This window comes from Littorina saxatilis, linkage group LG9, assembly GCF_037325665.1.
Source record: "Littorina saxatilis isolate snail1 linkage group LG9, US_GU_Lsax_2.0, whole genome shotgun sequence".
Classification (NCBI taxonomy): Eukaryota; Metazoa; Mollusca; class Gastropoda; order Littorinimorpha; family Littorinidae; genus Littorina; species Littorina saxatilis.
In genome coordinates this window covers 13433142-13577320 of record NC_090253.1, presented here as the reverse complement: position 1 = coordinate 13577320, position 144179 = coordinate 13433142, and the positions used below count along the sequence as shown (strand labels likewise).

General features: G+C 43.0%; 5 protein-coding genes across 6 annotated transcripts in view; all 5 read right to left on the bottom strand.

The window, feature by feature from the left end:
• Positions 1-46088: 46088 nt before the first annotated feature.
• Positions 46089-49152, bottom strand: LOC138975327 (uncharacterized). Its single transcript, XM_070347982.1, has 3 exons — positions 48878-49152; positions 48341-48468; positions 46089-47962 (listed from the first exon to the last, which is right to left on the bottom strand). The coding sequence occupies exons 1-3, from the start codon at positions 49072-49074 to the stop codon at positions 47766-47768; spliced, it is 522 nt and encodes a 173-aa protein (XP_070204083.1). The 5' UTR covers positions 49075-49152; the 3' UTR covers positions 46089-47765.
• Positions 49153-52593: 3441 nt separating this feature from the next.
• LOC138975326 (uncharacterized) lies at positions 52594-61174 on the bottom strand. The gene is made up of 4 exons (XM_070347981.1): positions 61017-61174; positions 55830-55976; positions 53095-53259; positions 52594-52736 (listed from the first exon to the last, which is right to left on the bottom strand). The coding sequence occupies exons 1-4, from the start codon at positions 61069-61071 to the stop codon at positions 52609-52611; spliced, it is 495 nt and encodes a 164-aa protein (XP_070204082.1). The 5' UTR covers positions 61072-61174; the 3' UTR covers positions 52594-52608.
• Positions 61175-81614: 20440 nt separating this feature from the next.
• On the bottom strand, positions 81615-128185 carry LOC138975334 (uncharacterized). Of its 2 annotated transcripts, none has more exons than XM_070347993.1 (16): positions 128107-128185; positions 108066-108342; positions 106112-106281; positions 104948-105053; positions 104255-104355; positions 102454-102615; positions 101144-101237; positions 99197-99260; positions 98661-98791; positions 98019-98197; positions 96361-96510; positions 92872-92929; positions 89738-89952; positions 89174-89264; positions 83394-83511; positions 81615-82057 (listed from the first exon to the last, which is right to left on the bottom strand). In XM_070347993.1, exons 2-16 carry the CDS (start codon positions 108262-108264, stop codon positions 81862-81864), a joined length of 2034 nt encoding a protein of 677 aa, XP_070204094.1. In that variant the 5' UTR covers positions 108265-108342; positions 128107-128185; the 3' UTR covers positions 81615-81861. The 2 variants fall into 2 exon arrangements, with proteins under 2 accessions (XP_070204094.1, XP_070204095.1); XM_070347994.1 differs by lacking the exon at positions 128107-128185 and adding an exon at positions 127555-127872.
• LOC138975325 (uncharacterized) lies at positions 116122-121953 on the bottom strand. The gene is made up of 4 exons (XM_070347980.1): positions 120505-121953; positions 117905-118672; positions 117288-117368; positions 116122-117131 (listed from the first exon to the last, which is right to left on the bottom strand). The coding sequence occupies exons 1-4, from the start codon at positions 121274-121276 to the stop codon at positions 116287-116289; spliced, it is 2466 nt and encodes an 821-aa protein (XP_070204081.1). The 5' UTR covers positions 121277-121953; the 3' UTR covers positions 116122-116286.
• A 4160-nt stretch (positions 128186-132345) lies between the features above and the next one.
• The window catches only part of LOC138975324 (organic cation transporter protein-like), a 25754-nt gene continuing 13920 nt past the window's right edge, over positions 132346-144179 (bottom strand). The window contains exons 6-11 of the mRNA XM_070347979.1: positions 141543-141770; positions 140024-140158; positions 139062-139150; positions 138513-138633; positions 138016-138088; positions 132346-136647 (exon numbers count right to left, since the gene is read on the bottom strand). Coding sequence (XP_070204080.1) covers positions 136402-136647; positions 138016-138088; positions 138513-138633; positions 139062-139150; positions 140024-140158; positions 141543-141770 — 892 coding nt within the window. The 3' untranslated portion in view covers positions 132346-136401. The remainder of the gene's footprint in view (positions 136648-138015; positions 138089-138512; positions 138634-139061; positions 139151-140023; positions 140159-141542; positions 141771-144179) is intronic.

Genomic DNA, 144179 nt, shown 5'->3' with positions numbered 1-144179 from the left:
GTAGTACCAAAACAGAACAGCTTCTCAACCCATTGCACTATCGAGGATTCAGGCTGTTGCTGGCTCGTTATTTGTTTGGTTGCTGGGTCATTATCGAAAAATAACTAGCTCTACAAGTTTACAGAGGTAAAGAAGCAGAGGGGGGAATAAACAACTCTCCTGTGTTCACTTTCAAGTGAATAACTATCGTTCTGATATCATTTTAAAGTGAAGCTAAAGAAACCTGGTATCGGCACTGCTGTGCATCTCCTATGATCTCAATGGTATCAAGGCACGGGTCATAGCCCTTTGCCGCGACAAGGTTTGCTGATACCGGCACTTGTCTTGTCTAGACAGTGACGTCATTCATAGATGACGCCAATCATAAATGACGTTTGTCAAGGGAACTTATGCTTTCAAGTGTTGCTGCTTCCAGTGACAGGAAGGTATAGAGATTGATCATTGTATACAATCAATTTATCATTGTATACACAAATTACACAAACGTCATCTTGTGAGGGACCAAAAAATATTGAAACTCTCGGATGATTTTTTTGTGTGGTATCAACCTCGACCTACGGTCTCGGTTGATACCACAAAAAAATCATCCTCGAGTTTCAATATTTTTCGGTCCCTCACTCGATGACGTTGTGTAATCTCTATATGTCAAATGTTTGGTTCGTTCTTCTGAACGTTAACATATTTTCCAGTCTTCTTCTGCCTAGCAGCACGTAGGCACATTCCAGTGTAACAGTTCTTTCGCTGAGTGAAGGGGTGCATCCCCCCAAAACACATCGTTAATCACAAAAGTATTCATCTGCCAAACAGACACAAACTTGTCATCGGCAGCCACTCTTCTAAAATGGCACAGGGACTGTTAGGAACCGCTCCTCATCATAATTACCCCTTGGAAAATCATCACTAATTGCCCTAATGGCTGTGCCGCGGCAGCTACAGACAGATGTATCTAATTATCATGCCTAATTGCCTAATTGCTTTCATCAAGGACAATCCAGAGCTTTTTTTAAGTCAACTTCAATGTCAAGAGATTTCTGGTGAGGGCATATGTATTTATGAGGAAGCGCGACAATAATATATACCAGGACAAAAAACTGTCATTAGGTAATCGGAGAAGGGAAAAGAGGAAGACAATTATGATTCTTGTGGCTGTCTAATATGTGGCTGCATGCATCGTTGCCTAAACGATTGATAGCCCGATAAGCGAACGGTTTGTCTTCGTAAATGTCAGTTTGGTAAGAGAAAACATTACTCCACACAAAGATATAAAATAAAGTAAATATACTTCGTGTATTAATTAATGAACACAAATATCTCTGGTAATAATGATCAATTAAAAAGCGTTCATTAGACGCACTAGAAGGTTTTAACATAATTAGACAAACAACGAACCCCTCTCCCTCTGTCTGTCTGTCTGTCTGTCTGTCTGTCTGTCTGTCTGTCTGTCTATCTGTCTGTCTGTCTGTCTCCCTCTCTCTCTCGCCTCTCTCTATTTCTGTACCCTTGTCTCCAAGTGTGTTTTCCTTGCTCTGATTAATCTAATTATCTTTTGCGCACGCTTTTTGTAAGTTTTTTATTTTTTTATTTAATTTTATGTGTGTGGAACTGATTGACTGTTTTTGCATACAGTCTGCCATTAGCTAACTTATGTCTAATTGTAACTTTGTTTTGAAGACACCACCATAAACCGTAGGCTTGTTGTTGTTTCATATTTATAAATGTATATACATTTCATGAATCTGTAAACTGAAATGAAGCATTGTTTAAACAAAATAAGACAAACAAACGACCCACAACCATTTCCAATGCAACACACACAAACAACTCATTAGTTTTAAATACAACAACAACAAAATGTACCCAAACGATAATTTATTTAATCAGAAACACATTATAACAGAACAGTCACGCCGCAACAACCTACACCTGTTCACCATTGTCAGATGGATAGCAAGTGTCGCCCTCCAAAATGGCGGCCGGAAGACACCGCCAGGGGTCACCGGTGTCTCTCTGCCAATCAAACAGCTCCGTCTTCAGTTGCTGCAGGATAGTTGCGTAGCTCGGTTCATGGGCCACGTTCGTTGTTTCTTGTGGGTCCTGAAATTAGGTCAAGTCAAGTCAAGTCAATATTTATTTCAAAAATAACCTAGGGTTACATGAATAAAATAAATAAAAATTGTAATAAACACGACAAAAAAGATATATGTAATAATGACACACAACACTTCTAATTAACCGAAAATAAATCAAGCTTAATTCATAACAAAATAATTGTAATCATACATTTTTTTATTTTTTTTTACAGGAAAGTATATGTTTCTGTGTTTGTTTTTGTTTTAATAAGAAAAAAAAACCGTGATCAAATAATCAGAACTCTTTCAAAATACTCTTAATAAAATATATTAAATGCAATAACTTTCGTTTCTTTGTTAATTCAAATAAATGTTTTAATTTGACTGCATTTGAATTTCTACGAAAATACAATGGTAACAACCTTTTCCTCACATTTTCAAAACAATGACACTGAAATATATAATGAAATTCATCTCCGAGTTCTCCAGACTGGCATTTAACACATATTCTTTCGTCATGTGGTATATTTAACATTCGGCCTTTCTGTTTTGGCAATTTATGATTTAATGTTCTAAAGCGTAAAAAAGAGAGTGCTAGGTTATTGGGTAAAATGTTCAAATAATTTTCAAATATAAATGTATCTTTAAACAATCTATAATTCATCAAACAGGTTTGTTTTTCATTTAATTCTGAAAACCACGATTGTATATATTGATCTTTTAGGCATTGCAACGTTTTCAATTTAAACCATTTTTCGGAACATCGTAAATTAAACTGGTCATGCCAAAAACCACTAAGACCAGGAGCATTTAAAGTTGTTTCAACATGTTTTAAATAGGGTGCTTCATATATGTTATTTACATAGAGGCGATGCAGAAAACGGTACAATACATTTGAAAACTTATTACTATTATTACAATCCACCAATTTAAACCAAAAACTAAATATTCTATTTTTTACGAGGAATGAAGCTATTTGGTATGCAGCGACAGAGAGGAACAGAGAGAGAGAGAGAGAGAGAGAGAGAGAGAGAGAGAGAGAGAGAGAGAGAGGGAGAGAGAGAGGGGGGAGAGAGAGAGGGGGGAGAGAGAGAGGGGGGAGAGGGACAGAGAGGAACAGAGAGAGAGAGGGACAGAGAGGGAGACAAAGAGAGAGGGAGACAAAGAGAGAGAGAGAGAGGGGGGGGGAGAGAGAGAGAGGGGGGGAGAGAGAGAGGGGGGAGAGGGACAGAGAGGGACAGAGAGAGAGAGAGAGACAGAGAGGGAGACAAAGAGAGAGGGAGACAAAGAGAGAGAGAGAGAGAGGGGGGGAGAGAGAGAGAGGGGGGGGGAGAGAGAGAGGGGGGAGAGGGACAGAGAGGGACAGAGAGAGAGAGAGACAGAGAGGGAGACAAAGAGAGAGGGAGACAAAGAGAGAGAGAGAGAGGGGGGGAGAGAGAGAGAGGGGGGAGAGAGAGAGGGGGGAGAGGGACAGAGAGGGACAGAGAGAGAGAGAGACAGAGAGGGAGACAAAGAGAGAGGGAGACAAAGAGAGAGAGAGAGAGGGGGGAGAGAGAGAGAGAGGGGGGGAGAGAGAGAGGGGGGGAGAGGGACAGAGAGGGACAGAGAGAGAGAGACAGAGAGGGAGACAAAGAGAGAGGGAGACAAAGAGAGAGAGAGAGAGGGGGGGGAGAGAGAGAGAGAGAGGGGGGAGAGAGAGAGGGGGGAGAGGGACAGAGAGGGACAGAGAGAGAGAGAGACAGAGAGGGAGACAAAGAGAGAGGGAGACAAAGAGAGAGAGAGAGAGGGGGGGAGAGAGAGAGAGGGGGAGAGAGAGAGAGGGGAGAGAGGGACAGAGAGAGAGACAAAGAGAAACAGGGACAGGAAGAGACAGGCAGGCAGACGGTTAGACAGGCAGGCAGGCAACTTGGCAGGCAGACGGTTAGACAGGCAGGCAGGCAACTAGGCAGGCAGACGGTTAGACAGGCAGGCAGGCAACTAGGCAGGCAGACGGTTAGACAGGCAGGCAGGCAACTAGGCAGGCAGACGGTTAGACAGGCAGGCAGGCAACTAGGCAGGCAGACGGTTAGACAGGCAGGCAGGCAACTAGGCAGGCAGACGGTTAGACAGGCAGGCAGGCAACTAGGCAGGCAGACGGTTAGACAGGCAGGCAGGCAACTAGGCAGGCAGACGGTTAGACAGGCAGGCAGGCAACTAGGCAGGCAGACGGTTAGACAGGCAGGCAGGCAACTAGGCAGGCAGACGGTTAGACAGGCAGGCAGGCAACTAGGCAGGCAGACGGTTAGACAGGCAGGCAGGCAACTAGGCAGGCAGACGGTTAGACAGGCAGGCAGGCAACTAGGCAGGCAGACGGTTAGACAGGCAGGCAGGCAACTAGGCAGGCAGACGGTTAGACAGGCAGGCAGGCAACTAGGCAGGCAGACGGTTAGACAGGCAGGCAGGCAACTAGGCAGGCAGACGGTTAGACAGGCAGGCAGGCAACTAGGCAGGCAGACGGTTAGACAGGCAGGCAGGCAACTAGGCAGGCAGACGGTTAGACAGGCAGGCAGGCAACTAGGCAGGCAGACGGTTAGACAGGCAGGCAGGCATCTAGGCAGGCAGACGGTTAGACAGGCAGGCAGACAACTAGGCAGGCAGACGGTTAGACAGGCAGGCAGGCAACTAGGCAGGCAGACGGTTAGACAGGCAGGCAGGCAACTAGGCAGGCAGACGGTTAGACAGGCAGGCAGGCAACTAGGCAGGCAGACGGTTAGACAGGCAGGCAGGCAACTAGACAGGCAGACGGTTAGACAGACAGGCAGGCAACTAGGCAGGCAGACGGTTAGACAGGCAGGCAGGCAACTAGGCAGGCAGACGGTTAGACAGGCAGGCAGGCAACTAGGCAGGCAGACGGTTAGACAAGCAGACAGATTAATAGACAGATATTTCGAATGAAATTTGAAATGTATAGTCACGTGTGGGTTAAAGAAAATGTCAAGTATGAAAATTGTAACTGTTTATGTCGAAGTTAATTTCTCCACCTCCCTCCTTCTCTCTTCCTCTCCCTCCCTCTCTCTCTCTCTCTTTTTTTCTCTCTCTCTCTTTCTCTCTCTCTCTCTCTCTCTTTTTCTTTCTCTCGCTCTCTCTTGCTTTCTCTCTCTCCCCTCCCTCCCCCCCTCCCTCTCTCTCTCTCTCTCTCTCTCTCTCTCTCTCTCTCTCTCTCTCTCTCTCTCTTTCTTTGTTGTCCTTTCCGTCCCAGCTTGTCTGCGTTTTATTTAAAAGTTTTCCAATAGCGTGTAAGAATTATGATGTGCAGCTAATAAGAGAGTATCAGACACCATGCTCACAATAAAATTATTGTCAGATCGAACAGCTCAAACTGGTTCCTGTAGTAATACTGTTCGAGGGATTTGAACCATCTGGTTCACGGGAGAGGCCCCCCCCCCCCCCCCCCGCTCATACGTGTGCTGTTGAGGATGGCTTGGAAGGTGGGTGCCAGATACAGGTCCGTGGCCAGACCGTACGGGGCCCGGTGCTTGAAGGTTGTGGATGAAGCGGTACTGCGGGGTTCGAATCACTCTCATGGGATAGATAGTACATGGTGAGGAGGGTTGCGGTGAGGGTCGTGAAAAGCCATGTAGAGGAAGAGGAATGGGACGCAAAACCAGCAGAAGATAGAACCAAACTAAAATAACAGTTTAAAAAAAAGTTTTAAAAGAGATAAACGAGAAAAAGAAAGAATAGGCGAGAATAAATACATTTGTCATCATTTTCACGAGTTTTCATTCACAAACACCTGGGAAATAAATCTCATGTTCCCCATGCAATAAATCGAGGTGGTGAATGGGTTTGAGCTTTCAGGTAAAACGTGGATTGTCAAAGTAAAAGCCAATCAGGCTGATTGTTTGATGTGTGGAACCATCGCGGCTTTGGATTTGTGTTTCCGAGGATTGTAAGCATTCACTCTCAAAGACCCAATCAATGTTGATAATTACCGCGGCGACTCATGGTCAATTTGCAACTTATCTCTGTAATCGCAAAATCCACAACGAAAAGTCATAAACACTTAAAAAGAAAAGAAATATGCTCAACACTAGGGAGATTTAAAAGACAGCACGTTTCGTTTTGCAGCTCGTTTCGTTTACTGAACTCACACGTATGATCGCAGCTCTGTACATTTTCAGACTGGAAGAAAAGCGTCAACAAGCTACGTTTGACATCACATACAAGGTTGACGTGTTATCTCGAGCTACCGTGACGATGCTTTGTGGCCCGAATTAGGTTCTAAAACTTCGTCTCCCTGTGGGTTATTGTGCATTTTGTTGCACAACCAAAATGATGACAAAAACGATGTTTGGTGGCTTGTCGTCAGACCAGCATTTTGTTGTTGGTCCTCGGGGAGCATATCGCCTTTTTCTCCTAGTTATCGACCGCAGCCTTCGGCCTTGGTCGATAAAGATGAAACAAAAGACGATTATGGTCCCCTTGGACCAACAAAAAAGCTGGTCTGTCAACAAGCCACCAAACATCTTATAACATTGCGGAAGGAAAACTGCTAGAAGTAGAAAGAGGAAGACAAACAAGAGGCGAAGCCTTCAAGGCTCACGTAAGAAATCGACAAACAGTAACTCAAACTCAATCTTTCCGTCACACACACACACACACACACACACACACACACACACACACACACACACACACACACACACACACACAGTAAGCATAGGTGACACTGTGCAAGAAAGCGAGACACTAGATCTAGATCTGTCTATGTGCATGTAGCCTACTTACAGGGACACGACTGCCAACTAGTCTCGGCCCGCTCAAAATAACAATGACCGAGGCTTTCAGTAATTCCTTCGCGTGACGTCTAACCCTCTTACGTCATAATGTGACGTCTTCAAATGACGAAATGTTAAAGTTTCTACCACAGACATACACACGCACACACGCACACACACACACGCACAGACAGACAAAGTTACGATCGCAGAGGCTACACTTACGTGAGCCAAAAACTAAATATGGGAAATGACATTTGTCAACAAATATAACAGTGAACAGATAAACGACAAACCAAACACACCCCACCAATGAGTGTTCCTTTACAAAAATGAATGTTGATTTTTCAAAAACTTGATTTTTCAAAAACTCACCTGGAATCGTTAACCTGCAAAAACTGTGTCATCTTTTCCTTCATGAAGGTGATTGTTTCGGCCGACCTGCTGCAGGTTGTACACGTCATCAGACGCGTCGAACTCAAACGTGTACACGTCATCGGGCTTCACATGCTTTTTACCGATGATTCCTGCAGCGAGATAGGCGGATACAGATAAAGGCAGGAAAATATAAACACAAACATCGCCAAATTGAGTCAGGCATACAGCCTTATATTACTGACGAAGGCTCATCGACATAGATGCACACATTATTATTATTATTATAAACTAGCGGAAAAAAGTTAGGGACGGGCCACTGATTTCCCCGCTGACTTTCATTTGTTTAAAACACCCTGTTCTTTCGTCAGCAAAATCAAATGGCTGTCGCATGCTACACACCAATGGGTAGGTTATGCTGTGTTAGCAGGAAAACTGCACGGGACTCCCGGGCGCAGAGCTGCAGCACGTGACTAAAATAGCAAAATCGCCAAAAAGTAGGCTGTTGTTTGGCGTGCGCACGGGTAGAATAAGGCAGGTAACATGGCAAAATTGTTGTGCACATGCAAGGACAATCCTTCGAGTGTGAATTGTGATCACGAACTCGGCTTTATAAGCCGCCGATTTTCTGCGAGCTGCCATCTCCTCACCATGCCTGCCAGACGGAAGCTGACAACATTCAACCGAGGAAGAGCAATTAATTGCCTGGCTCCACGACGGCGTATCCAAGTGCGAAGTGGCCAGGCAACTTGGGGTATCGCATTCAGTCATTGTAAGGCTGAATCAACGGTTCCAGACGACAAACAATGTCGAGGAGAGGCCCAGGTCGGGTCGCCCCAAAAAGACTACTCCTAGGGAAGATCGTTTCATCCAACGGCAGGCGCTGCAGCACCGGGCCACCACCTGCAAGGTCATCAGAGGGCAGTTACGGGAGGCCACTAACATCAACGTTAGTGAGAGGACCATCGGCAACCGCCTGCATGACGCCCGGCTGCGGAGTCGTCGTCCTGCTGTGCGTCCCCTGCTGACACAGGCTCATCGCCGGGCTCGTCTGGCCTGGAGTCGCCGCCACTTGAGATGGACGCGCCGGGGCTGGGCTCAGGTCCTATTCAGTGACGAGTCCAGGTTCAACCTGTACCATTCTGACGGCCGGCGCAAGGTCTGGAGGCGTGAGGGCGAGCGTTATGAAGACGACACAGTGCATGAGAGGGTGGCCTTCGGCGGGGGCTCTGTCATGGTTTGGGGGGGCTTCAGCCTTCATCAACGCACCCCCCTGTACCAAGTGGTCGGGAATCTCACTGGTCAACGGTACAGGGACGAAATTCTCGCCCCTATTGTCTTGCCGACCCTGCAGCAGATTGGCCCAAACGCCGTGTTTCAGGATGACAATGCTACTCCTCACAGGGCCAGGCTTGTCAACGACTACATCCAGCAAACCGGGGTCGTCAGGATGGATTTCCCTGCCTGTTCGCCAGACATGAACCCCATAGAGCATGTATGGGACGAACTGGACAGGCAGGTGAGGGCCAACCACCAGCCTCCCAGAAACCTGCAGCAGCTGCTGCAGATGCTCTAACAGGAGTGGCAGGCCATTCCACAGGCCTTTTTCACGAAGCTTATGAACTCTATGCGGTCAAGGTGTGGTGAACTTGAGCGCAAACGTGGCGGACACACCCATTATTGACCTCATGAAAGACTTGTTATGTTTATTTGTGACCCCTCTGCTGTTTGTGGACATGAATAACCGATTCGGCTCGATGAAATAAACCCAAATTTTGCAGTTGCGTTGCACATTGACTGAAGTAAACGTGATCCAAATTTCCGTACGATATGTTCATTCGTTCTTTTGCTGTGATTGCGTGTGTGAACCGTCCTTAACTTTTTTCCGCTAGTATATGAAGTCTTATATCGCGCGCGTATCTCCAGACTCGGACTCAAGGCGCAGGGATCTATTTATGCCGTGTGAGATGGAATTTTTTACACAATACATCACGCATTCACATCGACCAGCAGATTGCAGCCATTTCGGCGCATATCCTACTTTTCACGGCCTTAACAAAACATACGCAACCAGACAGACGGACTATGGTTAATGTCAAACACACACACACACACACACACACACACACACACACACACACACACACACACACACACACACACACACACACACACACACACACACACACACACACACAAAGGATGTCGGAGACAGTGATGATGTCACACAACAAGATGTGTCAGATGAAGGAAAATTAACCAGTTATGGTCTCGTGAAATAAGCATTTGCTTGAGTTCGTGTCCTAGCTGCATTTTTGTCAATTGTTTCATGCCATGCTTTTTTTTTTTTTAATAAAATAGTGTTTAAACCAAGGAGAACCAGTGGACCTTTTTAACGATGAAAACAGTAGGGAAGAGGTTCGAGCAGCTATAAACTATCTCAAAGTTGGAAAAAGTGCTGGCCCGGACATGATTCCGAGTGAAATGCTTAAAAATGCGAATGAAGTGGTGCTGGTTTATTTGGTACAGTTATTTAATACATTGTTTGATTCTGAAATCTTCCCTACCGAGTGGTCAAAATCTATTATTGTACCAACCCATAAGGAGGTCGACGTGAACTAACCAGATGATTACAGTGGGGTGTCCTTAAAACATGTTCTCAACAAAGTTTATACTCACATCCCAAACAAACGTCTCACACATTGGGCAGAAAACAAAAATAAAATTATTGAGGAGCAAGCTGGTTTCCGAGCGGGTTACAGTACAGTTGATCATATTTCTACGTTGTATGCTATATAGTCCACAAGCACTTGGTTCGAAACATAAAGCTGTACGTAGCCTTCGTAGATTTTTAAAAAGCTTTAGACTCCGTGACTAGAAATGAATTATGGATTGTCTGTTCTGAGGAAAAATGACATAAATAGAAAAATGAATAAGGCTTTGCAGGGTGTGTATAAGGCAGTACAGGCATGCGTGCGTGAGAAATGTGCATAATTATTCAGCTTATTATGGCTGCCAACAAGGAGCCAAACAAGGGTACCAACTGAGCCCCTTCGTGTTTTCCATTTTTATAAATGAATTATAGTTGTTGAATTGTCCAAACAAGGGAGACACGGTGTACAGCTGGTCCTCTGCGCCATTGATATCTCTTTACTGCTTTTTTTCGGATGATGTTGTGTTTTTGTCAAACACAATGACAGGCCTGCAGAACCAGTTGATACGTCTTAAAGAAGAAGCGAACCGGCTGTCGCTCACTGTGAATTTGGAAACAAAACTAATATTAAGGTTTTTCGTAAAGAAGGGGATTTATCTGCAAATGAAAAATGATGTTATGCGAAAGAAGAACTCAAAGTAAGAAATTCATATATGTATTTTTGAATGATGTTTACGACAAAATTGAGCTTAAGTAGTGTATTAAATGATTTGAGCAGATCAAGCCAATCCAAACATTGGCACAGTCTGAGGCAGGTAGAAAGAATTGGACAACAAAGGTGAAGAAAATAGTGGTTGAGAATGAATTTGGTTTTGTCTGGTTAAACCAAGGAGTCATAATATAGAGGCATTTTTTTGAGACAATTCAAGGACAGGCTTATTTGTTGTTATAAACAGAATTGGTATTCTGAAATAGAAGAAAATGTGAAGTATAAGTGGTTTGTTTTATTCCTTCAAATGTGCATTTCAGGCAGAGAAATATGTGTGCATTACGGATAAATGTAGAAAGGATAATTTGGCAAGATTCAGATTGAGGACATGTGGTTTAAATAGCAATAAGCAATGGTTTGTAATTGATGAACAAGTACAAAAATGTACGTCTATTGTGTACAGAAGAACCAGAAGATGAAGTCCACTTCCTATTCAAGAATGATGTGCGAATTTGAGACAAAAGTTTGCAATTTTAGAATGCGTGTTCTTTCAGCCCGACTTGAATACTGTGTTTCGCCTACTCGCATCGAGAGATTCAAGGGTAATACGATAACTGTCATGTTTTATTGCACCCCCGGTATAGGGGTGTGTATAGGATTCGGTCGATGTGTTTGTGTGTTTGTGTGTTTGTGTTCGCATATAGATCTCAAGAATGAACGGACCGATCGTCACCAAACTTGGTGAACAGGTTCTATACATTCCTGAGACGGTCCTTACAAAAATTGGGACCAGTCAAACACACGGTTAGGGAGTTATTGGTGGATTAAAATTATACAAGGACTTATAGAGGTACATATTCATGGTCAAAGGGAAATAACCATTCTCACTGCCACCAACTGAGAAGGTTATTTCCCTTTGACGGGGGTGTTTTTCCTACCTCGGAGGAATTTCTTGTTGCCTTAGCTTTGGATATTAGGAAGACAAATTGGAAGAAAGGGAATGTACATTGTATAGTATGAATTAAGGAGCAGATGGCAGGTCCGTTTCCATTTCACTTTAATGTTTTTAAGCTTGAATTTTGAGTTGATGCTTGTAGACTTTTCTTTACAAGTTTCAATTGCATTGTTGTATGATCATTATGCAGAGAGGAAGAATCTGTGTGTGAGTACGAGTGCGTGCGCGCTTTGATGCGTGTGCGTTTAAATGTGTGTTTGTGTGAGAGGAAGAAGAAGAGAAAGTATATATATATATATGTGTGTGTGTGTGTGTGTGTGTGTGTGTGTGTGTGTGTGTGTATGTGTTTGCAGGTGTGGCTGTGTTTATCTCTTTAGTAAATATTACCCCCGTTGTCTGAAGGGCTTTTTTAACTGATGACACTAAACCATCAAATTGTGAAAAAAGCGTATCTCTCTGATTCTCTGAATCCGTCTGCGCATGTGTGTGTGTGTGTGTGTTTGTGTGTGTGTGTGTGTGTGTGTGTGTGTGTGTGTGTGTGTGTGTGTGTGTGTGCTTTATACATGCGTTTGAGCGTGCATGTATGTGCATTTCGATAGACAAAAACAAAGAGATAGAAAAATTCCATTCATACTGTTACAATCGTAACAAAACCAATATTAGACACACACCGTTTTGAACCTTTGCTTTATTTCCCCCAGTTTTGCCCTCATCGACTTTTGGGCTAGAACAAGATGTCCATCTTTGTATTACGTTAGCTGACGTTTTATTTCAGCCTCCAGAGACAAAGCTGACGTCACGTAACATGGCCAGTTGTTACACGATTCAGCTGCGTTCAATTGCAAAACATTACAAATTACAAAACAGAACAAAATAGTCACGGAACGAACGAGACGAAAACAGTCGGTGGCATCGCATCACAATTTGAAAATAAAACTTTTATTTAATGATATTACATGTTGATTTGTTGGTACCCCACTTTCAAGTTACAATCAAGGTTGATAAGAAATTGACAGTGCCCTTTTCCAAGCTGTTTCTCCGCTCTCGTTCAGTACAGAATTAGCTGTGGCGGTAATACTTTTTAGTAAAATGAAAACGAATGTTTTTGCATGCAAGCATGAACATGGCGAAATACGTTCAACCGATATTTAATTGTCCAATTATTTCTTGCGTTGTAGTTCACTCACCATTACCAACTCATGGCCATTTTTGCCTTTCAAGCTTTGTGAAATGTGTTTGATTGTCACGCTCAAATACACCCCCTCCCCCCCCCCCCCAACCAATTGTACTCAAACAGTAACAAATGTTACATCAAATAAAGAGCCAACAGCTAGTCCATTACTTTCGAGAGCAGAAACACAGCAAGGAAAATCATAAGGACACAAGCCAATACAGCCAGCTAAACAAGGCTGGTCAGGGATGTTCCCACAATGCAGACTTCAAAAAGTACGGCGAGGCAGGCACACATCCCGACACGAGAGCTATAGAGTGTCCCCTAGGGACAGGAGGTAGGGAGGGTGCCGACCTTGCAGGCAGCGGACTCGTCCCCGGTAAGAGCGGTGCACTGGGCAGTGGCCGAGCCCGTGGTGCAGATTGTCCTCACACAGGGCAGCACCTTGGTGGTCAGCAGCGTGGCGAAGTCCGGCACTGACGTCACCAGGGGGTCCTCTATAAGGCAGACGCCTGAAAGACAAAGCCCGGATGAAAAACAGTCAAACAAGTCTAGTCAAGCCACATCAAGACAAGGCGAGTCAAATTACATGATTTGATTTGATTGTTGTTGCTTTTTGGGTCCAGCGGACCATATAGGCCAAATCAGGACCCCATCAAATTACATCAAGACAAGTCAAGTCAAATCACTTAAAGTTCAATGAGGTCAAATTAAACTAGTTAAGTGAGGTCTCAAAAAGTCACATCAAGTCAAGCCAAGTCATTTCAAGTTCAACGAGGTCAAATGAAACTAGTTAAGCCAGGTCTCATCAAGTCACATCAAGTCAAGTCAATTCAAACCAAAGAAAATATGGTCAGGTTAAATTAAACCAGTTAAGTCAAGTTACATTAAGTTAACTCAAGCCAAGTCACATCAAGTCAAGTCAAGTCCAATCAAATCGAGTCAAGACAATTCAAATCGAAGTCGGGTCAAATCAAACCAGTAAAGTCCAGTCAAGGCACATCAAGTCAAGTCAGGTCCAATCAAATCGAGTCAAGGCAATTCAAATCGAAGTCGGGTCAAATCAAACCAGTAAAGTCCAGTCAAGGCACATCAAGTCAAGTCAGGTCCAATCAAATCGAGTCAAGGCAATTCAAATCGAAGTCGGGTCAAATCAAACCAGTAAAGTCCAGTCAAGCTTCGTCCAGTCAAGTCCAGACAAGTCCAGTAAACAATGAAATGTAAACATTGCGGGATCCTCAACCAGGCAAATACCTAAAGGACAAAGTCCACATCAAGGAACAGTCAAAACAACACCATTCTTCGTGTGAGGTTTGTTTCGTGCTCGACGCTCATCTTCGTCCGGTCGCACTTATCTCCAGAAAAAAAGCGTCTTACGACACCAGAACTCTTACAGTAATGTCACCCTCTGTGGACTCAACAGGGCTGGATCTGGATCGGGGGGAGGGGGAGGGGGGGGGGTTCCTGGATTCCGAAGGCAACCCCTCTCTCCCCCCTCTTACCCGGCGAATGTACCTTTTTTTCTCAAGCAGAGATAAAAAAAAATATTCTTTTTAAATGGTAAATTTCATCAGCAACGGGGGGGGGGGGGGGGGGGGGAGGGGGGAGGGGTGGAGACCTAGAGGCCACTACCCCCCCCCCTCCCCCATCCCCCGGGCAAGCCAGCCCCTGCCTTCCTGCTTCATCTTGGAAGCCTCTCTTTCTCGTAAAAAACCTAATGCACTTAAATTTAAAAAGTTGTTTGCTGCTAAGAAAAAGAAATTGCTAAAGAATATTTTGGACTTTATTAATAGAATTTGTAACAGTTTTTCATTAAAAAAAATCATTTACTATAGTAGCATATATCATGATTGTATTGATTGTATTTATTGTTCAAAATGCCCCCATGGGTTATGGACTAATAAAACTTGAACTTGAACTCGTAAACAAGGCCAGGTCCAGTCATGCTGAAAACAATACGCTCCAAGCAGAAGCCACGTACCGAAGCTGTCGAGGTAACGACCGCACACGTCTCCCACGAGGTTGAGCTCGGCGTCACTACACTCTCCCTCCACGATGCCTTGGATGGCTCCGCACTGCGAGGCGTAGGTTCCCCTGAAACACATCCACATCCAAGGCTAGGTCAGTTCTGTTCTGTTCAATTCAGTTCAGTTACGGTGCACGATGCACTATACAAAATCCACATCCACGGCCGTTTAGTTCAGTTATGTTCAGTTCAGTTCAGTTACGGCGCAAGATGCTGAAACAACGTCCACATCAACCAGGGCCGGACTAGGTAAGCACTAGGGGGGGGGGGGGGGGTTACAGATGGGGGTCCAGGGGGCGAAGCCCCTTGGTGGGGGCCCAGGGGGCAAAGCCCCCTTGGTGGGGGTTGCAAGGCCTTGAAGCTGAACGTTTTTACATTTAGTCAAGTTGTGACTAAATGTTTTAACATAGAGGGGGGAATCGAGACGAGGGTCGTGGTGTATGTTTGTGTGTGTGTGTGTGTGTGTGTGTGTGTGTGTGTGTGTGTGTGTGTGCGTGTGTGTGTAGAGCGATTCAGAGTAAACTACTGGACTGATCTGTATGACATTTTTCATGAGAGTTCCTGGGTATGATATCCCCAGACCTTGTTTTTATTTTTTCGATAAATGTCTTTGATGACGTCATATCCGGCATTTTGTAAAAGTTGAGGCGGCACTGTCACCCCCTCATTTTTCAATCAAATTGATTGAAATTTTGGCAAAGCAATCTTCGACAAAGGCCGGACTTTGGTATTGCATTTTAGCTTGGAGGCTTAAAAATTAATTAATGACTTTGGTCATTAAAAATCTGAAAATTGTAATTACAATTATTTTTTTATAAAACGATCCAAAATTACGTTTATCGTATTCTTCATCATTTTCTGATTCCAAAAACATATAATTATGTTATATAATCGGATTAAAAACAAGCTCTGAAAATTACATATATAAAAATTATGATTAAAATTAAATTTCCGAAATCGATTTAAAAACAATTTCATCTTATTCCTTGTCCGTTCCTGATTCAAAAAACATATAGATATGATATGTTTGGATTAAAAACACGTTCAGAGAGTTAAAAAGAATAGAGATATAGAAAAGCGGGCTATCCTTCTCAGCGCAACCGCAACCGCGCTTTTCTGGATTGTTAATTTCACTGCCTTTGCCACGAGCGGTGGACAGACGATGCTACGAGCACTCTACGGTCTTGCAGAAAAAATGCAATGCGTTCAGTTTCATTCTGTGAGTTCGACTGAGCTTGACTAAATGTTGTATTTTCGCCTTACGCGACTTGTTTGTTGTATAGGCAATGACGCATAGGCAACGGAATGCAATGCAAGGAATGTTCCCTTTTTCATGATTGTTTTTTGGAGGGGGATTTCATGATGATCCAGATGCAACCCCCCCTCCCTCCCTCCCTCCCCCACAAAAAAAGCGTTTGGGAGGTACATGCTTAAGCCAGGGGGGGGGGGGGGGGTTGCGCAACCCCTGTACCGTTCAGTTCAGTTCAGTTACGATGCACTGAAACACATCCCCACCCACGGCCCACGGTTACTTCGGTTTTGTTTAGCTAATAAACACATTCCAGAAATAACTCTGTCGGGGTTGTTTGGGTTGTAAAAGAGTGAATACCCTTGCTTTAAAAGGGACAAACATTGGAGGTGTCAATCTGAAACACGCGGAAAGGAGCATGTTATCGACATCCCAGGTTAGGTCGGTTCAGTTGAGTTGAGGTTTCGCTGAAAAACATCTACATCCAAGGTTAGTTCAATTCAGTTCAGTTCAGTTCAGTTACAGTGACAGTTAACGATGTACTGACAAACATGGACATCCAAGGTTAGTTCAATTCAGTTCAGTTCAGTTCAGTTACAGTAACAGTTAATGATGTACTGACAAACATGGACATCCACGCTTAGCCCTGTCCAGTTAAGTTTGCCCTGAAAACATGGATACCCAGGGTGTGTTCAGTTTAGTTTAGATCATTTACTGTCTACAATCCACCGCGGTAGGGGCGAGGTACTCCATGAAGTAGCCCAGGTACGAGAGATAATTGGCTCCCACGGCCTCGGCGAACCATGTTGTTGTACAAATAATATATTATTATAGCACTAACATCTGGTCGGCAGATGGGGCGAGGTGCTTCATGAAGAACTCAGGTTCGTGATATCTAAAGCGCTTTCTTCTGCTTGGCAGATGGGGCGAGGTGCTTCATGAAGAACTCAGGTTCGTGATATCTAAAGCGCTTTCTTCTGCTCGGCAGATAGGGCGAGGTGCTTTATGAAGAAATCAGGTTCGTGATATCTAAAGCGCTTTCTTCTGCTCGGCAGATAGGGCGAGGTGGTTCGTGATATCTAAAGCACTTACTTCTGGTCGGCGGTGGGGGCGAGGTACGTCATGAAGTAGCCCAGATTGGTGGTGTTGCTGGCTCCCACAAGCTCGTCCGCCACGTTGTCGCAGTCGCCGCAGAAGGCAGGGGTGCCTGAGTAGTCGCCGGCCACGCTGTCGACGTAGGCACCTCCGTACGTTCCGTTGTAACCCACCTCCAGGTTGGCGCAGGACGCCACGGTGGCGACGTTGTAGCTGTCGGAGTTCACGCTGCTGGTCACGTTGGCAGCTCCGCTGGTCTGGAGACAAACAACACGCATATACGGTAATACATTCGATAACGACCCCTGCTTATAAAGACCCTCCTGTTTTCCGTATGATATTCTTGTCACGAGTGCATCTCACATTGTTACTGATCTCTGCTGGCTACGTTAGCAGCTCCAGTGGTCTGGGGACAAACAACACACATTTACAGGAAAACCTCCCATGATGACCTCTCACATTTCCAACCGATATTCTTGGCACGGGTGCATTTCACACAGTTACTGACCTCTGAATGGCGACACCTCTCGTTTCCGACCAACTCAAAAATATAATAAATATATTTATCCAAACTTTGTCCAGGAAGCAATCAGGATGTTGATTGTTCGGGTGTGTCCAAGTGGAACCACTCTTTTGTGCAAGAGACTGGGCACATCCGGAAAGAAAGTATGGTCGATGGCAGCATTCAACCGGTGTGTTGTGTTCAATCTGGATTGTTTGAAGCAGTGTGTGACCATCTGACCAACATAGACTAAAATCCAACATCCACCATAGACCAACATAGACTAAAAATCCAACATCCATCATAGACCAACATAGACTAAAATCCAACATCCATCAATTCATAGACCAACATAGACCCCACACACGGACACGACACTCACCACTGTGGTACCCGAGGAATCCACGATGAACGTGGTGGCAGGCAGCAGAAGTTTGACCTCAACCTCCTTCACGAACACGCGCAGGTTGGCAGCCACGCCACTTCCTGCACAACCAAAACCTTGCCTTATAGAAACTGGCTGAATAACTGGCTGGATGAATGGATGGATGGATGGATTAATGGGTTGATGGATGGATGAAAGCACACACACACACACACACACTCACACACACTCAAACACACACACACAAACACACACGCACTCGCACACACACACAAACACACACACACACACACACTCACACACACACACTCACACACACACACACACACACACACACACACACTCACACACACACACACACACTGACACACACACACACACACACACACACTCACACACACACACACACTCACACACACACACACACACATGCACACACTCACACACACACACACACACACACACTCACACACACACACACTCACACACACACACACACACTCACACACACACACTCACACACACACACACACTCACACACACACACACACACTCACACACACACACACACACACACACACACACACGGACCATTGTTATAACAGCACACAAGAAAATAAAACACAAAGCGAAAAGTGCTCAAACGACTCACCTCTGGTCTCGGGGTGAGCGAGGATGTCGCCAATGAGACACGGAGGGGGGGAGGTCAAGAAGAAATTTCGGACCAGCCGGACAGAGCAGGGCAGGTTAGCGGCCACTGTCTGGGCAGCCGCCTGAGTGTCGAACAGGCCGAAGTGGGGGTCAGCCAGTGCGGTGCAAGTACCTGAAACCCGGGACAGCTGCAGTGCATGACAGGACAGGTAAGATAAGATAAGATCAGATCAGATCTCATCTCATCTCATCTCATCTCATCTGAAGTCCGAAGCGTATATCTCAGCTAGCGCTGTGCAAGCACCTGACGGTAGACCGTTTGAATGAGATATAAGGTCAGATCAGTTAAGATAAGGTATCCTGCAAAACTGGATAAAGACAAAGCATCGAGTGACCAGTTTCATAGTGCTTGCTTAATGTCTCGACATGGATGCAATATTCACAGACATTATAGTAAGGATGCAACCTAGGAGTCATTTTGTTCGCGGTGGTGGTGGGTGGATTCTTAATGTGGGTTTTTGCTCGTGTATGCAACTGGAAAAAGAGAAACGGAGACTACAACCCACAGGAAGACCCCATCAACAAACTAGACCGGAGAAGCCAAACCACCATTTTCCGTCTAAGGACAGGGCACTGTGGACTGAAGAAACACCTCAAGAGACTGGGCCTTGCGGATGAAGCACACTGTGAATGTGGCTCGGAAGAGCAAACTCCGGAGCACATTCTCCAGAACTGCCCCCATCTAGAGACAATACGCCAGACGTTCTGGTAAGAAGAGACCAGTGTTGGAGCCAAACTCTGGGGTCCTGCCGACGAACTGCGCAAGACTGCGGACTTCCTGGCAGCCACTGGTCTGAGGATTTAGCACGGCCATCAACATCGAACGCAGAAGAAGAAGAAGAAGAAGCTCGTGTAGGCATTATTTGTCTTAAAGCTGCCGTCAAGTGACAAGTCCACGTTCGAAGATTTAAACATATGTGACCCTCCACCACGAAATGAGTCGCATGTCACCTCGCGCGGTTCTGCGCTAGGCTTGATATAAGTCCGGGGAGTGCATGGTAACAGTGTGTGGGTCACCTTAGTCACAGGCTTATAACTCAAACAGTTTTCGCTCTTTTCTAAAACGGTTTTCACCACTGAATAGAGCATAAAAATCTCGTTATGAAAATGTAAAAATATGAAAATCATGCAAAGGTGACATGCGACTCATTCCGTGGTGGAGGGTCACATATTTGCTTGATAAAAAAAAAAAGGGGAGAAAAGGTTGTTTCTCTTTTTTTTAACTTTTTTTTCTTGGGGGTAGTGGGTTGGGGTTTGGGGGTGGCGGTCATACAGGCAGTCACATTCCGTCTACGTGTGTGAAAGACTCACATCTGGTGGTGGACGGGTTGCAGGAGACACGTCCGTTTCCCGAGAAGCCCGAGCTGCACTGACAGGTGTCGGAGGCCGCGTCACACACCGCGTTCTGGACGCAGGGCAGGATGCCGCCATTGCAGAACGTCTGGCCTGTCAGGGCGAGCAGAGACAATGTGTCACAACAATGTGTCACAACAATGTGTCACAACAATTGGTTGAAACAAGAGTTTCCTTGAACGCAGTCATGGCACAAAATCAGCGTTTAGAAAAAAGAAAAAAAAAGTTAAAAATGCTTTTCAACACGTTTTTAAATTAGAACATCCGGCGTACCAAAACATGAGAAAGAATAAATATGAGCACATTTGAAGCACACGGAGAGCAAGCAAGCAAACAAACAAAAACAACAAAGACAACACACACACAAAAACCAACAACAAAACCCACCATCATCATCATGACGAAAAGACGGAGGGACGGCAGCATTAATCAGTTTTATCATCATTATCATTTTCTTTATAATCATTGTCGTCAACATCATCATAACATTATTGTCATCATCAAATCGACACCTAATGATCATTTGGTATACTATTTCAGTTAAAGCTAAGTGTCTGATAAAACTAAAAACATAGTATTTTCCCCCAAAAAAATGTCTGGTATTGTAATTGGAAAGCGCTTTGAGCTGTTGTCAGGACTTGCGCTATGGAAAAGTGATTTAATAATAATACTATGAAACAAAATGGCAGAGATTAGAAAAGTTTCAAATTTTTGCCTTAAATTTCGACTTTCGCAAACGCACGGGATCTTATCAGCTGAAACTATTTGTAGGAAGATTATAACTGATGAAGGGGGTTTTGGTCCAGTCACGACTAAATAGTTTTAAAAAACCAAGTGTATGAGTACATAGTTTATCCTACATACGTGAGAGAGACAATAATCGTGAGATAATAATCGTTCAAACCACACGTGTGTATATCATGTAAATGAGGTCATGTCAAGCAAGTCTGGCAGGGACCTGTTTTTTCACTGCTTATGATGCCAAAGTCACCGAGACAAACGTCATCAGGGGCGGATTAGGGGGGTGGTTACAGGGGTTCCGGAACCCCCCCCCCCCCTCGGCTGTTTAAAAAAAAAATTAATTTAAAAAAAGTTTGTGAATGTTGTTGTTGTTTCTGTCTGTAAAGCCGGGGGAAGTGTTATTTGTTTAATCAGTAGCATTTTTGTACAGTTTTAACTGCCACTCCTATGCGACATGTCTTTCTTCTAACCATACTATATGATGTCGGGAGCAGATATCATGGAAGATAAATTGCCATTATTTAATACTAACTTTAAAAGAAATAATGAGTGGCTGCTGACACCAGTTGATCATGTTTAAAATCACGGATAAGCCACAATATGTTTATAAGATAGCTAAAATTCTTCAGCTTCAGGCGGGCTTTGCCCCCCAGACCCCCGAACGGGACGTTGCCACGGTACCCCACCTCTACCGACCCCTAGACCCCAGGTTGTAACACCCCCCCTCCCCCCCTCGGGCTTATCTGCTCCGCCCCTGGTCATTATAGAAACAAAAATTGCTCTCGCTAATTACCCTCGATGAATTTTTAGAACTAACACGTCACGCCACACTTTTAGAGTGACGTTTCTTTGCTTTGACGTAATAGATTGCACGATGCTTTGGAAGAGATCGAGGTTCCAAAACAAGCGTCTTCATTTTAGCTGCCTTGACTGCGGGACATTTTCAGTAAAATACACGTAAGTACAGTATGTAGGATAAACAGAATACTACATGGCTTGCTGTGTCGTACCAGATTTACACTTGTTGCTTTTTCAAATAGTGAACAGCTCGCTTTCGCTCGCAGTTCAATATTTAAAAATAAAACTCGTGTAAATCTGGTACGACACAGCAAGCCATGTAGTATTCTCAATATGAGCCTGTGCCAAAACGTGCTTGCCAAAATGGGACATTTGGGGTTGAAAACCAAACTGGAAATAATACTGTCTTATCTTTATACACTAATTGACTTTGTATAGTGTAACTATTTCCATAAACCAAAAAGATAACTTGGGCTTTACTTTTTGCGAAAAAACAAAAAAACGCATCAACATAGCTGTGTGTCAACTATAACGCGAGACACAGCATTTTCATAAGTATCTTTATAAGTTCTTAACTGATTTGCTTCAAATTTACTCAGCAAGTAAGATTTACATCCCAAAAGAGATTCATTGAGGAACTTCTAAAATGGACCTTGTATTTTGAAAAATAAGACGCCCATCACTGTGTCCTGAGTTACAGTTGACACACTCCAGTCACAAGAAATCCTGTAAAAAAATTAAAAACAGAGAAGATGTTTCAAAGACTAGAATATTTTATTAAAACCATCATTTGCAACTCAAACAAACCTCAAAATCACATGAAAAAGAAAGCAAAGTAGAAAAACTAGTCCCTGCTGTGTCAACTGTAACGGGGTCAAGGAAGACATGAAAATGGCACTGTGTCTCATGTTACGGTTGACACACAAAGTCAGGAACAGACACTGTATGATAGCAGATAACAACAATACGTCTTCTTCTTCTTCTTTTCGATCGCCGATCACACTTGGAGTCCAGATCTTGAGATATAATTAGTGGTCCTCTGCAGCGCAGCCACTGGCCCGTACAGCTTGTTGTGCAGGGACTCCGGCAATGGCCAGATTTCCTCTCTCAGCACCTGGTGGTTCCTACAGTCTCGTAGGATGTGGGCCGTGTCCTGCTCTGCTTCTCCACAAGAACACATGGGGGAGGGCACAACATGCAGCTTCCCGTGGAGATGCTGGTTAAGTCTGTTGTGTCCCGTTCTCAGGCGGAAGATGACCACCTGCTGTGGTCTGGATAGCAGGTGGTAGCTGTCCTGTGGCTGGGGCGTCCTGTGCAGAGACTTAATGATGGTCTTCATCTCTGTCAGGCTCACAGGGTTGTTCTCTTGCTCATCTTCTGCACCCAGCTTTGCCATCCTGTCCGCCTCTTCATTTCCTTGTACACCACAGTGGGAGGGGATCCATTGCAGTACTGTCCTCAGGCTCTTGATGTTGTGTAGAGCGTGTTCCAGCTGAGGCAGTTTGCTACTGGTCATTGCTTGTAGTACTGACAGAGCGTCAGTCAGGAAGACCACCTGGTTGTCATGGTTGACTCTGTCGTTGATGGTGTTTGCAGCATGGATCAGTGCTTGTACCTCAGCTCTGTAGTTTGTACAGTGGAGGCCTGTTGGTATAGCCTCTGCTTGCCTCTCTCCACTGGGGTACTGGACATACACCCCCGCTCCTCCATTTTTGACGGCCTCTGTGGCTGACCCATCAGTATACACCCGTATCCATGCTTCTTGGGGATACCTTTCTTCAAGCATGGCAAGAGTCAGGGCTTTTTTCGTCGCATTGCTCTGCTCGTCCTTTGTTGTGAGGTAGGGGACACTGGTCTGTATGTCCAGGTTTCCTTGTCTGTCTTCCCAGGGTGGGGCGTCAAGGGAGAAAGATGGTGGCTCCACTAGCTCTGGCATCTCTGTCTGATGTTTCTTTTGCAAAGCCCTTGCCTCCAGAGCGAAGCTTGATCTTTTCAGCCTGCCTAAGGACATCTTCTTGAGTCTGTCACTCATTGGATGGTCATGAGTGCACTGGTACTTGGTGGCTTGTACCATTGTTTTGCAGTCTCGCCTTTTGCTCAGTGGAGGAATGCCAGTCACCTGTTCCATCTTCTGTATGGGTGTTGATTTCATTGCGCCCGTGATGATTCTCAGCGCTTGGTTCTGTACTTTGTCTAGGGCCTGCTGGTGTGTCTTGGCTGCTGTTGCCCAAGAGCTTGATCCGTACTCGAGGTGCGGTCGTACAGTCCCCTGGTAGACTGTTTTCAGGATCTTCTCGTTTGCACCCCAGTGTGATCCTGCCAGCTTCCGCATGATGTTTAGTTTTCTCCTGGCCTTTCCCTCTGCATTCATGATGTGTTGTTTCCAGGTCATGCGCTTGTCATAGGTGACCCCCAGGTATGTTTGCTGGTCTTCAAATTTCAGGGGTGTGTCCCCCAAGGTCAGTTTGCCAGGTGTCGCTTTGGCAGAGAGTGTGAAGAGAGTGGCAGTGGTCTTCTCCCTGTTGATGGTCACACACCAGTCTTCCGCCCACGCTGCAACCTTTTCTAGGGCAAGTTGCATCCTGTAGGTTGCTGTGGTTGCATACTCTTCCGAGCACCAGAGAACAAGGTCATCAGCATACAGTGCCACTTGGACTCCTTTGGGCAACTCTGGTACCAGGTCGTTAATGAAGAGTATGAATAGCGTGGGGGAGAGTACTCCTCCCTGTGGAACTCCTTGGCGTAGTAGCACCTTTCGGCCACAGTGACCGTCCACCAGCACTCTGGCCTTTCGGTTGTGCAGGTACGACTTGGTCCACTGGTACATGTTGCCTTTGACGCCGGAACGTAGGAGCTTCACAAGGAGTCCATCTTTCCAGACCTTGTCGAAGGCCTTCTGCAGGTCAATGAAGGTGGCCAGGGTGACTTTCTGGGCCTGGTAGGCATCCTCTATGACCTGGCTAAGGTGTGTTGTCTGGTCCTCCGTACTTCTGTGCTGTCGGAAGCCGGCTTGTTCTGGGACGATGATGCTTTCCGATTCCAGGTACAGCTGCAGGCGCTGGTTGACAATGCGCTCCATGGTTTTGCATACGCAGCTTGTCAGGCTGATGGGTCGGTAGCTCAGGGTTTTGGTCTTGTTTTTCCCTTTCTTTAAAACTGGGATCATCCTGGCTTCCTTCCAGCACTGAGGTACCTGTCCCTGTCTCCAGCTGTGGTTGAAGATGCCCAGTAGTTTCTGGAGGGCCGAGTTGCCTATGTGTTGCAACATCTCATTCGTAATGTTGTCTGGACCTGGAGACTTCTTCTTTTTGAGCTTCTTGATGGCATTCTTCAGCTCGGCCATGGTGATGTCTTGTTGCATGGCATCCTGTACGTTTCTTTCTGTTCTTTCTCTAATTTCTGTTCTGACTTCCTTTTGTAGAGGCAGGGGTATGGTGGTGTCGCTTTCTCCCCGATATGCTTGGGCGAAAGCATTGGCAGCGGCTTTTCCAGTGAGTGTTCTTCCTTCCTCCTCCAGGGTGATCTTCTGTCCCTTGTTGCCCTCTTCATTCAGTGCTCTTGTAAGTTTCCAGAGCTTTGTTGTGTCTTTTTCCATATTCAGCCCTGCCGTCTTTTCTCTCCAGCCTCTTCTCTTGCACTCTAGCTTTGTCTTCAGATGTTTTGCTTTGCTTTCTTGGAGTTTGATGTTGTTCTCCTGGCTAGGGTTCGTCTCTGCCTCTTCTCTCATTCTTGTGAGTGCATCGTGCGTCTTCTGCAGCTCATCGGACCAGTATGGGATGTAGTCCTTCCTCACTCCACGTGGGATGCTGTCCTTGGCTGCCTGGATTATGCTAGCATTGAACTCCTTTATCACGTTGTTGATGTTTCTCCCCTCTGTTTCTATGGCTCTAGTCAGCTCATTTGTTCGTATGTTGAACAGTCCCCACTTTGCCTTTTTGTAGTTCCATCTCGGGTGTTGTGGATGCTCAGATGCTGAGTCTCTACTGATGGTAAGGAGAACTGGGCGATGGTCGCTTCCACCCAGCTGTTCATCCACTTTTCTTGAGATGGTTTTGTGGATGTCATCCGTGCACAATGCCAGGTCTGGTGTTGTTGTTGAGTGCCAGCGGCGCGAGTAGAAGGTAGACGGATCTGTGGGGTCGTTGACAAGGATCAGGTGGTTGTCGTCCTGCCAAGATTCAATGTCTTCTCCTCGCCTGTCTAGTGTTTTATATCCCCAACTCTGGGACTGGCTGTTAAAGTCTCCAGCGATGAGGAAGCCGCTGTCAGGGACCTGGATTGTGTCAAGCGACAGCATCTTGTCGTTGGGGCAGTAGTAGTTGACGATGTTCATCTTGCTGTCATTGGTCGTTATCTTGACTTCTATGTACTCTGCTTCTTCCATGTATCCGTGTTGGTTTCACTGGCATTTATGTTGTTCCTGACCAGAGTCATCACTCCTCCTTTCTTCCTCCCTTGTCTGTCACTCCTGAACACCTGGTACCCTCGGATCTTAAAGGGCTTCCCTTCTTGCAGGTGTGTTTCCTGAATGCAGCAGATGTTGATGCTGTTTTCATAGAGGAAGTGCTCTAATTCTTCCTTCTTATTGGATACCCCCTCTGCATTCCAATGCATGATGTTAATAGTGGGGTTGTCCTTGGCTCTGCTGTTTTTCCGGCCAGTCGCTTTCCTTTCTCGTCCCCTGGCTCCACAAGACGAGATGAAGGGACCTCCAGTAGCTGAGGGTGGACTCCTTTGAGGCGCGGAGCCCGGCGCTGCACCTGCCTGGTGGATCCTCACAGGGCGAGCACCATTACTGTCAATTCTGTCTCCAAGTGTCATAATGGCAGTTGATGCGTAGTGTTGTGGTTTGTTGGAGTGCGCCGTGCGGCCCAACACATACGTCTTCAGCACTCGAGGTTTCTGTCAGGGTTACCTCACCCTTAGCTCATGGCCCAAGGACCTGCCCTGTGAGCACAAGGTTGGTCCATATTAGTCTGGCCTCTACCTTTCGACCTGTCCAGCTTGGGAAGCCCTTCCAGGAGTTTACACTCCCGCTGGCATAGCTCTTAGGGTCACCGAGACACGCAAACCACCACACCACGTTAAGGAATGGACCATGTGGTGGACAACAATACAGTGGTCGCCGCTTAATAAAACCACTTCTGGACCGACGAAAAATGGCTTTAATAAGCGGCGGATTTATTAACCGGCGGTCCAGGAATACGTCATTTTCGAAAGAAAAAAAAATCTCTTTTGTTTACGTCACTCAGTCACTTTCTTTCGTCATTTACACTTGTTTGAATCTAAACAAAACTTCACGAAGGATGTTGAACTTTTGTTTTAATTATGTACATGTACGTGTACTTTGATCACTTCGGTACATCAATAATTTCACTGTCACCGTCACGAACCATTACTCGTCAGAGAAGAACGATTTTATGAGTGTTTGTTTGTTGGTCGTCTTCCACATCAGAACAAGATAATGTGAGTTTTAGTCACAAACTACGTGATTTCTCTGAGAAAACTGGCTTTAATAAGCGGCGGGTTGGTTTTATTAACCGGCTTTTTCTAATACATAAGATATAGTGATAAATCCGGACCGTCTGAAATCGGCTTTTATAAGCGGCTGGCTCTATTAACCGCGGTTTTATTAAGCGGCGTCCACTGTAGTGCAAACATATGCAACTAATACTAAAATGCTACATAAAGAGTTGGTTTGAATACCTTTTATGAAAAAAATACTCACACAGCAAACGATATCTACGTGTCAACTGTAACGCGAGATACAACATTTTCATAAATATCTTTATAAGTTCTTTACCGATTTGCTTCAAATTTTCTGTGCAAGTTAGATTTACACACCAACAGAGATAAAATATGGTATCTCTGATGTAGACATTGCATTTAGAAAAATATGACTCAAGTCACTGTGTCCTGCGTTAACTTTTTTTATTTTCTTTCTTTATTTGGTGTTTAACGTCGTTTTCACCCATTCAAGGTTATATCGCGACGGGGAAAGGGGGGATAGGGGAAAGGGGGAAGATAATAACAATAACAATAACAGCACTTTATTGTCCATTAAAATATTACATAAAAATGGAAATTTTTCTTCGGCACACCCTGCCTGCCTGTAAACGATTATAACAACAATTGTATAGGACGACACACATAAAACATAAAACATAGGTTCACAATCACAAGCACACATATTTCTAATAACACTAACCTAAAGTGCTGTCCTTGTCATCTTAAAATTTAGTAATTTTACAAATAATATCTAATTAGGCAAAAAAAAAAACGTCTTTAAGACTATCACAATCAAATCAAATATAATATTGCACTATGTAAATTTACCCTCTCATATCACAGGAGTTGGGTATCACAGCAGAGTAATCACATTACAAATATTTCACACACACCTTCACACATTGTTTGTGTTTGTGATGGGATAGAGCCACTTGTTAATTGTTTCTTGTTCACAAAAGCACTAATCAAAAAATTGCTCCAGGGGCTTGCAACGTAGTACAATATATGACCTTACTGGGAGAATGCAAGTTTTCAGTACAAAGGACTTAACAATTCTTATATACTGCTTGACTAAAATCTTTGCAAACATTGACTATATTCTATACAAGAAACACTTAACAGGGGTAAAAGGAGAAACAGAATCTGTTAGTCGCCTCTTACGACATGCTGGGTATCATCGGGTAAATTCTTTCTTGTTCCAACCAATATGGGACTCCCCCTAACCCGCGGGGGGCTTTTGCGTTAACCGATCACCGGGAATGTTGTAAGGAAAGAAAATACAAACAAGATTTACCAAGGACTAGAAATTTGTTTCAAAACCATCATTTGCAACTCAAACAAACCTTAAAATCAAAAGAAAAAGAAATCAAAGTAGAAAAACTAGTCCATGATGTGTCAACTGTAACGGGGTCAAGGAAGACATGAAAATGGCACTGTGTCTCATGTTCCGGTTGACACACAAAGTCAGGAACACACACTGTAATGTGACAAGAGAATAAGAAATGCCAAAATGCCAGGTGTTACATGCAGGAAGTGCAAAATAAGGATAAGATGTCTTCAAATGTACAAATTCATTGGAAAATGGATGGCAAGAATCTCAAAAACACAACAGAAAACTAACCAAAACATTCCCAAATAGTGGTATATTTACACCATCAGCTTATACAGAAAGTTCCTGCAGTTAATGTTCGTGAACATTACATTCCAGTCTGAACGAGTCAAAAGTCATTAAACAAACAATTTTGCACTCAAAACTGGTTAAATAAAAATGAAAAATTAAAATGCAAGTTCATGGAGAAAACAAGGTAAAATTACAAACGCCCAAGGGAAATGTCAATCTCATGAATATCCTCCACATCCACACATTAAGTGTCACTTGCACTCTCAAATAGTCATGCACATAATCAAAGAAACACATGGCACACTAGCACCCTACAAAGGTAAATACAAGACTTGATCAATCACAAATTGGTAATCAGAGATTTAAAAAAAAAATGTGCACCTCTACCAATAAATACACACAAGCATTCATAGTACCACAATGTACAAGACTAGAGAAAATCACAGATCAGCTTTCACACATAGCTTTAGCTGCCAATGCCTACATGTAAAATAATATGATAATGATAACTGCAAAGTTCGTAAAATTGGCTTTCCCCATCAAATAAATTAATCTACTCGGGCTATGCATGATCAGCAAACTTGCCAGACTGTCACTGTCAGAAGGGAGTCAGACCAAACCAGATGCAGACCTGTTTACACTAAACCCGAGGCAAGAGTACTTTCCCAAAACGTTGAGTGTATTTTTCAAAAAGTTGGTGTACTTTGCAAGCAAAGCCATACGCGTGGGTGCAAACGTGTTTGTGTAAGAATAGCATGTCTTCTGTTCCTCTCCAAAGTTCGTTCATGGCAGACATCGTAGCGTTCAGGGTCCAGCTTTAGCCGTTGTCTGTACTCTTTGGATCGCTCGTTGTTCTGCTTCCGGACTCGTTCAGCCTGGGGTGACAATCTGACTTGCAGTCGCAGACCTTACAATCACGAAAAAGAAATGAGGCTCAAGTACAAGACAGAAAAATATTTGCCCACAGCACATCTAGAATTTAATGACATGTTCAAGTGCAGTTTCTACAGCACTGACCCCTGTCTCTTCTACCTCTCCCAGATAAATGTAACATTTCACTTTTAAGAGCAACAATACCACTTCTAACATCAGTCCTAAGAACTAAGACTGTACTGGATTTCCTACAAAGAGATGTGTCTAAGTTGACACAATCACCATAAATTAATATGCTTTCATCTGCAGAGTCATTTATTTACAAGGCTGGTAATTGAGGTAACTAAAAAAACAAGTAACAAAGGACATAAAACAATACTGTGTCCTTCCCAAGAAAAGTTACGGTCGACATGCATTCCTCGTAAATCAAAGCTACAAACATTAAAAAATAAACCACAACCCTAAACTCTCAATTCCAAAAGTTAAAAGTAAAACGCAGACCTTAAATAGAAAAGAAAGGCATACGTATGTAAATGCATAGCTGTCCAAAAATACTTTGTGTCATTCGTAACCGAGACACAGTGAGAGTTACATGTCTTGCGTTACGATTGACGCAAGAAGATCCCCGAGTGGCCTTCTCGAAAAATATTTCACAACCAAACCAAGAACAAGTCGCTTAAGGCGAAAATACAACATTTAGTCAAGTAGCTGTCGAACTCACAGAATGAAACTGAACGCAATGCAATTTTTCAGCAAGACCGTATACTCGTAGCATCGTCAGTCCACCGCTCATGACAAAGGCAGGGAAATTGACAAGAAGAGCGGGGTAGTAGTTGCGCTAAGAAGGATAGCACGCTTTTCTGTACCACTCTTCGTTTGAACTTTCTGAGCGTGTTTTTAATCCAAACATATCATATCTATATGTTTTTGGAATCAGGAACCGACAAGGAATAAGATGAAAGTGTTTTTAAATTGATTTCGACAATTTAATTTTGATTATAATTTTTATATTTTTAATTTTCAGAGCTTGTTTTTAATCTAAATATAACATATTTATATGTTTTGAGAATCAGAAAATGATGAACAATAAGATGAACGTAAATTTGGATCGTTTTATAAAAAAAAATGTTGTTTTTACAATTTTCAGATTTTTAATGACCAAAGTCATTAATTAATTTTTAAGCCACCAAGCTGAAATGCAATACCGAAGTCCGGCCTTCGTCGAAGATTGCTTGGCCAAAATTTCAATCAATTTGATTGAAAAATGAGGGTGTGACAGTGCCGCCTCAACTTTTACAAAAATCCGGATATGACGTCATCAAAGGTATTTATCGAAAAAAAGAAAAAAACATTCGGGGATATCATTCCCAGGAACTTTCATGTAACATTTCATAAAGATCGGTCCAGTAGTTTGGTTCGAATCGCGCTACACGCACGCACACACACACGCACGCACGCACACACTCACACACACACATACACCACGACCCTCGTTTCGATTCCCCCTCTATGTTAAAACATTTAGTCAAAACTTGACTAAATGTAAAAACAAGTCCGAAAACTCATACATTACTTGCTAATCCAAGCGGAACCATTGTTTGCTGTTGCTATTGCTAGCCGTGAAAATGTTCAGTCGATCGTAACAAAGACATCACAGAATATGGATCGATCGTAACGAAGACCCAAACTGTCCCTGTGTCTTAATTCAACAAAAAAACAACCAGCGTGCTTCAACGAACTTTTTCAGTCCAGACAAATGCTTAAAATATGAAAGGAAGAATCACCCAGAACATATTCTTTGCTACTAGCTATAACACAGCGAAAAACTTGAAGAATTTTGAGTCGATCGTAACTTTATGTCGATCGTAACGCTCATCAAACAGGAGACATGAAACGAAAACTTACCTTCCCTGCGAAAGTCGGCCATCCGTGTAGCAAAATGGAGTCCAACTGCGTGCGTGTAACGTTTTTGCTATTTATAACAGCAGCCCCGATACTTCCGCGGTCATTTAAAATAAGTTATTGAATATTGAGCGATCGTAACAAAAAGACATGAAAATTGCATTCAACCTAAAAACTTCTCAAAACTACTTAAAATACTTTTATTTTAAATCAATTGTTTGCAAATCAAATAAAACTTTTTATTTACTGCTGCTTACAACTTTCGGTTGCGATAATGACGTTCGTAGATTCGAAAATCGAGGGACGTATCGTGAGTTCGCTGGAGACACAGGGAGTTACGATCGCTATGCACGTTTTTGACGTCAAATATTTTGCCAATAAACATCTTTTTTTTCGTAGACATCATCTTTTCGTGGTAATTTAGGGTACATTTATCAATATTATGGGCACTGTTTCTAACTTGCCGACGGAGATTTCTGGACCGCGGACGAACAAAACACCATGTACGGAATGTCCCACTTTTAAGTCGCCGGATTTGCTCGCTTCGGCTAACATTTTTATTTTTTTCATGTAGGTGTAATGCATGCAAGCTTCTGAAACTGTCTTTGCTATGTCTTTAACATACATGCTTTCAAACTGTTCAGTGCTTTTTGCGATTGAAAGTGCGGTTGATGAACAGTAATGCATGAACATGTCGGCTCTTTCGGCAGACCACGTTTTGGCACAGGCTCATATATATATAACATGTTATCGAGAAAGTGCTAATCAGGCAAGGGCGGATCTGGGGGGGGGGGGTTACACGGGTTACGTAACCCCCCCCCCCACCCCCCAAAAAAAGAGGTAATTTATTGGCTCAGGATGCACCAGATAGCTCTATTTTGCTTCTTTGCATAACAAAATTTCCGGGGGGGGGGCATGCCCCCGGACCCCCCTAGAGGCTTAGGCGCCTTCGGCGCCGTCAACTTGTATCTTCGCAGTCATTTTGTAACCCCCCCTCCAAAGTAAATTGATCCGCCCTTGTCAGGCCACGATCTAACTTACCTTGTCAAGGAAATGTGGACGGCGACAAAACTGAACTAAAATAATATCATCAATCAAAAGTAACAACTTGAACGCGGCACACAAAACTGTATTTATCACATGCATATTTTTTTTAAATTGTTGAGTGCTGTTGTTGAAAAGCACTATCTACAGAAGAAAAAAAATGAAAAACGACTGCACGAAAGAATACAAAGCTTTTTATTTGAAAAAGACAGAAAGAAAAAGAAACAGAAAAGTGAGAATATAGGAAAGAAAGAACAAGTCGCGTAAGGCGAAATTACTACATTTAGTCAAGCTGTGGAACTCACAGAATGACACTGAACGTAGTCCGCCGCTAGTGAAAGTGACGAGCCTGTTTGGCGCTGTACACATAGCGGTTGCGCTGTGCTTCATAGCACGCTTTACTGTACCTCTCTTCGTTTTAACTTTCTGAGCGTGTTTTTTTTATCCAAACATATCATATCTATATGTTTTTGGAATCAGGAACCGACAAGGAATAAGATGAAATAGTTTTTAAAACGATTTCGGAAATTTAATTTTAATCATAATTTTTATATTTTTAATTTTCAGAGCTTGTTTTTAATCCAAATATAACATATTTATATGTTTTTGGAATCAGAAAATGATGAAGAATAAGATGAACGTAAATTTGGATCGTTTTATAAAAAAAAATTTTTTTTTACAATTCTCTGATTTTTAATGACCAAAGTCATTAATTAATTTTTAAGCCACCAAACTGAAATGCAATACCGAAGTCTGACCTTTGTCGAAGAGTGCTTGGCAAAAATTTCAATCAATTTGATTGAAAAATGAGGGTGTGACAGTGCCGCCTCAACTTTTACAAAAAGCCGGATATGACGTCATCAAAGACATTTATCGAAAAAAAAGAAAAATACGTCCGGGGATGTCATACCCAGACTCCACACACGGCTGATTCCTTGACGAGGTGTGGGAGCTTGAGTACTTCTATGACCCCGAGAGCTATGCCAGCGGGAGTGTCAAAACTTCTGGTAGCGTCTCGCATGCTGGACAGGTTAACGGAGAGAGGTCAGACTAATATCAGCAAACTCTCCTCGAGTCATAAGGGGCATGAGAAGGATACTCATGTAAATAAAACCATGGGCAGACCTGACTCATCAGCCATGGCAGGCAACCGGTCTAGGAGAGGGACACTCTGAATTCAAACCATGGGCAGACCGGACTCATCAGCCATGGCAGGCAACCAGTCTAGGAGAAGGACACTCCGAATTCAAACCAACCCCCAACGAAGTCGGAGCGATGCTGACTGTGTTTCCGGACACAGTGTGGGAACCTAAACTAAGTTCTTGGGAGACGAGCTCGCACGCCACCACTATGGATTTTAGCCTCAGATTCAGACAGATATTTCGATATGGTGTCGTTCCCGTGGACCTTTGCCAGGCGGGAACGGTGCCGGACCCTCAGCCTCAAGGGGGTCCACCTCAGCGACTGGCGGCTCTGTTGACTCGGGAACCAGGGGAAGACAGAGTAGAGCGACTGGTCGAACTCAACATCCAGCGACAGCCATCAGGGTTGTGCAGTGGAATGCAGAAGGCGTCCAGAGAAAGAAACCAGAGCTACAGGCTTTTCTGAGAGACAACAACATCGATATTATCTGCATCCAGGAGACCCACCTGAAAGAAGACCGCAGATTCTTCGTCAGAGGTTATGACACCTTCCGACGGGACCGGCCAACCGGACACAAGGGTGGAGTCCTCACCCTAGTCCGACACAACATCCCGGCAGCTATGACGGCACAGACGGCAGACGGCGACCTTGAGTACATCACCATCAAGACCTTCCTGCAGGGAGAAGAACTCTCCATCACCAACGTCTATAGCCCACCTACCACCAAGCTGGACCTCCACACCATCCAGCTCCCAAACGAGAAACATCTCATCGTTGGCGACTTCAACGGCCACTCCCCAGCATGGGGCTACGACAGTACTGACGCAAGAGGAGAAGACATACAGGACTGGATGACCGACAACCAGCTCATCCTTATCAACCAGCCAGATGACAAGCCATCCTACTACTCCAGAGCTTGGAAGAAAAGCTCAACCCCTGACCTTGCCATAGCCACAGAAGAGGTAGAAAAAAGGACCACCAGAACTGTCAACGACCAACTGGGAGGAAGTGACCACTTACCCATCACCCTCTCCATTGCTGACATGCAGACCATCCTGGAGTACCACAGAAAGAAAGCCAGCTGGAACTTCAAGAAAGCCAAATGGACCAAGTACCAGCTCCACGCAGAAAGCCTTCGCAACACCACCTTCACGGAGGACATCAACCACAACGTAAAAGAGCTGACACAGACCATCCTAGCGGCTGCCAGGAAGTCCATCCCCCGTGGCTTCAGGAAGGACTACAAACCTTACTGGAGTCAAAGGCTGGCCTGCCTGCACCAGCGACTTTCAGAAGCCAGAGAAAGCATGGAGCAGTCCCCATCCGCTGAAACAACGACCATGCACAACCAACTGAAGGAGGATTTCAACAAGACCAAGACACAAGAACTGCAACAAAGCTGGCAGGAAATCACCTCCACCATTGGCCTCGATTCAGACACAGGGAAACTCTGGCGTCTCACCAAAATTCTAAACGAAGACAGCATGGCCACGCGGGGACCTACAGTACTAGAAGACAGCGGAACCTTCCACACTGGAAAAAGAGCAGCAAATCTCCTTGCCGACGTCTTTGAGACCGAGAGCACCATCAAAGTCCCACCCCAAAGAAAGAAGGAAGTTGCAGAACAACTTGAAACCAGACTCCGACAGCAGAGAAACGCAGCCCCACCAATGACCTCAGATCTTACCATGGCAGAGCTCGTCGATGCGATCAAAAGACTCAAGTGCAAGAAAGCGCCCGGAAAGGATGGAGTCTGCAACGAGATGATCAAGCACCTCGGGCCTGCTGCCAGAACTAAGCTCCTTGAGCTCTTGAACCAGTCGTGGAGATCCGGCGTCTTCCCCTCAGCATGGAAAGAGGCCATCATCATACCCATCCTGAAGAAGGACAAGAACCGCAAGCAAAAGACAAGCTACAGACCAATCAGTCTACTCAGCTGCCTCGGCAAGACCCTCGAGCGCATGATCAACAAGAGGCTGATGTGGCACCTGGAAACCAACAACCTGATCACCAATGAACAGTCTGCCTTCAGGAAGAACAGGAGTACTGAAGACCAGCTGATCTACCTCACCCAATCAATAGAGAATGCCTTCCAGGAAAAGAAGAAAGTCATTGCTACCTTCATTGACCTCTCCAAGGCCTTCGACAAGGTGTGGAAGGAAGGCCTCCTCCTGAAGCTATTGACGGCAGGAATCGCTGGACGAATGTTCAACTGGATCAAGAGCTTCCTGTGCCACAGAACCGCGAGAGTCAACCTGAGCTACGCTGTGAAGATCAGGGAAGGAGTCCCCCAGGGAGGAGTAATATCCCCCACCCTCTTCGTCGTCTTCATCAACGACATCACCAACAGCCTGTCCAGACACATCTCCAAAGCCCTACACGCCGATGACCTTGCAATGTGGAGCGCTGCCGAGTCCACCGCAACCGCCAAAGTCCGGATGCAGGAGGCCCTCAACATCACCTCTAAGTGGGCGACAGACTGGTGTGTCACCGTGAACAGCCTCAAGACCGTAACCACCTGCTTCTCCCTCTCCAATTCCAAAGAGACCCTCCAACTGACCATCAACAACCAGGCAATACCACAGGAAGACACCCCTACCTACCTAGGTATCAAGCTAGACAAGAAGCTCACCTGGAACCCACACATCAAAGAGGCGGAGAAGAGGGCTACTCAATGTTTTTCAGATTCATTTGGAAAAAAAGATTTTCAAACACAAAAGCCTATGAAAAGGTAAAACGAAAAGTTATGTGCCAGGAAACAAGTAAAGGGGGCCTAAATATGATTGACTTGGGTGACTTTCAAAAATCCTTTGTACTTGGATGGTTTTCGAAATTACTGCAACCAAACGAAGAAGCTTGGAAAAGTATTCCACTCAGTATGTTCTCCAAACTCGGAAAAAATCTATGCTGCTTTCAAGCAAACGTCAAACCAGCCTTATTTAAAGGGTTGGGGTTGATTACAAACAAGTTCTGGAAAAGCGTTTTAGAATGTTGGCTTGACAACCATGAAAAGATATTACCATGCGTGAAAAAAATGACCCAGCTGGAGAATTTATGCCTATGGAATAACTCTCTAATTGCTTATCGTGGCAAGACAATGTTTCTACGTGATTGGGTTACATCTGATATATGCTATGTGAAGGATTTATACGAGAATAATATGTTTTTACCATATCACAGGATTTGTGAAAGAGTTGGGCATAAACCAACAAGACTATTTGAATATGGGGCAATTCGCACAGCAATAGCATCCCTTTTTTTGAAGATGAATGATAATGGAATACAAGCTATGAAGGTAATGGATTATCAAAAAATAAGTACATTTAAACCCAGGCAGTTTCGTAAATTAATGGTAGACGCTTATCAAACTGAGACTATTGCAGTCAGTTTCTGGAAAAGAAAGATGGGAATTGAAATAAACAAGGACATTTGGCAGATAGCAAGCAACGCATCAAAAGAACTTAAGATTGAGACTGCTACACTGGAAAATAACTCATAACATTTATCCAACGAACATTATATTGTATAAAATGGGCATTGCTGAGAGTATTAGTTGTACACATTGTACAGAAGAGACAGATTATATCGAACATTTCTTTTATTATTGTATAAAAATAAGCAAAGTGTGGAATCTTGTTGAAGAAGCCTTCTTCACCGCTTGTTCAAAAAAATTCATGTTGATGTGCGGGATGCCCTATTTGGCCTAGTTAAAAGGAATTCTATTTCATCCGCTGAAGCAAACTATGTCAATTTGCTGATCTTGATTGCAAAAATGTGCATAGGTATTTATAGATACGGTACCCCTTTAGAGATCGGATGTATTTTTGAAAAAGAGTTAAGTTTAAGAAAAATAATTGACTTGTGACTCGCATATATGTTGCTATCTGTGAAATTGAAATAAAGAAACGTTAGGTAACAAAAGGAGAAATGATGACGGAAGAAAATATAGGACAAAATGTATAAAAATAAAAAAAATAGGTGGAGAGAGAGAAGATAGAACGAGAGGAGACAGTGAGAGAGAGAGAAAGAGAGAGAGAAAGAGAGAGAGAGAGAGAGAGAGAGAGAGAGAGAGAGAGATTGGCAGACTATGGGAGAGAGGGGGAGAGAGAGACCGACAGAGTATGGGGGAGAGGAGAGAGAGAGAGAGAGAGAGAGAGAGAGAGAGAGAGAGAGAGACGAAGCAAAAAAGAAGAACAAAGAAGAAGACAGAAAATTCCGAAGAACAAAATTCAGAAAAAACAGACAAGTCGAAGAGAAAGAAAGTGGATGCAGAGAAAGACAGACTAGGGAGTGAGTGAGAGTGAGAGAGAGAGAGAGAGAGAGAGAGAGAGAGAGAGAGAGAGTGAGAGAGAGAGAGAGAGATGTTGTGTGGACAAGTGTGAGAAAGAGAGAGAGAGAGAGAGAGAGAGAGAGAGAGGAGAGAGAGAGAGAGAGAGGGTAAATGTAAATTAAAAAAAATTAAAAACAATTGTCCATGATCTGTTTACTGTCCATTGAGTGTGAAGCTGAGAGAAAGAGTGAGACTGAAGGAAAACAATAATAACTTAATAAGAATTAAAATGATTATAAAAAAATAACAAAAAAACTTCCGATATAAAAAAATTTTTTTAAAAAACCGCACGCACATGTGTGATTAACAATGTCTGATCTCCTAAAAAAAAAAGAAGAGAAAAGAAAAAAAAAAGAAAAAAAAGAAGCTCACCTGGAACCTACACATCAAAGAGGCGGAGAAGAGGGCTACGAGAAGACTCTCCATCATGAAGAAACTGGCTGGCACAAAGTGGGGAGCCAGCAGCAACATCCTCAGACAGGTGTATACGGGACACGTCCGTCCTGTGATGGAGTATGGAGCTGCAGCCTGGGCCACAGCTGCGAAGAGCAACACCAGCCGGCTCAACAAAGTGCAGAACGCAAGCATGCGCATCATCACAGGGGGACTGAAAACTACGCCCATACACGCCCTTGAAGCCACCACCAGACTCCCTTCCCTGGACCACCGACGAGAAGAGAAGGTCATCGTGCAGTACGAGAAGCTGCAACGACTCCCCTCTCACCCAGCACACCAGCACACCCAACAGATGACGAAGAACAGGCTGAAAAGAAGCAGTTTCAACCATCTGGCCAAGCAGCTAGAGAGAACCCAAACCAGCTTCCTACCACGCGCCCCTGAAGAACAAGAGCCCCTCCAAGACGCTGAAGAGTGGAACAGCCAGCTCAGCAAGGTGCTCTTTGTTACTGACATACCAGGAGTGACCAGCAAGAGAGAGCAGCAGGACGCAGTCCTCAAGAACCTCACGCTGGAGATGATGCACCAGGACTACAACGCCTCAGTATGGACTCACATCTACACTGACGGGTCCTCAGATGGTGCCATCAAAAACGGAGGAAGCGGGATCCTGGTACGCTACCCAGACGGACACACCCTTTCAAGATCCCTGCCTGCCGGAGAGCTGTCATCCAACTACCGGGCAGAACTCACCGCTCTCAGAGAAGCAGTTAGCCTGGTCAGCGAACACCCACCCTCTCACGCCGTCTTCCTGACCGACTGCAGATCCGCCGTCCAAAGCCTGCAGTCGCCCAATTAAGAGCAGCTGGAACGAGACACCCAGCGTCTTCTTTGTACTCTCTCCCAGAGCACAAACGTCGCTGTCCAGTGGATCCCTGCTCACTGTGGCCTCTCAGGGAACGAGGAAGCGGACAGACTGGCCAAGACTGGCAGCCATCTGGAGCAGACAAGACCAACAGTCTCTTACAGTGAAGCCAAAACCCTGGTGAAAAGACACTACCAAACCACCTGGAATGCCCAACACAGCCTGCCATCTGATGATCAGATGCCCAACTTACAGCGCCATCAGCAGACCATCCTCTTCCGCCTACGGACTGGACACTGTCGACTGCGTGCCCACATGCACCGCCTTGGTCTGTCGCACACACCGAACTGCCCGTGCGAAACAGGCCCACAGACCCCGGAGCACATCCTGCAGACCTGCCCGCTCCACCAGGAAGCCAGAACAGATCACTGGCCACAAGGTGCCACACTGCAGGAGCAACTCTGGGGCACCAAAGACTCCCTGATCCTGACCACTAGCTTTATTCAAGCTACAAAACTTGAAGTCTGACCTGAGGCCAAAAATCCTGGAACGCCGAAGAAGAAGAAGAAACATTCCCAGGAACTCTCATGTCAAATTTCATACAGATCGGTCCAGTAGTTTAGTCTGAATCGCTCTACACACACACACACGCACACACAGACAGACAGACAGACACACACACACACACTCACACACACACATACACAACGACCCTCGTCTCGATTCCCCCTCTATGTTAAAACATTTAGTCGAAACTTGACTAAATGTAACAAGTCGCGTAAGGCGAAATTACTACATTTAGTCAAGCTGTGGAACTCACAGAATGAAAATGAACGTAGTCCGCCGCTAGTGCAAAAGGCAGTGAAAGTGACGAGCCTGTTTGGTGCGGTAGCGGTTGCGCTGTTCTTCAGAGCACGCTTTTCTGTGCCTATCTTCGTTTTAACTTTCTGAGCGTGTTTTTAATCCAAACATATCATATCTATATGTTTTTGGAATCAGGAACCAACAAGGAATAAGATGAAATTGTTTTTAAATCGATTTCGGAAATTCAATTTTGATCATAATTTTTATATTTTTAATTTTCAGAGCTTGTTTTTAATCCAAATATAACATATGTATATGTTTTGGGAATCAGAAAATGACGAAGAATAAGATGAAATTGTTTTTGGATCGTTTAATAAAAAAATAATTTTAATTACAAGTTTCCGATTTTTAATCAATCAATCAATCAATGAGGCTTATATCGCGCATATTCCGTGGGTACAGTTCTAGGCGCTCTGCAGTGATGCCGTGTGAGATGAAATTTTATACGGCCAGTAGATTGCAGCCATTTCGGCGCATATTTACCTTTCGCGGCCTATTATTCCAAGTCACACGGGTATAGGTAGACAATTATTAACTGTGCCTAAGCAATTTTGCCAGGAAAGACCCTTTTGTCAATCGTGGGATCTTTAACGTGCACACCCAATGTAGTGTACACGGGGGGAAGGTTCGGACACCGAAGAGAGTCTGCACACAAAGTTGACTCTGAAATAAATTTCCGCCGAACCTGGGATCGAACTCACGCTGACAGCGGCCAACTGAATACAAATCCAGCGCGCTACCAACTGAGCTATATCCCCGCCCAATGACCAAACTCACTCATTAGTTTTTAAGCCACCAAGCTGAAATGCAATACCAAATCCCGGCCTTTGTCGAAGATTGCTTTGCCAAAATTTCAATCAATTAAATTGAAAAATGACGGTGTGACAGTGCCGCCTCAACTTTTACAAAAAGCCGGATATGACGTCATCAAAGGTATTTATCGAAAAAAAGAAAAAAAAATGTCCGGGGATATCATACCCAGGAACTTTCATGTCAAATTTCATAAAGATCGGCCCAGTAGTTTAGTCTTAATCGCTCTACACACACACACACACAGACACACACACACACATACACCACGACCCTCGTCTCGATTCCCCTCTCTATGTTAAAACATTTAGTCAAAACTTGACTAAATGTAAAAATGAAGAAAACGGAAAGAAAGAAAGAAAATAGAAAGAGAGAAGGGAAGCAGGAAGAAAAAAATCCGACAACTCACCGAAAACTTGGGGCAGCTGAAGTGCCAGGAAGGAGAAGATAACTGGTGTGAGCAGCATGATGAATGGTGACTAGAGTGGTCGGACTTGTAGTGCAGACTTCGGCAGTTGTCGACCCTTTTATACAAAATGGCCGGTCAACGGCCTTCGCCGCACGGGGTAGGTGCCATTAAAATCGTAAATCTGTGAAGAGTTTAATCGCCCGCAGAGAGGTAAGTCCGTGCGCGAGGGGTCAATTTCCTGGACATTGCAGCGTGGTGGTCATTTAATAGCGACAGCTGCAGGCGATAACCGCTCCACCCACGTACGTCAAGTTGATCGTACAGTGCCGGACCGCCCTAACCCCTCCCCCCTTTAGAGTGGTATTCAAGAAGAAAAAGAATTTGAGGTGGTTTCAGATTCTGAAGCCGTTTTAGCTACTACGCTTTAACTTCCGATTTTAACTGGCATTCACGAGTCCCCCTCCGAACGCTGGTACTAATATAGGTCTATGCTGTTACTGAGCTAACAAGGTTGTCTATTTATAAACCACGGGGTTTCCCTCACTTCCTGTTCAGTGCGCACGTGCAGTAGATGTTCTCCTTTCTTCGTAACATTTTACATGTAATCTTGAACTGTAGCATGTTAAATTCATAGCTCAGAATCCAGTGACATTCTTTACTTATTTTTGATACAAATCCATGTAAGCAAGCCAAAGAACATTTGTCGTGAAATTAATTAACGGATTGAGCTCCAAACGTTAAGCATAATTAATTAATTTTAATTGGTTGTTCAATCGACGAAAATGCACCGAAAATGGCGTACGTTGTCAAGGTTTTCAAGGTTTTATTTCGGCTTTAGGCCCATAGGGCATTTAAGCAAACATGCAACCATGGGACATCATTTACACGAAAGAGTTGTCTCCCTTGTCTTCTTCCATTTAACGCCCAGGGTCAACGTTCTGACTATTAGTGGCGCTTTGGAGGGTTGCGGAAGAAAATAAAATTTGCAGGGAGAGGGGGTGGGGGGGGGGGGGGGGGGGGCAGGACCACACAGCATTTTCAAGTCTCGGGCTAGGCCAAGTCGGCGGCCGGAGCGGTTGCCTGCCGGTGCTGCCCTAGCCTTCATCGACCCTGCTTGCTGGTGGCCTAGGGCAGGGTACAGGGTTTTGTTTACAGGTGCTTGTCCGCTCGGCATACGGATAATTCCTTCTTTGACCCATGCCAGTAAACGAAATGCATTCGGAGTTCATTCCGTAACTTCAAAGGGATCTAAAATGACTTGATATGATTACAAGTGCAGGTTCTACAAATTTGGAGACTTAAATGCCTCTGAATTATGAGCTATGAATTTAACACGCTAAAGTTCAAGCCGATTACCTTGAACTTTTTCATTTCTCGAATTGATTAATGCTGCCGTCCCTCCTTCTTTTCGTCATGATCATGATGGTGTTTGTTTTTTTGTTTTTTGTTTTGTCTTTTTTGTTGTTGCTTGTTAGCTTGCTTGCTCTCCGTGTGCGTCAAATGTGCTCATATTTATTCTTTCTCATTTTTTTGTACGCCTGTTGTTCTAATTTAGAAATATTTAAAGATTATTCCCGACGAGAGGCTTGCCCTTCCTTCCACAAAAGCGCCAGTCGACGCTGTCTTTACACAATAGCCTGGGCCTTGGAATCGATGCAATTCTATTCTGTCTTGTTGTCTTTATTTTAGATTATTCTTTTCATTTAATTCTTCCTTTTTTTCTTTTTTTCTTCTTTTTGAATTGCTTGCTAATCTTGATCGATTTTCTTTTCAGGAAATTTCACAGTGTCACGATCGGGTGACAGAGACCAAGAAAGTGTCACTCAGTGGAGTGCCTGTTCTTGGTCGATTATGATAGAAAGCGCCTGTACGTGATATTGGGCTACAGCAGAGTTTGCTGACAGTGCTCAATCAGCACGGATGTTTTGTAGCGCACGAGTTTCACAGTGGAGGTTTCTGCTATCATAGGGCTGACGGTTTTTCGCTGACAGCGCGCACGGGATTTTCAGGGATTGAGTTTCTCGTGTCTTTTTTCTGCTTGGGAGGCAGAATTGTGTATAGCTGGACTGGTTTGGTGACAAGGTCAGTCACGTGTATTTGGCTAGGTGGTCTGTCAGAGACTCGAGGACGACACACTTGACACCCAGCGGCAGAAGGGGAAGGATCTAATACACAGTTTCTAGAGTATGATGGTTTTTCACCGAGTATTATATTCGGCACTCTAGGGGAACTTCCACAAGTTATTCCTTTTCTCTGCCACGTATTTTGCTGAGGACAAGTCGTCAACTTTCCTTCGTCGGCGATGGCTTTCGCATAAGGATTCGACAAGGGGTTCTGGACGTTTTTGGTCACTGTTGACGAACAGAGGCTGTTCCAGGGAGGAGGCGGACTTTGCTTCCTTGAGAGAGTACTACAATCATAGGCTTTTGAGGTAATAAATCATTATTAAACGCTGTTGTTGAGTCTGTGTTTGTGGAATAATTTACTCTCTGTTGTTCTTTCCAGGTTAGCGCATAATTTACTCTCTGTGACGCTAAAATATTAATCTGTATATGGTTTTTGCAGATAGGGAGAGAAGGACGAAAAGTGACTGTTTTGTTGTTGTAAAAAGTCCGTTTTGTGCAGGCCCACGTGCTCGATGAGATATTTAAAGATGACATGTTTTAAGGTGGTGGGTGAGGGGTAGCTGACATGTTTAGTGCACCGATGCTTTCTGTTGCAGCCTTCGTTTCGTTACCTTTTCCTGTACCTGCTGCACGGCTGCCTTTGGCGGGACATTGCTAGCTGCAGACGTTGGAGCTGGGACCTGAGGAAGCTACGCTAACCGGCTAACCAGCAGACCGGCTAACCAGCGAACCGGCTAACCAGCAGACCGGCTAACCAGCGAACCGGCTAACCTGCATACCGGCTAACCAGCATACCGGCTAACCAGCATACAGAAAGAAAGCTAAGTGCACCATGTCTTACGCACCCCGTTGACCACCGTTGTCTTTTCGTATCTGTGATTTCATTGGAGTAGTGACAACGTGGGGTGGTGACACCTGCATGGACTAGAGCTTTTGAACAGAACATTCTCATTTTGACTGTATTTACACGGGTTCAGCGTGTTACGTTAATTTTCTATATACCACTGGCATTTTGTCAGTGACCACGGGTTTTTTACGTGTTGAGAACGTAAAAGGAACATATTTTGAGTGAAGGCTCGAGGGAGGTGGTGAGTTTATACATAAACAGGCGTCTGAAACTTATACTTTTGTTGACTCTATTTAATTGTATGACTGCGAGAGTGGATCGTGGTGTGGTTAGTTAATTAGTAGTAATTAACCGGTTCATAATCACCTTAAGTGATATATTGAAACGTGACACACAGAGATTATTTTATTTTAGTGGGGTGGGTGATTGGTAAGAAGAGACGCTTATGAATGTTTTACGAAATAGAAGGACTTTCAACGAGCAGTATATAGATAGAAGCTAGCATTCCACAGTTCGAGAAACAACAAGACTTAAATAATTCGCGTAAATCCATGTTAACCTCTTTCCAGAAGTATATTGCGACTTTGCTCATGCATAGACCCCCCCCCCCCCCCCCCCTCCACCTTCTATGTTCTTCGTTGCCTTGCAAGGGAAAAATACAGTGAGTCATAGTATTATTCAATAGAATGTTGCTGTAACAGTGCCCCCGTCCCGACCCCTCCCCCCCCCCCCCTGTCTCAAGCCCAGCCCACACTCTCCCCCTCTCCCTCCCCCCTACCAACCACATCCCGCATCCTATGCAGCCAGATGTTGTAAAAGCGTTAATCTCTTTAATACTGACAACTTAAGAACATTTTCAACGCTGATTGGTGCCTGCTGTTTTATGGGGAGTTGTTCTGTTACCGTGAATGTGCGGTTGCGTCAGGAGGGGAAGATTGTGTGTGTGTGTGTGTGTTTGTGTGTGTGTGCGTGTGTGTGGGTGTGTGTGTGTGTGTGGGGGGGGGTGTGGTTGTTTGTGTATGTGTGTGTGTATGTGTGCACGGGTGTTTAGTAGGGTTTGTGTGTGTCCGTATGTGTGAAAATGGGTGTGTGCGTGCGTTTGTGTGTGAGTTTGTGTGTGTGTGTGTGTGTGTGTGTGTGTGTGTGTGTGTGTGTTTATGAGAGAAAGAGAGAGCGAGAGAGAGAGAGAGAGATAGATATTCGGCCTAGGTTTTGTTCTCAGTATATATTTTCAAACACCAGTTGGAAACACTGTGTGTATGTATGTTTGTGTGTGTGTGTGTGTGTGTATGTTTGTTTGTGTGTGTGTGTATGTGGGTGTTTGTGTGGTGTGTGTATGTAAGTGTACTGTACATATATATATTATGTGTGTGTGTGTGTGTGTGTGTGCGTGCGCGCGCGCGCGTGTGTGTGTGTTTGAGTGTGTGTGTGTGTGTGTCTGAGTGTATGTATGTGTGATGCGTATTTGTTTGTGTGTGCTTGGGCGCGCGCGTTTTTGTTTGTTTTTGTGCGTGCGTGTTTTTTTCTGGGGGGGGGGGGGGGAGGGTGGGCAATCGATTTGTATTCAGTATATTTGTGCATAATCCGGTTTGAAACTGTGCGTGTGTGAGAGTGTGTGTGTGTGTGTGTGTGTGTGTCTGCATGTCCATCTGTTTGTGTGTCTTGACAATCTCAAGTCACATCGCAATCCAAGAAGAGACTTCACACACACACACACACACCACCACCCTCAATACCGCCAGACCACCCACACGATCATAACAACAGCAACAACAACAGCAACAACAACAACACACTATTTCAACCTTTGCTGAAGTTTATTCCCACACGTTGAAAGGGAAGGGGGCATGACATGATAGCATTTCAAACTCTCTGTTTCGCTCAGATGAATATGCCTCGTGTCTTGTTCCCTTTATAGTAAAACACCGCGAGTTGGCCCGAGCGAGAGCATGTGGCCAGGCATGCTTAGGCCAAAAAAAAAAATAGGTCTGTTTACGGTAACCCGACCGACCCTAGTTTTTTCGCGCGACCCTAGACTTTTTTTTGGCATTTGGGGAAAAAAAAAAAAAAAAAAAAAAAAATCTTGTTTTTTTGGCAAAATAACGTAAAAATATGGTTTTTTGGAGAAAAAAAAAATTAAAAAAATCCCGACCTACCGACCCTATTTTTTTGGCCTATGTTACCGTAAACAGACCTATTTTTTTTTTTTGCCTTAGCACAGCAACAACACTGCAAGTCATTATGTCAGGAACACAAACACAAACTAACAAGGAAACGTAAAATCACAATTAAGACACTAAAACAAATAAGTGGAGTAGAACTCGGTGGCATCGCATCACAATTAAACAAATCCCACGACATTTTTTTTTACTTGCAAATAAACAGTTTGGTTGCGTGCAGAATAAGAAGAACATGTAGCATTTTCCGGATGTTTTCTCTCTCTTTCCCTTTTTCCCATTCTCTGGATCCTTTCTTTTCGAGTGTCGTTTCTTTTTTCCATGTCTCAAACCTTATCCTCGTTTCATTTATCTTGCGTTCTTATTCTGCACGCAACTCTTTTTTTCTCTCGAATTAACCCACGTATTGAAAAGGGAGGTAATTGGTCAAGCTCTCTACAGCCACGAGTCAAGATCGGTTGATATGGCTCACGTATGTGTGCGGGTGTAATTATAAGCTCTGTCCGTCCGTTGGTGTGTCTGTCTGTCTGTCTGTGCCTGTGCCTGTGTGTGCGCGGTGTTAGTTGTGAGATCGCTTTTTTAAAGTTGAAGCCCTTGGTTGATTCTTGGCAGTTTTATGCCCTTACAACAACAACTGAGTTATACATAACATAATGCAATATATAACTCAGTGCTTATAGCACTATGTTGTTTTTAACTCAATGTTTTCAGCAGTATGCTCTTTTGAACTCAATGTTGATATAACAACGCTCTTTTATAGCACTATGCTGGGTTTATTTTTAACTCGTTGTTTATAGCACGATGATGTATAAAATTATAATTCTTTCCTGAACGCAACGAGCGCTTCTAACCGATTTTGCTGACATTCTCCTGGCGGAGAAACTCTCAGTATTGACAAAGAAATGCAATTTGAATTTCCTGTGTGACCACTGTACCGTGCAGAGAGCTTGACCATAACCTCTCTATTCAAAAACAATCAAGCAACCACAACAAATTGAAACAAATCAAAACGATAACATTGATTTTTTGTTTAAAGGTAAGATTTCCATTGTCGCAAACAAAACCGCCCTAAGAATCTGTAACTGGTTCCGTCACTTCTTTGCAAAATGTCTCATCAGCCGGTCGGAACCAAGCACTGGATAGACTGGTTCATAGAAATCTCAAGCAAACCTCAATTTCAGCCAATGCGACCTAGCGCTTGGTCCCGTTTTCACCCAAATGAGCCCTTTCTCGTGAACGCCAGCCCCTGGTAACCAATCACAGATAGTTAGGAAGGCTTAGAAGTGGCCTGGGTTTTACTACGGATTACATTGAGCGGCTGCCGGCGAGGGCGGTGCGCAGCCAGAGCTAGAGGCCAGCGCAGCGATGTTACTGCACGCTGTGGCGGTGTTTCCACCGCAGACATTATTGATGCACATTCGGAACTTCTCCAGGACTTGGTCGTAAGTGGAGATGGCGGCCGCAGTGCCTTGGGTGGATTTTTGCACGCATATTCCTGAAGAGAAACAAGTCGCAAGAAACGAAATTACTACATTTAGTCAAAGTGTCGAACTCACAGAATCACAACTTGAGTGAACGAAATACTACTAGTATAATAGACTTCTGACAGAATCAAATTAAAATGCACACTGCTGTTTTTCCACGGAAACATTATAGCTTTATCCACCTATATAGCTATGTTTCTGGAATCAGGAAATGTTAAAGAGTAAGAAACAATCATGTGCTGATCATTTACTAAAATTCTCTCTCTCTCTCTCTCTCTCTCTCTCTCTCTCTCTCTCTCTCTCTCTCTCTCTCTCTCTCTCTCTCTTCACTTTCTTGAAGCACCTCCCCCTCACCCCTCACCCACCACCATCATTTAAGAGATACTCACCAAAGTTCTGAATATAAGGTTCGCAGACAGCAGCGGCGTTGTTCCGTTTGACATCACCGGCAGCGCCAGAGCCACATACGAACCTGACGGTATTTCGAATCATTCCGCAAACTGTTGCATGGGGACCCCTGGAAATGTGAACATGGGTCATTTTCATTTTCATAACTGTATTGTCCCATCGCTGGAAAATTCGGGTCGCTTCAACCCATTGAAAAGCTAGCAGCAACAGAGTCGCGCTACCCAGGTGTGTGTGTGTTAAGTTCTGATCAGCCACTTGCACCTATGGGAAAATGACTGAGGTCTCTTACGTGGCACTGTGGTTACACATCAAGTTGACCCGTGTCCGTCCCGGCCCGGATTCGAACCGACGACCCTAGGATCACAAGTCCAGAGCTCTACCAACTGAGCTACCCGGGTATCAAGGTTATTCTCCACCACACCACAATAAACACCGTATCACTGATAAATATATACACACACAAAAAAGGATTTTTTTTCTCATATATACAGTATATAAAATAAAATAAAGACACCTACTTTTGAAAGTTGGTCTCAGTAATGAACTGCATAAAGTAAGACAGTTGGCTCGCTGATGTCGACCCGACATTTTCCATGGTACCGTCGCAGTTGCCACACAAGCCGGGGTCACTGTTGCTGATAGGTCCAGGTAGATCCACCGCTGCGCCTCCGTAAGTGCTGTTTAAGGACACCATCAGGTTGTTGCAGCCAGCCATTGTCCCTGTGTTAAACCCGCCGGCATTGGATGCGGTAACTGCCGCGCCAGTCCCTGATACCTGGGGACCGAACAGCCACATTCATTACATTTGGGAAGGTCGTACAGTCACACCTGTCAATAAAGACCACCCCAAGAGGTCGATCAAAAGTGGTCGCAATAGAAGGGTTAATTATATTGGGAGGGGGAGGGGGGGAGTAGGTCCACCAAGGATCCTTTTGGCTGGTGGTTGCAACAGAGAGGTGCTCGCCAGGGCACTGACTTTCGACTGTATCTAATGGCGGTCCTTCATAGACGATTTCCGAAATAACTCTGTCAGGATTTACAAGCGGAAGGGAGACGAAGGAGCCCCTGAATCTGCAGACACATTTCACAACATCGAGAACACTCTCAACGCCTCCGACGGGCTGTATCCCGCGATCGGCACGAAAAAGCAACTCCGATGTTTATGCCATGAAGCGCGCGCACAATATGATACCCTTTTCTTTCGAAAATCAGCGTTCACGAGTTCATCAGAGTTCAGAATTGGTTGTGGAAAGGATCGCTGGCACGTATCACAACGTGTTTTGATCGAGGTCACGTGGGTTTGGCTTGAGGTCACGTGGTATTAGGAAGACACACGTGCTTAGCGAATACTTCCAGTGATAAGCAATTAAGCCATCCGTGGCGTTTCGTGGCTCCGATGATTATATTTTCGAAATAACTTGGTATCATATCCAGCGCTCGCCGCATAGCACACACATCGGAGTTGGTTTTTTTTAGTGCCGAGCGCAGCCCGTCGGAGGCGTGGAGAGTGGTCAGATGTTGTGAAATATGTCTGCAGTTTCAGGGGCTCCTACTCCTCCCTTTTTCACGAAGTCTGCATACCGAAAACTCAGCGCTAAAGCTTCTTGACGCCAACTTCGCGTAGTCCACTTGGTTTAAACATAAGTTTATTTTAACAAAGGTTACAATCATGACATGTATACAAAGTTCACAGAAACAGCAACAAGCTAGAAGCTTATAGTGGTGTTCCTGCATGACAGTACAACATAAGGCGGTAACGGCTGAAAAATTTGTCTCAATAAACCAAATCTATTAATAACGTAATGAACGTTGCATAATGATGATAAAGAAAGACAGTAAAGGAAGAAAGGAGGGAAAGAAGATGAATAAAAGAAGAGGGATGGGTAGGAGATGTGCAGAAGTTAAAGTTGTTGTCCGGCTTGTAGAGCATTTATTCTGATTTACCCAAAGCGGCCTGAACGTTTAATGAACGAGTGTACGGTGGAAAAAAATTTCCTGTTCAAATCTGTGGAATACTGTCTGTCTCCGTTTAAAAGGTGGGGGAGGTGAATTATGTGATTGGGGAGGGTACAGTTTAAATGAAAAGCAAGCAAACATGAACGAATGAAAATTGTACATCAAAAAAAAAATCAGTTTTAGAATACATATATAATATTTATGGTGTTAGCGAGTAAGAGATAGGGAGGGAGAGAGGGAGGGAGGGAGGGTGAAAGTGAGAGAGAGGGGGAGAGAGAGAGAGAGAGAGAGAGAGAGAGAGAGAGAGAGAGAGAGAGAGAGACGAGTAGACGTATCGATTTTGTTTTCACTTTACATGTTTATCTGTTCGAAACGGCCGGACTGTCCAATAAATTCTTGCACTGTTAAAAAGATTTTTTTGTTAATTTTTGTTTGCAAGGAGGGGTTTCCATGAAGTAGAATATCTGTGTGTATGAAGTTGTTGGTTAGTTTGTTGATTGTGTTGTTTCTTGCAGCTAAGTGTAAACGGCATTCTAGTAAGAAGTGTGTTGCAGTTTCTGTTCCATCACCACAGTCGCATACGCTATTTTCCGCAAGGTGTCGCTCAACTAAGTCTTTCTTTAGATCGCTGATATTAAGTCTCATTTTTGTGTGGATTATTTGTGTTTGTCGACTGCCACTGTAGAAGTAAACGGTAGTCCACTTCGCCCAGTTAAGGACAGGCATTTACGATGAATTTACTCATTTAATTTTGAGTCAACTATAAGCTAATTGTGGCTATGACTCAACTTGTTTGTTTTGTTTGCATACCCCAGAGGGGGGTTAAATTAAACAAAATTTGAAACTTAATAATGATAACTATAGTAATCCCGCAGCTGCTGCTGCTACTGATGATCGACCATCTCTTCCCTGCTTCCATGCGATTGCAAACAGACCGAAGTGGTTCTGTTCTGTTCACATATTGCTTTCAGTTCAATTGAATATCCTATAATTATAAGGGTCAAATCCCAAGAAACGTGTTTCCGTATTCCTATCCTATCACTCTACTCCTGCTTTATTCTTTCACATACATTTTTTTCTCTCTTTTTTTTTGTGCGTGATTAATGGACATCAGTTGTGGACCAGTTGTGAATTTTACTTATTCAATTTTTGCTGAATGCCTATCAAAGCTAATTCGCTTTAATAAGGCCTAACGGTTAACAAAAGAGAGAAGGACTATCAAACACAAAATGAACCTTTTTCGCAAGAAAACTAGCTAGTTATCAGCATAAAAGAAAAAGTCGCGTAAGGCAAAATTACTACATTTAGTCAAGCTGTGGAACTCACAGAATGAAACTGAACGCACTGCATTTTTTCACAATGACCGTAGTCCGCCGCTCGTGGAAAAGGCAGTGAAATTAACGAGCCTGTTAAGCGCGGGGGTGGTTGCGCTGTGCTGCATAGGACGCTTTTCTGTACCTCTCTTCATTTTAACTTTCTGAGCGTGTTTTTAATCCAAACATATCATATCTATATGTTTTTGAATCAGGAACCGACAAGGAATAAGATGAAATAGTTTTTAAAACGATTTCGGAAATTTAATTTTAATCATAATTTTTATCTTTTTAATTTTCAGAGCTTGTTTTTAATCCGAATATAACATATTTATATGTTTTTGGAATCAGAAAATGATGAAAAATAAGATGAACGTTAAGTTGGATCGTTTTATAAAAACAATATTTTTTTTACAATTTTCCGATTTTTAATGACCAAAGTCATTAATTAATTTTTAAGCCACCAAGCTGAAATGCAATACCGAAGTCCGGCCTTCGTCGAAGATTGCTTGGCCAAAATTTCAATCAATTTGATTGAAAAATGAGGGTGTGACAGTGCAGCCTCAACTTTTACAAAAAACCGGATATGACGTCACCAAAAGTATTTATCGAAAAAAAGAAAAATATATCCGGGGATATCATACCCAGGAACTTTCATGTCAAATTTCATAAAGATCGGTCCAGTAGTTTGGTCTGAATCGCTCTACACACACACACAGACACACACACGCACGGACAGACAGACTGACACACACACACACACATACACCACGACCCTCGTCTCGATTCCCCCTCTAATGTTAAAACATTTAGTCAAAACTTGACTAAATGTAAAAAGGACATAGGCAATTTACCTATGAGTGTTTCCAGAATGACGTTTGTCTGGGGGACTTTCGCATTATGAGCTGTGGAAAAGCAGGTCCCTAGGTTGACACAAACTCATTTACATAATATCACCACGTGTGAATTGAACGATATTGTTATCTGTCAAGCCAAGAGTTGCGCAAACAACTTACCGTTTGCACGCCATTGTTATTGACAGTGAATCTGACCGAAGGAAGTGACGACACCACTTCCACCTCCTTCACAAACACGCGATTACCCTCCGCTGAAAACATGAAATCAGCAGGTACAACAAAACGAGAGATACGATTCACGTGAAATCAGCATGCACATAAAGCAAGAGATACGATTCACATAAAATCAGCATGTAAATAAAAATGAAATCAGCATGTACAACAAAACCAGATATACGATTCACGTGAAATCAGAATGAACATATCAAAGCAAGATATACGTTTTACACACACACACACACACATACACACATACACACACTCACACACACACACACACACACACACACACACACACACACACACACACACACACACACGCACACACACACACGCACGCACGCACACACACACATACACTCACGCATACAGCTAACAAATTGAGCTCACTTCTCGGATCGGGATGAGCTAAGATCCTTTCGAAGAAGCAACCGCCCGCAGCGAAGCCTCTGGTGAGTTCGACGGAGCAGGGAAGGTTGACCTTAATGCTTGTGCCAGGGGTGGTCGACGGGTCGAACAGTTTGAAGACCGGATCAGCCAGAGCCGTACAGAGGCCTGGAGCGAAGACAGCAAGAATATTTTATATATATATATATACGAAAACGAGAAGAAGAAAAGAGAAACCAAGAGGCGAAGCCTTCAAGGCTCACGTAAGAAATCGACAAACAGTAACACAAACTCAATCACTCCGTCACACATACACACACACACACACACACACACACACACACACACACACACACACACACACACACACACACACACACACAGAGAAAGAGCATAGGTGAAACTGTGCAAGAAAGCGAGACACTAGATCTAGATCTGTCTGTCTGCATGTAGCCTACTTACAGGGACACGACTGCCAACTAGTCTCGGCCCGCTCAAAATAATAATGACCGAGACTTTCAGTACTTCCTTCGCGTGACGTCTAACCCTCTTACGTCATAATGTGACGTCAATGTAATGTGACGTCTTCAAATGTTAGAGTTTCTACCACAGACATACACACGCACGCACGCACATACGCACGCACGCACGCACGCACAGACAGACAAAGTTACGATCGCATAGGCTACACTTACGTGAGCCAACAACATCAGAGCGTTGGCCACTACAGTCAGACCTGTCTATAACGACGACCTGTCTATAACGACGACCTGTCTATAACGACGACCTGTCTATAACGACGACCTAAAGGACCGACCAAAATGAGTCGTTGTGGACAGGTGGTGGCTTGCGAAAGGTGGCCGCAAGGCTAGGTTCGACTGTACCCACCCTGATGTGTCTGAAAACACCTCCGCGCGGAGGGGTTTTGCAGCCAGCGCAGTGAAGATAAAGAGGGAACATTTTCTCGGCTCGCGCGGCAGCAAGCAGGATGTCTCTGGACTGTACCGTTATGGGTACACAGTAACGCCCAGGCTCCTAATATGAACCAGTTGTGACCTTTTCTGTATTTAATTTTTGCTGAATGTCTATCAAAGCTAATTCGCTATAAGTAGGCCTAACACTGTTAACTAAAGAGAGAAGGATTACCAAACATAAAAACGAAACTTCTTTGCAAGAAAGCAAGCTAATTATCAGCGTGAAACAAAAAGTGGTCCATATCAGGCAACCTTCACCTATTGATATGCAAGAATCTTCCAGGAACGAAAGGGCTTCCATAGTCTCGCCGTACACTTCAAGTGAAAGGATTGCGTTGTAAGATGTAAGCGCACAGTAACAATTTCGAATTTAATGGAATCATCGCTGATCATTCTCAAAGGGTGTACACACTGTTGACGTTAAGCCTGCTGCTTAATCATCTAGAACTTTCTCAAGGAAGGGAGGAAACTCGTGTCATACGAACCAAATGCTAAGTTTTGTTCTGGCGTTAAAAGGTCAAATTATGTTCATCCTAAAACTCTAACATTGACTCACAAACTTTTTAAATTTATGGGCCGCTTCAGAGCAAGAAACTCTAAGAATATTCTGGAACCTCGTGGGAGATGATAAACCTTGCTATCAAGACCAACTCGTGAATTCGTGTGAGATTAACCACTATGAACTATCAAAATGAAGTTGATCATTTAAGGATCAATGTTCTAGAAATGTACGAAGGAGGGGGTGATAACTCATACCAACAGAAACCCTGTTGGCAGGAATTCCATGTATGCTGACACTCTGACATAGGCCAACAGACATACAGAGTGTTGACAGACAAAATTACAGGCAGCCAACCAACTAGCGCAAAAGACAGACAACAGACAGACAGGCAGACAGACAGACAGACAGGCAGACAGACAGACAGACAGACAGACAGACAGACAGGCAGACAGGCAGGCAGGAAGGCAGACAGACTGAAATACAGACAGACAGGCAGGCAGGCAGACAGACAGACAGGCAGATAGGCAGACAGACAGGCAGACAGACAGGCAGACAGACAGACAGATAGACAGACAGACAAACAGATAGACAGACAGACAGACAGGAAGACAGACAGGCAGGCAGACAGGCAGACAGGCAGACAGACATACAGACAGGCAGACAGACAGACAGGCAGACAGACAGACAGGCAGACAGAGAGGCAGACAGACAGACAGACAGACAGACAGACAGGCAGACAGACAGACAGGCAGACAGAGAGGCAGGCAGGACAGACAGACAGACAGGCAGACAGACAGACAACAGACAGACAGGCAGACAGACAGGCAGGCAGACAGACAGACAGGCAGGCAGGCAGACAATGACAATGACAATGACAATGACAATGACAATTGCAATTCTTTATTTAACGAGGGTAGTAGATTAAGCAGTGGTCTGCTTTTTTACATCCAGCCCTCGCCCTAAAGAGGGACTAACTACAAAAATGAAATAAAAATACAAGATAAAAAATAGAAAATAGAAAACTAAAATTCTACATTTTAACAGATAACTAAAGTGAAAACACATTATACATATGTACACAAAATGCATTGCATTGAGGTAAATTGCGAGTTGATTGATGTGAATTAAGTGGTATAGTGCAGCTTGCACTTTCTCAACATCAGACAGACAGACAGGCAGGCAGGCAGACAGACAGACAGGCAGACAGACTGTCAGCAAGCCAGCCAGCCAGACAGACAGACAGACACTGTTGTTTTTCTCACATCTGCCAGAAGCAGCACATGCCACGCGCGGAGTGCCAGTCGTGCTTGGATTGCACACGCACATGTCCGTTGCCGCATCGCACACCGCATTCAATCCGCACGGAAGCATGCCTCCGTTGCAAAATGGTGGGGGCGTGGTTGGCTGACCTGTGAAAAAAGACAGAACAAAAATGTATAAAACAAATTATTGAAAGAAAGAATAAATGAATCTACATGTACATGTACATATCTCCGTTGCTACATCGCACACCGCAGAATATGTAAGCGCAGTGCTTTAAAGATGTCCATGTGGGAATGTGTAAGTGGGCGTAGTCGAATGTCCATGTGGGAATGTGTAAGTGGAGCATATAAGAATGCCCATGTGTGAATGTGTAAGTGGAGCGTATAAGAATGTGTAAGTGGAGCGTGGTCGAATGTCCATGTGTGAATGGGTAAGTTGAGCGTATAAGAATGTCCATGTGTGCGATGTGTAAGTGAGACATGGATGTGTTCATGTCTGAATGCGTAAGCACAATGCAAGGAATGTTCAGAGAGGTATGTGGGAGGTGTGTTTATAACCTGCCCTGTTATATAGTGATATATGTCTTATGTAAAATCAATGTCTTGTTTGTATTATTGTTATGTACCACGCCTGAATTTCTCTATGAGATAATAAAGTATTCTTATTCTTATTCTTATTCATTCCGCATGGAAGCATGCCTCTGTATGAAAATGATGGAAGCGTTGTCTGGTGTGTCAGAAAAGATCAAAAAAATAAATGAATTAAAAAAGTATTGAAAGAAAGAATGAATGATTGCACACACCACTTTCATTCCGCACGGAAGCATGTTCCGTAGAAAGAAAAATAAATGAAGAAGAAAATCATCCCCCCCCCCCCCCCCCCCAATAACAAAAAAACAAAAAAGAGGAAAATGAATGTACATGCACACGTGTCCGTTGTTGTATCACACATCACACCGCATTCGGATGATTGCCTTGGACGCAAAATAAATGTGGATTTGTTGTCTGACTTGTAAAGTACAGAAAGAATACCAATGCTTGAGTTCGTTTCCCTATTAGCTTTCCTTTTGTTATTTGATCATGTTTAAAGGCTCCCTCCGCCTCCCGTAAACCATCAGTTTCTGGCCACGGACACTGTCAGGCTTTTTACACACAGTAAAAACACCCTTTCGTTTAAACACTTACTGCTGGAGAACACCCTTGGTACCCTACATAAAGCGCGAGCATTTTTCGCGTGGACAGACGGATTTCTATCCAGACAAACCGGAAGCCTCGTTCTGGCACTAGCCCTAACTTTTAAAATCTAACATTGTTTAAACACGAAATAATTCTTTTATCATCAAAACAAAGTCAGTTCGAAGGTTTAAAAGTTTGAAAGTAGGGAGCCCGGATGTGTACGTGTCAATGAAGCAAACAGGGTGAATGGGTCGACCAGCACATGAAACTTGCAGCTCTTTTAAATTAATGACGTGGAAGTGGGCTACCAAAAACGAAAGAACTTTGGCTTTTTTTTATATATTTTTTTTATATATTTTTTTTTATAGATGCTGGTCGACTGAGATTTCAACCATTTGATACTGTTAGTTGCTGTGTCTGTGTAGCTTGCGTATTGCGCGTATACACACGTACTTCCGTGACAAGGATATTATTACATCAAATGAGCTGTATCTTATCATTGCCAAAGCAGACGATTTTTCCCATAACTGCTAGTTTCTTTGAAGACGCCGCCACTCGGTTTGTTTCACTATCAGTCATTTGTTGTATTTTTGAGTCAGAGGTACACAATAAGACACTATTGCAAGCTTGCATTGAAACCATAAACTGAGAATTAAATTCATCACGTTTGTAAAAAAAGAAAAGAAAAAAGGAAAGTGGGTCACACGGGGCCAGGACGGCTCTGGGGTTAAATAAACCATGAGAACTGGTGTGTGGTTTACGCATGCTAAATTTCCATTGAAGCGAACTGAGTCATATAATGCTGTTAAATGCTATTGCAAGTGTGTTCCATAAGGTTAGAATTGCTTATTTTGTGAAAGATTCCATTGTTCTGAAAGCCTCATGTGAGGCGGAGTGGGGCTTTAAAACTGAACAAAATGTTGTTCAAACCATAGAAAAAAGAATAAATAAAAATGAATGAATAAATGAATGAATGAATGTATGAATGAACACATCATGGAAAGAATCAATGTATGAATGAATGAATAGATAAATGATTCAACAAATCAAAAGAGAAAGAAAAGAAAGGATGGATGGATGGATGGATGAAGACAGAATAAATAATGATAATTGAGAGAAAGACATGAACCTTTGGCGAGCAAATAATAGAATTTGTATAAATGTATTGATGAGTAAATTAATAAATACAAATAAAACAATAAATGCACACAATCTTGTTTAAACATAAAACATTTTTTGGATAAAAATAAATACAGAACCATGTGGAATTATTTTTTGTTAAAGCAAAAAATCAGAATCAAACAAAACACATATTGATGAAGGTCAAACGAATGAATAAAGAAAGGGGGAAAAAGAACGGTTGTTGGTTGTAGGTTTTTAACGTCCATTCAACATATGTGGCTGTGCGGGACCGACTCTATTTTCTTTCCGTTCTTTATTTACACGGTGGCCCCCATTGTTTTGCGTACTGACTCGACTGGAGATGAAGTTAAGTAAACCAAACTCATGATTATTGTGGACAAAAAGTCGTTATAGGTCTACTGATGGTCGGTCGTATGTCGCAACAGAGAGGGAGGACGTAATATAGAGGTAAGAAATACTAAGAAATAGAAGGTAAAATAATCCGTCAGAGAAAAATGGGTCGTAATACTGAGGGAGCCGTAAACTAAAGGGGCCGTCAAAGGAGGTACCACAGTATTCACATTAAGGTGTTACAAAAAAACCCGCGAGTTTTTAGAAAGCTCATATCTTTTCACGTGTGTTACCTCAAGTCTGGTTAAAAATCTTTATCTCCTTTAAAAATCTTGTATCTGCACTGATAGTGTTTGTCGCGACTGAATTGCTTTAATGTTTGTCGCGACTGAATTGCTTTAATGTTTGTTGCGACTGAATTGCTTTAATGTTTGTCGCGACTGAATTGCTTTAATGTTTGTCGCGACTGAATTGCTTTAATGTTTGTTGCGACTGAATTGCTTTAATGTTTGTCGCGACTGAATTGCTTTAATGTTTGTCGCAACTGAATTGCTTTAATGTTTGTTGCGACTGAATTGCTTTAATGTTTGTCGCGACTGAATTGCTTTAATGTTTGTCGCGACTGAATTGCTTCAATGTTTGTCGCGACTGAATTGCTTTAATGTTTGTCGCGACTGAATTGCTTTAATGTTTGTCGCGACTGAATTGCTTTAATGTTTGTCGCGACTGAATTGCTTTAATGTTTGTCGCGACTGAATTGCTTCAATGTTTGTCGCGACTGAATTGCTTTAATGTTTGTCGCGACTGAATTGCTTTAATGTTTGTCGCGACTGAATTGCTTTAATGTTTGTCGCGACTGAATTGCTTTAATGTTTGTCGCGACTGAATTGCTTTAATGTTTGTCGCGACTGAATTGCTTTAACGTACACACACTTGATGAGGGTGTTTTCAATGGTCCATGGTTTGTCACATCTACAACAGTTCGAATGACCGATTATATTTACATGCATAATGAGGATTGTACGACAATTTATCCTACATACCTGAGAGAGACCACTCATTACATAACAATATCGTTCAAACCACACGTGTATATATCATGTAAATGAGGTCATGTCAAGCAAGTCTGGCAGGGACCTGCCTTTTCACTGCCAAAGTCACCGAGACAAACGTCATTATGGAGAGAAAAAAAAAGGCGCTCGCTAATTCCCCTCGATGAATTTTTAGAACTACACGTCACGCTACACTTTCCAGAGTGACGTTTCTTTGCTTTGATGTAAGAGATTGCACGAGGCAATGGAAGAGATCGAGGTTCCAAAAGAAGCGTCTTCTCGACTGCGGGACGTTTTAAAAAATAAACTACACGTAAGCACAGTATGTGGGATAAACAGAATACTACGTGCCCAGGGCCGAACCAAGTTCGTTTGAGGGGGGGGGGGGGGAGGTTGCAACTGAAGGAAGGGGTCCAGGGGCCGCCGAGGCCCCAGTGGGGTGCAGGGGCAACGCCCCGCTGGGGGGTCTGGGGGGCCACGCCTCCCAGAAGCCGAGAAAATGTTGCATTTGTGAGGTCATTTTTTGGTCTTTCCTTGCAAATGGGAATCAAAAGTACACATTTTCAACAGTAACAAAATACTTCAGATATATTTATTTACCATAGTGGTTCAGTGGAATAATCCCAAAGACATATATGCCTGGTAAATAAGTCTGACATTTTTTTTTCTTTTCTCCGAGAGGTACATCGGATGGCCAGGGGGGGGGGGGGGGTCCGGAACCTACGAACCCCACCCCCCCCCCCCCCCAGACTCCGGCCCTGCGTGGCTTGCTGTGTCGTACCAGATTTACACTCATTGCTTTTCAAATAGTGAACAGCTCGCATTCGCTCGCAGTTTAATAATTTAAAAAAAAAAAACTCGTGTAAATCTGGTACGATACAACAAGCCATGTGGTATTCTCTATATCCCACGTTGGAATAACCAATTTACATGCTAGAATGAAGATTGTACGAGAATACCTGCAAGTTGGTGTGACAACGCGGATAACATTTCGAGATAGAAAAAGAAACTTAACGTTTGAAGGCATATCTAGCATAAGGGAAACAACCCTTTCAACATATAGCATTGAATTTTTCAGGAACTTTGGAAAATTTCCGAAACTTCCAAATAATGCCAAAGAATATAAATTATACCGTTATTAGTCTTCCTGTTTCAGATTTCCAAGATCATAAATCCTTGAAACACTCCTGCTACCGCTAGCAGTCTTCTTGTTTCAGATTTCATTTTAAAGAACATAAACCCTACCATCCTTCACTGGTGTTATTAGTCTTCTTTCTTTCTTTCTTTATTTGGTGTTTAACGTCGTTTTCAACCACGAAGGTTACTATCGCGACGGATTAGTCTTCTTACTCTAAAGCTTATGATGATGATGATGATGATGATGATGATGATGATGATGATGATGATGATGATGATGATGATGATGATGATGATGATGATTTTTTTTGTCAGATAATTTTTTCTCAGATGAGTAAAAACATCTTACCCATCACTCCCGACAGGAGAAGCAGGGAAGGGAAGAGAACCGCGACGGACTTCATGATGTGCGAGAGAAGAGGTCGACGTGAAGGAGTTGTCGGACTACTTGAAGCTTGCACCAACTCTTCGTTTTCTCTGCCTTTTTATTCTTCCTCCTCGCATGTGACAGCTGGTTTCTTTAAACAACAACGTAGAATGTTTTTAATCTCGCCTTGTTGGTTATCCTTTGGTATCAAGCAGAGATGGATTATACAGAATATCTTACCACCATTCTAGGATCTACCAAGCAGGGCTGCCAGCGTCGGCGGATTCATAACAAATATCTTGCTGTTACGTGACGTATCAAGCAAGGGAGGTTTAAAAAAAAGTCTAACTAAGCTTACCAGTCTGCGATACCATGCAGGGCTCGAAAGCTGTAGAATTATCTTGCTGTTACTTTGAATCAGCAAGCAGGGATATATTACGAGAAAAAAAAACCCAGACATTTCTTGTTTTATTATTTCTTATTCTTTTTTTCGCACGTTGCGGGGAGGGCAACTGAGAAGGGGGATGAGGAGGGGGGGGGGGGTGGAGGGTGTTACACTGACGTCACAGTGTAAAGGCTGTGAGGTAACTGAGTGCCCCAGTGAGTCACAGTGTGTGATCAGTGAAACCCCATAGAAATCAAAGAAATAGAATGAAATTTGACCCCCCCCCCAACACACACACACACACCAGCAAAAAAATGATTGAGACGGAGAGCGTCTTTTTAAAACAATTACCATACTTTGAAAGAGTGTTATAAGAATAACTTGCAATAAAAATTAAACACAGAAGAGAAAATCTTTACCCCCTGACTGCCGGGGGAAAATGTAGTCAGCAAATATAGCAATCAAGCCAAAACAATCCGCCCAAAGCTTTACAAAAGTTGTTGTTTTTGTATCCCAAAAAATCCAGGGTAGGCAATCAGAATGCATTGAGTCAAAGAGCGATTTAAAGCGGTTGATTCCCTTGTCGGAGTACATGTAATTGTTTTTGGGTATATCATTATAAAGTCGCTTGTTGTTAATAAGAAACGAACATATCAGTATTTCGTTGTCAATGGGCCCTCCAGCTTATACAAACGTTTTTGCTGTTTTGAGAAAATCGAGAGAAAAAAACTGCTTTAAAATTCACCGCATCAAATATAGCTTTAATTTAGTCATGGCGGCTTTATAGTTTCTCTGGAACAGTGCAATAGCAGTCTAAATTTGTCAGTTGTTAATGATATTCTGATACAACTGGGAAAATGTGGAGAGACAGGAGCTTTTCATCCAAAATAGGATCGTTTCATCCAAATAATCATCCAGAATCTATATATATATATATATATATATATATATATATACGACTAGTGTCTGTCTGTCTGTGTGTCTGTGTGTCTGTCCGCGATGCACGGCCAAAGTTCTCGGTCGATCTTTTTCAAATTTGGAGACCGTATTCAGCTACACCACGGACACAACCTCATCGATGATATATTTCAACACGTGCTCTCAGCGCGCAGCGCTGAACCGATTTTGGTTTTTCTGTAGATCCACTATATCCATTCCCAGTAACTCTTCCTTATCTTCTCCTGTGTTTTGTTTTGCGCGTTTATCTCCCTTCCTTCGTGTGGCGTCAATCCATATTCCCGTTACTACGTTACTATTTTTAGAAGGTCACTGCACGTTACTTTTTTTAGATCTCCCTTCCTTCGTGTAGCGTCAATCCATATTCCCGTTACTACGTTACTATTTTTAGAAGGTCACTGCACGTTACTATTTTTAGATCTCCCTTCCTTCGTGCGCCGGCGAAGCCGGCGTACACCCGGCAAAGCCGGGTCCCAGGCGCAGCCTGGTATTCGGCTCTACTTCTTCCCGGCGAAGCCGGTACCCGGCGAAGCGAGTAATCATCTAGTTAGAATATATATACGAGTTCCGTTTGTCACCTAATCTTCAGTAGCCATTTTTCATATTTCTGAGAAACTTTTTTTAGCAGGCTAAAAACACAACAGAAGCAACCTGTATTTTTCATGTAAAGTCATAGTTTCCGTCTAAATGTGACACGAAAACCTCGTAAGTTTCATCCGAGCGTGTGGTTTTTTGGCGCTCCCTTGAAACAAACTAAGAAACGAGTTTTCTTCTCTAGAGCTTTTTTCTCTATCTAAAAAGCAGCAGGAGATATATATAGAGAATACTACATGGCTTGCTGTGTCGTACCATATTTACACGAGTTGTTTTTTTAAATATTGAACTGCGAGCGAAAGCGAGCTGTTCACTATTTGAAAAAGCAACGACTGTAAATCTGATACGACACAGCAAGCCATGTAGTATTCTGTTTATCCTACATACTGTACTTACGTGTATTTCACTGAAAATGTCCTGTAGTCGAGGCAGCTAAATTGAAGACGCTTGTTTTGGAACCTCGATCTCTTCTAAAGCTTCGTGCAATCTATTACGTCAAAGCAAAGAAACGTCACTCTGAAAGTGTTGCGTGACGTGTTAGTTCTAAATAATCATCGAGGGTAATTAGCTACAGATCTCTGATTAGCGAGCGCAATTTGTTTTTCTATAATGACGTTTGTCTCGGTGACTTTGGCATCATAAGCAGTGGAAAAACAGGTCCCTGCAAGACTTGCTTGACATGACCTCATTTACATGATATACACACGTGTGATTTGAACGATTATTATCTCACGGGTGTCTCTCTCACGTATGTGGGATAAACGAGCTTTTCTCACCACATGCAAAAACAAACAAGGGCGCTAACTTTTGTTTTAGTTCCCAAACCTCAAAAATTTAGACTGATACGATTTTTGTGAATTAAAGCGACGATATACATTAGCTACTGTCCGCGGGTTTCGTTTTTACGAACATGAATTCATGAGAAAATATAGATAAGGGTGGGTTTTTTTTCCTGATCACATGCACCATGATTTTAAATGACACGACGACGGGCACAGTGGCGTGGTGGTAAGAGGTCGGCCTCCTAATCGGGAGGTCGTGAGTTCGAATCCCGGTCGCTGCCGCCTGGTGGGTTAAGAGTGGAGATTTTTCCGATCTCCCAGGTCAACTTATGTGCAGACCTGCTAGTGTCTTATCCCCCTTCGTGTGTACACACAAGCACAAGACCAAGTGCGCACGGAAAAGATCCTGTAATCCATGTCGGAGTTCGGTGGGTTATGGAAACACGGAAATACCCAGCATGCCTACTCAACGAAAGCGGAATGAAGCTGACTATGCTCTCAGAGTATAGTGTGGGAAACCCAAATGGGCAAACGAGCTCACACGTCACCAGAAAATTCTGGAACGCTGTCAAAGAAGAAGAAGAAAATGACACGACCATCAGTGCTTCATTTTCAGTGTTGCAGTCATATCTGTGGCACTGGGAAGACCCTGAGAGTCAACACCAGGATTAGAGTGAATGTTCAGGGAAACAGTTGTGAAAGCAATACCTTCTTTCAAAAATATCTAGGGGTTACATTTTGTTGGATCTCCAATATAAAAACAAACAAACTTGAAACTAATCTTAACATTTATGAACAGGGTTGTATGTTGGTTTTTGTTGTGTGTGTGTGTGTGTGTGTGTGTGTGTGTGTGTGTGTGTGTGTGTGTGTGTGTGTGTGTGTGTGTGTGTGTGCATGTGTGTGTGGTTTTTGGCTCACGTAAGTGTAGCCTATGCGATGATAAACTTTGTCTGTCTGTGCGTGCGTGCGTGCGTGCGTGCGTGCGTATGTATGTATGTGTGTATGTCTCATTGTCTGTGGTAGAAACTTTAACATTTCCGAGTCTATGGATTACGTCAGTCTCGGTCAAAAGTGTTCGACGTGTGTGATAGAAACTATTTGAAGACGTCACATTATGACGTAAGAGGGTTAGACGTCACGCAAAGGAATTACTGAAAGTCTCGGTCATTGTTATTGTGAGCGGGCCGAGACTTCTTGGCAGATCCAGGGTCTCGCTTTCTTGCATAGTTTCACCTATGCTTACTGTGTGTGTGTGTGTGTGTGTGTGTGTGTGTGTGTGTGTGTGTGTGTGTGTGTGTGTGTGTGTGTGTGTGTGTGTGTGTGTGTGTGTATGTGTGACGGAGTGATTGAGTTTGTGTTACTGTTTGTCGATTTCTTACGTGAGCCTTGAAGGCTTCGCCTCTTGTTTTTTTAATTCTAAAGTGCGTCTGCGTCTAGCGAAAATGAAAATTTAAAAGTAGGGGTTCTTAACCGTCATATACGTTACCGGTTATTCCTCGTGATCGGGTGTCGTGAGGTGAAATGTAGGCACCCGTCACAAAAAAAGATAGAATTTTAATATCCTACAGGCTAAATCTTTCGCATGATACGGGTTATATGATAATTCGAGTTTTACGCCCTCGCGGCTTTTGATGAGATACACAAGTGTATGCGTGTTTAGGTGGTATCAGCCATCAGCACTTATGGCAGAATGACCTAAGTCTTTTACTTGCCACTGTGGTGACCCGGGGGTGGGACATGGCTACCCTCTGTGGGTCTGCATATAAAGTTGACCCGTGTCCATCCCGACCTGGATTCGAACCTGCGACCTTACGATCACAAGTCCAGTCCTAAACGTTACCGTCATATATCAATGTTACCGTAGTTACCGTCATATATGTTACCGTAGTTACCGTCATATATGTTACCGTAGTTACCGTCATATGTTACCGTCATATATATATATCTACGTGATGAAGCTCAATTTGTTGTGCACTTAGATAGCACGGGTATGTGGCTTTTTTACGCCGCTCTGTCTGTCTGTTTGTCTGTCTTTTTATTAGACTTGTATCTCTGGTACTCTGGGTTCAATTGCGCTGACATTTGGTGAGTAGCTTGGAATTGTGGTGCATACGGTGTGTGCCAAATACTAGGTTCCTAGCTGTAGTAAAACTGCCAGTGTATGAGCTGTACCCGCCTTTACACAGCGCCAGCCAGGGAACAAATCTGTCGTCGTAAAAATGTGCAGTAAGCAATTTAGAATCCCTTAACAGCTAGTGAAACCTTTATTCACGAAGCTTGGGTGTGTAGGGGAAGGGTTCCTAATATGGACCGGCTCCTAATATGGGGCCACCTCCTGTTCTGACAAACTAACGGCGCTAGAGCGCTCAAAAAAGTTTTATTCGCTGTATTCACCCTCTCTGGATAACTTGCACATGTCAAAACAGTTGCAGAAACACAAATCTCAAAACCGTTAAGCTTTTTCTCTTTTTTTCACTTTTGGCAGCGTTCACTCTAAATTTGCCGCCTAAAACGGACTCGTTTCTGTCCACAGCCAAAGCTTTTATCACACAAAAATTGCTATATATGACAGCTAAGACTGTATGTGTTACATTTTAGCAGTGTTGACCCCGAGTTTCAACTGCAAACAAAAAATAATAGCAAAATCTCAAAGTATGTGCGAGTCCCCTAATATGGACCACCTTCAACAAATCGAAGAAAATAAAAGCTAAAGGCTATTTTCATTAATTTATTAAGAAGCTTGCTGGAAATAACCTATAACTAGCCCTCGAGATTTACAAAAAAATATAACAAAATATCTTCTTTTCGTGGAAGCTGATAATTTCACTTATTTTCACTCTGTTTTTGATAAGCTTCTTTAGTTTCCTGGTGTGCTTCAAATAATGCTCTCATCAACCCGAAACAGATAAATCTAAACGATATTTTGATTAGTCTGACTTGTACACTAAGTTGTATCATGTTATTTTGAAGTATATGGGGCTTTTTACAGTGATTCGCGAAGGCCGCTTCTCTGGTCCATATTAGGCGCCCAGGCTCCTAATATGGACCATTTGTGATTTTTTTTCTGTATTTAATTTTTGCTGAATATCTATCACAGCTATGTCACTCTAATTAGGCCTAACGGTTAACCTAAGAGAGAAGGACTACCAAACACAAAATGAAACTTCTTCGCAAGAAAACAAGCTAGTTATCAGCATGAAACAAAAAGTGGTCCATATTAGGAGCCCTTCCCCTACACTAGTCAGATTATATATATTTTAATCCGTTTTATTTCTTCTAAATCACGACTAGAATCTTGTGTTGTGAACAATGAGACTATACAAAAACACAAGCATTGAACAAAAACAGAAAAACTCACAACAAAATATTGGTAACCTTTTAAACCTTCTGGCCTGAGGTAGACGAACCCGAAAGTGGGTGCCACCCAAACGAGAGAGAGAGCAAACCGCGTGTTCTGATTCGTTGAAATCACGACACATCTCAGTTTCAACCAATCCGACACAGCGGGTAGCTCCCGTTTGGGTGGTAACTTTCTCGTGCCCCTCAACCCTGGTCGCTTCTTATTCAAAGACATTGAGTACAGTACGTAGGTAATACCTACTCCCTCCCACCCCTCCCTCCCTCCCCCCTCCTCCTGTCTGTCTGTCTCCCGGCCCCCTCCCTCTCCCTCTTACCCCCCCCCCCCCCCCTCCTGTCTGTCTGTCTCCCTCTAACTCTCAATATACGCATTTTCGTTTTTGCGCTGAAATTGTGTGTTGAGGTTGATTTTTTCACTCATAAAATTTGCTCTCTGTGAAAATTAATCTGAACTGATCCAGCTTTAATCGTTTGATCCCTTTTTCTCTCCGCAGGTATCATTACTGAATTTGATGACGCACACAGCAGCAGCTGTCGCACAAAGAAGAAAAACTCTAGGTAAGAATAATTAGCTTTCTCTGCAACAAATTCAATTTCTCCAATTGATCAGCACAAAAAACAGAAGAGCAATTGACAACATAATTATTTGACTACAGTATTTCAAAATCTTTGTTAAAATCATATCGTTTGTGGCTTGGCTAAAAAAGGATTTTATTATTTTTTATTGTAGGGGTGTTGGCTTTATATTTTCTTCACGAGAAATACGCGTATGTCTGTGTGTGTGTGTGAGAAAGAGAGTGTTAATTACAGGTATGTTTGTACCTTTGACTTTGTGTGTGCGCTGGGTTAGGAATGAACACACACACATACACAATAACACTCAAGCATGAACACAAACACACACACACACACGTAAAGAAACACACACACACACACACACACACACACACGTAAACACACACGCACACGCACACACACACACACACACACACACAAACACACCACATTTACTCTCGGTTAGTATGAAAAAGCAACAAGTTTATTTTGCTCTGGCCGGACCAAGTTCGTTTGAGGGGGGGGGGGGGGGGGGGGGGGGGTTCCCAACTGAAGGCAGGGGTCCAAAGTCCACATTTTTTTTCTCTGAGAGGTACATTGGATGGCCAGGGGGGGGGGGGGGGGGGGTTCCGGAACCCCAGGAACCCCCCCCCCCCCCCCCCCCCCCCCAGATCCGGCCCTGGACTCTGAGAGCAGCAAACAACGCAACAATAAAATACACATTCAACGCAGTCTTCTTTTCTAATCAATTCTTGATTATCATATATTTTTGCCAAGTTTTGTACAGACATAAACATAATGGTGTCATCACTTTTCATAGTTTTAACCATCACAATCCACAGAAATGAGAAAATGTTAAAAGAAAATGTTCAAAAATAACTCAGTCCAAATAATGCATATTTTCAAAAGAAATCAAACGGCATTATATAGAGCGGACACAAAAATGCACATGGGCACTCATATCTGTCTTCACTGAACAATGGTAATATTTACCTCACAATTTGTTATGGGCCAACATGTATTCAAGGTTGAATCATTTTTAGATTCTTTTTTTGATTAGAAATTTTGCCCAATTTTCAAATGTTCTATTCGAGTTTATATTCTAATAAACAAACAAATATACCACAAAATAATCATAATATTTTTACATGGTTCAATACCATATTTTTATCAGGTCAAGTATAAAAAATAAATAATAAATAAAAACCCGACAAACCAACATCAAAATTAAGCAAGTATGAAAAATGCACAAATTAGACACTGACAGTCATTAAAACTCATCAAATAAGATGCCTTTTTCACTGTTATTTAACAGTTTTAATATGTCATAAAACTGTCAAAACTGATCTAGAAACTCGAAAATAAAGAATCCTTTTCAACAAAGTATAGTAATTCCGCAACTATCCATGCTCTTTAGACTTTTAATGTTGGTTCCATGACTTTCTTTCTTTCTTTATTTGGTGTTTAACGTTGTTTTCAACCGTTCAAGGTTATATCGCGACGGGGAAAGGGGTAAAAGGAGAAACAGAATCTGTTAGTCGCCTCTTACGACATGCTGGGGAGCATCGGGTAAATTTTTCCCCCTAACCCGCGGGGGGTGGCGCCAGGTACAGGATTTATATAAACTGTTTACAGGGATACAGAGTTGTGAGCAAAATAAGCTGTTCAATTTTGTGTAAATGTGTAAATGGATCTGACCCTGTTTGAGTTCAAAATGTCAGAAATCAGCCCATTTTCATCTACTAGTGAGTTTTTCAGCACTCAAAAGTCAAAAGTGTGTTGTAGAAAGTGTGTCCCTATGGGAACGCAGAAAAAGAGAAGAAGAACGCGTGTCCCTTTTTCCCAAATGCTGTCACATATTTTGGTACAGAGAAAAGTTTCTGAAAACCATATTTATAAGCTATAAAAGAAAAATATACCCAAAAAACACCACACAAAAAATCCAATTAATCATAAATAAATAAAAATAATATTAAAATTAAAGTCCTTTATAAATTATTGTAGACCAAAAAGGGTCTATGTCCTCGAGCCTCAAACTCTTTCTGCCTACTGGATTGTCTTCGATTGAATTGCAAACTGGGTCCAAAACCTGAACTTTGGGTTAGCACTGCTTTTAACAAAAACCAATTGTGACCCTCCACCACGAAATGAGTCGCATGTCACCTCGCGCGGTTCTGCGCTTAGGCTTAATATAAGTCCGGGGAGTGTCTGGTAACAGTGTGAGGGTCACCTTAGTCACAGGCTTATAACTCAAACAGTTTTTGCTCTTTTCTAAAACGGGTTTCACCACTGGATAGAGCATAAAAAACTCTTTAGGAAAATGTAAAAATATGAAAATCATGCAAAGGTGACATGCGACTCATTCCGTGGTGGAGGGTCACATTTGTGCAAAATTAGCACATTGAGCTAGTATCACATGGACCGGATAAATTTGAATCAACACAATTATCACATCAATTTGTGTCATGTTTAGAATGAAACAAGAACAATATGGAAAAAGCTTCCTAAAACATAGTGTTCTTTCTTTCTTTATTTGGTGTTTAAAGGCACAGTACGCCTCCCGTAAACCATCACAGATACTGTCAGGCTTTTACACACAGTACAAACACCCTTCCATTTGAACACTCACCGAACGGGAACATCCTAGGTGCCCTACGTAAAGAGCGATCAATTTTCAAAGAATTAATTTTTTCGGATTGAGACCATCTTAATCGGACCCATCCTGAACTCAGGTCAAAAATGAGTTACTTCCCTTCAACTGGCGATAGCCGTTGAGCAATGATTGTGCGTTTTGGCGCTAGACCTAACTTTTAAAATCTAAATAATAAATTGACAGCTTGTTCCACAAACATTCTTAAATCATAGAAGAATTATTTTTTCATCAAGACAAGATCAGTATAATTCGAAGTTTTGAAAGTTTGAAAAAAGAAAAGCCCGGAAGCAGGGTCACGCAAGGTATGGTTTTCGTAGCAGACGACGGTTTATACAGTCAAAAGCCATTACTCGAGTTCTTATGAACCACATTCGTTTGTTTCGTGAAAAGTCAGAGGTACATAATAACGTGCTATTGCAGATAAGCTCACAGCGAGCCGCATTCAAATTACAAACTGACGACTGCATTGTGAAAAAGGGAAACTGGATCACACGGGTTCACGATGGCTCAGGGGTAAGATAAACCACACAAAAATAAATTCTTTGAAAATTGCTCGCTCTTTACGTAGGGCACCTAGGATGTTCCCGTTTGGTGAGCGTTCAAATGGAAGGGTGTTTGTACTGTGTGTAAAAGCCTGACAGTATCTGTGATGGTTTACGGGAGGCTTACTGTGCCTTTAAAGGGCAGCTGTCGGGTTGTGGCTCTCAAAATCTGTTCCTTAGAATGAGTTATCATGTAACTGAAACTATACTTAAAAGTTACTTGGTTATTTTGACAGCTTGATAACACAAGTCCGAAGACTTTAGACATGCTACAATGTCTTTAATCAAAGAAAGTTTGCATTCTTGGCCGAGTCAATGCAGCCCGCTCGAAAAATTACTTCCCTTGGACGCGTGATGTCAGCCGCGGAATCGGCCGGGTTGAACGGTGCTCTCTTTATGCTGTGTAATGGGCGCAATCGGGTTGTCTAGTCAAGCCCTCAAGCATACTTCACGGGTAGGTGAAGAGAAACTTAGGATGGGGTGACTTCTCCCAGGCCAAAATTTCGCAGTAAAAAACGGAGTTCATAACATGTCTTCTGTCCCCCTCCTTCTTTTGTTCCACTTGAACCCTGTTTTTGTTCAACTTATTGGCAGATATTGTCACGCGTCGAGGAACACAAACACACACACACAAACACACTCACACACAGACGTGTTATCACACATATACAGACACACACACACACACATACGTGTTATCACACACACACACACACACACACACGATAACCATCACAAACACAGTTTGACACTAATTCATCTTTGATTTTTTTGCGGCCGAACCCCCCTCCCCCATTTTCCACACTAGATCCACTGTTTCATCTTTGTCTCCGTCTCTCTTCCCTTTATCTTATCTCGTCTATCTACTTGAGTGAGTAACTGAAGATGTATTATCATCATCTCTTTCCTAGATTTTCCCATCGACAGAGTTGGCTTTTGTCTTGAATTCAGTACCTCACACGTACACGGTAATTGGTGTGACACCTCAAGCGGACCTTCTTCATAAGTGTACAGTGTCTGCTGACAAGGGACACGAGGGTCTGTGGTTGAGCAACTTTATGGTTTAACCGGGTGGACTGGAGGAGTAGCAACAGCATGTGAACCACTTTAGAAATGACTTGTAAAGGTTGCAGTCGGTCAGATCAAAGAAGAGAAAATGTGAACGTGGGTCTTGAGAAGATATTACCATCCTAATACTTTACTTTGTGCAAGAATCAATCACGCGTACAGCATTACAGATGTCCAGCTGTAGTCTACATTGTACTGTAAACTTCCCAGCGGCCTTATCGGCTTCCTTGAGTGACGTCACAGCAAGGCTAACGCTGCGGCGTCTTTCTTGTGCTGACATGAGTTTGTTTGTTTGTTTGTTTATTTGTTGCTTAACGTCCAGCCGACTACGCAGAGCCATATCAGGACGAGGAAGGGGGGGATGAAGGGGGCCACTTGTCAAGCGATTCCTGTTTACAAATGCACTAACCCATTACTTGTGTCCCAGCAGGCTTTAGTAAAACTAAATTAATACCTACTGGAAGATTACCAGTTTCCAGTATGTTAAAATAGGCTTAACCTATCTACTGCTGGACTTACATCAGAACACTAACAGATTAAACTATACATGAATCGCGAGACAAGCGGCAAGAGAAGAGATTTTTGGAAAAAATACAGGTGAATGAGCAAGAAGGCAGAAAAAAGAAAAGAATTCATGAAGAAAAAGAGAGCATGACAGGAAAGAGGAACCAAAAATCTACCTAACAGCAAACTAGAAAGCTCCTGCGGTTCCAAAAACAGGAGGGGCCTTTAATTTCATAACCGCAGTGCCCCACTGCGGGAGGTAAAAGGAGAAACAGAATCTGTTTGTCGCCTCTTACGACATGCTGGGGAGCATCGGGTAAATTCTTCCCCCTAACCAGCGGGGGGTAACTCTTGCACACCCCATACAAACCTTGACAGAGTTATTTCCAAACATCGTCTATTGAAAACATTCAAATTTACTGCATTTACTTTTGTTAACTGCTCAGATCTGTACCATCATTCAGATCACAATCTTTTTTAAAGTAATGAAAAATTTAGAATTAGAAACCAAACTTGGTTGAACTCTGATTATAGATCTATTAAATCCAAAACCAAAGAGACTAAAAAATTCAGAATAAAAAATCAAGAAAGGCAAGTTGTTGGAACGTTGTTTTTGACAAAAATAGTGATTGTAACATATTTTTGTCAAAAACAACGTCCTAACAACTTACCTTTCTTGTTTTTTGATTAGGCCTAAAAAAAAAAAAATAAAAAAATAGGTGTGGTTACAGTAACCCGACCTACCCTATTTTTAGGGGCCGACCCTATAACTTTTTATTACATTTGTCAACAACAACAAAATACAATAAAGAAAACGAGTGCAGAAAACCCAATGAAAGCGAAAGCGCTCGAGTCGCACACTTATTTCCCTGTCAAGTAGGTTTAATTTGTACACATTAGAAAAAAAAAAAAAAGTTTAAAAAAAAAAAAAAGAAGTAATTGCCTACCTTCCTACCCTATTTTTTGTGGCTATGTTACCGTAACCACACCTATTTTTTTTGTTGGCCTTATAGATCTATTATTTAACAAAATGCAACCCCAAAAAGGAGCAACACATTGCAGACAGCACAGACATGAAGTATAACAAAATCATGGAGTGACTGGGACTTAATAAAATCACCCGTGTATATGGTAACATTGCACTCACAGAGTTTATAAGGGACTGTGTAACAAGTAATAAACAACAATGTCATTCAACTTTGCACATAAACAGTTGCATTTTAGTTTAGTTTGTTTATTTGTTGCTTAACGTCCAGCCGACTACGCAGAGCCATATCAGGACGAGGAAGGGGGGGATGAAGGGGGCCACTTGTCAAGCGATTCCTGTTTACAAATGCACTAACCCATTACTTGTGTCCCAGCAGGCTTTAGTAAAACTAAATTAATACCTACTGGAAGATTACCAGTTTCCAGTATGTTAAAATAGGCTTAACCTATCTACTGCTGGACTTACATCAGAACACTAACAGATTAAACTATACATGAATCGCGAGACAAGCGGCAAGAGAAGAGATTTTTGGAAAAAATACAGGTGAATGAGCAAGAAGGCAGAAAAAAGAAAAGAATTCATGAAGAAAAAGAGAGCATGACAGGAAAGAGGAACCAAAAATCTACCTAACAGCAAACTAGAAAGCTCCTGCGGTTCCAAAAACAGGAGGGGCTTTTAATTTCATAACCGCAGTGCCCCACTGCGGGACTGACAGAGTTGTCGGTCGCGGATTTTGAGTCGTTTCGGCCTGCCAACTGCTTCGTTTTTTTTGCGGATTGTGAGAACTAGCAGAAAGTTTCACGCATTTTAATGGTTTCAAACTAATGATGAAAGTGTCTTCTTCTGGACCAAATCAACAGTCTTTAGTTGAATCAACTCGGAAAACTCTTAAACGCGTTTTTGCACGCGACTCCGCGCATATTTGAGACCAGGCAACCCGACAGCTGCCCTTTAACGTCGTTTTCAACCACAAAGGTTATATCGCGACGGGGAAAGGGGGGAGAGGGGATAGAGCCACTTGTCAATTGTTTCTTGTTCACAAAAGCACTAATCAAAAATTTGCTTGCAAGTTTCCAGTACAAAGGACTTAACATTTCTTACATACTGCTTGACTAAAATCTGTACACAAATATTTACTATATTCTATACAAGAAACACTTAACAAGGGTAAAAGGAGATTTGTTTGTTTGTTTGTTTGTTTATTTGTTGCTTAACGTCCAGCCGACTACGCAGAGCCATATCAGGACGAGGAAGGGGGGGATGAAGGGGGCCACTTGTCAAGCGATTCCTGTTTACAAATGCACTAACCCATTACTTGTGTCCCAGCAGGCTTTAGTAAAACTAAATTAATACCTACTGGAAGATTACCAGTTTCCAGTATGTTAAAATAGGCTTAACCTATCTACTGCTGGACTTACATCAGAACACTAACAGATTAAACTATACATGAATCGCGAGACAAGCGGCAAGAGAAGAGATTTTTGGAAAAAATACAGGTGAATGAGCAAGAAGGCAGAAAAAAGAAAAGAATTCATGAAGAAAAAGAGAGCATGACAGGAAAGAGGAACCAAAAATCTACCTAACAGCAAACTAGAAAGCTCCTGCGGTTCCAAAAACAGGAGGGGCCTTTAATTTCATAACCGCAGTGCCCCACTGCGGGAGGTAAAAGGAGAAACAGAATCTGTTTGTCGCCTCTTACGACATGCTGGGGAGCATCGGGTAAATTCTTCCCCCTAACCAGCGGGGGGTAACTCTTGCACACCCCATACAAACCTTGACAGAGTTATTTCCAAACATCGTCTATTGAAAACATTCAAATTTACTGCATTTACTTTTGTTAACTGCTCAGATCTGTACCATCATTCAGATCACAATCTTTTTTAAAGTAATGAAAAATTTAGAATTAGAAACCAAACTTGGTTGAACTCTGATTTTAGATCTATTAAATCCAAAAACAAAGAGACTAAAAAATTCAGAATAAAAAATCAAGAAAGGTAAGTGGTTGTAACATATTTTTGTCAAAAACAACGTCCTAACAACTTACCTTTCTTGTTTTTTGATTAGGCCTAAAAAAAAATAGGTGTGGTTGCGGTAACCCGACCTACCCTATTTTTAGGGGCCGACCCTACAACTTTTTATTACATTTGTCAACAACAACAAAATACAATAAAGAAAACGAGTGCAGAAAACGCAATGAAAGCGAAAGCGCTCGAGTCGCACACTTATTTCCCTGTCAAGTAGGTTTAATTTGTACACATTAGAAAAAAAAGTTTAAAAAAAAGAAGTAATTGCCTACCTTCCTACCCTATTTTTTGTGGCTATGTTACCGTAACCACACCTATTTTTGTTGTTGGCCTTATAGATCTATTATTTAACAAAATGCAACCCCAAAAAGGAGCAACACATTGCAGACAGCACAGACATGAAGTATAACAAAATCATGGAGTGACTGGGACTTAATAAAATCACCCGTGTATATGGTAACATTGCACTCACAGAGTTTATAAGGGACTGTGTAACAAGTAATAAACAACAATGTCATTCAACTTTGCACATAAACAGTTGCATTTTAGTTTAGTTTGTTTATTTGTTGCTTAACGTCCAGCCGACTACGCAGAGCCATATCAGGACGAGGAAGGGGGGGATGAAGGGGGCCACTTGTCAAGCGATTCCTGTTTACAAATGCACTAACCCATTACTTGTGTCCCAGCAGGCTTTAGTAAAACTAAATTAATACCTACTGGAAGATTACCAGTTTCCAGTATGTTAAAATAGGCTTAACCTATCTACTGCTGGACTTACATCAGAACACTAACAGATTAAACTATACATGAATCGCGAGACAAGCGGCAAGAGAAGAGATTTTTGGAAAAAATACAGGTGAATGAGCAAGAAGGCAGAAAAAAGAAAAGAATTCATGAAGAAAAAGAGAGCATGACAGGAAAGAGGAACCAAAAATCTACCTTACAGCAAACTAGAAAGCTCCTGCGGTTCCAAAAACAGGAGGGGCCTTTAATTTCATAACCGCAGTGCCCCACTGCGGGAAAACAGTTGCATGAATGCCTCTGAAACTTAACATTCTGTTTCAACATTTCTTTGTATACAAGCACAATCCTCATTTTTGTATAACTGTCATGAAACACATTGGTAAAGTAATAATCTTCACATGGGTTAGTTAAAGCACAGACGTTTAGCCAATTTCTGGTCCATTTTTGTCGATATAAAACTGCTGGAAAGTTGCCTTGTGAGCAGTTCCAAAGCTCAAGAATTTTTTAACTGGTTTCTCGACAAAATGAACCAACTGTGGAGTGTACAAGCAGCTAAATAAGAGCATGTCTGTAAAAGTTGTTACAAAATCACTGAAATCAACATTGATCAACTGAAGTTTTGAGTCGGCAAACAATGGGAGGGATGAAAAACGGGGATGAATCCTAAGAATCTTTAAAAGTAAAACAAAATTGCCTTGAAATTCAGATACCCCAAATAACTCATTTTCCCCCTCTTATTTCCCCTTCTTGGGGGTTTGAAAATTCAGGAAATGAGTGTTCAAATCAGGAATTCCTCATTTCCCAAATGGAAATTAGTGTCATTAAGGGAAAAGTGACCACACTGCTCGATAGCTGTATAGACAACTTCTTGGTGATTTTGACCAATTTTCACCCACTTTATGCTTGGAAAGTGTTTTTTTCAAGAAAAGTTAAAAATCATCCCCATGAAAAGCCCCGCTTTAAAAGCACAGACTAATAAGAAAAATAAGGCTGAAATGTACTCTTTGGGAATTATGATACTTAGCCGTTATAAATGCTGACCTGCAAACCCTCAAGTGTAGCAATTTAAACTGTTTTGGAATTTTCTGCATAGCAAAATTAAATGTTATTTAGTGTAGCCTTTTCGCAAATTCATTCCCACATCCCCATTTATGCCATCTTGCACAAGAATAGACATTTTTAATAAAAGTTTTATGAGAACGCTGAGGAACAGAAAATGCTCATGAGAGAGTATCTGCAGTGCCTTTTTTCAGTGTAGACGATGTCTTATGACCCATTTTCTGACCGCTACACGGAGTGGGAAGCACAAATGAGTACCAGGACTCACAAAAAGAAGGAACTGTTGCATACTTTACTTTATTTGGTGTTTAATGTCGTTTTCAACCACGAAGGGTTATATCGCGACGGGGAAAGGGGGAGATGGGATAGAGCCACTTGTCAATTGTTTCTTGTTCACAAAAGCACTAATCAAAAATTTTCTCCAGGGGCTTGCAACGTAGTACAATATATTACCTTACTGGGAGAATGCAAGTTTCCAGTACAAAGGACTTAACATTTCTTACATACTGCTTGACTAAAATCTTTACAAAAATTGACTATATTCTATACAAGAAACACTTAACAAGGGTAAAAGGAGAAACAGAATCCGTTAGTCGCCTCTTACGACATGCTGGGGAGCATCGGGTAAATTCTTCCTCCTAACCCGCGGGGGGTGAACTGTTGCATGCTTGTGATTATGTTTTTAAGTGTAGCAATCTTTAGCTTGGCCGAGCAATTGGTCTTAAAACGTAGCATGCTACACTGAAAGCGTGCAGTTGGCAGCTCTGTAAATGCACCTGAGGATCTTGAACACCAGCCTCAGAGAAAAATACTTCAGTTGAACCTGGATTGAACATATTTATCGATCAAAATGTCCTGATTACAGAAACATCGTTCTGTCAGAAGACTTCCTTCATGTCAAAACTATCCGACGTTCGATCGGCTAGGCGTCAGAACAATGCGTCAGATCAATCAAGTATGCGTCGATGTCCGAAGACCCTTGCCTGGGAACAACACTGAAGATACACTTTTTTTTTATAATATGAAAAAGCTGTGAGGTCACATATGCCCAAATCAGTCAGAAATACATAATATCCTTCATGATTAATAGTTGTGTAAACACCAAAAACGGATGTACATAAAGAAGAACTAAACAAAACTTCTTTAATTGCTACAGTGTGCTGTATCTGGTGCAAAGTGAAAACATCTATATATGTATACATGCAATAATTTCAACACAGGTTTTGATGAAAGCGCATCAGTCATATCACTACAATGTATTTACATCAAGTTTTCTTTGCGGATATCTCTCTCTCTCCTCTCTCTCTCTCTCTCTGCAAAAACATGCACGCTCGCACGCTAACACACACACACTCACAAACTTGACCTCTCTCTCTGTCTCCCTCTCCCTCCATGCAAAAACATGCACGCTCGCACGCTAACACACACACACTCACAAACTTGACCTCTCTCTCTGTCTCCCTCTCCCTCCATGCAAAAACATGCACGCTCGCACGCTAACACATACACACTCACAAACTTGACCTCTCTCTCTGTCTCCCTCTCCCTCCATGCAAAAACATGCACGCTCGCACGCTAACACACACACTCACAAACTTGACCTCTCTCTGTCTCCCTCTCCCTCCATGCAAAAACATGCACGCTCGCACGCTAACACACACACTCACAAACTTGACCTCTCTCTGTCTCCCTCTCCCTCCATGCAAAAACATACACGCTCGCACGCTAACACACACACACTCACAAACTTGACCTCTCTCTCTGTCTCCCTCTCCCTCCATGCAATGTCAACCCCCTAGCTTCCATGTCACAGATGATTCTGCACGAAGCTTTCAATTGTACTCATTTCACAATGGGTTGAGACTCTTCAACGTTCATTTTCAGATATCCATGGTGACCTGATATGAACAAACATTAAACAAAAAACAACAAAATACCTACACTCAAGATAAAACAAAACAAGAAGAGCAAACGCTCGATCGAGTCACTTTCGCAGTTCTGAATATTATATGAGGCATCAGATGGACAGGAAGAAATTGCTATTCACAACACAATGAGTCACGTTCACATAAAATTTGAGCCCGGTCACTTTTATAGTTTCCGAGAAAAGCCCAACGTTAAGTTGTGTGTTGCCGAACAGAAAAGGCTAGTTATCTCCCTTGTTTTTCTGATAACGTTCGTAAAAGGCTACAGATGTAAATACTTTGATGTAAAGAATAATCCTACAAAGTTTCAATCACATCCGATGAACTTTGTCAAAGATATAAAATGTCTAATTTTTCCTTTGACGCTGACCTGTGACCTTGAAAAAGGTCAAAGGTCAACGAAACCATCGTTAAAGTGTAGAGGTCATTGGAGGTCACGACTAAACAAAATATGAGCCCGATCGCTTTGATAGTTTCCGAGAAAAGATATAAAATGTCTAATTTTTCCTTTGACGCTGACCTGTGACCTTAAAAAAGGTCCAAGGTCAACGAAACCATCGTTAAAGTGTAGAGGTCATTGGAGGTCACGACTAAACAAAATATGAGCCCGATCGCTTTGATAGTTTCCGAGAAAAGTCCAACGTTAAGGTGGTGTCTACGGACGGCCGGCCGGACCCAGACGGCCGGCCGGACAGACTAACACTGACCGATTACATAGAGTCACTTTTTCTCAAGTGACTCAAAAATGTGCCGAAAAAGCAAACTCTTACTGGGTTTGTTCTATCAACACAGCTTTGGTAAACAGCAATTAAACAAGCGTACTTCTCATGGATCAGCAAAAAACAACAAAATACCTACACTCAAGATAAAACAAAAAAATGTGCCGAAAAAGCAAACTCTTACTGGGTTTGTTCTATCAACACAGCTTTGGTAAACAGCAATTAAACAAGCGTACTTCTCATGGATCAGCAAAAAGCAACACAGTAAATAAACTGTTGTCATAATAAACTAGGACTTGTTGCATCATTTGACGAACGTCAGCACTACGCTATTTAAGACCTCCACAAATCTGAGAAAACAAGGTCTTAAAAGGGAGGGAGTCTTAAAAGGGGGTTCCACTGTACTACAAGGTTTGCCGCGGTGTAAGCAACCATCCATCAGTCTGATTCAATGAGTCATCCGAGTCAGTCTGATTCAACGAGTCATCCGAGTCAGTCTGATTCAACGAGTCATCCGAGTCAGTCTGATTCAACGAGTCATCCGAGTCAGTCTGATTCAACGAGTCATCCGAGTCAGTCTGATTCAACGAGTCATCCGAGTCAGTCTGATTCAACGAGTCATCCGAGTCAGTCTGATTCAACGAGTCAGTCTGATTCAACGAGTCATCCGAGTCAGTCTGATTCAACGAGTCATCCGAGTCAGTCTGATTCAACGAGTCATCCGAGTCAGTCTGATTCAACGAGTCATCCGAGTCAGTCTCATTCAACGAGTCATCCGAGTCAGTCTGATTCAACGAGTCATCCGAGTCAGTCTGATTCAACGAGTCATCCGAGTCAGTCTGATTCAACGAGTCATCCGAGTCAGTCCGATTCAACGAGTCATCCGAGTCAGTCTGATTCAACGAGTCATCCGAGTCAGTCTGATTCAACGAGTCAGTCTGATTCAACGAGTCATCCGAGTCAGTCTGATTCAACGAGTCATCCGAGTCAGTCTGATTCAACGAGTCATCCGAGTCAGTCTGATTCAACGAGTCATCCGAGTCAGTCTGATTCAACGAGTCATCCGAGTCAGTCTGATTCAACGAGTCATCCGAGTCAGTCTGATTCAACGAGTCATCCGAGTCAGTCTGATTCAACGAGTCATCCGAGTCAGTCTGATTCAACGAGTCAGTCTGATTCAACGAGTCATCCGATTCAACTAGTCATCCGAGTCAGTCTGATTCAACGAGTCATCCGAGTCAGTCTGATTCAACGAGTCATCCGAGTCAGTCTGATTCAACGAGTCATCCGAGTCAGTCTGATTCAACGAGTCATCCGAGTCAGCCCATTTCCTGTTAAGGCTGGGGGAAATCTGACGGTACCATAAATGCAAAATAAAGTTTTCGCTGGTGCTATACTGAAACCTTAGGTTGGATTTGTTTTTTTTTATGTTAATTCTACACAAGAAGGAACATCAGTGTATAATATCAGGTTTTCTCACTGCTTCTACAGAAAACAGGATGTCAATTTCTGGGTTTAATATTGATTTTACAGAAACAGGAACGAGGTATAACAGGAGGTTATGCATGTGTAAAGTCTTCACACTGTTTCTACAGAAACAAATATGTCGATTTTGGGGTTTCATGTCGATTCTACAGAAGCAGGAACATCATTGTCAAACGTGAGGTTTTCACACGGTTTCTATATACAAACAATTATGTCGCTTCTACACACAAACAAGAATGCCGATTTTTTGGTTTTATGTAGATTCAACAGAAGCGGGAACAACGTTTTCACACCGTTTCTATACAAAGAAAGATGCAGATTGTGGGCTATTATGTTGATTCTGCAGAAGCAGGAACATCAATGTAAAACGCGATGTTTTTCAACTGTTTTCTACAGAAGCGAGGGCGTGCACAAATATAAAGGTTGTCTGTCAAATCACATGAAGAACAGTGGTGAAGCGTTCCTAGCTAAAGGAGAAGCACGTCATCAAGTGGGCTGTTTGTACTTGAGGGCGAAGTATGCTATCGTCCTCCACAGGAAAAGCTCGATGACGATCGTGGTCACGTAGCAATGCATGGGCAGCTCTATGCCGTAGTGTTCTAATATAGCTTGCGGTTGAACCACTGTAGCGTTGGTGCCACCTTCACACGCCGGTAGTTCAAAGTTTGTGATGTTGTTACATCTGTGAGATAAAAAAACCCACATGGTGATTAAGTAGGAATACAGCTGATGCTCTAGGACATAATGTTCCAATATAGTGACTGGATGCACTAAAATAATGCCACCTTCACACACTGGTAAAGTCTGCAATGTTGTTCCATCTGTGAGATAAAGAAAAACATTTTGGTTAAGTAGGAATACAGCTGATGCTCTAGGACATAATGTTCCAATATAGTGACTAGATGCACTAATGCCACTTTCACACACCAGTAGTTTAAAGTTTGTGATGTTCCATCTGTGAGATAAAGAAAAATATTTTGGTTAAGTAGTAATACAGCTGATGCTCTACACCGTAATGTTCCATTATAGTGACTAGATCAGACCTGGGAACCCCTGTTTTGCACTTAGAGTGTTCTCAAACAAACTTGGTGTATTTTCAGAAAAATGAGCGTACTCCACACAGCATATGAACATCCATGAATAATGCATGCTTCACACGCGCCCGTCACACCATTAATTAAGTTTACCTATACATTTAAAACAAATGCTTTTTTTCAATGTTTACTGACAAAAACTGTAATCATGTGTCAAAATACTGGATCGGCTTCGAGATGGGCTTGTAAAGAAAAGTAGTCTAGGAATGTTTTTGGTCGTATTTTTTTTTCACTGACCGTACTGATCGTATTCTCGACAATCATGCGTACAAAATACGGCGAAATCGTATGGGTTCCCAGGTCTGCTAGATGCACTAATGCAACCTTCACACACCGGCAGTTCAAACTGTGTGGCGTTGTTACATCTGTGAGATAAGGAAAATCCATGGTGATTACGTGGCAATAGATCGGCAGCCCTATATGTCGTAGTGTTCCAATACAGCTTTGCCGCTACCTCATTGTAGAGTTTGAGCCTCCTTCACACGCCGGTAGATCATGCAAGTTTGTGATCTTCTTACCCCTGTGAGATAAAGAAAAGCCTACTGCAAAGAAAGAATTTAAATTCTGACTTCATAAGGAAGAAAAAATCCAAGTACATACAAATATTTTAACAACTTTTGTTGTTTTAATAATGGATTTGGGAGGATATCAAATAAACAAATGACATTAAAGTTTTTTGATTTAAAAATGTACACATTTGACTGAGAAAAGAAAAGACCTATGAAGAAGGTTTGCTCCAAGCCACACACGAAAAAAAAAAAAAAAAAAAAAAAAATATGGCAAAAAATAATTGTAGTAGCAAACCTGCATGCAACTGAGGTTAAATTTTTTTTTAAAAAAACAAACAAAAAAAACAAATGACATCAATTCGCAGGACTATAGTGTAATGAGCAACAGTGAAGACAAGACAAATGGCATACTCACGGTAGAGGTGTTAAATCTCCTAGCTCCAACAAACACATGGCGTTGTAAGGGTAACACACTATGGACAGGTAGCGCGACCACGACATCCATACTGGTAGTCTGTTTACATAGTACCCCGCTGAAATATACAACAATCCTCATGAAAAAGTATGTTGCCAGAAAAACAGATAACGTGAATGTGAAATCAAAAAGGCATTCTTTAGGCAATCATGAGCCAGCACATGTGACCCGTTCTCACAAAAGGGGGCCTAAGTCGGAATTTGGATATTTGGAGTTATGCATATCACTGGAAACTGCATTTAATAAGCTTTAATTTGATACCAAAAAGAAGTTTGTGTGAAAAAAATTGCGGAAGTTAAGTTACAACCGGACCATGTTCAAGGACGCCATTTTGAGAAAAAGTCGATTTTTTCCTTCCCTAATTATAGTGTTGTGAGCGAATTTGTGTCTTTGAAGACATAATTAACACATTTAAATAATAAAACTCAACAAAATATTTCGGAATATGAAAGATTAGGGTATAAAGAGGTCAGAAATGCAAAAAAATTCAAATCACCCAAGTAGGCCCTCACTGCCTTTCCCAGCCGATAGCTCGGAACGGCTCGCTGCGACTTAGGCCCCCGTTTCTCCACACACGGCTGATTCCTTGACGAGGTGTGGGAGCTTGAGTACTTCTATGACCCCGAGAGCTATGCCAGCGGGAGTGTCAAAACTTCTGGTAGCGTCTCGCATGCTGGACAGGTCAACGGAGAGAGGTCAGACTAATATCAGCAAACTCTCCTCGAGTCATAAGGGGCATGAGAAGGATACTCATGTAAATAAAACCATGGGCAGACCGGACTCATCAGCCATGACAGGCAACCGGTCTAGGAGAGGGACACTCTGAATTCAAACCATGGGCAGACCGGACTCATCAGCCATGGCAGGCAACCAGTCTAGGAGAAGGACACTCCGAATTCAAACCACCCCCCAACGAAGTCGGAGCGATGCTGACTGTGTTTCCGGACACAGTGTGGGAACCTAAACTAAGTTCTTGGGAGACGAGCTCGCACGCCACCACTATGGATTATGCCTCAGATTCAGACAGATATTTCGATATGGTGCCGTTCCCGTGGACCTTTGCCAGGCGGGAACGGTGCCGGACCCTCAGCCTCAAGGGGGTCCACCTCAGCGACTGGCGGCTCTGTTGACTCGGGAACCAGGGGAAGACAGAGTAGAGCGACTGGTCGAACTCAACATCCAGCGACAGCCATCAGGGTTGTGCAGTGGAATGCAGAAGGCGTCCAGAGAAAGAAACCAGAGCTACAGGCTTTTCTGAGAGACAACAACATCGACATTATCTGCATCCAGGAGACCCACCTGAAAGAAGACCGCAGATTCTTCGTCAGAGGTTATGACACCTTCCGACGGGACCGGCCGACCGGACACAAGGGTGGAGTCCTCACCCTAGTCCGACACAACATCCCGGCAGCTATGACGGCACAGACGGCAGACGGCGACCTTGAGTACATCACCATCAAGACCTTCCTGCAGGGAGAAGAACTCTCCATCACCAACGTCTATAGCCCACCTACCACCAAGCTGGACCTCCACACCATCCAGCTCCCAAACGAGAAACATCTCATCGTTGGCGACTTCAACGGCCACTCCCCAGCATGGGGCTACGACAGTACTGACGCAAGAGGAGAAGACATACAGGACTGGATGACCGACAACCAGCTCATCCTTATCAACCAGCCAGATGACAAGCCATCCTACTACTCCAGAGCTTGGAAGAAAAGCTCAACCCCTGACCTTGCCATAGCCACAGAAGAGGTAGAAAAAAGGACCACCAGAACTGTCAACGACCAACTGGGAGGAAGTGACCACTTACCCATCACCCTCTCCATTGCCGACATGCAGACCATCCTGGAGTACCACAGAAAGAAAGCCAGCTGGAACTTCAAGAAAGCCAAATGGACCAAGTACCAGCTCCACGCAGAAAGCCTTCGCAACATCACCTTCACGGAGGACATCAACCACAACGTAAAAGAGCTGACACAGACCATCCTAGCGGCTGCCAGGAAGTCCATCCCCCGTGGCTTCAGGAAGGACTACAAACCTTACTGGAGTCAAAGGCTGGCCTGCCTGCACCAGCGACTTTCAGAAGCCAGAGAAAGCATGGAGCAGTCCCCATCCGCTGAAACAACGACCATGCACAACCAACTGAAGGAGGATTTCAACAAGACCAAGACACAAGAACTGCAACAAAGCTGGCAGGAAATCACCTCCACCATTGGCCTCGATTCAGACACAGGGAAACTCTGGCGTCTCACCAAAATTCTAAACGAAGACAGCATGGCCACGCGGGGACCTACAGTACTAGAAGACAGCGGAACCTTCCACACTGGAAAAAGAGCAGCAAATCTCCTTGCCGACGTCTTTGAGACCGAGAGCACCATCAAAGTCCCACCCCAAAGAAAGAAGGAAGTTGCAGAACAACTTGAAACCAGACTCCGACAGCAGAGAAACGCAGCCCCACCAATGACCTCAGATCTTACCATGGCAGAGCTCGTCGATGCGATCAAAAGACTCAAGTGCAAGAAAGCGCCCGGAAAGGATGGAGTCTGCAACGAGATGATCAAGCACCTCGGGCCTGCTGCCAGAACTAAGCTCCTTGAGCTCTTGAACCAGTCGTGGAGATCCGGAGTCTTCCCCTCAGCATGGAAAGAGGCCATCATCATACCCATCCTGAAGAAGGACAAGAACCGCAAGCAAAAGACAAGCTACAGACCAATCAGTCTACTCAGCTGCCTCGGCAAGACCCTCGAGCGCATGATCAACAAGAGGCTGATGTGGCACCTGGAAACCAACAACCTGATCACCAATGAACAGTCTGCCTTCAGGAAGAACAGGAGTACTGAAGACCAGCTGATCTACCTCACCCAATCAATAGAGAATGCCTTCCAGGAGAAGAAGAAAGTCATTGCCACCTTCATTGACCTCTCCAAGGCCTTCGACAAGGTGTGGAAGGAAGGCCTCCTCCTGAAGCTATTGACGGCAGGAATCGCTGGACGAATGTTCAACTGGATCAAGAGCTTCCTGTGCCACAGAACCGCGAGAGTCAAGCTTGACAGCAACCTGAGCTACGCTGTGAAGATCAGGGAAGGAGTCCCCCAGGGAGGAGTAATATCCCCCACCCTCTTCGTCGTATTCATCAACGACATCACCAACAGTCTGTCCAGACACATCTCCAAAGCCCTACACGCCGATGACCTTGCGATGTGGAGCGCTGCCGAGTCCACCGCAACCACCAAAGTCCGGATGCAGGAGGCCCTCAACATCACCTCTAAGTGGGCGACAGACTGGTGTGTCACCGTGAACAGCCTCAAGACCGTAGCCACCTGCTTCTCCCTCTCCAATTCCAAAGAGACCCTCCAACTGACCATCAACAACCAGGCAATACCACAGGAAGACACCCCTACCTACCTAGGTATCAAGCTAGACAAGAAGCTCACCTGGAACCCACACATCAAAGAGGCGGAGAAGAGGGCTACGAGAAGACTCTCCATCATGAAGAAACTGGCTGGCACAAAGTGGGGAGCCAGCAGCAACATCCTCAGACAGGTGTATACGGGACACATCCGCCCTGTGATGGAGTATGGAGCTGCAGCCTGGGCCACAGCTGCGAAGAGCAACACCAGCCGGCTCAACAAAGTGCAGAACGCAAGCATGCGCATCATCACAGGGGGACTGAAAACTACGCCCATACACGCCCTTGAAGCCACCACCAGACTCCCTTCCCTGGACCACCGACGAGAAGAGAAGGTCATCGTGCAGTACGAGAAGCTGCAACGACTCCCCTCTCACCCAGCACACCAGCACACCCAACAGCTGACGAAGAACAGGCTGAAAAGAAGCAGTTTCAACCATCTGGCCAAGCAGCTAGAGAGAACCCAAACCAGCTTCCTACCACGCACCCCTGAAGAACAAGAGCCCCTCCAAGACGCTGAAGAGTGGAACAGCCAGCTCAGCAAGGTGCTCTTTGTTACTGACATCCCAGGAGTGACCAGCAAGAGAGAGCAGCAGGACGCAGTCCTCAAGAACCTCACGCTGGAGATGATGCACCAGGACTACAACGCCTCAGTATGGACTCACATCTACACTGACGGGTCCTCAGATGGTGCCATCAAAAACGGAGGAAGCGGGATCCTGGTACGCTACCCAGACGGACACACCCTTTCAAGATCCCTGCCTGCCGGAGAGCTGTCATCCAACTACCGGGCAGAACTCACCGCTCTCAGAGAAGCAGTTAGCCTGGCCAGCGAACACCCACCCTCTCACGCCGTCTTCCTGACCGACTGCAGATCCGCCGTCCAAAGCCTGCAGTCGCCCAAAGAGCAGCTGGAACGAGACACCCAGCGTCTTCTTTGTACTCTCTCCCAGAGCACAAACGTCGCTGTCCAGTGGATCCCTGCTCACTGTGGCCTCTCAGGGAACGAGGAAGCGGACAGACTGGCCAAGACTGGCAGCCATCTGGAGCAGACAAGACCAACAGTCTCCTACAGTGAAGCCAAAACCCTGGTGAAAAGACACTACCAAACCACCTGGAATGCCCAACACAGCCTGCCATCTGATGATCAGATGCCCAACTTACAGCGCTATCAGCAGACCATCCTCTTCCGCCTACGGACTGGACACTGTCGACTGCGTGCCCACATGCACCGCCTTGGTCTGTCGCACACACCGAACTGCCTGTGCGAAACAGGCCCACAGACCCCGGAGCACATCCTGCAGACCTGCCCGCTCCACCAGGAAGCCAGAACAGATCACTGGCCACAAGGTGCCACACTGCAGGAGCAACTCTGGGGCACCAAAGACTCCCTGATCCTGACCACTAGCTTTATTCAAGCCACAAAACTTGAAGTCTGACCTGAGGCCAAAAATCCTGGAACGCCGAAGAAGAAGAAGAAGGCCCCCGTTTGTGAGAACGGGTCACATATGTGCAAACACATAAATAGACGGACAGAGATACACATGCACATTCAGACACACAGACACACATTCAAACACATATGAACACACAAGCAGACACAAGGCACACATACACGCAAGCAGATAACAAAAAAACACGCCGACACAGTACAGTCAAGAAGACACACACATGGACACACATGCACATTCAAACAAAGCACATTCAAACAGACACACAGAGAAAACATACACACACAAAGACACACAGATATATACAGACAGGCAGACACACAGCGTGTTAATATTCTACTTCCAGAGGGGAAATTGCATAGGAGGTGCAAAATCAGTTGGCAACGTTATAAGCTTCAATTGAAGAATCAAAAACAGATGCTGCAAGTCTGATCTTCAAGTGAGTATAGCTCTCTAAAAGATGTTTTGTGTGTGTAATATGCACTGTGTGTGTGTGGGTGCATTAGTGTGTGTGTGTATGGGTGTGTATTTGTCTGTCTGTTTCTGTGTGTGTGTGTGTTTGTGTGTGTGGTTGTGCGTGTGTGTGTGTGTGTGTATGTGTTTGTCTGTCTATGTGTCTGTGTGTGTTTGTGTGTGTGGTTGTGCGTGTGTGTATGTGTTTGTCTATGTGTCTCTGTGTGTTTGTTTGTATGTGTGTGCGCGCGTGCATGCGAGTGTGTGTATGTGTGTGTGTGCCCATGCGTGTGGGAATGAGTGTGTGTGTGTGTGTGTGTGTGTGTGCGTGTGTGTGTGTGTGCACATGCATGTAGGAATGAGAGTGTGTGTTTGTGTGTGTGCATGTGCGTGCGTGTGCAAACCTGCTAACAATCCATAGAGAACGATGATTGAAGCAGTGGTGATGCACATCTGAAGGTCCCAAATGGCAGCTCCGATTATGTAGCCAATACCCTGTTGGAATAAAACAACATTGGTCAGATAAGGTATATACACTGCAAACAAGCATTGCTATGACGATGTCATCCAGGTTTGCGTGTATGTTCTACCTGAAAATCAACTTTTCCCATACGAACTTGACTCACAGCCATTTCTACATGATGGCAACGAATGTGTATTTTAGTGTTAGTTCTAATGGCTCTGTGTAAGCATGGGGAGGTGGGGTCGAATGACAGGGTGAGTGTGTGTGGGATTGAGGGGGTGACACAACTTCTTAATTAACCCACCAGGTGCACAGCAGGGATTTAAACCCTGAACCTTCAAGCTTGAAAGCCGATTAGCTTACCACTAGGCTACCTCATCACAGCTCACCTGACAGTTGAGAAGGTGCAGAAGCTGAATGGCCCCGGTGGGATTTGAACCCTGAACATTCAAACTTCAAGGCCGATGAGCTTACCACCAGGCTACTCCACCCCGTCACAGCTCACCTGACAGTTGAGAAGCTGCAGAAGCAGAATGGCCCAGGTGGCGAAGAATTGCGGCACGCCCCGCAAGCCGGCCATCCAGTAGGACACCGAGCAGAAGATGGAAGGTAGCAGGAGGGTGAGGGGAAGCTCACTGGACATCTTGGCGAAGAAGAACGCTGACAGGCGATATGCGCCCGCCGCCCTCTCCTTCAGAACCACCGGTCTCTCGCCTGGGACTGTGCACAGACAACAGTACACTCATACTTCTTCTTCTTCTTCGTCGATTGGCTGAAACTCCCACGTTCACTCATGTTTTTGCACGAGAGGATTTTTACGTGTATGACCGTTTTTACCCCGCCATTCTGGCAGCATACGCCAATTTCGGGGGAACTCAAACATCTATACAGTGGAAGACCCTGTTTTCTCACATTTTCTATTCGTAACCTCTGTAAATTTAAACCCATTTTAAAACTCACTCCTTTTTAAGACCTGATTTTTTTCAGATTTTTGGAGGGGGGGGGGGGGGGGGGGGTGTTCCACTGTACTTAATGACATACAATACTAATACAAGCACAGCCTGGCGGTACCCTAGCGAGTAACATTCTACTGTTGATATGACAAAGTCGACAAGACAAAGTTTGCTTGTAAGTCTCTTGCAGGGCCTAGCATTGGAAAAAGTGAGTTCAGCTTACAAAGGCGGGGGTCTGGCCCCTGGTGGGGGGAAAAAAAAGAAGAAATATAAATATAAATAGTGGTGAAATAGAAAAAAAACTCTGAAAATAGAAAATTTGAAGATTCTTTTTACCTAAAATGACAACCCCCCAAGAAGATTGAGCAACTAAATTATGCCTTCACCAACAAGCAAAACACAGACAGAAAACAAGAAAACTGACAATCTTGTGTTATTTGGCCTGAAAGTGCCATTCCCACTTCCATGAATACCTGGATTCTTTGTCACTGAATGGCTGACCACGTTCAACAATGTCGCTTCGAGACATTATTTCAAGTCTAGAGCCACAAAACACCTGCACAAAGCATGCTCGCGCGATGCCAGAGGAAGTGCGTGCTCAAGCAAACTGTCAAACCGATTGAGAATTGAACCGAACAGCGCACAAAAAGAAAGCTGGGACTGTTTGGGTTTACCGTTTGGGAATAACAGGTTTTTGCATTTCGGCGTACACCAAATCGAGTTCCGTGTACTGGAGATGTTATTTCGGCGTAAAGTAAGCCGAACGGCTTACAATGCTAGGCCCTGTCTTGGGAGAGATGCAGAAGAAGTGACAGAATTTTGTTTGCATTACCTTGTCCTCTCTGACGTTGTTTTCATTTTGACATCAGAGATTTCACTTTGGAAGAGAGAGGGTCAAGAAGTGACGTCTTATTTATTTTGTTTGGGTGTATGAACAATGTTAAGGTAGATGTGGTTTTGGATTTTATCATTTTGTTCGCAAAGTTTTATATTTATAAGAGTAAGTTACAAGAGACAAGGCCACTGTTAGAAATATTTCTAAGAAATTTGAAATACAGATTTGAAATAGAAAAATATTCTAGTTTCAAATCTGGTAACATTACCAAATTTGTAGAATTATGGTCCCCATATGAAGAGTTGGTTAGGTAGTACACTAGGTTGTGCAGAGATGTGATGATATATATGTGTTTTGGCTTTGATTTTTGTTTGTTTCTTTTCTTTTTTTGTCTTTGTTTGACGGTATTATTAACTGACTGTATTATTATTAAGCAGGTAATACGTCCATAATGTCAAGTATTGTAATCTGCATGCTACAGTCGAACTCGCTTAAGACGAATCACTGGGGATCGGAAAAAAAGTTCGTCTTAACCAAAATTCGTATTAAGAAAATTGATCGATTTTTATTTTTTTATTTTTTTTTTTTTTAAGTCTTGTACATTTTATGGTGTTTCAATTTGTTTCTTTCGCAACTTTCATGCTGCTTCACGTTTAGACAATAAAGTGACATATTCAGGTACATGTTCATGTGTGTCTCATGTTGAGTGATGATTGTTGAGTTTGAGTGAGAGTGAGCACACAGATGTTTCATCCAGTTGTTACGTTTTTGGTCACACACACGCGCACACACTGACACTGTCCACATTCGCGGTGTTCCTATCATTTGTCCGGAATCACTTACCTTGGCGACGGGTAGCAAACCTTGGCCAATTTAGTTTTTTGTTTTTTTGTTGCAACATGATGTTCAAATCCAAATCGAAAGCACTGACTGACTGATAAACTATCGCGAACCGGCGAACGCAAACGTTGAGAGTGTGGTTTCCCTTGTCCAAGGGAAACCACTCTGGCATCTATATTTTTTGGCAATGGCTTCCGTTCGATGTTTCGTTTTTGGTATTCGCGAAGGAAATAAACGTCAGTCAGTCATTCATGTTCAGTGTCTGAGCTATCAATCACTTTGATTCTAAATTTGAAATTGTTTTGTGAGTACAGTGTAATCAGTTTAACTTTATTCAGTGATCGGTTGAGCAATGGTTCAAGCAGTCGACGCAAGGGAAGACTTTGACACACGTGTATTCAAACTTCTCAAATTCCCCTGATATGTCGATCTCGGGACGAGTTTAAAGATTTCGTCATAAGCGTGAGTAAATTACAGACATTATGCATGCTTGGGAATCCAAAAAGTGCTCGTTATAAGCGTAAATTCGTTATAAAGAATTCGTTTTAAGCATTTTTTTTAAGCATGAAGAAAGAGGTATTCAGTTGGGAACTTAAAACTAATTCGTTATAAGTCAAAATTCGTAACTAGCGTGTTCGTTTTAAGTGGGTTCGACTGTATGTTAAGCTCCGGCCTTACTTGTAGGAGAACGGTATGTTATATGTCCGTCTGTCTGTTATGTCCTAATGCTGTGTGTTGTGTATACTTGCCAAACATATCTATTATAAAGGTTGATGGATGAATGATGATAAATTGTAGACGGATGCATGTTATTGATTAAAAGCCCCACAATGATGTGCTTGGCGAAAAAAAAACACAAAAAAAAAAAGAAGTGACGTCTTGGCTTGTTTATTCCGTGTTGTTTCTCACTAACCCCTTCTGCCTGAATTACATGCACTGCAATTTGCTTTACAGGACCTGCAGAGTTAGAACAAGATATTTAAAACCACTGCGGAAAGATAAGGTACTCACAAGATGAGATGGCATCAAACATGGGGATAAAACTCCAGTACACCGACATGAAGAACAACTGCAAGAGAGAGAAAAAACAGATAAACTTTCACCTGCTCTAAACAAAAATGATGAAACACACATAAAATGCACTGAATAAGTAACCCCACCCTAACCCTAATGCTACAACTAAAGCGTACACAAACAACGGTTACGTGCTAAATGCATTGTGCAATCGTTTATCATGTTTCGTGTGACTGCAATTTGAAAACACTGCATAGCTCAGTTGAAGTAGATGTAGAGATCACAATCCTCTCATCATCCTTTCATCTAAATGCCATCTTTGTTCAAACTGTCACTTATTGTGTTTCCCTTCTGCAATGCCGTAGTTCACATGAAACGAAACATACTCACTCTCATTTTGTTTATCCCTAAAAACTCTGAAAACTGGCAGGGAAACACAACTCAGAAAGTTTAAAAGTTTTAAGTTTTTGTTTTTTTAAATTGCTTCTCAGTTGTTTTCTCTCAGGAAGATATTTTACTCAGGCTTAATTTTTGTTTCTCTTGAGAAGACAATCGCTTTCCTCTGAAATTCACAGATCCATGACTGTCATTGTATGCCTGCATTATTAGTTGTCAGTAATTATTACATGTGCTGATTGTTCTCTTTGCCTGCGCGCGTATAGTATGTTGGTTATGTTTGGTCATAGTATGTTTGTTTATGTTTGGTCGTTATCTTGCCTGTGCGTGTATTGTATGTTTGGTCGCTTTCTTTGCCTGTGCATGTATAGTTTGTTGGTTATGTTTGGTCGGTTTCTTTGCCTGTGCGTGTATAGTATGCTTGGTCGATGTATGTATTGTAAAGCGCTAAGAGTAGACATTTTTCTAGAATAGCGCTATAAAAGTTTGCATTATTATTATTATTATCCAAGGAGATCTAGTTCTCCAGCCTGTATCTAACAAACAGGAGTACACGTGTGGCGTTGTTCTCTTTGTTCTGGTGGTTGTTGGTTGCTGAATGCTTCTCAGTCAAACGCAATAAAAGTGAGTTGAGCAAGCGAAATCATTTCTTGTTCTTTACTTCGCAAAGGTTCCCGCTCGACTGCCGAGATCTTTCACAAGTCTCGCGGTCTCACGTGATCATACAGGCACGCATCTTATTAGTGCAATGCGCAAAACAAACCAACAAGCGCGCAACAATGTCATGGACAGTCATCGTCTCTCACATGCATGCAGGAAAAAAGATAGGTAGCGCCATCCTGCATGGCGACTGGCTTTCCCCGGTGAGAAAGCATCCTGAATGTCCTGCATGGCGACTGGCTTTCCCCGGTGAGAAAGCAGCCTGAATGTCCTGCATGGCGACTGGCTTTCCCCGGTGAGAAAGCATCCTGAATGTCCTGCATGGCGACTGGCTTTCCCCGGTGAGAAAGCAGCCTGAATGTCCTGCATGGCGACTGGCTTTCCCCGGTGAGAAAGCAGCCTGAATGTCCTGCATGGCGACTGGCTTTCCCCGGTGAGAAAGCAGCCTGAATGTCCTGCATGGCGACTGGCTTCCCCCGGTGAGAAAGCAGCCTGAATGTCCTGCATGGCGACTGGCTTCCCCCGGTGAGAAAGCAGCCTGAATGTCCTGCATGGCGACTGGCTTTCCCCGGTGAGAAAGCATTCTGAATGTCCTGCAGGGCGACTGGCTTCCCCCGGTGAGAAAGCATTCTGAATGTCCTGCATGGCGACTGGCTTTCCCCGGTGAGAAAGCATCCTGTATGTCCTGCATGGCGACTGGCTTTCCCCGGTGAGAAAGCAGCCTGAATGTCCTGCATGGCGACTGGCTTTCCCCGGTGAGAAAGCATCCTGAATGTCCTGCATGGCGACTGGCTTCCCCCGGTGAGAAAGCAGCCTGAATGTCCTGCATGGCGACTGGCTTCCCCCGGTGAGAAAGCAGCCTGAATGTCCTGCATGACGACTGGCTTCCCCCGGTGAGAAAGCAGCCTGAATGTCCTGCATGGCGACTGGCTTCCCCCGGTGAGAAAGCAGCCTGAATGTCCTGCATGGCGACTGGCTTCCCCCGGTGAGAAAGCAGCCTGAATGTCCTGCATGGCGACTGGCTTCCCCCGGTGAGAAAGCAGCCTGAATGTCCTGCATGACGACTGGCTTCCCCCGGTGAGAAAGCAGCCTGAAAGTCCTGCATGGCGACTGGCTTTCCCCGGTGAGAAAGCAGCCTGAATGTCCTGCATGGCGACTGGCTTTCCCCGGTGAGAAAGCAGCCTGAATGTCCTGCATGGCGACTGGCTTTCCCCGGTGAGAAAGCATCCTGAATGTCCTGCATGGCGACTGGCTTTCCCCGGTGAGAAAGCATCCTGAATGTCCTGCATGGCGACTGGCTTCCCCCGGTGAGAAAGCAGCCTGAATGTCCTGCATGGCGACTGGCTTTCCCCGGTGAGAAAGCAGCCTGAATGTCCTGCATGGCGACTGGCTTTCCCCGGTGAGAAAGCATTCTGAATGTCCTGCAGGGCGACTGGCTTCCCCCGGTGAGAAAGCATTCTGAATGTCCTGCATGGCGACTGGCTTTCCCCGGTGAGAAAGCATCCTGTATGTCCTGCATGGCGACTGGCTTTCCCCGGTGAGAAAGCATTCTGAATGTCCTGCATGGCGACTGGCTTTCCCCGGTGAGAAAGCATTCTGAATGTCCTGCATGGCGACTGGCTTTCCCCGGTGAGAAAGCATTCTGAATGTCCTGCATGGCGACTGGCTTTCCCCGGTGAGAAAGCAGCCTGAATGTCCTGCATGGCGACTGGCTTTCCCCGGTGAGAAAGCATCCTGAATGTCCTGCATGGCGACTGGCTTTCCCCGGTGAGAAAGCATTCTGAATGTCCTGCATGGCGACTGGCTTCCCCCGGTGAGAAAGCATTCTGAATGTCCTGCATGGCGACTGGCTTTCCCCGGTGAGAAAGCATCCTGTATGTCCTGCATGGCGACTGGCTTTCCCCGGTGAGAAAGCATCCTGTATGTCCTGCATGGCGACTGGCTTTCCCCGGTGAGAAAGCATTCTGTATGTCCTGCATGGCGACTGGCTTTCCCCGGTGAGAAAGCAGCCTGAATGTCCATGAAGGTAACCTCACAGGACTATAAGAAAATCTTATCCTATCCAGGGGCGGATCAGTTCATTTTATGGGGGGGGGTTTCCAAAAGTATATTGTGAAGATATGGGTGTGAAGGCGCGAAGCGCCGAGCCGACGGCGCAAAGCGCCTAGCTTGCTAGAAAAAAAGGAGGCAAAATGGTGCAATCTGATGCATTCTGAGGATGATCATTACCAGTTTCAGGCAGCAGATTTTGTCACTGATTAATACCCCAAAAATTGAAACTCAACCCAAAAAAACAAACAAAAATATTTTTATTTTTTGGCTGGGGGGGGGTAGGGGGGTTTCCCGGAAATTCCAGAACCCCCCCCCCCCCCCCCCCCCCCCCTCGTCTGCCCCTGCTATCCTTATCCTTATCCAAGTGTGAAGACTTACATATCCCATGCGATCTTTGATGGTCTCATGTGTGCGTGCCATCTGAAACCACAGGAGACTGCAGATGATAGCGATGGTGATGCTGTTGATGATGTTGTACTTGGAGATGATGCGTGACCGAGAGTGCTTGAACGTCCGCCAGTTCAGCATCTGCAAAATGACCAGCAAAATTTGTTTTTTCTTTTTTCATTTTCATAATCTTATTGTCCCATCGCTGGGAAATTCGGGTCGCTTCCTCCCAGTGGAAAGCTAGCAGCAACAGAGTTGCGCTATCCAGGTATGTGTGTTTTGGTTTCAGCCACCTGCACTGATGGCAGAATGATCAAGGTTCTTTACGTGCCACAGTGGAAATGTTGGTCGCTTCCTCCCAGTGAAAAGCTAGCAGCAACAAGAGTTGTGCTACCCAGGTGTGTGTGTGTTGAGGTGTAATTAGCCACCTGCACTTATGGCAGAATGACCGAGGTCTTTTACGTGCCACAGTGGTGACACGGGGGTGGAACATGTATACCGTTTCTGTGGAAAGCTAGCAGCAACAAAGTCGCGCTACCAAGGTGTGTGTGTGTACGTGCCACAGTGGTGACACTGGGGTGGAACATGGATACCATCTCCGAGGAAAGCTAGCAGCAACAGAACCGCGCTACACAGTTGTGTGTGTATGTGCCACAGTGGTGACACTGGGGTGGAACATGTATACCGTTTCTGTGGAAAGCTAGCAGCAACAAAGTCGCGCTACCGAGGTGTGTGTGTGTACGTGCCACAGTGGTGACACTGGGGTGGAACATGGATACCGTCTCCGAGGAAAGCTAGCAGCAACAGAGTCGCGCTACCCAGGTGTGTGTGTGCTTAGGAGTATAATCAGCCACCTGCACGTATGGCAGAATGACCGAGGTCTTTTACGTGCCACAGTGGTGGGACACGGATACCATCTGTGAGACTGCACATAAAGTCGACTGGTGTCTGTCCCGGCCTGGATTTGAACCTGTGACCCTAAGATCACAAGTCCAGTGCTTTACCAACTGAGCTCCCATCTCTCAAAATTAACAAACAGGTTTCTCAAAAATAAGGCAGCATCTTGTCTAGACTGTGGAATGGTAGGGCCTATATCCTTAGAAGACATTGAACATTTTTCTGACGGTAAAACCCCCCATTTTAAGACTTGTTTAGGGCAGGGATGTAGCTCAGTCGGTAGCGCGCTGGATTTGTATCCAGTTGGCCGCTGTCAGCGTGAGTTCGTCCCCACGTTCGGCGAGAAATTTATTTCTGAGTCAACTTTGTGTGCAGACTCTCCTCGGTGTCCGAACACCCCCGTGTGTACACGCAAGCACAAGACCAAGTGCGCACGAAAAAGACCCTGTAATCCATGTCAGAGTTCGGTGGGTTATAGAAACACGAAAATACCCAGCATGCTTCCTCCGAAAATGGCGTATGGCTGCCTAAATGGCGGGGTAAAAAACGGTCATACACGTAAAATTCCACTCGTGCAAAAAACACGAGTGTACGTGGGAGTTTCAGCCCACGAACGCAGAAGAAGAAGAAGAAGACTTGTTTTTTCACACGGTCTGTTCATAACCTCTGTAAATTTACCTAATTTTTAAGACCCTTTTTTTTTTTTTTGGAAGACTAAAAAGATTTTTTATGGGAGGTTCCACTGTAACTACCTTGAACTGCATCCAGAAGCCTGTGGCCCAGCGTGGATTGGAGTCGAAGGTTTGTTTCTGCACCAGTGTCATTGTGTCTTTGTCCTTGATGATGTGACCCCCGTTGGATGTCGGTCCATCTCCGGTGGCTTTCGCACAGTCATGGTCCATCAAACTCAGCATCACATCTCCCGTGGAATCTTCAACACACAAGTATGCATGGAAAATTACTGAGGGCAAGCAGACACTGCATAACATACACATCGGAGTCAGTTATTTGCTGCTATCGTGTTTCTTACTATATATTACTGTGGGCAAGCGAACACTGCATAACATACACATCGGAGTCAGTTATTTGCTGCTATCGTGTTTCTTACTATATATTACTGTGGGCAAGCGAACACTGCAAACATACACATCAGAGTCAGTTATTTGCTGCCATCGTGTTTTGAACGAATCGACCACACGTTATTGTTTATCACCCTAAAGCGGGGAGCAACTATTCCACAGCGCTTGGAAATCCTGACAGAGATATTTTTGAACATTGTCTATTATCAGCGAATTACAATGATCATATGCATGTACCTGCAAACAGTGACAATGGAACACTAAATAAAACAAAAGTGTGTAAAAGTGAAAAATAAATTGCTCCATGCAGCTCACCTGTGTACAAGACAACGCTGCCAGAGTGAACTTGTGAAATCAAAGGGAGAGCAGCCTGATCTATACTGCTTGGATATGAACGTCCGTCTTTCCTCATGTGCCGTAACTTGGCAGGCCACAAGTCTGTAGATCTGGGGACCAAAAAATGGAGGAAAAAATCCATAATAATAATCATAATAATAATTCTCACACTTGGTATGGTCCTGGGTAGCCATACCAGCTGTAGAGACGTTAAAAAAATAATTAAACAAACAATCACTCTTAGTATGACTATACTACTGTCTTTAGTTGTATAACATAATTGTTTATGGTGTATACAATGATTCATCAACAATACAATGTTGTACATTAAGGCTTCTAAAGTCTGTGAAAATAGAGTCTTAAAAAGGAGGAATTAAGTCTTAAATGTGTGTGTTCGTATGTGTTTTTGTAAGCACACATGCGGACACATGTTTGCATACACAGGAGTGTGCATTCGAGTGTTTGCGCACAAACAAACTTGCTGATTTCTTTTCTCTTTCACTCAGCATACAGACCTCTTCTTCTCTGCCAAGTCGATGATCTTCTGCACTGTTTCTTCATCCTTTTTCACAGTTTCCACTAAAACACAGGCACCAGACATCATTTATTTAAATACTGCATCCCAAGCTTTGACACATGATGACATGAAGCATGTAGAATAACAGGCTAGAAAACAGGCACAAAACACATAACCAATTGTGATTGCTAACAAGACAGATAGGGAGTGCACATGCATGCGCGAGAGAGAGAGAGAGAGAGAGAGAGAGAGAGAGAGAGAGAGAGAGAGAGAGAGAGAGAGAGAGAGAGAGAGAGAGAGAGAGAATAATAATAATAAAGTGTATTTATATTGCGCCTATCCCTTACAAAAAACAAAAATATTTGGCTCTAAGCGCATTACAACATGTGAAGGACTTGGTACAATCAAGTCTGACAAGTACAACAGCACAATATACAGTCGGTCTCTTAGGTAAAAGCAGCTTCGACAGTTAAACACTTCTACTAAAAGATCCTCTAACAATTTACAAACATAGTTAAAGAACATCGAGTTAATAGGAATTAAAAAAAAAAAAGGTTCTTATAATAAAACTATCTAGCGAACGACGAAGAAGAAGAAGAATAAAACTATCAATGTCAATGTATAACAAGTCATTCAACGTAAATGGCCAAAGAACAACAATAAAACAATGGTGATAAAACAGTTATACTCAATGGCTAATAACGAGGCAGAGTTAAATAGTATCGACACAAGATTAAAACAAAACATATTTCTGGAGACGAATTAACAACAATAAAGCAATGGTGATAAAACAGTTTTACTCAATGGCTAATAGCGAGGCAGAATTAAATAGTATCGACACAAGATTTAAACTAAACATATTCCTGGAGACGCATTTAATAATTATACATGTATCAAATAATCAATGTACAAAATACAGCCCTCGCAAGCAACCCGCCCCCAGCCGGCCCACAGCGCGCTACGATGGCAAGCGACCCCTCTCCTTAATGTGGCAAATACTGAACAGTGCACACAACCAATTACTCGCATATACTCGTGTCGCTCACTCGCACACACACACAAACACACACACGGACAACATCGAATCACTCGCACAGGCTAGGGGTTGAAGTATTCCCGGAAGAGGTGTGTTTTTAGAGAGGACTTGAAGGAAGGGAGAGAGGTAGAAAGGCGGACAGACATGGGCAGAGAGTTCCAAATAGAGGGAGCTGTGTAGGTAAAGGCGCGCTTGCCGAAAGCGTTCAGTTTGACGCGTGGGACAACAAGGTGCCCTGCGTCAGCGGATCTGAGGTTGCGTGTGGGGACGTGTGGCTTTAAGAGCGAAGACAGGTAAGAAGGGGCAGAGTCTTGAAGGCTACGGTAACACAGGGTAGCTATTTTATATGTAATGCGTGCTTTGATTGGTAGCCAGTGAAGGGTCATGAGGAGAGGGGTGACATGGTCGCGCTTGCGCTTGCGCAGCACAAGACGTGCTGCATTGTTCATGATGCGCTGTAGGCGGTCTAGCTTGGCGTCTGGGAGGCCGGCTAGGAGCGAGTTGCAGTAATCCAGAGAGAAAGAGAGAGAGAGAGAGAGAGAGAGAGAGAGAGAGAGAGGGGGGGATACAACATACAAATATACACAGAGCAAGAGCCTTAGAGATAACGAGTAAATGGATTAAGAATCGTGATTGCCAGAAAGACAGATAGCAAGTGCACCTGTGGGCGTGCCAGAGAGAGAGAGAGAGAGAGAGAGAGAGAGAGAGAGAGAGAGAGAGAGAGAGAGAGAGAGAGAGAGAGAGAGAGAGAGAGAGAGGGAGAGAGAGGGGGGGGGGGGGGGTGGGGGGGAATACAACATACAAATATACACAGAGCAAGAGCCTGGTACTACGTATGGATTAAGATGTCCAGGCAGGCATTAAAAGCAAGAGAGATGAATTGTGCGTCTGCATAATAATCTCACTCACAGATGAAGTCTGCTGGATTGAAGTGAGGTTCACAAAAGAGATCCAACTCTTCAAAGAAACTCAAGGCTTTTCTTCCATCACCAAAATAGGCTACCTGTAAAAGTTAAAAAATGTCTATAATGTGAACACCAAAACTGGGTTATTTCAATGGTTTAGATTGATCAACAGAAGAAGTGAACCAATTTGCATAAAAATCCCATCCCCGATTACTGTACTTCCTCCGAAAACGGCGTATGGCTGCCTAAATGGTGGGGTAAAAAAACGGTCATACACGTAAAATTCCACTTGTGCAAAAAACCACGAGTGTACGTGGGAGTTTCAGCCCACGAACGCAGAAGAAGAAAAAGATTACTGTACAGGGGAACCCTTCTTTTACGACCCCCCAATTTAAGACTCCCTCCCATTTTTTATACCTTTTTTTCCTCAGACTTTCTGTTCATAGCCTTTGTAAATTTACCCCTGTTAGTAAGACTTCTTCCTTTAATAAAACCTCAAAAAAATCTGAGAAAATCAGTGGGTATTTTAGGTCTTGAGAGGGGGGTTTGTTCCCCTGTATCACCACTGCAATCAACAAACTTCTTCTTCTTCTTCAGCGTTCCAGAATTTTTCTGGTTACGTGTGAGCTCGTTTGTCCATTTGGGTTCCCCACACTATACTCTGAGAGCATAGTCAGCTCACTCCGCTTTCGTTGAGTAGGCATGCTGGGTATTTTTGTGTTTCCATAACCCACCGAACTCCGACATGGATTACAGGATCTTTTCCGTGCGCACTTGGTCTTGTGCCTGCGTGTACACACGAAGGGGGTTAAGTCACTAAGCAGGTCTGCACATAAGTTGACCTGGGAGATCGGAAAAATCTCTCCTCTTAACCCACCAGGCGGCAGCGACCAGGATTCGAACTCACGACCTCCAGATTAGGAGGCCGACGTCTTACCACCCCGCCACAGCGCCCGTCATACCTAACTAAAACCAAGACACATCAGCAGGGATAACACCAAAGAAAAGTGAAAAACCTGAAAGGCCAGGGTCCACGGCGAGAGGGTCAAAGAACAGCCTCTCCTGGTACCAAAATGCATGTTAATAAATGATAAAATCATACTCATTTTGCCTCCATCAACCATTTAAACTGAAAAAGTTTCTTTTTTTTAAAGTTTTACTTAAAAAAAAAACGGATTTTCCGGTTCTAAAAGTTTTCAAAAACCGGATTTTCGGCAAGAACCGGAGAGGTGTAAGCCCAGCATCAGGCGGATTCTCGTTAACGAGCAGAACTGACAGCACAGACCAACCAACACCCTGAGGAATGTAACGTACATGACCGTCTGCCAGGAGAAGGAGGTGGGTGAACATGTGGAAGATCTGGCTGGCCGGTTGGTGGATGGAGACCACCACGGCTTTGCCCGACTGCTCTGTGAACTTCTTCAACAGCTGCATCAGAGTGTACGCTGTGCTGGAGTCCAGGCCTGATGTGGGTTCCTAAGTACAACAAAAACACACATATACATAAATAAATAAACAATTTGAGTGATTAGGCCCCCCCCCAAAAAATAGTCTGTTTACGGTAACATAGGCACAAAAAATAGGGTCGGTAGGTCGGGATGTTTCCCCCCCCCCCTCCAAAAAACATATTTTTTAAGTTATTTTGCCAAAAAACAGACTTTTTTTTTTCTTTTCCAAATGCCCCCCCAAAAAGTCTAGGGTCGCGCGAAAAAATAGTGTCGGTCGGGATACAGTAAACAGACTATTCTTGTTGTTGTTGGCCTTACCATCCCGAAGAAGTCAGCGACTGTCTGACCAAAGTTAGATGAGGTAAGAAAACTTGAATGTCCATGTTCATTTTACACTAACAGGGACATTTTCTTTTAGCACCACATCACATTTCTAATAACACAAACACACGATAAAGAAGTTACCAAAACTGGTTGCCGTTGTGTTTACGTTTTGTTTTGACAATTTCAGCGATCACATAATTCTTTCTTTATTTGGTGTTTAACGTCGTTTTCAACCACGAAGGGTTATATCGCGACGGGGAAAGGGGGAAGATGGGATAGAGCCACTTGTCAATTGTTTCTTGTTCACAAAAGCACTAATCAAACATTTGCTCCAGGGGCTTGCAACGCAGTACAATATATTACCTTACTGGGAGAATGCAAGTTTCCAGTACATTTAAGGACTTGACATTTCTTACATACTGCTTGACTAAAATCTTTACAAAAATTGACTATTAATCTATACAAGAAACATTTAACAAGGGTAAAAGGAGAAACAGAATCCGTTAGTCGCCTCTTACGACATGCTGGGGAGCATCGGGTAAATTGTTCCCCCTAACCCGTGGGGGGAGATCACATAATACAGTGGAACCCTCTTTTTTAAGATCTCTCAAAATCTGAGAAGTCAGGTTTCAGAAAGGAGGGGGTCTTAAAGTTTGTTTGTTTGTTTGCTTAACGCCCAGCCGACCACGAAGGGCCATATCAGGGCGGTGCTGCTTTGACATATAATGTGCGCCACACACAAGACAGAAGTCGCAGCACAGGCTTCATGTCTCACCCAGTCACATTATTCTGACACCGGACCAACCAGTCCCAGCACTAACCCCATAATGCCAGACGCCAGGCGGAGCAGCCACTAGATTGCCAATTTTAAAGTCTTAGGTACGACCCGGCCGGGGTTCGAACCTACGACCTCCCGATCACGAGGCACACGCCTTACCACTAGGCCAACCGTGCCGGTTGGGTCTTAAAGTGGAGGTATACCTTTGTAAAGGTCATGAGTAGATAATCTGAAAATGTAAGACTTAAAGATGAGGGGGGGGGGGGGGGATCTTGAAAGGGGGATTCAATGCAGCATTGCAGTAAAAACAAACACTAATTTTAGACAACAGAAAATTCAGTGTGCAATTACTGACTGTATGGGTAAGAAAAGTGAAGAATTAAATCAAAGGTGTGTGTGTACATGCATGAATTTTGTGCCTGCATATATCCATCAATTCTGTACACCCACTATTTCAACTATTTACAAGCAAACATATGCAAACTGACATTTGACCCTCAAGCCCTTTTTTCCTGAACTGAAACAAGGGAAAAGAGCAATCAAAATACACCTAAGTGGCGCTCACATCCATTAACATGACGTCAGGATCCTTGATCAGCTCACATGCAATGCTCAGTCGCTTCTTCTCTCCGCCTGACAACCCTCGCAAGAACTGGTCACCAACCACTGAAATGGAGGACAACAGTTTTCTGTCAGACGTTGTCTAAAATAAAAGCAAGTCGCGTAAAGTGATATTAAAGAATTTAGTCAATCTGTTATTGGCTAAAAACTAAAAGATCGACACTGAAAACCCAGGATCAGTCATCACCAATACTAGTAAGACTTGGCTAGCCGAAACCCGAAGACCGAGACATGTCAAGTTGGTCTCCATGAAGCATGGGAAGATGGGACCTCATTTGCATTTTCTTTAATTTTGAACAAATTTCAGAATAAACATAACATATCTACATAATCAAATCTGGATTCAGCAAATGATAACGAATACAATGCAATAATTTCTTAAAATGTTATTGCAATTTCAGTGCACACACACACAGCACACATGCGCATACATGTGAGCAGCACACACACATACACACTTGTGCGCTCCATAACACATGCACACATGTGTATGCATGCACGTGTGCGACACACACACACACACACACACACACACACACACACACACACACACACACACACACACACACACACACACACACACACACACACACACACACACACACACAGATATGAAAAAATATGCTGCACATGATACCTGTGTTCCTGCACTTGTTGAGATCCAGCACGTCAATGATGTGATCAATCTTTGCCAGCTTCTCAGCAAGCGGAAGTTTCTCTGGTAGATACACCATGGCTGCAAACTACATCAGTAAACAAATCTGAATGTCATATTCCTCTCCTTCAATCATTATTCGCAAAGACTGCAGGTAAGGCAATAGATGCGTAGCCCTCTTTGCATTGTACTGAACAGATTATTGCACCATTACTTCCTAGCTAACATACATACATACATTTTTTTTTATTTTTTATTTTTTACATATTATGCAGACGTCAGCTAAAGATCTTTCTTTCTTTATTTGGTGTTTAACGTCGTTTTCAACCGTTCAAGGTTATATCGCGACGGAGAAAGGGGGGAGATGGGATAGAGCCACTTGTTAATTGTTTCTTGTTCACAAAAGCACTAATCAAAAAATTGCTCCAGGGGCTTGCAACGTAGTACAATATATGACCTTACTGGGAGAATGCAAGTTTCCAGTACAAAGGACTTAACATTTCTTACATACTGCTTGACTAAAATCTTTACAAACATTGACTATATTCTAGTCAGCTAAAGATAAATTAAATCATTACAATCAATCTACATGTGTGTGTGTGTGTGTGTGTGTGTGTGTGCAGTATGGATGTGGCAGACGTGTCTGTCTGGAGTACTTTAGGTGTTCTTACTTCGTATGTTTTATTGTTCTTATTTTTGTTTTTAAGGTTGTTGTCATATGTTGTTTTGGTTGTTTTAAGAGCAGATGAACCAGTCACTTTTTCATCCATTGTAATTAATTGTATGGACAATAAATTGTCTTATCTTATCACACACATACACTTAAACTTCTCTCTCTGGGGACACCCCCCCCCCCCCCTTTTAACATTGAGCAAGTAATGTGTTGGGCTCATGATGATGTTGATGGGGTGCATACAGAAGCATCATATCGTATATCATATGTTACAGTAAATTCATCAAACCAGTCAATTTGTAAATTCACTCCGTAAATTTACCAATTTACTGAAAAATTCAGGAAATTTACAAATTTACTGAGTTTGACACCCAGGAAATTTACAAATTTACTGGTTTGATGAATTTACTGTAACATATATATGCCATATCAAATAGAAGTGCACTCAAATGAAAGCAAAAAAACATACTTACATACAGAGTTTCCCACAGTGTCAGTTTGGACAGAAATATATCCTGCTGCAGAACGTAGCATGTTCTTTTCCTCACTTTTTTGGTCATGGGCTGCCCGTCCAGAGTGATTTCCCCTGATGTGACGGTGGCGCGTCCAGACAGAGCATTTAGCAGAGTTGTCTTTCCTGAGCCTGTAACACATTGAATTAAAATTAATTATCACAGACAGTTACAGAATGCAGATCGAGTTTACATGTACAAGGGTCAGAACATAAGAACACCGCCCGACTTTGAGGAAAAGTCAGAGAATGTATATTTCACCTGTTTGCAACCAATGATTTATGAATACTATTTTTATCTATGTCCCCAGTGGACTCCACAAACTTTTTCCAGTGGATTTACTTTAGCCCCTCCATACTGCTCTAAAAGATTAGTCCTTTGGCAGTACAATGTATGCGTAAAGTAATCCATACACACCAAAAGGTCATTTTAACCTAAAATCCTTGCTGACAAAAAATCCTGAAGTTACAAAAATGTTCACACCATACCACTTTTTCAGTTATGAAATTTACGTTTTAGAATATCAGTACATGTACACTTAAATAGGTGCAGCTGGACCCATGCTAAATGTCATCCTGGATTCCACATGCTGTTGTTACATCTTGTTTGTATACAGTAGATTCCCCCCTTATTTCAGACTTTCAAATTTAATACCGATTTTCTCAGATATAGTAGGTCTTAAAATGAGGGGGGGGTTACTGCACAGGCTTTTCCCATCCCTCCATCCCCTCAAATCTACTTGACAGGTGTCAGGTCCCTCCACCTTACACATGAGAAAAACGAGATGAATTAAGTCATCATAACAACTGGAAACTGAACCATCATCCTTTTCAGGGTACATGTAGTATATAAATTATAATACACTTAACATTCATGTTTTTCAAGTAGAGTTAATGATCATGATGAAAAATGCATGAGAGAGAGAGAGAGAGAGAGAGAGAGAGAGAGAGAGAGAGAGAGAGAGAGAGAGAGAGAGAGAGAGAGAGAGAGAGAGAGAGAGAGAGACTCAGAGAGAGACTCAGAGAGAGAGAGAGAGACTCAGAGAGAGAGAGAGAGAGAGAGAGAGAGAGAGAGAGAGAGAGAGAAATGTTTCATGCTTTTTGATGATACAGTTAAGAGTACAACATCAAACATAATTTTTTTTGCAGAAAATTGTGGTAATCATGTAGGTCCCGAAGTCATTAATAATAGTCAATACATCTGCAAGATCGACTTTCTGTTACTAAAGATACCTGTCAATTCTAACCTGGTGTTTTTCTTTTTCTTTAATGCAGACCTTTGTTCTGAATGATAAAGACCACTAGGTTGCTCTAATGCATTTGCACTTAAAAGTTACCATATTGATTAAGTGAAAATGGATATTTATATTATGTTTGAAAAATTCACTGTAAGTTTAATTGCAAAACTGAACTGATTTATAAGTAAAACAAAACATTACTTTTTTTTAACAGGACCAGTTTAAGTTTCCTAGCTCTACTACTGTAACACTGCTCTTTAACTTTAAGATCAAGAAATTACCAATCACTCTGATAATTACGCAGAAAAAAGCATCCTCTTTGAGTTTGACATTAAGACACACAGACAAAATGTAATCACTTGTCACATATATTCATACATGTACAAAATCACTATGCATGTCAGTTGTCACATTCATACATACATATGTGTACTTTGCATTGTAACACTTATACACACACAGTCACAGACAGACAGACAGACAGACAGACAGACACACACCCATACACACACACAAACCCAAAGAGAGAGAGACACACACTGTGTCAGGCTCACACACACACACACACACACACACACACAAACACACACCCACACACATACACCAACACACACACACAAACACACACACACACACACACAAACACACACACACAGAACCAGTGCATACATTACTCACCACTAGGACCCATCACCGCCAAGACTTCGCCGCTGTTCGCAATTCCACTAACGTCCTGCAGAATCTGGGTGCCATTGATGTGAACGTTCACATCTCTGAAGAGAAACTCCATGGGCGAACCATTCCTCATATCATCGTCGGCAACTCTGTCATACATTTCATTCTGAGAGTGAGACGAGAGGTGCGGAGATGTTGACATGGTGGAGGAGAGTCAGGTAGCACTGGTCCAACAGGTAAAACACGAGTCACATCGGGCTGACACTTCCTTCACCTAAATCTGAATAACGAAAAAGGAGAAGAAAATGTATTGATAAAAAAATGAATGAGAATGAATTAGTCGATACAGCGGAACCCCCCCCCCCCCCTTTAAGACCTTCCAATTTGTAACTCCCTCCCTTTTAAGACCTTATTTTTTCAGATTTTCTGTTCATAGTTACCTCTGTAAATTTACCTCCATTTTAAGACTCCCTCCTTTTCAAGATCTGATTTTCTCAGATTTTTGGAGGTTGTAGAGCGGAAACACAGCCTTTTTTTGGTTCACAAAATCTTCTAAACAGCTGCCACTAAAAACTCGGAGCATTTCAAAACCTTTGAAGGAATTCTTGTTAGCTTAGACCCTAAGTGGATGATGATCTCCAAATAAAGGACATTACCTTCTGCTGTCGCTTTCAGTATTAATCTTAATTGCCAAACTATACCTGCATTGACAGGCCACCTGCAATGTAAGGACAGTACTTTTGGCTGGTCCAAAGGACCATTCATCGCAGGTACCACTGTCTCTACTACAGATACTATCCTTCCCCTGCAACAATGTCATGCTACAAACCACCTTAGGTTGGTCCAGGCAGGTACCACTGTCTCTACTACAGATACTATCCTTCCCCTGCAACAATGTCAGGCTTTGACATGGGATAGCATCATTGATTTGTCACACATCAAAAACCAACTTCTTCTTCTGCGTTCGTGGGCTGAAACTCCCACATACACTCGTGTTTTTGCACGAGTGGAATTTTACATGTATGACCGTTTTTACCCCGCCATTTAGGCAGCCATACGCCGCTTTCGAAGGGAGCATGCTGGGTATTTTCGTGTTTCTATAACCCACCGAACTCTGATATGGATTACAGGATCTTTTCCGTGCGCACTTGGTCTTGTGCTTGCGTGTACACACGAAGGGGGATAAGCCACTAGCAGGTCTGCACATAAGTTGACCTGGGAGATCGGAAAAATCTCCACACTTAACCCACCAGGCTTTGACCTTTGACCATTAATATGTTCCTCTATAAGTCCTTGTAGAATCTTAATCCACCAATAACTCCCTAACCGTGTGTTTGACTGGTCCCAATTTTTGTAAGGACCGTCTTAGGAATGTATAGAACCTGTTCACCAAGTTTGGTGACGATCGGTCCGTTCATTCTTGAGATCTATATGCGAACACAAACACACACCCAAACAAACAAACACATCAAGCGAATCCTATACACACCCCTATACCGGGGGTGTAATGATCACTGGACATTTAAAAAAAAAAAACATATACAAAATAGAACAATTATTTATACAATGTTGTATACATACAAACTGCTTCATTTTCATTTGCAAGACAAGAAAGAGAAAGTTTAAAATTAAGTTTTGATGAAGCAGAGCTGCAGACTGTCAGGGCTAATGTGATAATTATTAGCTTTTTATGGTGACACCAAGGACGGCCTAAAGATTCTCCAATTTGTTTCAACCTCTATAATACCATTTTTGTCAATCATTTGCAAAAGAAAATGAATCAATTAACAACATTCCTGAAAGGTTACTGAAATCTTTCAACAACAACAAACAGAAAAACAAACAAGTCGCGTAAGGCGAAAATACAACATTTAGTCAAGCTCAGTCGAACTCACAGAATGAAACTGAACGCACTGCATTTTCGTGGCAAAGGCAGTGAAATTGACAATCCAGAAAAGTGCGGTAGCGGTAGCGCTGAGGAGGATAGCACGCTTTTCTATATTTCTATTCTTTTTTACTTTCTGAACGTGTTTTTAATCCAAACATATATAATGTTTTTAGAATCAGGAACGGACAAGGAATAAGATGAAATTGTTTAAAAGTAGTTTACTCTGAATCGCTCTACACACACACACACACACACAGACACACACATACACCATGACCCTCGTCTCGATTCCCCCCTCTATGTTAAAACATTTAGTCAAAACTTGACTAAATGTAACAAGTCGCGTAAGGCGAAAATACAACATTTAGTCAAGCTCAGTCGAACTCACAGAATGAAACTGAACGCATTGCATTTTTTCCGCAAGACCGTACACTCGTAGTCGTAGCATCGTCTGTCCACCGCTCGTGGCAAAGGCAGTGAAATTAACAATCCAGAAAAGCGTGGTAGCGGTTGCGCTGAGGAGGATAGCACGCTTTTCTATATCTCTATTCTTTTTTACTTTATGAACGTGTTTTTAATCCAAACATATCATATCTATATGTTTTTGGAATCAGTAAAGGACAAGGAATAAGATGAAATTGTTTTTAAATCGATTTCGGAAATTTAATTTTAATCATAATTTTTATATTTTTAATTTTCAGAGCTTGTTTTTAATCCGAATATAACATATTTATATGTTTTTGGAATCAGAAAATGATGAAAAATAAGATAAACGTAATTTTGGATCGTTTTATAAAAAAATAATTTTAATTAAAATTTTCAGATTTTTAATGACCAAAGTCATTAATTAATTTTTAAGCCTCCAAGCTGAAATGCAATACCAAAGTCTGGCCTTCGTCGAAGATTGCTTGGCCAAAATTTCTATCAATTTGATTGAAAAATGAGGGTGTGACAGTGCCGCCTCAACTTTTACAAAATGCCGGATATGACGTCATCAAAGACATTTATAAAAAAAATGAAAAAAAAGTCTGGGGATATCATACCCAGGAACTCTCATGTAAAATTTCATAAAGATCGGTCCAGTAGTTTACTCTGAATCGCTCTACACACACACACACACACACACACACATACACCACGACCCTCGTCTCGATTCCCCCTCTATGTTAAAACATTTAGTCAAAACTTGACTAAAATGTAACAAGTCGCGTAAGGCGAAAATACAACATTTAGTCAAGTAGCTGTCGAACTCACAGAATGAAACTGAACGCAATGCCATTTTTCAGCAAGACCGTATACTCGTAGCATCGTCAGTCCACCGCTCATGGCAAAGGCAGTGAAATTGACAAGAAGAGCGGGGTAGTAGTTGCACTAAGAAGGAATATAGCACGCTTTTCTGTACCTTTCTTTGTTTTAACTTTCTGAGCGTGTTTTTAATCCAAACATATCATATCTATATGTTTTTGGAATCAGGAACTGACAAGGAATAAGATGAAAGTGTTTTTAAATTGATTTGGACAATTTAATTTTGATAATAATTTTTATATATTTAATTTTCAGAGCTTGTTTTTAATCCAAATATAACATATTTATATGTTTTTGGAATCAGAAAATTATGGAAAATAAGATGAACGTAAATTTGGATCGTTTTATAAATTTTTATTTTTTTTTACAATTTTCAGATTTTTAATGACCAAAGTCATTAATTAATTTTTAAGCCACCACGCTGAAATGCAATACCGAAGTCCGGGCTTCGTCGAAGATTACTTGACCAAAATTTCAACCAATTTGGTTGAAAAATGAGGGCGTTACAGTGCCGCCTCAACTTTCACGAAAAGCCGGATATGACGTCATCAGACATTTATCAAAAAAATGAAAAAAACGTTCGGGGATTTCATACCCAGGAACTCTCATGTCAAATTTCATAAAGATCGGTCCAGTAGTTTGGTCTGAATCGCTCTACACACACACACGCACAGACAGACAGACACACATACACCACGACCCTCGTTTCGATTCCCCCTCTATGTTAAAACATTTAGTCAAAACTTGACTAAAATGTAAAAAGGAAAGGGTAATACACTACACATGCAATGCAATTTTTACAGCCCGTGACCCTGCTCCACAACTGGCAAATACAAGTGCATTGAAACAGGTTACTGGTGCGTGCACAGTACGTTGAACCCTGAACTGTGCACACTGCTGACGTTATGCTGTTCACATATACTGATGGTTCAAAGACCATGTCATTTCAGGCACTTCAGTTATATACCAACATAACCCTATCATTGAGTTTCACTCATGGTGACGTCCGCAGAGCTAGCTGTTGACAGGCATCATTTTCCATTACTCAACACCAGTGTTTCCATGACGGTACATTCGACACGTTAAGTGGTGACTTTTTTTTTGTTTGTTTGCTTAACGCCCAGCCGACCACGAAGGGCCATATCAGGGCGGTGCTGCTTTGACATATAACGTGCGCCACACACAAGACAGAAGTCGCAGCACAGGCTTCATGTCTCACCCAGTCACATTATTCTGACACCAGACCAACCAGTCCTAGCACTAACCCCATAATGCCAGACGCCAGACGGAGCAGCCACTAGATTGCCAATTTTAAAGTCTTAGGTATGACCCGGCCGGGGTTCGAACCCACGACCTCCCGATCACGGGGCGGACGCCTTACCGCTAGGCCACCGTGCCGGTAAGTGGTGACTGTCAGCATGACAGAAATCAAGCCAACACTTTTCATTTTACTTAATAGGTAGAGGGTGGTGTCATAAGCGATGCAATTTTATCTAAAGACGTAATTAAAGCGGTACAGTTGGATTGCTCTGAACAAAACAAAATCGATACAAGATAGTTTACTTGCCACAGGCCTTCAAACTATTCGGTATTTAGCTGAGTGACGTTTGCTCCCGACTATATTTTGTAAGAAAGCAATGCGTACTAAGAATGTGTGAGACCCTTGAGAGTTCATGTGAAGTTCATGTAGGTACTTAAAGACGAAGTTCATGTGAAGTTCATGATTATACAGCCTATTAGTGTGACACAATGTCAGGGTCAATGGCATGATGAGTGGTTTAAAATGTATCATAGTCAGCAGTGCATGTTTCTCATCTTGTTGGCTCAATGGAGACAAGAGAGAAATGTATTTAAAGTTCCTCTAATCTGACTTTCAATGAACAGACTCCTTTAAGCCTTTCAGTTTCGCACTAAATTCCTCTCCGGGACAGTGTGCTGAGATTATGTTGCATGTTTTCAAGATCCAATACACACTTTTGAAATACAAGAAATAGGCCTGCAGGCACCCTGTTGTGGTATGGCTAACCAAAACACAAGGCATCCCCAGTCCCCCAAAGACAGCATGTGGCAGTGATAAAAACAAACTTTTTTGCATTTACACAACTGTTGAGAATGCTGAAGAAGAATGAAGAAGCTTCAGTGGGAAAACAATCCCTGAATGTGCCTGAAAGTGTTTATTGATTTTGTGTGTGTGTGTGTGGGGGGGGGGGTGAGGGTGAGTGCGTGCGTGTGTGTGTGTGCTTTTGTTTGTGTGTGTGTGGGTGTGCATGTGTGTGTGTGAGATCATGTGCCTGTGTGTGTGCAAACAAATGCCACCCTTATGTGCATGCATATTGCGTGCCTGTGTGAGAGAATCAATAACAGAACGCCCTACTAATTTAGCCATGGGTATCGATCATCCCCATCTGAATCATTATGCTTTGCTGTCACCTTTCTTCTCCTGTTCGCTTGCGGTGTGTAATGGCTTACAGTCTGTGTCCTACTTGTTGCCCTGTGATGGGCAGACTCTCTGCAAAGTACATGTGATACTCAGCTGTTCAACTCTTTGTAAGGCCAAAAAAAAAAAAAGGTCTGTTTACGGTAACATAGGCCAAAAAAAATAGAGTCGGTAGGTTGGGATTTTTTTTTTTTTTCCCCAAAAAAACCATATTTTTAAGTTATTTTGCCAAAACAAGAAGAGCAAACGCTCGATCGAGTCACTTTCGCAGTTCTGAATATTATATGAGGCATCAGATGGACAGGAAGAAATTGCTATTCACAACACAATACAGATGTAAATAATTTGATGTAAAGAATAATCCTATAAAGTTTGAATCAAATCCGATGAATAGTTTCAGAGATATGATATTTCAATTTTTTTCCTTCAAGACATACCTGTGACCTTGAAAAAGGTCAAAGGTCACCAAAGCAGACGTCAAAGTGTAGAGGTCACTGGGAGTCACGTTCACATAAAATTTGAGCCCGGTCACTTTTATAGTTTCCGAGAAAAGCCCAACGTTAAGTTGTGTGTTGCCGAACAGAAAAGGCTAGTTATCTCCCTTGTTTTTCTGATAACGTTCGTAAAAGGCTACAGATGTAAATACTTTGATGTAAAGAATAATCCTACAAAGTTTCAATCACATCCGATGAACTTTGTCAAAGATATAAAATGTCTAATTTTTCCTTTGACGCTGACCTGTGACCTTGAAAAAGGTCAAAGGTCAACGAAACCATCGTTAAAGTGTAGAGGTCATTGGAGGTCACGACTAAACAAAATATGAGCCGGATCGCTTTGATAGTTTCCGAGAAAAGTCCAACGTTAAGGTGGTGTCTAAGGACGGCCGGCCGGACGGCCGGCCGGACGGCCGGCCGGACAGACTAACACTGACCGATTACATAGAGTCACTTTTTCTCAAGTGACTCAAAAAACCAAAAGATTTTTTTTTCCCCCCATAAATGCCAAAAAAAAGTCTAGGGTCGCGCGAAAAAAATAGAGTCTGTCGGGTTACCGTAAACAGACCTTTTTTTTTTTTTGGCCTAACCATGCAGAGACTGCCCCAGCTTGTTTCGCTGTTGTGATCCTCTGGTGCTCTTTTTTTCTTTCGTCCTTTTTACATTTAGTCAAGTTTTGACTAAATGTTTTAACATAGAGGGGGAATCCAGACGAGGACGTTTTTTTCATTTTTTTCGATAAATGTCTCTGATGACGTCATATTCGGCTTTTTGTAAAAGTTGAGGCGGCACTGTCACACCCTCTTTTTTCGATCAAATTGATTGAAATTTTTGTAAAGCAATCTTCGACGAAGGCCGGACTTTGGTATTGCATTTCAGCTTGGAGGCTTAAAAATTAATTAATGACTTTGGTCATTAAAAATCTGACAATTGTAATTAATTTTTTTTTATAAAACGATCCAAATTTACGTTCATCTTATTCTTCATCATTTTCTGATTCCAAAAACATATAAATATGTTATAAATAAAAACAAGCTCTGAAAATTAAAAATATAACAATTATGATCAAAATAACATTTCCGAAATCGATTTAAAAACAATTTCATCTTATTCCTTGTCGGTTCCTGATTCCAAAAACATATATATAGATATGATATGTTTGGATTAAAAACACGCTCAGACAGTTAAAACGAAGAGATGTACAGAAAAGCGTGCTATGCAGCACAGCGAAGCCACTACCGCACTAAACAGGCTCGTCAGTTTCACTGCGTTTTGCACGAGCGGCGGACTACGGTCATTGTGAAAAAATGCAGTGTGTTGAATTTCATTCTGTGAGTTCCACAGCTTGACTAAATGTGGTAATTTCGCCTTACGCGACTTGTTCTTCTTTGAAATCAGAAGTAGAGAACAAAGCCTGCACACCTGAGTTTAAGAAGGGAGGTGTGTGTGTGTGGAGGGAGGGGGGGACTGAGATAGTAGGAGCATGGAAAGGAGGAAGAAAAACAAAAAAGCAAAATCAGTTATTTAATATGCGTTCGGCCAAAAAGAAAAATATGTCAGTTATTTAATATGCGTTCGGCCAAAAAGAAAAATATGTCTGTTTCCGGTAACCCGACCGACCCTATTTTTAAGTGCCGACCCTAAAGATTTTTTTCGCTTTTTGTACAAAAAAAACAAAAAACAAAAAATGTCACAGTAGAAACTAGAATTCAGTAGGATCCGGAATCCTACTAGTAGAGACTGGAATCTCAGTTTCTACTAGTAGATACTGGAATTCCAGTCTCAACTGGACTTTTTCAAGTTCAAACTGGAATTCCAGTATCTACTAGTAGATACCGGAATTCCACTTACAACTGGATTTTTTCCAGTTGAAAGTGGAATTCCGATATCTACTAGTAGAAACTGGAATTCCAGTTTCAACTAACAGCCAGTTCATGTTGGAATTCAGTTCAAATTGGAATTTCGCGATGGAGATGAATGTAGTTTCTTTTTTGTTTAAAATGAACAGTTGACTACTTTATTGAAAGCAAATCCATTGTTTAAAAAGACCCAACACCACAAACTGCATAGTCAAATCAATGAAAATCACATCAGACAACTTCAGGACATGTTCTTGCATTTCTTGCTGTGCGGGTGGCATTTGGTGCCACATGCAAGTTTGGCATCTTTGCACGGACACCTCTTTGTCATGCACGCGCCTGTGCACGTACAGACGGACCTGGCGACAGCTCCACGGTTTTGCCAACCAGTTGATGACCTGGAGGCTTGAATGAGGGACACTTCCTTAAGAGTCTGTGGGTTTACCACATTGAGATGTGGGAGGACCACACTGCTCATGTCCACAAGCTCCACCCCCCGAAACCAGTTTTTAACAATTCCAGTCGGGCAATACACCCGATAGACAGAATCACCGCCCCTCATCTTTGATTCCAGAATCTTGCAGGTCAAGAGCCGCACGTCAGTGTTGGTCCTGTCGGCACTGTGGATTTTCACTCCGACAGTGTGCCCGTTTTGGAATGATTGGGTCACGTCTTTTACCTTCTTTTGGTACCTCGTGTCTTGACGTCTGGCAGCCTTCAAATAGTTATTTCTGGCAACAAGTCGCTTCTCCTTGTGAGCCGTGTTCCCTTCTTCATTTTGCACTGTTGCAGTGCGTTTCCACAACACAAACTGTCCTACTTCTAATGGTTCATTCATAGGGTTGGCAATTGTAGGCACATGTGTAGGAACGAACACTTCGTCAACAGAAAACACAGCATGAGTGGTTTTAGTCACTTTCACACCATGCACAACGTCAAGATTTGTGTGCTCTGTGCCAGAACAAACGATGACGTTGTCGCTCAAAAGAAGATACTCCTTTCCTCGCTTGTGGCTGGTACAGGTAGTAGATGATGTACTTGGTGAATCCACGTTTTCTACAATGCCGAGAGAAGAACCACCAGCACCTGTGAAACAAACAAATTAAAATCGTCTACGCTGGTGTGAAAACCAAGAAAGGTGGTGTAAGGGTTAACCTGTTAACATCTTCAAACTAGTCTTTATAAATTGATAGAAAATATGGCACATTGAAAGTGTGTTGAGGGAAGTGTGAAGAAACTTACCAGTGGCATGCTGCTCAGGAGTGCTGAGAGAAGGTCCGAGAGGATCCTGAAAGTTGACTGCTTCTGAAGAACGGTCAGCACCTGTGAAACAAATAAAATGCAGTTGTATTTGCAACAGACATTTGCAGTCATTCTTCTTCTTCTCTGTTGGGAAATGTGACATGATAATGTGGCATGTATGTGTACACATTAATCACTGTGTACTAGTGTTTCGACGTTGAAGTGATACAGGAAGAAATTCTGAATAATTCATTGCAAAAACATACACTTGACCCATTTTGACAGGAAAGTTTTTTTTGAAAGTTGACTGCTTCTGAAGAACGGTCAGCACCTGTGAAACAAATGAACTGTAGTTGTATTTGCATCAAATCTGCCATTAATCCCCAGAGTCATTAACCCTTGCCAGTGCACCTCCCGTCTCCTGCATTGTCTATCATTATCAAAATTGTGTTCATCATTAGTTTGTTATGGCTGCAAAAGGGTTAATGTAATGGAATGTTACTCCTATTAATACGACTAATACAGTAATGGGCGTCAACTAGTCCAATGGTTGCATGGCCAATATCTCTAAAACACAAGATTTTTAAAACCAATTCAGATAGAAGCATACCACATACCAGCAGTTGAAGGTCCGGGAGTTGGCAAAGAATTGTTGACTGGCTGCAGAACTGTATCAAAGACCACTTCACTCCACACAGTGATTCTCTCGTCGTCCTCGCAGCTGATGTCACTCTGGCTCCCTGACTGCACAACTGCACTTCTCTGACTCACGGCTGTGTCTTCTTGACTCAGAACTACACGCCCCACATTGTCCAGCCACACTGACTGCACGACTGCACCATCATGATTCAATGACTCAACGACTGCACCTTCCTGACTCAATGACTCGACGACTGCACCTTCCTGACTCAATGACTCGACGACTGCACCTTCCTGACTCAATGACTCAACGACTGCATCTTCCTCACTCACTGACTGCACGACTGCACCTTCCTGACTCAATGACTCGACGACTGCACCTTCCTGACTCAATGACTCGACGACTGCACCTTCCTGACTCAATGACTCAATGACTGCATCTTCCTCACTCACTGACTGCACGACTGCACCTTCCTGCCTCATTGTGGGAAGCATAACAAGCAGATCATTTGGCAAATCTTCTTCACGCACAATACCCTGAGCTGCAAATTCCTCCCAAACAGCTTGGTCCGAACGTGGTTTCTGACCAAATACAAGTTCATACGGTGTTGTCCCAGTTGCACTTGAAACTGATGTGTTGATTGAGTGAACCACAGACTTTAATCCCCTGCTCCATTGTGGGCCATTGGTATCCATCCATTTGCCTAGTTTCAATTGTAGGTCTCCGTTCCCCCTCTCAATGCACCCTGCACACAGTGAAGCAATCCCAGTTGGATACTGTCACCTTAAATAGAGGCCTTTTCAAGCCTAGGCCACTGCACTATGTCTGTAGCCCATATTTCAGGTTGTAAAGCTGATTTATAAAGCTGCTAGAGCAGTTTTAATTTGAGAAGTCGAGTGTATCATTCATCGAAAGGTTCATGGTACTGTCACAGTACCATTAAAGGGGTATGAAAGACCTAAACCGGAAGTAGAATTCCTTGAACGGCAGCTGATACATTACTCTATGAACTCTCATTATCCAGAAAATTAAGCCTGAAAGCCTGGTATTCGCTGAGAAACATCGGAAAACGCAAAATCAAAATAAACAATCCTTATCCGGAAGTGGTAAAAAAACAACGTTTTATTATCAAAAGGGAAGTGTGGCTTCGCGTCGGACATTGAGTTGGAATCTTCCAGGCTTCTCCCATCACATGGGATGATAAGATTCAGCCTTTAGGACCACTTCCGGATAATAATTGTTTAATTTGATTTTGAGTTTTCCGATGTTTCTGAAGTAATACTGGACTTACAGGCTTGAAACTTTGGATAATGAGAGTTGATAAGGTAATGTATCAGCTGCCGTTCAAAGATTTCTACTTCCGGTTTAGGTCTTTCATACCCCTTTAAGTGCCATGACCATTTCGACCATTTGGTATCAATTGAACCGTTATGGTGTGTAGTTTTTGAAAAGTGATGTAGTTGCAGCACTTTAGTACAACATGCCAAATGAACCCCTTGTTGCCCCAAAACGTCAAAATTTTGAAAAGTTCACTCATTCCCCTAATTTTTAAAAATGGCACTGTGTATTTCACTTTAAATGCAGTTAGACAGGCTTAGGAGATCAAACAGACCCAAATCGGTAACGTTGGATAACATATCGTTAATTTTGAAGAAAAAATAAGTTGGAAAAATGAAAAATGGCATTTTTTCCATATTTCACAGACAAGAGGTTAATTTGGACTTTTATGTAAAATTGAGGCACACCAAAATCACTTTTCAAATTTTACACCCCCAGACGGTTAAAATAACATCTATTTATCCATGTTAATCCATAGTTTGACTGATGTGATGAGAACGTTTTACCAAATATTGCTCAAATTCCATAATTTTTTTTAATACTTTTGATATATTCCCAGTCTTAATAACGCAATCCCTTCTCAAAATGCCTTAAAATACATCTGTAAAGGTCAAGGAAGTCAAACAGATTCATAATATGTTTTTAAATTAAAATTCAAAGTGCCGTTTTCCAAAACTAGGGGAATGAGTGAAAACTTCAAAGTTTCCTGGTTTTGGTAACAAGGGGTTAATCTAGCATGTTGTACTAAAGTGCTGCAACTGCGACATTAGTTTTCAAAACCTGGACATCATAGCGGTTCAGTTCATACCCATTTTAGCTTGTTATACCGCCAGTAAAAAAAAAAATCACAATCACAATCACCACTATGGAAATTTTAGATTAGACCTATTGCGTTAAATTTCGGTTTCATATTCCATGTTACCACAGGTAGGTCTGCCTCATTAACCCTTTCACTGCCGGGGTGTTTCAATTCAATGTCAGTAAAATGTGAAAAATGATCCGATTACGAAAAAAGCTGAATGTTTATCTTTTGACAGATGCAACAGACAAAACATGTTACCACCGGTAGGTCTGCCTCATTAACCCTTTCACTGCCGGGGTGTTTCAATGCATGGTCACTCTTCGACAAGAATGTTTTCTCTAACTGGCTAGAGTGCAGGACGGGTATACCCGTCTTGTAGGCACTGTAAGGGTTAATTTTCATTTCTGAAAAAAATACAAATAAAAACGAACACTTACCCTGACTTTCAGGATGTCTTGGGCGTCCATGGATGATCACTGTTCCAGGCCACAGATCACACACTTCACGTATCACGTTCGCCGTGAATTCTCTGCCATTGTCACTCTGCAGGAGGCGTGGTGGTCCAAAGGTGCAGAATTGGTCGAACAGATGACCTGCTACCTCTGCTGCAGTCTTGGATTCCAAGGGATAGGCCCAAGAAAACTTCGAAAAACAGTCCCTTGCATGCAGGATCCATTTAAAGTCCCTGTCAGGCCTGCTGCGGAAGTCAATGAGGTCGATTTGGACTCTGAGTAGAAAAGACAGATTGATCATTGCCTTTCCAGATGGAAGTGATTTCACCACCTGGCGCTGCCTGCAGCTGGGACAGGTCTTCAGGAACACACTGACTGCTGAGTGGTGGACTCCTGCGTAGTTTGCTTTGATTTCCGCCCACGTTTTATCCCTTCCCCCATGGCCAACATGAACGTGACATCGCGCAATTGTCGCAAACAATTCCTCTCTGGTCACAACCGGGCAGTTGGTTTTCTGGCAACATAGCATTGTCCTTGCCCCCACAACTTGTAATTTATAATGCTTTGCACACCTGTACTTGAATTTGGCACCTTCTGGACATTGCTGGCCCTTGTTCAGTTGCAGAGCTTTCACTATTTTTGTGTACTTCTCTTGGGCAATGCAGAAACATTCTCGTTTGCTGTCATCAAGACTCCGTATGTGTGCTTCTAAAAGAGAATAAAACAGAGTTTTCTGATCCTCTGACTCGGACTCCATCTTCAATCTTGACTGCTGTCTGTCACTGACACTTCACTCTGATCAACTGATCAAGACTCACTGTGAATAGAAGGGCCTCGGTTGTTCCATATTACTCTGGCTGGAGAACATTGGTCACTTTATTTGCAACAACAACTCAGATTCACGTGAAGAAGTCATTGTCACATCTAAGCTTTGTTTTCAAGTTGAACCCTCTCTGTGGATATGATCCCAGTTTCTTTTTCAGTTTTCAAATAATTCCAATTTCCATATTACTCTGGCTGGAGAACATTGGTCACTTTATTTGCAACAACAACTCAGATTCACGTGAAGAAGTCATTGTCACATCTAAGCTTTGTTTTCAAGTTGAACCCTCTCTGTGGATATGATCCCAGTTTCTTTTTCAGTTTTCAAATAATTCCAATTTAAACTGAATTCCAACATGAACTGGCTGTTAGTTGAAACTGGAATTCCAGTTTCTACTAGTAGATATCGGAATTCCACTTTCAACTGGAAAAAATCCAGTTGTAAGTGGAATTCCGGTATCTACTAGTAGATACTGGAATTCCAGTTTGAACTTGAAAAAGTCCAGTTGAGACTGGAATTCCAGTATCTACTAGTAGAAACTGAGATTCCAGTCTCTACTAGTAGGATTCCGGATCCTACTGAATTCTAGTTTCCCCTGTGACATATATATACAATCTCTGCATGTTTTCAACAGCTTCATAATATAATCCATAGAGAGGCATAGTTCAAATGTTCACTTTACTGTCACAATTTTAGAAGTAAAATTTAAAAAGTCGTGTAAAAGCATGTACATGTACATTCTGATCAATCTCCGATCAATCTCCGATTTCATGGTGTCCACCAGTTCTGGTGGGTCCCTGGGTGCATGTACTACCCTGGCCAAGTTTCCTCTCAAGACATCAAAGAGACCGCCCCATAGGTTAAACTCCCCATAGGTTAAACTCGGTCACTGACCCGGTTGCAGGAAGTGTTTCCTCTCATATGAAAGGGGAACCACCTCTCATAGCTAAAACTGGGTCAATGACCCCTGGGAAGAAGGTCCGTGTCTATAAACAAGGCCACCCAGCCATGCGTTGCTCAGAATCACAATAGCCCGCTCAGAGAAAAGTCGCTCTGGATTGGTCTATGCAACGAGGCAAATCGCTTCACGATGGCGACGAAGAAAGCACGATTGCAGCGAGATATGAAAAAAGTTGTACTTCTTAAACTAGTAGACGATTCCGTCAGTGAAATCGTCAAAGAGAACGTAGTCATGATGGAAACTTTAGCTGGGGTAGTCCCTGAACCTTGAAAAGCGGTGGATTCCTCGGATTACGTAAAAAAACCATGCCGAGAAGATCGCAACACGCTACACGGCATCGCAGAGTAAACACCGCCGCCATCTTGGATTACGCGGCGCGCGGTGGGCGAGCATATATACCAAAGCCGCTCGCCGAGTGCTTCGCGAGCGCTTCTAAACTCACTATTGGTGATTTTGCGTAATGGTCAACTTGCCCATTACGCGTAATCGGCTGCCGAATTCGCGAATTAGGCAAGTTTTAGAGGCCTTTACGCGATTTCGGCAAAACGCTGCCGATTTCACGTATTGGGCAGCGTTTTGCCGATTACGCGAAATGGGCAAAATGTTGCCTATTACGCGGAATCGGCAATTACGTGAATTCGGCACGACATATATATGAAGTCAAGTATACTTTATTTAGTTTCAATATATCTAGGTCAAAAACATGTGCTAAATAATTTTAAGTAAACTAAGGAAGCGTTTAAAAAAAAAATAAACACGTAAAAAGACGTTAAAGGCATATGTACGCGCTCCCGTGTTTACAAAGTGTAGTTTGCCCATAATCGATGTCAAACGCACCATAAGACCATATAATGACGATATGTCACCATGCGCGGACCATAATACATGCATTACAGCTTGTTCTAGCCTCTGAAAAAGTGAGGATGTCAACAAAGCCGCGGTGTTAGCTCCCTTGCATCAACGTTACATGTGTTGCCAAATCTATAAATAGGACGATCCAGATCAAAATGAAAATTAACATATCTCAACATTGAAGGGGTCCTAGACCACAATATTTTGCAGGGAACTTAATTTAGCATGTCTCCAGCTAAATTAATTGTGGTTCCTCATCATAGTATATTAACAAAACCTGCAACCCTGGGGCCCCCCCCTCCCAAAAAAGGACAGGAAAATATCTTGTATAGTTTACTTCAATATGTAAACTAGAGGTTACATGCCGAGTCTCAGTGATTATTAAAAATAATGGTCGAAGTTAGCGGATCATGAAAAATGCGAGCTTCAGCGAGCTTTTTCATGAGCGCGAACTGAGATTCATGTGTTCAAGCCTGTAGTTGTTAATTTAAATGTGGTATGTTTGTATTGTTTGCTCCAGAGATGTATACTTCATACATTAGCCCGTTCGGAACTTTTCAGTGAAGCTCGCATTTTTCATGAGCGCGAACTGAGATTCATGTGTTCAAGCCTGTAGTTGTTAATTTTAAATGTGGTATGTTTGTATTGTTTGCTCCAGAGATGTATACTTCATACATTAGCGCGTTCGGAACTTTTCAGTCGCAAAAGTAGTACCGACACAGAACAGCTTCTCAACCCATTGCGCTATCGAGGATTTAGGCTGTTGCTGGCTCGTTATTTGTTTGGTTGCTGGGTGTTTATCGAAAAATAACTAGCCCTACAAGTTTACAGAGGTGAAGAAGCAGAGGGGGGAATAATGTTTGCTACAGAAGCTGCTTGACACTCAATTTATTCTTGTCATACAGTATTTGTCCACAAACAAACTGTTAAAACGTTGAAACCATGATGCATGCAGAAAAGCAGTACAAAGTAATTCACTCAGCACAGGGCTCCCCACGGCCGCTCCTCGTAGTGCGTCCCGGGACCCCCACTGCAGAATTTTAGAGGGTCCATGGACCCCCAATGCAGAATTTTAGAGGGTCCATGGACCCCCAATGCAGAATTTTAGAGGGTCCATGGACCCCCAATGCAGAGTTTTAGAGGGTCCATGGACCCCCAATGCAGAATTTTAGAGGGTCCATGGACCCCCAATGCAGAATTTTAGAGGGTCCATGGACCCCCAATGCAGAATTTTAGAGGGTCCATGGACCCCCACTGCAGAATTTTAGATGGTCCATGGACCCCCACTGCAGAATTTTAGAGGGTCCAATTGACCCCCAATGCAGAATTTTAGAGGGTCCATGGATCCCCACTGCAGAATTTTAGAGGGTACATGGACCCCCAATGCAGAATTTTAGAGGGTCCATGGACCCCCAATGCAGAATTTTAGAGGGTCCATGGACCCCCACTGCAGAATTTTAGAGGGTCCTAATTTAGCATGCGTAAACCACACACCAGTTCTCCGGGGTTTGAGCCATCGGGGCCCCGTCTGACCCACTTTTTCATACAGTGTAGAGTTGTTTTAAGTACATAACCTTGCCGGGCACAGCTACTTTTGCATGGCTTTCAACCTTCTTTCCTTCGCGCATGAAATTGACATTGGTGTTTGCACGAGACATATAGTCTGAAAACCGTTACGTACCTCAGGTACGCAACAGTGATTGCAATCTGAAATTGGTATCTACGGTACGCATGATAAAGGAAATTTAGTGCGTCCCGGGACCCCCTCCATAGATTTCTAGTACATGTTTTCAGCTTCTAGTGTGTATAGGACGCAGGGACGCGTGCTATGGGGAGCCCTGTCAGCAATTAAAGTTACAAATGTATTGAACATAGTTTCAAGTTTAACTTCTTGCAAATTAAAAAAAAAGCTCAGGTCCATCAATAAATTAGCGAATAAATAATTACACACTGATAGGCTTCGATTTGAAACTTCAAGGTGATGAGGCCAACAACAAAAAAAGTCTGTTTACGGTATCCCGACCGACCCTATTTTTTCGCGCGACCCTAGACTTTTTTTTGGCATTTGGGAAAAAAAAAAATAAATAAATTCTTTGTTTTTTGGCAAAATAACTTAACCACTTGCCTGCCTTAGGACGGGTATACCCGTCATGCGCTTGTGCGGCCGCAGCGCCTTAAGACGGGTTAACTCGTCTTCTCCGTTCCGGGATTTTCCAGAAATGCTATGTCACTGCTGACACACAAATAGCAGCCAATGGCTTGGTAGGATACCTCATTCTCATGAATAAACATAAATGGTGACGCGGTTTTGCGTCTGAAGGCTATTTTTGGCCTTGGCGACAGGGTAGGGGAGAGAAATCTCGACTCGTCAAAATGGCTAACGCGTGACAGTCGACCGGGCCCTAGTAGGGAAAAACAAAGCCGGACTGACGCTACAGGCGGTGCAAATGATTATGGATACTGACAGGGGAAGGGGGAGATCTTCTTTCGGACGATTCGTTGGAAACAGGTAGATGATAGTGATTATAATCCTTTCTTGGAGCAAGCAAAACAGCCACCTGTGTTTGATCCACAGGCACCGGAAGATGCGCCGGACTGATTTTTCAAAAGTTCATATTTAAACATCATTATAAGCCAAACTAATTATTATTTCCATGATTAGACACTAAAAACAGATTCTTGGTTCAATTTCCCTTAACAATAACATAGGTTTTACTTACCTACCTACTGCCAGTTTGGAGCTAGAATTTTTTGTGAATTATTACACCCCGAACTCCAATATTCCCTGGCAGTCAGGAATGCACATACGCAAGTTTTGATTGGCAGCGAAAGGGTTAAAAATATAATTTTTTGGGAAACATTTTTTTTTAAATAAAAAATAAAAAATCCCGACCTACCGACCCTATTTATTTTGCCTATGTTACCGTAAACAGACTTTTTTTTTTTTGCCTGATCATAATTTTGGCCTTAAATGGTTGCAATCGCATGAAAGCAGAACCAAGTTTGGTAACACCGACATCTATACTATAGGCTTCCATTTGAAACTTCTCGGTTATCATGGTCGATTGACGTCCATTCAAAGCCTAATTGAAGCCCAGTTGCTTTGCTCCATCAGGCTTCAATGAGGCTTTTGGTCAGTCATCAATTGCAACCATGATAAGCTCTAAATCAGTCATCTGACCAATCACAGAATCTGTCACATTCTAAACCCATATTCCTGATTTAATTACAAATGAACCTTGATTCACAACCAATGAAATGAGGTACAAGCACGTCTAATTAATGACAAACTCAACAAACAAAGATTGATGATACTGTACGTATTCAAAAATGAAATTGGACCTTGAATTTGGTGTCATAAAATTTAAGCTGCACTAAAATGCACAAACAATAAGCATGGATTAAGTTTGCAACAAAGCGTGCATTTATATATATATATGTGATAAATTTCCAACCTTTGTATAATTAAATTAACCTATTTTGCATTCCACCATAATAATGAGCGATGTTGAACTTTAGTGCGTTAAATTCATAGCTCAGAATTCAGAGGCATTTAAAGCCTTCAAATTTGCAGAACCTGCATTTGTAAGCAGAACAAGTCGATCATTTTAGATCCCTTTGGAGTCATGGAATGAACTGTACAAATGCTCGGAATGCATTTCGTTTTTATGCATCAAAGAAGGAATTATCGTAAGCGGCAACAGGGGAGGCAACTCCCGTTGCCCTAGTGATGTCCCTTAGATGACAACGTAGCTATTCTCCAGTCACTTTCGTTTATCAAACAACCAAATTAATTAATTATGTTTAAGTTTGGAGCTCAATCCGTCAATTAATTTCACGTCAAAATTAATGTTCTTTGGCTGCCCCGTGACAGTGTATTAAAAATAAGTAAAGAATGCCGCTGGATTCTGAGCTATGAATTTAACACATTAAAATTTAAAGTTCAAGATTACCTAATGAGATCAATCCCTCTACAGTTCACTTGTTTCACAGTATCTGTGTCAAGACAGTGATAAGGCCAACAAAAAAAAATAGTCTGTTTACGGTAACCCGACCGACCCTATTTTTTTTCGCGCGACCCTAGACTTTTTTTTGGCATTTGGGAAAAAAAAATAAATAAAAAAATGTGGGTTTTTTGCAAAATAACGTAAAAATATGGTTTTTTGGGGAAAAAAAAAAATAAAAAAAATCCCGACCTACCGACCCTATTTTTTTGGCCTATGTTACCGTAAACAGACCTATTTTTTTTTTGGCCTAACAGATCAATAATGTATGTAAACTAAAGTATAGATAATTTGAAAACTGACAGAGAGAGATATAGAGTCATCCAGAGAGACTAGAAAGAGAGAGAGAGAGAGAGAGAGAGAGAGAGAGAGAGAGAGAGATCGAGTCAGACTACCTTTTTCGCTTGACCAGAATGAAATTATCCGAAGGATTGTGCAGTCCCATTTTTGAGAAGGTCAGTCACACTCACTCATCGCCACCACAAATAAGAGGCAACACACACACACAAATAGAACACAACACCCGCTGCACTGCCACCGACCACTCAACACACACACAGCGACACGACCGAAATAATAGAGGCCTTTTTCATGGCACGTACGGCCACTGACTGACTGAGACTATTGACCCGAGGCACTAAGCGTAATTTCCCTCGCGCCGGCTGATAGTGCGCATCGTAACAGCAACAGGGGCACTGAACGGTTCAATAGGGTACCGGTTCAATAGGCCAAAGCACGAGCGGCCATTCACCCCACCAGGGCAGAAGTCGTCTGCAACGCGAAGCGCTACAGGCTTCACGTTGACATCGTTACGTTTCGACAACAAGCGAGAAACTGGCCCGGTCGATACAAAACCATTTTGCTGGGGCTTTCGCGAGCGAAGACCATAACTCAAACAAACAGGTGTTTGGTTGTCTTCAGACAGAAAATGTGTGAAATCGACATACCTGCGTGAAGGGTAAATAGCCCGGAGCTGCTTGAAAAGCGGTGCATTTTTTTCTCTCTCTCCTGCTGACGGCCCCTTCAAGGGACGTAATTTCCTTACATACGTAAGCTTTGGCATAGTGAGCCAAATGATGATGGTAACCGATTGGGAATAATGGACTATAGTTTCGTTTTGAAGCACTTTTGGCACTCTTTTTTACATTGATGTTCAGTGTGTGCATTTTTTTGCTGTTATGTTTTGTTTATGCTGATTTAAAAGGGGAGGACAGTTTACAGCTGTCAGGCATCTCTCTTTCAAGAGCCGGGGGGGTGGGGTGGGGGTGGGGGAGGTTTCTTGGTCCTTCTCCTCAAAGTTTTGTGGAATTTTGATATTTTGGTAATGGTGTTTTGCGACAAAAATTCACTTCTTGTTTTCTCCCTCGAGCCTCGTCTACAACTTAATGATCAATTAGTTTTCTCTATTTGAAAAAAACAACAACAGCTTTACTTGCTGCCGTTAAAGGCACGGTAATTAAGCCTCCCGTAAACCATCACAGAGCTCCCCGAGCGTCTACATACAGTACAAGCATACTTCCATTTGAACGCTCACCAAACGGGAACATCCTGGCTGCTTTCTGTCGAGCGTGAGAAATTTTCAAAGAATTTATTTTCGTGGACTTAGTTCAACAACAATGGCGCCTCGTTTTGGTGCTGGACGGCTGTTATGAATATTCCCGGACAGTAAGCCTCCCGTAAACCATCACAGATACTGTCAGGCTTTTACACACAGTACAAACACCCTTCCATTTGAACGCTCACCAAACAGGAACATCCTAGGTGCCCTACGTAAAGAGCGAGCAATTTTTAAAGAATTAATTTTGCAGATTGTCTCGAACATTTGTTGGACCCATCCTGAACTCATGTCAAAAATGAGTTACTTCCCTTCGGGTCTCCTTCTATCGATGTAAACTGGCGATAGCCGTGGATCGATGATTATCAGAATGTTTTTGGACCGTGGTGCGTTTTTGCGCTAGACCTAACTTTTAAAATCTAAATAATAAATTGACAGCTTGTTACACAAACATTCTTTGATCATAAAGAATTCTTTTTTCATCAAGACAAGATCAGTACAATTCGAAGTTGTGAAAGTTTGAAAAAAGAAAAGCCCAGAAGCAGGGTCACGCAAGGGTCGTAGCAGACGACGGTTTATCAGTGCATATCGCCGTTCCTCTCAACAGTCAAAAGCCATCGCTAGAGTACTTGTGAACCACAGCCGTTTGTTTCGTGCATAAAAACGTGCTATTGTAAATAAGCTCACATCGAGTCGCATTCAAATAACTTACTGACGACTACATTGTGAAAAAGGAAAACTCGATCACGCGGGTTCACGATGGCTCAGGGGTAAGATAAACCACGCACAAATAAATTCTTTGAAAATTGTTCGCTCTTTACGGAGGGCACCTAGGATGTTCTCAATCGGTGAGTGTTTAAATGAAAGGCTGTTTGTACTGTGTGTAAAAGCCTGACCGTATCTGTGATGGTTTACGGGAGGCTTACTGTGCCTTTAATGAATTGAATGAATTATTTATAGCAAGAGAGTGAAATTACTCTAATTATATATACATTTCAAAATAGGTTTTCAGGCACATATATATAAATACATCATTTTAAAAATCAGGAATCAAGTTAACCAAAAATGGGTTTTTTTCTTTTTTTGTGTGAAAATACACAAAAAGAAATTGTTAACATTTGTTGTAATTTTATCAAGTTAAAATTTCTGCTTTTGTTGCTGCATTGCTTTTAGTTCCACCGATTGCTGTGGGGGGGGGGGGGGGGGGGGGGGGGGACTTTTTGTGTGGGACAGTTTTCTCCTTAAAGGTCCCGGTCTACATTTTTATACAGAAATCGGCATTTTACCTTTGAAATACTGAGTCTATTCCCTACAAATATCAAAAATACCCCCCTCTTCGATCAGGAAGGACGAAGCCAGGGTAGCCGATTGAAAATTCATTTAGTAATTCTGCGTAGTAGGATATCCTTATTTTGGCAAATGCCGAGGGCAAAACTCCTCTCGAATACCATGCATTCATTGCGTTTTAAAAAAATCATGGAGAGCGCTCCAATACCCAATGTCAAACTGTTGCTGTGATTGTGTGGGTGTGGCTGTCAGCATAGTGACATGAATTTGATTGGTTGATATTTATAGTCAAAGCACATGCTCTCTGCACATGGAAATCAAAACATTGGAAGTGTTACTAACACTTCTCAAAAATAAAAACTTTTTTTACATATACATGTATTTTATTCTATACATTTTTTCCCCATAGTTCATTCATCATCTAACATAACTTTTTGGCGAAATCTAATCATAAGTTTATTGAGAAAAAAAAGCAAAAATGTAGACGACCACCTTTAAATGTCTTTGGGGCACTAATTAATGGTGATCAGGCTTTCCCTAAAAGCCGATGTTATTGAACATAGAAAAGGTCATTCTGAAAAACCGTTTAACTTCAAGGAACTCCTTGATTGATTCAATCTTGCACACGTACACCACTCAAAAGCTTTGGAATGAAGAAAACAGAAGGAAATACACGGAAAAAAAGTGTTTAGAAAAAGAAAAAGAAATTTGAAAGATAAAAACAGTTTTCAAAAATTGTTTCTTGTGATGCAATTCGAACCTGAAATAAGGAATTTGCAGTAAAGCGCTTTATTGTTTACGATAACAGGCTAACTGTCAAATGGGCCAATGCAAAGATGAGAAAGTTTTACTTCAAAGGCTATAGTCGTGAGCTCCCGAGCATGGGGGTCCGTTATCTACCTTCATAGCTTTTTTGCTCTATGACGGGCGCTATCGATCTCACTGTTCGAGTTGCCTTAACTTGATGACTGCCCGGCCGGCCCTATTCTACCGTTAACATTGTATTTTGTAAAGCAAAATCAAATATGTGACCCTCCACCACAGAATGAGTCGCATGTCACCTTTGCATGATTTTTATTTTTTTATATTTTCTTAAAGTTTTTTTATACTCTATCCAGTGGTGAAAACGGTTTTAGAAAAGAGCACAAACCTTTTGAGTTATTAGCCTGTGACTAAGGTGACCCTCACATTAATACCTGACACCCCCCGGATGTATATTAGGCCTTGCGCAGAACCGCGCATGGTGACATTCGAATCATTCTGTGGTGGAGGGTCACATTTGCTGCACTGACATCCAGCACAACCAAGATAATATTGGCACAACTATAACACCCAAACCCATGGACCAATCACTGGAGGACAGATGTCAGATCACAAAAAGGATTTTCCTACACAGAATTCCCTCTTGATTGGGAACATTTGATATTTTCTTTGGTGTGATATGATGTTCGGGTTATTATGTAAAGGGAGGCAACAGAGACAATTATGTATGTTGATAGCTTGTAAGATGATAGGCTTATGAAAACACCGGCCATAGCAGAATGACTACAGCGCATGTGCAGTCATAAAGTTAAGTAGAATTGTATTACATGTATAACGGGCTATATCGCCTTTGAATTTAATTACCAATGTGAAACATTTTCAGTAGGACTTAATTTTACATGAAGTTTATAACATTTTATGTACCTGTGTAAAAAGGACCAGCCAATGAAGGGTCAGAATACCAATCATTTGCATGTAACCTTTCTTTCTTTCTTTATTTGGTGTTTAACGTCGTTTTCAACCATTCAAGGTTATATCGCAACGGAGGGAAGGGGGGAGATGGGATAGAGCCACTTGTCAATTGTTTCTTGTTCACAAAAGCACTAATAAAAAATTTGCTCCGGACAGGGGCTTGCAACGTAGTACAATATATTACCTTACTGGGAGAATGCAAGTTTCCAGTACAAAGAACTTCACATTTCTTACATACTGCTTGACTAAAATCTTTACAAACATTGACTACATGTATATTCTATACAAGAAACACTTAACAAGGGTAAAAGGAGAAACAGAATCCGTTAGTCGCCTCTTACGACATGCTGGGGAGCATCGGGTAAATTCTTCCCCCTAACCCGCGGGGGGACTTGTAACCTTTATTCAGTTATTTTTATAAAGTAAATCTTGAGAGCTCAATTCTCTCTCTCACTCCCTCTCTGTCTAGAATCTTGTACACACACACACACACATGCACGCGCACACACACACGGGCTTGCAAGAACACGCACACATCCACACACAGTACGGGCTTGTAATAACACACACACACACACACATACACACACGTGCGCGCGCAGGACAATACTTTGTTTTCCTTATTTTTTTCACATTTTTGATAATTCTCAGTTCTGGATGAAATCATAAAAATTATATATCAATTGATTTCTCTTTTCAATCTATACGTCACATGAATTAAATAAAGCAAGAACATAATATGCGACACTGCAAAACTGATCATGAATTACACAGAAAATAAGAACATTCATTTTGTCAACATGCACCGGTTGTCTTGAACTTGATGTTACATGTATCACCAAATACACATTCAACCATAAACAGACAAACAAGAAACCACACACACACCAATGATGCATATAAATCAGAATCCAAACCAATTCAAGAAGAGCAAGAAACCCCAATAGAATTAATGACTGCATGGTGTAAAAAGTTACTGCAGTGAAATAAATAATGGCTTGAGGCAGACAAACGTAGTCACAGATTTACAATGCACTCCTAAAACATTTTTCTCCCAAACCAAGAAACTTTTTCAAATCAGCCCCATGCAATATTATCGTCATAATAGTATCTGAAAAACAACAACCGTAATACATAAAACTAAATCTAAAAAGAAAAACTTTAAAAAAGCAACATTTTTGGATCATGGATAATGTTAGTGACTTGTGTCCAAATATTAAGGATATACTACAGTGAAAACTGTCAAATACGGTCACTGGACTTAGCGGACACTCGCAGAATACGGACAGTCAGTCTCGGCACGGACTGCTTTACACTGTAAAACACCTGTACGTTACGGCCACCTCGGCATTACGGACACGTATTTTGGGTCCATAATAAGTGTGTGCGGCCAGATCAAAGGCATTGTGATAGCTGGGTGGCCTTGTTAAAAGACACGACCTTCTTCCCAGGGGTCAATGACCCAGTTTTTGCCATGAGAGGTGGTTCCCCTGTCATATCTGAGAGAGGAAACACTTCCTGCATGGGGGTCAGTGACCGGTCAGTGACCGAGTTTAACAGAGTGGAAATCTGTGTGTGCGGCCAGATCAAAGGCAGGGCAGTACCTAGTAGCTGAAACATGCATTATCACAAGTTTTTAAACTCAGGCATGGTACTGAAGGAATGGCAGTTTCAGCTGAAATAAAGCCGGGGGTCCAGGGGGCCGCTCAGGCGACTTTTTACTAATTCAAATGTGTTTAGTGCCCTCTCCTTGAAGCTGAGAGGGATATAAGTGAAAGATAACAAGGCTTGAGTAAGAAAAAATAATAATCTCAAGTCAATCAGCAGATTTTTTTTTTTTCGGATTTTCGTTTTTGAGAGTACCATGCCTGAAACTTGTTTTACAACAGTTAATATTAAATGTTTCTCTATTTAATCTAAACAGCTTCTGTTTTTCTTATAAATGTACATGTACATGTGCAGTACTCTCTCTCTCTCTCTCTCTCTCAACTTGACTTTGTCGCGTTTACTTGCACCTGTCTAATAAGGACACCTGCAGAATAAGGACACTTTTGTCTGGTCCCAAGGGTGTCCTTATTTGACAGGTTTTACTGTACTTTGTATTCAGAAAAGCAACACATTTCATTTCATTGCAATTTTCAGCTTTGAAACATAATGCGCTTTCTATTGCGGTTTAATCATAATATAATTAAAAGAATTGTTGAGCATGAATCCTAAGCTCCAAAGATGAGTAATGAGTTCAAATTGTCATACGCATCATACTACAAGTACATGTATAACTTCATGGATTAAAACACATGTACCATAGTATGTACCGTAGAGTATCAACTGTCCTGTTTAAATAGCAGCATAAAAAGTGTATTCCTTGTCTTGAGTAAAGCTGACTACCGCTGACAGTCTGACTAGGGTTCGTGGATAAACTGTTAGTCCTTCATCATTGATAACTGACAAAAATGAGAAAACGTTACATATTGGTATTATTTTACAAAATGAGCTTTTACAGTGATATTACCTAGAATAAAGGATACCGAGTAAGATACACACACACAAATTATTTGATCCTTTTGACTTTAGAAAATTTAGGCTTCTGAATGCAGCATGGTCCAGAACCCTTTTTTTTTTCTTCCTCAATTTTGGTTAACATTCAAGTCATAAGATACAGGAATGACAGATTGAGACTGCACACATGGATGCAGAGATGTAAGCTAAATGACCTGTTCACCTTTAATGATTTCGCTTAACCATTTGGTATGTGGATTGATTTAATGACACTGTCGACTCCAAAAAAGTTCAAACAGTAAACATTCGCAAATCATCTACCAACATATTTTTGAATGCAACTCAAAAGTGTTTTGTGTGACTTTCGCCACCTTTTCCCAAGCGCTTTTACAAACAGCAATGGTTTCCAACAATTTGAATGATCTCCATCGCTTCTTAAATAGTGTGCACATTTCAGATATATTCTTGACAGGCGCAATGACCAAGTGGATAAGACGTCGGCCTCCCATGCGCAAGGTTGAGTGTTCAAATCCCGGCCGCACCTGATGGGTTTAGGGTTGAGATTTTTCCGATTTCCCAGGTCAACTTATGTGCTGACCATGTCTTCACCTCTCTCCGTGTGTACACGCAAGCACAAGACCAAGTACCCACAGACAAGATTCTGTTAATCCATGTCAGAGTTCGATGAGTTATAGATTATAGGTAAGGGATATAGAAAAACAAAACTATCAAGCATGTGCCTCCCCCGAAAACGGAGTATGGTTGCTTAAATGGCGAGGCAAAAACGGTCATAATGGTCATGGCAGTTTCAGCCCAAGCGCAAAAGAAGAAGACAAAAAGTATTCTTGACAGCTTTACTACATAAAATTCAGAGAATATTAGGTTCCAAGATAAAGTCTTCTGCGGCCCTATGCTCCACAGGGAGTCTGCAGGAATAAGTCAAGTAAGTCAAGATAAAGTCTTCTGGTAATGGTGGGAGGCGGAGCAGACGGGAGTAAAAATGCTCAAGATGGTAAAAGAACTATAAATTAAAATTTGTAACACAAATGTTTCAATCAAATTTAACGCAAAAACAAACAAACAAATATATCAACAACAACAAATTAAATAAGGGAAACAACAGTCAATGGCACAAGAAAAAGTCAAACTGAAGTATGTAGGTATATGGTAAATTCAAAATGCATAGAAACGTCAATCCAAAAGAAAGAATCCTCCTCTTTGAGATTCTGAAGTATCTAATGACCAGCTATAAACTCTGCTATAAATACTTGATCACTGGATACGACCCAAAAGACAACAATAATATTTGTTGCTCTCAAGTTACAATGGAATAACATCAAAACAACATAAAGACCGGTCAGGAGCATTATCCACATTCATGTCTGTATTCTCCAAGTAAAGTTTGCAACAAAATGCATAACTTTTAAACTTTGTGTTGATACATTTATACCCATGATCCACTGCACAGCAGTACCATATGTGTGTTTACACGTACACACACATGCATACACACACACACACACACACTAGTTTTAACACAGTCGCTTAAAAGGTGACTCAAATAGCTTCCCAATACATACACACAATACATTAGAGCATTTACTCAAATCAAAACAGCATTACAGTAACAATTACAAAATGAGTATTAATCTCCAAGCACTTATCCTCAGGCGCCTACTTCATCAGCAAAGTCCGACAATACAAACACTATAGTGCAAAAGAGAGATCTACACTCAATTAAAGTAGAATCAAAAATATCGGCCATGCAGTCACATTTTATGCAAAGCGGATTGTTTGAAACTAAAGTTTTGATTAATCAAGCAGACATAATTACACTTCAAGAAACAAAACTAAATACTTCAGACCCCCAAAATCAAACGTGCAAGAAAACCAACCCAAAAAATAGAAAGGATAATGATAATTATTTTATATTCAAAAAATGCCATTTTTTCTGAAAGAAAGCCAATTTTACTCACTGAGCCCTTTCAATCATTCCTTTATCATCACATATTTCATGCTGCAAAACTTTCAAATGATTGAATAAAACAACATGAACATCAACAATCTTTCCTATGGCCCCACATAATCATAATCATAAATAATCTTTTACCCCTTAGCCCAGCAAATGCTGAATGAAAAAAAAAGGGGAAAAAAAAGGCAAATGTTCTCATATTGTAGTCCCATTCTCTTCTCGTCCGTTTGGAACATCGTCCACTTTAGCCAGAAGTTCCTGCTCAGCATAGGGAACGGGACCCAAAATGGTGTCATCGTCACTCTGTGGGTTTTCCACGTCACTTATGAGGTCAGGTAGTTTCTTCCCGTGCGTCTCGGGCAGCAGAAGCAGGAGAGCGCCCCCTAGGAGCATCATGCAGCCAAACACCATGATGGGCACGAGGACAGCTGACCCTGACCCCTGAAACACAACACCATGATGGGCACGAGGACAGCTGACCCTGCCCCCTGAAACACAAACACCATGATGGGCACGAGGACAGCTGACCCTGACCCCTGAAACACAACACCATGATGGGCACGAGGACAGCTGACCCTGCCCCCTGAAACACAAACACCATGATGGGCACGAGGACAGGTCCCTGCCCCCTGAAACACAAACACCATGATGGGCACGAGGACAGCTGACCCTGCCCCCTGAAACACAAACACCATGATGGGCACTAGGACAGCTGACCCTGCCCCCTGAAACACAAACACCATGATGGGCACTAGGACAGCTGACCCTGCCCCCTGAAACACAAACACCATGATGGGCACGAGGACAGCTGACCCTGCCCCCTGAAACACAAACACCATGATGGGCACGAGGACAGCTGACCCTGCCCCCTGAAACACAAACACCATGATGGGCACGAGGACAGGTCCCTGCCCCCTGAAACACAAACACCATGATGGGCACTAGGACAGCTGCCCCTGCCCCCTGAAACACAAACACCATGATGGGCACGAGGACAGCTGCCCCTGCCCCCTGAAACACAAACACCATGATGGGCACGAGGACAGCTGACCCTGCCCCCTGAAACACAAACACCATGATGGGCACGAGGACAGCTGACCCTGACCCCTAAAACACAAACACCATGATGGGCACTAGGACAGCTGCCCCTGCCCCCTGAAACACAAACACCATGATGGGCACGAGGACAGCTGACCCTGCCCCCTGAAACACAAACACCATGATGGGCACTAGGACAGCTGCCCCTGCCCCCTGAAACACAAACACCATGATGGGCACAAGGACAGGTCCCTGCCCCCTGAAACACAAACACCATGATGGGCACTAGGACAGCTGCCCCTGCCCCCTGAAACACAAACACCATGATGGGCACTAGGACAGCTGCCCCTGCCCCCTGAAACACAAACACCATGATGGGCACTAGGACAGCTGGCCCCTGCCCCCTGAAACACAAACACCATGATGGGCACTAGGACAGCTGCCCCTGCCCCCTGAAACACAAACACCATGATGGGCACGAGGACAGCTGCCCCTGAAACACAAACACCATGATGGGCACGAGGACAGCTGCCCCTGCCCCCTGAAACCCAAACACCATGATGGGCACTAGGACAGCTGCCCCTGCCCCCTGAAACACAAACATTGTGGTGTACAGTGGAACCCCTCTATTAAGGCTTCCCCTCCACCCCCCCCCCCCCCCATCCTCCCCTCGATCCACATATGTAAATGAAAACCAAAAACAACAGAGTAAAAGTGGACTATTCCAATGCAAATTAAAATAAACTTTAAAAAAAAGGTTCCTGAACATACCAGCTCGTTGATCTGTGGTGCAATGACTCCGCCTAGCCTGGCCCAGAACAGGCAAGATCCCATGCCAATGTTCCTGCAACAAAGTGGGGAGCAATTTTGAGTCAAGAAGTCTGTTTTGCTGCTCACACTTCATACACTTCTGGCACGTATAACAACTCAAAAATGCATACATACTGTATATATCAATGCATTAATTATGCACACTGAATCATGTACACATGATCTTGCTCTTTTTACATTTAGTCAAGTTTTGACTAAATGTTTTAACATAGAGGGGGAATGGAGACGAAGGTCGTGGTGTATGTGTGTCTGTGTGTCTGTGTGTGTGTGTGTCTGTGCGTGTGTGTGTGTAGAGCGATTCAGAGTATTGTAGCCAGGATAGTTGGACCCATACATATTTTCAATTCAGGTCCAACTGACCAGGTCCTCGGAGTCTTGGAGCAACACTGCTCCCTCCCTCCCTCCCTCCCTCCCTCCCTTCCTTGACAACTTCTCACCTGATAACGGTGGGGTAGAGCTCAGTCGTGTAGACGAAGATAACAGAGAAGAGACCGGCCATGAAAAAACGTCCTATGATGGCGAAGGCAGTTGATATATGTTTCAGGTGAAGATCAGCAGCTGCAACATTCAGTGTTTTCTTCTTCTAGCACATACCTCAAATTTGTGAGACAATAAAATGCTTTAAATAAAAAGAAAAAACAACAGTGACCAGGTCCGGTACATTCTTTTCCAAAATTTCGACAGCTTTATTTATTTCGACAGTAAAATGCTTTTTTCTACAACCGTGGAACGCCCCTTTCAAAACATCCCTGCCCCCCCCCCCCCCCCCCTCTCTCCAACCCGAATTAAAGACTCACTCACTGTAAAGATTTTTTCTCAGATTTTCTGTTCATAAGCTCTTTAAATTTACCCCCATTTTAAGACTTCCTCCTTTTTAAGACCTGATTTTCGCAGATTTTAGAAGGTCTTAAAAAGGGGGTTCCACTGTGAATCAAAGGTGTATGACAGACACCTGACCTACAGCCAGGTACTCAGTAAGGCCTCACCTGCTGTGCTGCGAGGAATAGAGGCAGCGATGATACAGCACACGCCAGCAGACAGGAAACACACTAGCAGTGGCTTCTTGCGACCAAACCTGTTACAGCAGAAATGAAGTCAGCTTTCAGAAGTATTTGGCGCACACGCATATGTACACACTTACACACACACACATACACGCACACACACACACTGTCACACATACACGCACACACACACCCACACACACTTTCATACATACACGCACACTTTCTTTATTTGGTGTTTAACGTCGTTTTCAACCACGAAGGTTATATCGCGACGGGGAAAGGGGGGAGATGGGATAGAGCCACTTGTCAATTGTTTCTTGTTCACAAAAGCACTAATCAAAAAATTGCTCCAGGGGCTTGCAACGTAGTACAATATATGACCTTACTGGGAGAATGCAAGTTTCCAGTACAAAGGACTTAACATTTCTTACATACTGCTTGACTAAGCACACACACACCCACACACACTTTCACACATACACACACACATCCACACACGCACACACACATACACGCACACACCCACACACACTTTCACACACACACACTTTCACACATACATGCACACTTACCCACAACCACTTTCACACACACACTTTCACACACACACACCCACAGTCAATCCAAAAAAGTGTTACATAATAAGTACAGATGAACCCCCCCCCCCCCCCCCCCCCCAGTTTCTATATTTAGACGAAAGGAATTTTACTGTGACTTTTGTGATTCTATTCATTCAAAGCAAACACAACAATCAAAATATTTCGCCATGACAGAACTACATTTATTATAAATACATACATATATACGCAAGGTAAAGCAAGGTTATAAATACAATTTTAAAAAAATCAATAAATAACATTTTTAAAAATAACATAAAAAATCAATTACATGTAATAAATAAATGCGTAAATAGATAAACAAACAAATAAACAAGAACTAACTTGTTCATGACCCAAATGGACAAGGCATAATGGGCGAGTTCCACACAGCCAGAGATGCAGAAGTTGACATATTTGTCGCCAGGCAGAGAGGTAATGTTGAAGGTGAGGCCAAAGTAGCCTGTAGCGATCGTCAACCTGATGATGACAATTATGCAAAAGTCCAATAAGAAAGACACAGAAAGAGTACACCAACAAGACGAAACATTTTCAGTACGCATGATTAAGACAGTATATCTCTTGCTCTTTGGAAAAACAAAACATTTTCTAAAATGATTGAAAAGTCTGAGAAAAAATATAAAAACAAGACAACAACAACTTACAACAAAGTACTAAACAGTGTCCAAAACGTTTAAGAAGAATAACATTCTAAAAAAGAATGATAGGTTGTTGGAACGTTTAATTTATGACAAAACAAAACGTAACATTTACTGATCATTGCCTCGCCAGCGTCTTGCCAGTGAAATTCGCCAGTGAGATTCTCGCAAGATTTTGAGACAAGTTCATTATCTGTATCACAAGTGTTTGTCTGTCTGTCCAGTACAGTAAATCATAGACCATTTGTGACCCTCCGCCACGAAATGAGTCGCATGTCACCTCGCGCGGTTCTGCGCTAGGCTTAATATAAGTCCGGGGAGTGTCTGGTAACAGTGTGAGGGTCACCTTAGTCACAGGCTTATAACTCAAACAGTGTTCGCTCTTTTCTAAAACGGTTTTCACCACTGGATAGAGCATAAAAAACTCTTTAGAAAAATGTAAAAATATGAAAATCATGCAAAGGTGACATGCGACTCATTCTGTGGTGGAGGGTCACATTTATCCTGGACTGCCAACTAGCTCTCTCTCCGCTCTTTCTCTCTATTACGAGGTAGCGGCCTCTCGCATTTAGGAACCTACGCTTACATGGCCTTTCAGAAATCAGGGGGATGTCATATCTGGTGTCGATTGTAAACATGGACGAAGTTGCCGAGGTAAGTTCTGAAAATGCTAAAATAAACTCAGCTAAAGTGCATAATTATGGAACATGTTTTTCGATGAGTTTTGTTAAGTTTAGTTTGGAGTTTTGGAAAATCCAGTTCATTGTCACCTCCCATTGTCACAGATAACTGGAGCGTGCTTTCTTTTCACTGTCTTCGAATCGCTGGCCTTTCAAACCGGACGCTAAGCGCCCCTGAAAGTCGAGCGTCGTAACCTCGAAGGGTCACGTGACGAGTTGGCGGTCCAGGCTATTTGGTCTATGAGTAAATGTAACGTTTTGTTTTGTCATAATTAAATGAAACGTTCCAATAACATACCATTCTTGCTTTTTATTCTGAATTTTGGAACGTCTATCTGTAGCCTGTGCTGCGACTTCTGTCTTGTGTGTGGCGCACGTTATATGTCAAAGCAGCACCGCCCTGATATGGCCCTTCGTGGTCGGCTGGGCGTTAAGCAAACAAACAAACAAACAAACGTCTATCTGTTTGGGGATTTAAGAAGAACAACAAAAATGATCGATTTTTATGAGTGAAAAACCTCTTACCACAAATAAAATAGAACCAAGGATCGCCGACGTAGCCGCTCAGTTTTGAAGAGGTGCAGAAAATGGTACCGTGGTGATTTTGCAGACTGTTCTGCCTCTGTGTGGACTACTTCCCAAACCTCTTTGGGGAAGCATAAACGGTTGAAGGAAGATATCTTGGTCACCAGATGTTTGGCATCATCCATTCGACACTTCAGTATCAGCCATCTCAAAGACTCTGGAATGACACTGTAAAAGGCGTCATAGGTTAATTGTGAATTAATTCTTAAAATGAGTGATGCAACTCTCTCTCTCTTCTCTCTATCTCTCTTTCTCTAGGGCAAGGGCTAGATGTAAAAAAGCAGATCACTGCCTAATCTTTTACCTTCGATACAGACGCCATAGGTCATATATACTTTTTATGTCAAGATGTAAACTGCTATTGAAGGGAGGTAAGCATAAGGACTGTTCCCAGCTGTGTGTAAAAGGGGATTGCCTCCCTTTAAGTGTTACACGCACTTGCTTGGTAGTGGTCGTTTATGTCCCTTAGTTTGTGAGACTACACAGCAATCCCACTGAAGCTAAACTCATTGGAAATCAAGGGCTGATCTCTGTGTACATATATCAGGGCTTGAAAATGGTAAGCAAAGCAGACATACTCCTCCATATGGATTCCCTCCCCTTCCATAAAAAAAAAGAACCAAATCAATGCAATCTGGTGCATTCTATAATACCTTTTGAGTGAAAGAAATATACATGGGACTTGCACTAAATCGTTGTCCACTATATCGCGAATTTTTGTCTGCTGTTCCAGTTTTGCTTTCTGAAGAAGCATGTTTTCTCTATGGACTTGTACAGCAAGCCTCAAACTCTAGCACAAGATTAGTACTGTACTGTTGAACGAAGTGACCAGAGAGAGAGGGAGAGGGAGAGGGAGGGAGGGAGGGAGGGAGAGAGAGAGAGAGAGAGAGAGAGAGAGAGAGAGAGAGAGAGAGAGAGAAAGAGAGAGAGAGAGAGAGAGAGAAAGAGAGAGAGAGAGAGAGAGAGAAAGAGAGAGAGAGAGAGAGAGAGAGGGGGAGAGAGGAAAAACGACTGGTGCATATCAACTCCAACTTGAACAGAAGACAGGCAGACGTGTGCCAACTGTGTCAACGGCAACCAGTGAATTTGGTCACCCAATAATTTAGAACGGTGAGAACGTACCTTATGAAGCTCGATCCTAACAGAGACACAGATTGTATGTTTGCTAGCAAATGAGTTTGAACGATCATCTTGAGAGTATAAATGACTCCCAGATCTAATCTACCCTAGCTGTATTAACTCCTTTTTGCAATAAGGAGAAACAACAACTGCACGGCCTGCACAATGTCTCAGCCGCAAAAAAGAGGGGACAAAAAATAATACTGGCCAGCTGTTGACCTCACAAATTTAGATAGACAAACGTCTGCTTTCCCTTCTACAACCTCCCTTCCACCCCCCCCCCCCCCCTTTCCCCGGCTTCCTCTTCCTTCCCCACAATGTGTAAAGTGGTTACCATCATATCGTCGCTGTCGTCCGCTACCCGTGCAACTGCAGAATCAGTGATTTTACAGGAGCCTCAAAAAACGCGTTGTCGACGGCTGCAACGTCATCCCACATTTGACATGAACTTGTTTCTTATGCTTTACCTATGTGTAAACATGTGATATAATAAAAAAAAATGCAAACTATCTAAAATGTTCGTATTATTTCAGTTACACGCTTGACGACAGAAAATCTGACTGAAGTTACACGGTTAGAGTCAAGCTAACCGTGTAAGTGGTACATAATATGTCAAGAGAGAGAGAAGAGAGAGAGACCCTAACCGTGTACTCCGTCCCCTAACCGTGTACTCCGTCCCGCCTGCTCGCGTCTCTCATGCACATACACGGTTAGCGTTTACAACATGTGACAATTTAGAGCATTTCCATTGGTCGCAGACACAAGATATTTATAGAAGACATGTGTGAAGTCTGTGATTAGGGTTTGAGATGAAAAAAAACAAATTCATATTTTGTCGGTTACACGGTTAGCGGACGACAGCGACGATATCTCAGGTTGTCACCACGAGAGGCAGTCAAAGCTACCCGCTCCACCCCCACTCCCTCTGCCACTTGGCCACCCCCCTCCTTCCCTCTCCTACCCGCCCAACCTCTTTCTCACCCCCTCCCTCCTCATTTCTTTAACTGGGTAGCAGAGACTGTAGAGTGGACAGTGTACTACATGTACCAACCTTCTCTTTCATACTTTATCTCTAGTGCCCACCCACCCCCTCCTCTTCCTCCCTCCCTTTTATAGTTTGTTTGTTTGTTTGCTTAACGCCCAGCCGACCACGAAGGGCCATATCAGGGCGGTGCTGCTTTGACATATAACGTGCGCCACACACAAGACAGAAGTCTCAGCACAGGCTTCATGTCTCACCCAGTCACATTATTCTGACACCGGACCAACCAGTCCTAGCACTAACCCCATAATGCCAGACGCCAGGCGGAGCAGCCACTAGATTGCCAATTTTAAAGTCTTAGGTATGACCCGGCTGGGGTTCGAACCCACGACCTCCCGATCATGGGGCGGACGCCTTACCACTAGGCCAACCGTGCCGGTCCTTTTATGGTTCATCGTGTTCTTAGTGGTGGTGGA

What these genes read in the sequence shown, in the direction of transcription:
- LOC138975327 (XM_070347982.1), bottom strand. Translation starts at nt 49,074, where the DNA reads ATGGCTGGCTGCAACAACCTGATGGTGTCCTTAAACAGCACTTACGGA. An exon ending in ACTGAGACCAACTTTCAAAA is followed by an intron (nt 48,469 to 48,877) that starts GTAGGTGTCTTT and finishes TCACATTTCCAG; the next exon opens with GGGTCCCCATGCAACAGTTT. An exon ending in ACCTTATATTCAGAACTTTG is followed by an intron (nt 47,963 to 48,340) that starts GTGAGTATCTCT and finishes GTTTCTCTTCAG; the next exon opens with GAATATGCGTGCAAAAATCC.
- LOC138975326 (XM_070347981.1), bottom strand. Translation starts at nt 61,071, where the DNA reads ATGAAGTCCGTCGCGGTTCTCTTCCCTTCCCTGCTTCTCCTGTCGGGA. An exon ending in TCTCCTGTCGGGAGTGATGG is followed by an intron (nt 55,977 to 61,016) that starts GTAAGATGTTTT and finishes CTTTTTTCACAG; the next exon opens with GTCAGCCAACCACGCCCCCA. An exon ending in AGCTCATCCCGATCCGAGAA is followed by an intron (nt 52,737 to 53,094) that starts GTGAGCTCAATT and finishes TCATGTTTTCAG; the next exon opens with CGGAGGGTAATCGCGTGTTT.
- LOC138975334 (XM_070347993.1), bottom strand. Translation starts at nt 108,264, where the DNA reads ATGTCAACATCTCCGCACCTCTCGTCTCACTCTCAGAATGAAATGTAT. An exon ending in GACTTGGCAGAGAAGAAGAG is followed by an intron (nt 98,792 to 99,196) that starts GTCTGTATGCTG and finishes TTTGGTCCCCAG; the next exon opens with ATCTACAGACTTGTGGCCTG. An exon ending in TCAAAGATCGCATGGGATAT is followed by an intron (nt 92,930 to 96,360) that starts GTAAGTCTTCAC and finishes TCTCTCTTGCAG; the next exon opens with TTGTTCTTCATGTCGGTGTA.
- LOC138975325 (XM_070347980.1), bottom strand. Translation starts at nt 121,276, where the DNA reads ATGGAGTCCGAGTCAGAGGATCAGAAAACTCTGTTTTATTCTCTTTTA. An exon ending in AAGACATCCTGAAAGTCAGG is followed by an intron (nt 118,673 to 120,504) that starts GTAAGTGTTCGT and finishes CACTGTGTGCAG; the next exon opens with GGTGCATTGAGAGGGGGAAC. An exon ending in TCCCGGACCTTCAACTGCTG is followed by an intron (nt 117,369 to 117,904) that starts GTATGTGGTATG and finishes TTTGTTTCACAG; the next exon opens with GTGCTGACCGTTCTTCAGAA.